This window comes from Glycine soja, chromosome 20 (genome assembly GCF_004193775.1).
Source record: "Glycine soja cultivar W05 chromosome 20, ASM419377v2, whole genome shotgun sequence".
Lineage (NCBI taxonomy): Eukaryota > Viridiplantae > Streptophyta > Magnoliopsida > Fabales > Fabaceae > Glycine > Glycine soja.
This window is the reverse complement of record NC_041021.1, coordinates 41924476-42068654: the sequence shown is the minus strand read 5'-3', so window position 1 is coordinate 42068654 and position 144179 is coordinate 41924476. Positions and strand designations below refer to the sequence as shown.

At 31.5% G+C, this 144179-nt stretch overlaps 13 protein-coding genes across 19 annotated transcripts; 3 read left to right on the top strand and 10 right to left on the bottom strand.

Annotated features, from left to right (window-relative positions):
- Positions 1-11303: 11303 nt before the first annotated feature.
- LOC114402751 (ras guanine nucleotide exchange factor L-like) lies at positions 11304-19299 on the bottom strand. Its single transcript, XM_028365420.1, has 11 exons — positions 18602-19299; positions 18184-18448; positions 17375-17531; positions 16526-17252; positions 15985-16414; positions 15687-15868; positions 14713-14872; positions 14367-14594; positions 13933-14283; positions 12003-12104; positions 11304-11886 (listed from the first exon to the last, which is right to left on the bottom strand). Exons 1-11 carry the CDS (start codon positions 19096-19098, stop codon positions 11656-11658), a joined length of 3330 nt encoding a protein of 1109 aa, XP_028221221.1. The 5' UTR covers positions 19099-19299; the 3' UTR covers positions 11304-11655.
- Positions 19300-24966: 5667 nt separating this feature from the next.
- LOC114403937 (AUGMIN subunit 2-like) lies at positions 24967-29322 on the top strand. Its single transcript, XM_028367179.1, has 7 exons — positions 24967-25387; positions 26103-26234; positions 26498-26623; positions 26779-26883; positions 27130-27198; positions 28113-28226; positions 28865-29322. Exons 2-7 carry the CDS (start codon positions 26112-26114, stop codon positions 29147-29149), a joined length of 822 nt encoding a protein of 273 aa, XP_028222980.1. The 5' UTR covers positions 24967-25387; positions 26103-26111; the 3' UTR covers positions 29150-29322.
- Positions 29323-33196: 3874 nt separating this feature from the next.
- On the bottom strand, positions 33197-41880 carry LOC114403420 (stem-specific protein TSJT1-like). The gene is made up of 4 exons (XM_028366382.1): positions 41616-41880; positions 40292-40532; positions 40076-40196; positions 33197-33710 (listed from the first exon to the last, which is right to left on the bottom strand). Exons 1-4 carry the CDS (start codon positions 41813-41815, stop codon positions 33520-33522), a joined length of 753 nt encoding a protein of 250 aa, XP_028222183.1. The 5' UTR covers positions 41816-41880; the 3' UTR covers positions 33197-33519.
- A 3744-nt stretch (positions 41881-45624) lies between these two features.
- On the bottom strand, positions 45625-55254 carry LOC114402595 (protein GFS12-like). The gene is made up of 16 exons (XM_028365237.1): positions 55034-55254; positions 54854-54945; positions 52515-54626; positions 52072-52399; positions 51740-51955; positions 51548-51620; positions 51251-51456; positions 51093-51155; positions 50414-50622; positions 49031-49142; positions 48375-48893; positions 47423-47733; positions 47082-47325; positions 46932-47005; positions 46256-46394; positions 45625-45798 (listed from the first exon to the last, which is right to left on the bottom strand). Exons 1-16 carry the CDS (start codon positions 55163-55165, stop codon positions 45649-45651), a joined length of 4980 nt encoding a protein of 1659 aa, XP_028221038.1. The 5' UTR covers positions 55166-55254; the 3' UTR covers positions 45625-45648.
- Positions 55255-56733: 1479 nt separating this feature from the next.
- Positions 56734-59723, bottom strand: LOC114403757 (transmembrane emp24 domain-containing protein p24beta3-like). Of its 2 annotated transcripts, XM_028366906.1 has the most exons (5): positions 59238-59723; positions 58141-58327; positions 57890-57997; positions 57105-57284; positions 56734-57020 (listed from the first exon to the last, which is right to left on the bottom strand). In XM_028366906.1, exons 1-4 carry the CDS (start codon positions 59439-59441, stop codon positions 57151-57153), a joined length of 633 nt encoding a protein of 210 aa, XP_028222707.1. In that variant the 5' UTR covers positions 59442-59723; the 3' UTR covers positions 56734-57020; positions 57105-57150. The 2 variants fall into 2 exon arrangements, with proteins under 2 accessions (XP_028222707.1, XP_028222708.1); XM_028366907.1 differs by having other exon boundaries at positions 56817-57284.
- A 3783-nt stretch (positions 59724-63506) lies between these two features.
- LOC114403717 (early light-induced protein, chloroplastic-like) lies at positions 63507-64978 on the top strand. Its single transcript, XM_028366835.1, has 3 exons — positions 63507-63829; positions 63965-64054; positions 64494-64978. The coding sequence occupies exons 1-3, from the start codon at positions 63686-63688 to the stop codon at positions 64836-64838; spliced, it is 579 nt and encodes a 192-aa protein (XP_028222636.1). The 5' UTR covers positions 63507-63685; the 3' UTR covers positions 64839-64978.
- Positions 64979-67164: 2186 nt separating this feature from the next.
- Positions 67165-74228, bottom strand: LOC114403617 (dymeclin-like). Of its 3 annotated transcripts, none has more exons than XM_028366691.1 (18): positions 73820-74228; positions 73197-73433; positions 72775-72838; positions 72548-72677; positions 72312-72456; positions 71889-72128; positions 71725-71809; positions 70949-71051; positions 70591-70716; positions 70394-70507; positions 70123-70241; positions 69924-70011; positions 69743-69850; positions 69531-69620; positions 69231-69350; positions 69035-69126; positions 68683-68740; positions 67165-67612 (listed from the first exon to the last, which is right to left on the bottom strand). In XM_028366691.1, the coding sequence occupies exons 1-18, from the start codon at positions 74007-74009 to the stop codon at positions 67535-67537; spliced, it is 2187 nt and encodes a 728-aa protein (XP_028222492.1). In that variant the 5' UTR covers positions 74010-74228; the 3' UTR covers positions 67165-67534. The 3 variants fall into 3 exon arrangements, with proteins under 3 accessions (XP_028222492.1, XP_028222493.1, XP_028222494.1); XM_028366692.1 differs by having other exon boundaries at positions 69743-69835; positions 73820-74009; XM_028366693.1 differs by lacking the exon at positions 71889-72128.
- A 7016-nt stretch (positions 74229-81244) lies between these two features.
- LOC114402717 (heat stress transcription factor A-6b-like) lies at positions 81245-83814 on the bottom strand. Its single transcript, XM_028365375.1, has 2 exons — positions 82814-83814; positions 81245-82273 (listed from the first exon to the last, which is right to left on the bottom strand). The coding sequence occupies exons 1-2, from the start codon at positions 83120-83122 to the stop codon at positions 81482-81484; spliced, it is 1101 nt and encodes a 366-aa protein (XP_028221176.1). The 5' UTR covers positions 83123-83814; the 3' UTR covers positions 81245-81481.
- A 6242-nt stretch (positions 83815-90056) lies between these two features.
- LOC114403774 (1,2-dihydroxy-3-keto-5-methylthiopentene dioxygenase 2-like) lies at positions 90057-93654 on the bottom strand. The gene is made up of 7 exons (XM_028366930.1): positions 93515-93654; positions 92559-92670; positions 92373-92467; positions 92049-92163; positions 91837-91961; positions 90652-90722; positions 90057-90564 (listed from the first exon to the last, which is right to left on the bottom strand). Exons 1-7 carry the CDS (start codon positions 93530-93532, stop codon positions 90498-90500), a joined length of 603 nt encoding a protein of 200 aa, XP_028222731.1. The 5' UTR covers positions 93533-93654; the 3' UTR covers positions 90057-90497.
- A 2346-nt stretch (positions 93655-96000) lies between these two features.
- LOC114403168 (1,2-dihydroxy-3-keto-5-methylthiopentene dioxygenase 4-like) lies at positions 96001-97643 on the bottom strand. The gene is made up of 4 exons (XM_028365953.1): positions 97535-97643; positions 97278-97460; positions 96527-96766; positions 96001-96358 (listed from the first exon to the last, which is right to left on the bottom strand). The coding sequence occupies exons 1-4, from the start codon at positions 97544-97546 to the stop codon at positions 96230-96232; spliced, it is 564 nt and encodes a 187-aa protein (XP_028221754.1). The 5' UTR covers positions 97547-97643; the 3' UTR covers positions 96001-96229.
- Positions 97644-98140: 497 nt separating this feature from the next.
- Positions 98141-104127, bottom strand: LOC114403167 (protein TIFY 4B-like). 3 transcript variants are annotated; one of them, XM_028365951.1, is made up of 9 exons: positions 103852-104127; positions 103480-103634; positions 103258-103406; positions 101297-101384; positions 101049-101208; positions 100426-100485; positions 99172-99229; positions 98844-99052; positions 98141-98562 (listed from the first exon to the last, which is right to left on the bottom strand). In XM_028365951.1, exons 1-9 carry the CDS (start codon positions 103973-103975, stop codon positions 98519-98521), a joined length of 1047 nt encoding a protein of 348 aa, XP_028221752.1. In that variant the 5' UTR covers positions 103976-104127; the 3' UTR covers positions 98141-98518. The 3 variants fall into 3 exon arrangements, with proteins under 3 accessions (XP_028221752.1, XP_028221751.1, XP_028221753.1); XM_028365950.1 differs by having other exon boundaries at positions 99172-99235; positions 103852-104126; XM_028365952.1 differs by having other exon boundaries at positions 98141-98551; positions 99172-99235; positions 103852-104124.
- A 19926-nt stretch (positions 104128-124053) lies between these two features.
- On the top strand, positions 124054-125236 carry LOC114402657 (EPIDERMAL PATTERNING FACTOR-like protein 5). The gene is made up of 2 exons (XM_028365309.1): positions 124054-124340; positions 124474-125236. Exons 1-2 carry the CDS (start codon positions 124220-124222, stop codon positions 124728-124730), a joined length of 378 nt encoding a protein of 125 aa, XP_028221110.1. The 5' UTR covers positions 124054-124219; the 3' UTR covers positions 124731-125236.
- Positions 125237-139487: 14251 nt separating this feature from the next.
- On the bottom strand, positions 139488-143147 carry LOC114403896 (VAN3-binding protein-like). 2 transcript variants are annotated; one of them, XM_028367121.1, is made up of 7 exons: positions 142745-143147; positions 142342-142464; positions 141271-141703; positions 140891-141127; positions 140681-140730; positions 140364-140421; positions 139488-140182 (listed from the first exon to the last, which is right to left on the bottom strand). In XM_028367121.1, the coding sequence occupies exons 1-7, from the start codon at positions 143054-143056 to the stop codon at positions 139968-139970; spliced, it is 1428 nt and encodes a 475-aa protein (XP_028222922.1). In that variant the 5' UTR covers positions 143057-143147; the 3' UTR covers positions 139488-139967. The 2 variants fall into 2 exon arrangements, with proteins under 2 accessions (XP_028222922.1, XP_028222921.1); XM_028367120.1 differs by having other exon boundaries at positions 142342-142467; positions 142745-143146.
- Between the last annotated feature and the right edge of the window lie 1032 nt (positions 143148-144179).

Genomic DNA, 144179 nt, shown 5'->3' with positions numbered 1-144179 from the left:
TCATTATTTGAGCATTTTTCTCATATATCAGGCAAATATGAATTGGCTTAAGTAGATATATATGACTCAACTGTACTGTGAGCCATGTATTAATTACAAATTTGCAGTACCAACATCAATGTTTATTCAACACTCACACACTATCAAGCAATGAACAAACATAAATAGAGAAAGGTCATGTGTACATGTTAATCCCAAAATGTCATGGCGAAAAATCACTGAAGTTAAAATATTTGACTTTTTTCTCTCTCAATGTCTCTCTAGTTAACTAATTGAACCCTCTTTAAAAAAAAGAAAGAGAAAGCAAAAGAAAAGAAAAATTTAGGTAGTTAAAGAGTTCAGAGTATCTTAAGGAAATCCAGAAAGTACACACAACACAACCCTCATCATGAACCCTAAATACAGAATTTCACTGCCATCATCATCACCAAGGAAAAAAAGAAAGACACTAATGGTAAAGAAGCCCCAACAGATAAATTTAACAACAACAAAAAAAAAGGTATATTACAATTCCGATGTAATGGAGGCTCAGACACCGAAGCACGGATCGGATTTTGAAATCACGAATGCATTGCACCGAGCCACGCAAAACAATTCCTGTCTCTCTAAACCCTAACAATCATACAATTAAGATTTAGCACCTAAAGGTTATTCAATTTCACGCAGTGGCAGAAGGAAAAAAAAATAATTAAAAAATATCTCATATCCAGATACCCTTCTCTTATCCAAGAAAATAAATAAGGGGGAAATAATGAGCTATCAGTTATATATGCCATGCTGACATAGAAGTATGAACCCAGATGAGAGAAAAAGAAGATAAGAATCCATTCCTCACTAGTCACACTTTTGTTCTGTTATATTAATTACAAACAAGAAAATAAAAAATCCTAGAGGGCACACACATAATTAAACACACAATAGAGAGAAAGGTAGCCAAACTAACAAACTAGGGTTCATGCGGCCAGCAACTACTAGGTGAAACTGCCACATGATCTGATCTTTCCACGGCAAGTGAGGGAAGTTAAGATCATGCTGGCAGCTTCAACTGGTAGTGGTGCATGATGGTAGACAGATATTGGGAAGAACAAGAACCAGAACAAGTGTTCTAAAAGGTAATGATATGATGATGATGAGATTGGGAGTTGAAGGGAGGTTTTAACTGCTGCTTTTGCTAGCTAGGGTTTGGATGGAGAAGAGAGTAGGAAGAGCCACTATTATATATAGCAGCGATCAGGGAGAAATTAAGAAAGAAATCTATGCGAAAATTTGAAGGGGTTCTTTTAATTTAATTTTCTTATTTATTTATTAATCCTTTTGCCTCCCCACCCTTTGTTTAAACTTTTAATATTTGTTATCTATAAGTAACGGAATATTAGGGAGGGTGTAAAGCCATTGGAGAAGTTATTAAAATGAAAACAAATTAAAAGAGGTAAAAAGTGGTCCCTAGTGATACAAATTGAATATTGTCACGCCAACACCACCACCATGCAGTTTGCAGACAAGATAGCGAGTGTTTTTCTATATATATTACAAGTGCATTAATAACTTTTGGGCTGCGTACTAAGGAAGTGGGGAACCCTTTCACATTCTCTCTCTTAATGTCACCGATGAGAAGGAAAGCAGTGAACATGAGCCAACGGAATGAGGGGACCATTTGCATGGCTACATAGACATTAATTTGCATTAGTTCACACACATCATGCATATCAAGAAGAAGAAGGAGAAAAAAAAGCATCTTAACCAAACAAAAATAAAGTATCTATTTTTTCTGTTTTGCAAATTTGCCATTTGTCGAATACTTGCTTGTGCTGTATCTGGTAGGTGCCAGCTGCATATATACCACATACTGGAAACGTTTGATACTGGTGATTAGGAAAATGACTCATTAGTTATAAAATTTAATGCTATCTGAAAACCTTTTCCTTCTTATAGATAGAAGTAGTGACATGATAGATCTAAAGTATGTATGTCATTATCTATTTTATAGCTTATGTGTTTTAAATGCACCATTTTTTTTATAGTGGCTGGTAAGATTTGAAAAAGGAAGAGAAGAAGTAACAACAGTCTGTACGTACTAGTCGTTTTCCCTTTGGCATGTGTAGATTAAGAACATCTAAAAGATGACACCATAATATACTCACAAATTAATTGCAAAATAAATAAATAGAATGGGCGCTATTGTTCCATTTATTAAACATCAACCAGATACTTAACATTCGTACCACATTTAATAATTAAACTCAAATACATTAATGCCATTTTTATTTATATAAGCATTGAATTATAATTGTATATTATCTTGATTTTATTTTATGAAATTTTGTAACAATTAAATAATAATAATAATGTATGAATTAAATAGTTCTTATTTTTATATATTCTAAAAATATATATAATGTTAATCTTAAAATCTATTAACGAATAACTAAATTATTTTATATTACTATATAAAATATTTTATAGATATAATTTATATAATATGAACTTCTAATCATATAATTTTAACTTTTATAAAATGATTACCTAATATAAAATTATCGAATGATATAAGAATCATTTTAACTTACATCAATATAAATTATTTCTAACATAAACACCTTAGATATTGTTATAACTAATAGATATGTTTTAGGTGCATATGTAAAACTAGCTTTTTTCACATTTTTTTGGTACAAAAGAAAAAAAAATTATATTGATATTGCACTAAGTTTTTCAACTTTGAATTACTTGAACTTCAAATTTATATAAATTATTTAGTAATTTATTTCTTGATAATTTTTTTTATCACGGATTAATATATATATATATATATATAACGTATATGATTATTTTCCAATATTTGTTTACATTAATTAGACATATATATCAACTAAAACGGTGTCGTGGCAATGATAAGGCCAATTAGATCATTGTCTTAGGCCTCCCACCAAGCTCTTAATTTTATATGTATTTATAAAAAATAATTCAAATTTAAATTATTAAGTAATATATTTTATTATATTATTTATTATTATTTAGTTAGTAAAATTATAAAATTTTTATATATGTATACACATAGATATATTATAAATCATTTGAGAAGTTTATAATTCATTTGAAAATTATAGAAAAATTAGTTTCCATTTACTTTAAATTAAAAAAATCATATTAAAATTAATATAGTGATTAAATTTTATAAAAAGAATATGATGTATATTTTGATGAAAATGAGAGGGGTAAGAATACACATTTTTCTTATTGTAAAATATAAAATTACTTTATACTTTTTATTTGAATCATAATAATTGTGAATTGTAAAAAAAGTGAATTGGAAAAAAATATTTGTCTTAAACTAAATTTAAGTTTTAATGAGATATTATTGGTGTTAACTTTTCTTCCTAAATTTAAGATATTAAAAGAAATACGGATAGAAAATTAATTTCTTATTGAAAATATTAAAATATATTAAAAAAATTAATCCTTTTCATATGCATCTAATGTTTATAAAATATAATTAATAATAATTGTAATTGTTGTTATTGTCAACAAAATATTTAAAATGATTTTTTTCTAGATTTAAGTTGAGATCGTTTATATTGTAAGATATAGTAAAATAAATTTACTATTGAATAAAATGTGACTATATTGCTTGAATATTAAATTTTAATTAAAAAATTTTACAAAAAAAATGGAAAAATAAAATAAAAATAGATAAGATTCACAGTACAAAATTTGCCTAAGGCCAAAAAATATATAGACACAACTTTGAACTAAAAAAAATTAAACTGTATAAATATAAATGTTATATACAAAGAGAGAGATTAATTTTTATATATAATATATACACTTTGAATATAAAGATTCTTCCATTGTCAACTAATTAAAATCATCTTAAATATGATTTTTAAAATAAATATTAAAAAAAATAACAATCTTATCATACATGATAACATATAATTAAATAAAAAAATAAAAAAATTTACAATGTTAATACATTTTATAATTAAATACATATATGTATACATTTGCAAAAATATATATAAATAATTATAGATATTAATGTATATTTTAAAAGAATTATATTACAAATGTCCTATATTATTCTAATCCATATAAATGTATCCTTTAAAAAATGATAATCTGATAAATATATTTTCATTTATATATAATTTAGATAAATACATACTCGTAATAAAAAATATTAATAATTAAAAATATTTAATTTAAAATTTATAGTTATTGATTTTAAAAAAATATTTACATCATAAAAAAAGGGTAATTAACACTATCCAAAATTGGTGTACGTATTTTTTGCTCTAATATTGTAATATTGATATAAGTTTTTAAATGCTTAAAAGGTCAAGATATGAACTTATTACACCCATTTAAAAAGAAAAATGAATTTAATTTTTACGCATTGTTATTAAAAAAATTATATTATTAGTTAACTGAAAATTATAATAAATATAATGTTTAAAATAATCGTTATAACAAGTAACAAATTTTTTATGACAAATTTATCATTGATTAATAAAATAAAAATTCTCTTACACACACATGAACTATTTACTAAAAAATAATATTTATTTAAATCTTTCTAATGGTTTGCTTGATTGATATCGGTGAAGGAAAGGAAAGCACGTGGAACTGTATGTGGCAAGAATATATAACTTCTTAAAAGATTCTTTGATATATACCGAATAAGTATTCTATATTTTATTTGGACTAGGTATTTTATATGGGTACTTTATATGTGGAGGTGGCGGCTATGATTTTTTGTGAAATCAGAATGGTGCAAGGTGGACTAAAGTAAGAAGCCAAAGTGTTAATAAGAGAATATAGGAAAAATAAAAAGAGATAGAATCACATTACACAAGCATGGTTTATTTGATACTTATTACTTTTTGTAAACCTTTAAATGCAATTATACTTTATTCATCATTTTAAAAAATTAAAAAGGAACTAACTTTTTCAAAAAGAAATTCATGTGATTGTTTTATGTATTCAACCTCCATCATTTTCATTTTTTTTATGATTATATCATTTTTTAATAACTACGCAACATAATTGGAAGACTTATTATAAAGATAATTTAAAAATTAAGAGCTCAAAATTGTAAGAAGCTTACAACAAAGAAATAAGGTGTTTTTGTCTAAGTAATAACAACATGGTGAGCTTTCTAAATACTACTATTTTTTTATAAGGTTCTAAACTTTATCAAGGTATAACTCAAGTCAACTAGTTAAACAATGTATATAAATTATTATAAATTAATTGATACATAAGTTTTATTTTATCGATAAAAAAAATAAGTTTCTAAACTCTATACGTACATAAGGCATGAGCGTGGAATGCATCTATGTACAAAAAAGACATAAATCATATGTATAATTCTTTTTTTTTAGGATATGTGTATAAGTCTTTAAATAATTTGAGAAAGGAGCATGAGTTAATCAAAAGTTAGAATTGTGAGAAATATAGAAAGTTTAATAACAATGATTCTATTTGGCTCAAACACAATCGCCTCTAATAAAAAATAATGTAGTCTAAAAAATTCATATATGAACCATCTTAATAATTTTGCATGAAACAATTATAAAAGAGTTCTCCAACTTATTCTGGATAAAATTGGAGTTAAAGAACTCCATCTGAAATTATGAGTACAATTAAGAAAATCGTACCAATTATTTTTAAGTACATACAAAATTGCATCAGTCACCTATTATAAGATTGTTTAGCACATTTTATCTGGGATAAGTTATACACATCTGCATTTTAAAAACATTACTAACTAGCTGGTAGTTTTGTTTTATTATTCTATGCCTATATATAAACATTAATTAGTAGCAATCATATAGTTAATGTGTGATGATGATAGGCTTCTAGACAGGAATTCTCGGGCTATAAAAATGCCTGGATCGATTTTATTCTGATTGTTGTCTTTTCGATGTTCACCATCTATTGGCTGGTCACCAAAGGCAATGTTGGTAACTTGCAAATAAAACATCATCATCCTCTACTTGTCTATGTTTCAATGCACAATTCGTCTCTAACCCAACTTAGGGCAGCATGATGCCGCCTCTGATGAATTTACTAATAAATATTCAGTTCATCCGAACACAATTGGGTTTAAAGTTATTTTTTATAATTTTAAAAACTGCATTCAATTGTTCGGAGAAGGGAATTGTATGCCTTATATGCGCATGACAACAGTAGCATTATATATACTCGAATATATGCAGATAAAGCATTTACTTTAGGAAGAAAAAAATAAGATTTAAAATTGCTTAATTGTTATTAATTTAAATTAGGCATTAGGGTTTTATTATTAGTTTAAATTTTAAACCATGAGTGAAGAGAAAAATATCACACAATTATTATTATTACTACTACAAATAAAGTTGGGATTTTATTCTTTAAAACAAGAGTTGCGTTTCAGGGGAAAAAATGTGAAGAGCTATAATTATTGATTAAAAATTAATAATTCAAAATCATAACAAAGTCTATGCACATTTCTAACAAAATATAAAATTAAAAGTTACTCTTTTATTTATTTATTTTTTATTAACGGTGATAACTCTTTACTTTTTATGTGAAGGACACCCCATTATTAAAATTTAATCTAATAATAAAACAACCATGATATATATATATATATATATATATATATATATATATATATATATATATATATATATATATATATATATATATATATAGAGAGAGAGAGAGAGAGAGAGAGAGAGAGAGAGAGAGAGAGGGTAAAAGGACACCTCTGTCTGTATGCATAATTTTTCAAAAAGTCACTTGTTATTCTATGCTAACAGTAATATAAATGTCTTTGTTTCTGTAATATGTTGTTTAAGGGTTCTATAAATGTAATGGTTTTCATTTTAAATTTCTGTAAAAAAATGTCTTTCTTAATATTTTAATATTATCGTTACCTATTTTGTTTTCTTAGGAGTGATATAATTTACGTTTATTTTATGTCCTTATAAAGTATAGTTTTTTAGTCCTTAATTACAAATTAATATATAATATTTTTTTAATCTCTTCCTTACAAAATACAGTGATTTTTGTTTTTAGACTCTCCTATACTACAACAAAAACAGAAACAAGTGTGGTAACAATATATTATAAGAATAAAAAATTAAAAAAACTAAAGTAAAAAAATAATATATTAAAAAGACATAAAACATACTCTAAAAAAGACATAACATATGTTTAAATCTTGATTTAAATATTTTGTAGTGTCAGATCATTTATAAAAATATTTATTAGTGTCAAATAAAAAATTATATATTACGCAAACATTTTCTGGTCTAGCATTAATAAGTATTTTTATGTTTTTTTTTATCTTCATGAAATCCATTATTAAAGTTTATATTATGCACAAAATAATCATAAAACTTTACTTATTTTGAGACCATTTTGTATATTATTAGAACATCATAAAATTATTGTATTTTTTTACATATATTTTTTTGAGATAATCAAACATTGTCATTATATATCTATCTATTTATATATATCTCTCTCTCTATATATGTATACTTTAGAATAAGATTATAATTTGTCGATTTTATCTCTCTTTTTAATCTGAAAATTATACATGTTTTTATATAAAGATCAGAGGAAGATAATCTTATTTGAACGGATAAAATTATTAAAATTAGTAAACCTTCTGAATGTACCAGTATATTATACATACATATGAAAAAGTAAAATGCTTTATTAATTTGTTTTAAATTAATTCACATATGTTTAAAACTTAATTCCCACATATTATATTTCTTTTCTAAAACGGGAAATATATCTGCAAATGTTTACGTTATGTTTGGTGTCATCTCCCGTCGAGTCGAGGCACTACCATATACATAGGCTAGTACACTAAGTGATGGCCTGCACATATCCCAAGTTAAACTTTATATTATGGCAATGTTTTTTGTTATTTGAAAATATGGAAGATGTCCTATCTATGCTTTTCTAACCATACTTATATGAATTACCCCATAATTATATGAATTAGTTTATTCACTCTGCAATTTGATCATTCTCTATTGTATGTAAGCCACAATCACGGACGGATTCACGTTTATGAGTGTGGCAACTCCTCTCACAAACTTTTTAAATATAATAAAAATTAAAATTTGTTATGCATAATACATAAACTAAAAAATTATTTTATACATATAAATATCTTCCACACAATTAAAAATTTCTTGATCTGTCACTCGGCCACATGACCGACTTGTTATACACAAGTTGAAACGCATAAGAGCAGATAAATCAAAAATTGAATTTTACAAAATGGTAGAATATGATTTAAGGCTACCTAAAACACGATGGATGGGAATGGTAGAGTGGATATTCAAAGTCGTTTTTTTTTTAATAATGTTATTTATATAAAAAGAGAAAAAAAAAAGCATGAGATATGAGAAGGAAAAAAGTATTGTTTATATGAATAACATAATTCTGTTTTTTTTTGGGTTGAGGAACTTGTTATCTAAGTTAATGACGTACTTACGTGTGGACATCGATTGTCACAATTTATAACTTCTGTATTCATATTCCCGTAATTGTTGTTGACTTTGTTATACAATTAAGCACGTAATCTTATATTTTGAAGTGTAAATTGTTTCAATGATATTATTCCTTTCCGTATGAAAGAAACTATAGGACAAGAGACGCTGCTTATTATAAAACAAAAAGCAAGTAAATTAAATATGAGACATACTTCTTGGACAAATATTCTTTTCCTTCCAACAGATAATAGTAAATAATTATAAGAAGATATTCATAATCATGATGCTCGCGATTAGTTGCTTACTGGCTTACTGCCATTGGTCGTCTCCCTAGTCTTACACCAACCATAACCTTAGAGATCATTTTATACGCATTTTTTTACGTGTTGTATGGCAATGAGAAATAAGAGGCTACCATAAAACCTATTATTGATAACTATTACCTGTTGATGATTGCAAAACTATTGTCAAATTAATTTAAAGGGTCAAATATAATTTCTTCTTTCAAGAAAAACAATAGCTGAGTAGATTGCCAGAATGTGAGAAATGTATGCACAATTTAAAATGTTTAGAGGGTGGGGAAAGAAAGTTAAGTAGACTGTCATGTGATTAAAAAAAAAAAAACAAATATAAGATACGGGATGGGAGGGTAATATACAGCTAAGGGGAGGAATATAACGTTGCCATAGATGACAGCATATATTTATTTGTCCCAGTAAAGTATTGTGTTACGAAAGTTAGATTTTTGTGCCAAAATTGTAATTGTTGCCTAGAATGGAAAAATTACTATTAAGTCTCAACATCAGGGTCCACAGTGTAATGGATATATGCCCAAAAGCTTGCAACAAAACAGGCTGGCTCAAACCCAGAGGACAGAGGTGGTCCGCAATTGATTTGAGGAAAGCATGCTCCAATTGGTTTTATTTGGGGGTCTCAATCTCTCAAGTTATACCAATGTGGTAAAAAATGCCAACAAAGTCAGGAAGGTAGAAAAATAGAGACAAGAGAAAGAAAAGGAATAGGCACCAGCACCACTCCCATGTAAAAGCAAGCACCGCAGCATCTAAAGCCAAAAAGATATTTCCATTCTTCGCTGCTTTCATTGAACTTTCTGTCACATGTGCAGTCTATACTACTCAAGACTGGTGTCTAGAAAAATTTGCCATAGGTCATTTTTTCTCTGCACTTGTGACATAAAAAAAAAAAAAACACCAATGCTTGTTGACTGAAGGTCAAAATTAATACTATGTGTAAACTTAAACTAAACTAGTAATCTCACAAGTAAATAAATTTTCAAAATGGGGTTTGGGTGCTCAGAGTTTTTTGCTGAGTGTTGTTTGTTGAGGGCCCTCTTAGAAAAAACTCTTTGGGTTGTGTTGTGTCCACAATCCACTGGCAAAGATGGAGGAGTGTTTTGGGATTGCGTTCCCTAAGAACCCTACATACATATAGGTACATAGTTTTTTTTTCAATGAGTGACTCTGGTCCTTATTAAGGATATGGCAGATATAGGAGAGAGATATAACTATTAAGTACAGTACAAGAATCTTGTGAGTAGAGTGGTCCAAAGTTGCTGCTACTGCTTGCTGCTTGCACTCTTTGTATAAGGATGCAAAGACCACTAAGTTTTTTCCGTTCCAGTCTCAACTTTAGACTTTAGGTGCTCACAGAAAAGGGAACATAAAGAGCAGCTGAGGGATGAAGCATATGCAAGCCCATTAAACAAATTTAACTAATTGGAGTACAAGCTGTTCTGAGGTGGGTGGCAGAATGACACCCCTGCAGATCAGTGTCCAATGCAATGCACCTCTCTAAATAATTGTTATTAGTTAGAGGAAAAGGACGCCGACTTTTTCTTTTTCTTTTGGTAAATAATTTAAGGGTCATTATTATGACACCAAATGCTGCATGTGAAACCAGTTAAAAAAGCAAGATAGGTTGAAAACATGAGCATAGAGAGGTAATAATTATTCATTGTAGTCACCTGCTTACAACCAGTTATACTGTCATGAAAGAATATAGCCCACGTCGTTGCTGATTTACGCTATTCCTGCTTCCGGTTAAGTCTACGGCACCACGGGAACAGTGTAATAGAAAGCCCAATCCAATTCATTTGAAATACTCTCAGCATTTTCAATCAACAAATTGATTTTGCAATACAAATACAGTAACCTTTCTTTCCCTCAAATGCTCCTTTCAAGTTATGAGAGTGTTCTACAACACTTCTATCACACTCTAGTATGTTATAATTCAGTACTCCTTCCGTGTGTGTGTCGCATTTTGAAAAAAAAGAATATCCTGAAATAAGTATTGGATTTGACTTTTCAATAAAACATTAATACTATTATTTTATTTGTTTAATATAATTTTATAAAATTATTATTATCTTTCACTTATTAATTATTTTTATCAGACGATACTTATTTTAAAGTGAAAGAAGTAATAATAGGAAAATAATAATTGAAACTCGTTAAATAAGAAACTAGACCTTCAAAATTTTATGATTAAATTTTAGCATTTCTCATCAAGTTATCCCAGGTAAAATGGTTTGCAAACTTTATTCTCATCCTATTTCCCTGCAATTTTACAACTGTACGGATCTTGATCCAAGGAAAATAGAATTCACAGTTCTTTGATAACAGCCAACATACAAGATAAAGCAATCAAGCTCATGCATCTCGTATTTATCAAAATTATTTTAAGGGGGGGGGGGGGGGAAATCCCCACACCTAGCTTGATAGCACCAAAACTGGGCAAAAATAATACGTTCTAATAAAAACGGGATACAACTCAAAGGCATCAATAAATTAATCAGAGGATTCGATTCAATTCAATGGCATCAATAAATTAATCAGATACACTTGCAGAATGGTTGAACTCATGTTCGTCTCAACGTTTACAATCCGAAAGAGATCTAGCTACACTATAAAGATCTCAATCAGACTTATATTAGAGCCGCATGGATCTAACCCTTTGAAAATAATATACAAACGATACAACTCACTGAAGACTTGGACCTAGTACAAACAATTATTCTTGGATTAGCCCTAACACACATTATGGAGAAAAAAGAATGAATATACTTTCTTATAATGATATATTTCGCTAGGACCGGGCCACTCCAATAACCTAACTAAATCGTCCTAAAATCTTAAACTTGTAAGTGACCTGTGTGTGCAAGCAGCATTTTATGGATTTCTTCAGCTGTAGGACGTTTGCTTGGATTTTCTTCCACGCACTTATAAAACAAATCAACAAGGAATTTCAACATGTCTACCTCAGCATCTGATTTTTCCAGTTCTTCACCAGATGCAATCATGGTGGGTTCATTCATTGAACTCAATACTTTCAGCTCATCAGTTAATTCTGGTCGTTTACCCATCTGTATTGGTCATTGTAATAAAATTAATTAAAATAGGTATGTTAGGGTTGCACATGAACCCAAATACTACAAGCACTGGCGTGGAGTACAAAAAGTGGAACAAAAGATGATCATACCTGCAGACTATCAAGGAAGTGTGAATCTGAAAGTCCAGAATATGGAATTTCCAGAGTCAGCATCTCCAAAAGTAAACATCCAAACGACCAAATGTCAGCTTCCTGTCACAAGATAAAGAGATAAATTACAACCCAAGATACTATTTCTGGTTGCTGAGCAAATTAAATAATTTTCACTATACATCTATTCTTGACTAAAGTCATGAAGCAACATATGCACTTGCACCTCTAACCAAAACAAGAGGGGGGGGGGGGGGGGGGGGGAAATGGAACAACAAATTTGTTCTTGCTACACAGGGATATCATACAATTTTGATAAACTAACTGAATTTTAAGAGGCAGCAGAACAACAAAATTCCTAAAATAATTGTATTATTACTGATGTTTTATTATTTTAGCTAAAGCAATTGTGGTCTCTCCCAAATTATGGATTACATGACATGTCCATGCAAATTAATGACTTAGTGTCCTAAGGAACACATTCTAAATGATGATGCGATTGGAACACTAGATTGGAACACTAGAATAAAAGGGGAGTCCAAAGAAGACATCAGACATAAATTTATCTATAAAGTTCAAATGAGAAGCAAACCTAGCCCCACACAAGATCCTCTGGCAAACACATAAATCATAGTATCATACAATGATAAATCTTATGAACACGATTCTCTTAATCTTTCCCAGTATAATAACCTAAAACACAACTTTTCACATTATGCAAAACTAAATTTTTAGTTTTTTTCTATTTGAAATAGTTTTTATTCAACAATAGAATATAAAAAAACATTTAAATTTCCTAATACTATGTATTCATTTTGTGAATATGATTCAGTTCTAAAATAAATTTTAAAAAAAATGGCCCATGCATTGCACCAGCTTACATAATAGTATAGTAACCTAAAATAAAACAGAAGACAACTTTTCTTATAATATAATATTAACATCAGTTTGTTTTACTGGTTATCCATGTCAAGAATACTGTTAGATATACATGATTTTCTTTTGAGGTATCTTTCAAGGAGATTATTATATATCAACATTATACAGTCAAGAATGTACTAGTGGTAACATCAAAACGAATTATTTGTAAAACTAATGTAGTCTCTGATAACTTCAGCCATGTACTTTACAATGAATTTACCTAAATTACTGTAAAACAATTTTGCAACTAAGGAGGTGTTTGGTAGAGGGATTCTTTTTAAGTTTAGGAGAAATCTTAAGTTGGGAATGTTAATTTCTTTGTTTGGTATGACAATTTTAAAAATCATTCATAAAAATTCAACATTCCCAAGAATAATTTTTTAATTATGTTTTTCACTACAATTTTCCCATGGGAGGGAATAAGAATTCCAGATTACCATGTATGGGGAATTTTTTTTATGATTATGTCTCATTCCAGTGAATATTTAAGACATATCAAACATATTTATGGCATTCCCAAGAAACACGATTCCTGGGAACAAAATGATTTTGTACACTAAATGCCTCCTAAAGGGAATCTAACACTGGGAGGTCTCCAGTTTCATTCCCTCTAGGTTTGCCAAAGTTTATATTCACTCCCCATTAGCATATGTAATATAACTACATAAAATAGGTACACAGCTATGTGCATAAATAGGTGGGAGATAAAAGCAGAAATACAATAATAGGGACAGTGAAAAAGAAAAGTGTTGAAGAAAGCTAGGAAATTGCTGAAAGAAAGGGAGAAGTCATTTTTCCAAAATATATTTGGTTTTATCATAGAGAACTACCTCCCATTATTTTTATTAATAGCGCATTTACATAAACACAATATCCTTTTCCAACATCACAGATAACTTCAAAATAAAAGGACCCGGACCTATAGTTAAACTTTTGAAAATTAAATGTCAGCAACACAATTAGTGATAAACTCAAAATAAATGGCTGATTGGTAGGAGGAGGATCTTACCAATCCATAGGAGTTTTTTTTATACATAGTCCGCATGACCTCTGGAGCCATCCACCGAGGTGTTCCAACACATACACAGGGAGGAGGTGTTCCCGCATGAGCAATACAGCACGCATGTAAAGTTGATCTTAGTGGCACTGCACTATCAAAATCACAGAGCTTCACAGTGGGAGTTCCATCATCTCTCTTCCTATCCAAATCAAACAGTATGTTTTCACTTTTTATGTCACGATGAATTATGTGCCTAGAGTGCAGCTCTGACAATGCACAAGAGACATCTTTGGCAATAAGCAAAGCCAACTCCACAGGAACATGCTTTTCACCAGCTTCTGACAGCTTCTCCAGATAGCTCTGCAAGAAAATTAAGTGTGAACTTTTTAAAAGCAACCAAAAATATGTTAATAATAACAAATAAATGATAGAGAAAATCTTACTTTTAGGGAGCCCCCTTCCACATACTCCATAAAAATTGCAGATCTTAATACACGGTGTTCAGGATTACCATCAGCTGAGACAGACCATTGACATGAAATTTGGTGTCCATACATTTCCACTATGCAGGGGTGTTTTAAAGCACCAAGAATTCTAATTTCTCCCAAACAATTATATTTGAAGTTTTTAATTTTGTCTGCCGAACTCCCCTGCTCTTCCAAAGTACGCACCTACAATACCACACAAAATGTGTATGAAGTGCACCATATTATATCCAAATAATCACAACAACATTTTAAATGACGAGGAAAGTGGAATAAGTCATGGCCATTATGTTTAATTACAAACCTTTGCTGCAGCCTCAACTGATCCGAATTTGCATTTAACTAAACTAGTCGAAGCCTTTGTCTCAAGTTCATCACATGTAGTGAGAGATGGAAAAGAATAATCAGGACCTGGACATCCTATAGTTGATAGAGGAATTGTGGTTCGATTAAGAGGTATGTACCTGGAATCCAAGTCATCGGGCATTCAATAACCCCATATAATTTCACAGAAGTCAAATTTAAATAAAGTTCTAGGATGATGAATAAATCCATATTAAGAAATTTGAATTAACATGAAGAATTCTGCCACTGCCAACCAATTACCAAAGATACACATTTGGGTCCAAATTTTGTTAATCATTGCAAATGTAATGCTGACTAAACACCTTATCCAACAGTACAAAAACTATGATATTCAAAGTCACTAATATTCATTTAGTTTCATACGGGATACGGTTCCATAGAGATATTATAAAAATAATTACACAAAATGTAATGCTAACTTTCAAAAATATGCTTGAAACCCTATTCAAACATGCACCGGATCTAAGACTGGGTTTGGAGAAATCTATGACATTCAGTAATTTATACAAGATTAGGCTCCATGAAGATATTACATAAATATTTGGACTAAAATTGGATCCAGGTTTGCTGGTTTTAGTTTGGTAATTTTAAACCATAAGCAATATTCTTTCCACATTACAATATGATATAAGATTTAATTTCGAAAATCAATTGAAGTTCTAAAATGCCAAATGATTGATGATTATTTAACATATACTAAATTTATAACCGGAATAGAACTAACACCAAAAGTTATCTTTCAACATGAATCAAGAATAACTAAACTTAATTGGCATACAAAACTAATCTTAAATATAGCTAACTCAAGTAAAAGCAATATAAATATGACAATATTATACAATACCAAGCCAAACTGTGTTTTGAAAAAAGAAAAGGAGTTCCACATCCACTTTTGACTCAGGATGTACATACCTGCAAAAATATTCAGGATCTTTCTCTTCTCTTATATCAAGAGGTTGACAAGCATCAATCAACATTCGAACCCATGTAGCACCCCTCTTAATCAGAATGATATTCCAGGCATGTGGTGAAAAATCTAGGTAACCCCTGACAAGCTCACAAGGAACTGGTGGCTCCATGTGATCACATAAATACTGTAAAACAAATCAACTAGCATTAGATCATAAGGCACAAAAACTGAAAAGCTACAGCACAAAACTATAGTATGAACATAGTAACAATAATAAGTCACCAAAAAAACAATGATCACCTTAAAAAGCAGAGCTCTATGTCTACATACACCATACTGCACAGAGCCAATTGGAATTATGATTGAATTTTGCCTTTTTTTCATAGAGTCAAGAGATTTTTCTGACATCTTTGAAAGAGTGATATCTTCTATGGTGTTTGCAACTGGTTCAGTGGGAGAACTTATACTGGTACTGCTTCCAGCTGAGCATGTACAGACAAAAGGCTTATTATAGTTTGAACCAGACACAGATTTCCGTGTCCGTTCTACAATAGCACTTCTATCACTGCCACCAAAATGATCTGATACAAAGAGTGCAAGCAATGATGCCGTCTGCAAGTTATCAACCCCGACCTGGTTTCCATGTCTGTTTAAACCATTTAACTTCTTCAAATTATAAACCAATGCCTGGGCAGCTAGCATAACAGCATCCAACTCTTCATCCCTTTTTCTGAAAGATAACAGACAATCTAAATACATTAGGAAGAAAATTAGTGTATCATATGCAACCATTACTACTAGTTTGCTACTCTACTACTAAGAATAATAATCGTAAAAAAACCTGTCCAAAAGGATGACTTCACGAGAAGCAAGACACTGATTTTGCTCATAACTCTCAAGAGGCATAAACGGCCGATCTCGTCCTGCATCATAAAAGCCATCTGATAAATGGTCTTCAGTGCCACAAAATGAGATCTTGCTGTATTTGCAAGACAATAATGAACTAGAACTAATTGACTTTCTAGACTTGCATGGTTTAGGATTATCAAGATCACGATCTAAATGTCTCTTTGATTTAGAAACACTCTCCAAAAGTTCTAAACAAGATGCTTCTTCCTGTTCACTTTGCCTCTTCTCTAAGGAGCATAAGGATGCATCTTTTTCATCTTTGCTTTCAGTAGTGCAGCAATCTTCTCCAGAAAACTGTTTTTCAGTAATTACTTCATCATTGTTATCATTATCAATTGCATTGTCATTTACTGCTCGTTCAGAGAATATTCTTTTATTATTATCATCCAGGCTCCCATTCTCTGATTCAATTTCTGCACAACTTTCAGAAGCAAGACTATCATGATTTCCTGATTCAGAAATTCTGTGAATCTTCTTGCTCAACAATAGGTCATCATGATCTACAGCTTTCCACTTCCTACTGTTGTTCAAACGTTCTTGACGAGCTTTCTGCTGTAAATAATACCGCCTTTTCCACCGTTTGCCTGACTTCCGGGAAGCAAAACATCTGCTGCTAGATGAGGGGCTTGTTAACATGCTTGATGAGGTATTATGAGGGCCTGCAAAAGAATTCATAGAAGAGTACTAGGATTTAAATACATGAACTCAATCATTCACACTGCAAATGGGAAGAGCAAAGACTAAACGAGGGGTAATATACCAAATGCATTATAAGCCTCACCATCAGAAAGGGTTTCATCATTTTCCTGAAAGTTGCTTTCGTAAAGATCCATTTCAACAGAAGAACTGCAATCATCTTTGTATCTAGCTTCATCATTTCCCTCCATATTACAACACATCCATGAAGGAATTTGGAAAATTCTGAGCAGCTTGTTGTACTTGAACAATAAATATACATACAAATAAGTTAAAAGCTATTTAGGCATATGAAAATCATACGATTTATAAAAAAATCAAAACACTAAATTATATAGCTAGAACCTTAATAACACACAAAAGTAATGTAAAATGTAGATAAATGTGCACTGCCATTTACACCCAGAATCATTATCGTTTTGTTTCATATGCTAGCTACAGCTACAAAATCAATACCTTGGATGCACAGAGGCACCTTCAATGCGGTCCCTCCATGTAAAACACTGTCAGATTCCACCAAATTAAATGCATATTAAACACCAATTCAAGCAAAGGAAACAAGACAAAGATTGCATATCAGACACTAGTACGCACAAACAGCCATAAAAGGAATGCAAACATGCACTTTCGGTAATTTAGTTTAGACCAAAAAGCTGATCTAACAAACCAAAACAAGTTTACACTTACGGACCTTGAGATGTAATTTAAAACAGCTATCATAGACACCCAAAAATTTCATGGCAATGAATCAAATGAATAAGAATATATTTCTCCCATCATATGTGTGTGCGCATTTAAGGTAAACAAAATTAGCTTCAGCATATATTAAAACAACTAGCAAAGTCTGAAACAGCAAAATCCCCAACCGAGAATAACACATATTTAACTAAGTACCTGAAGATTTAACTCTTGAAGTCTATGCATTGAGGCAAGTTCAAGGGACCCTAACGAAGTCAACCTATTATTCGACAGGTCTAAACTCTCCAACCTTGACAGAGAAGACATCGCTGCCGGCAGTTCCACCAACTTATTATTCGCAACCTTCATCGATATCAAGCCTTTCAAATAAGTAATCTCCGCCGGCAAAGTCTTCATTTTATTGAACGAAAGATCAAGATACTCCAGTTTCTTTAAGCATCCAATTTCCGGTGGAAGGTATCTATAGTTTCAAAACACACACACACACGCACATATCTTAATGCTCCACAAATATCACATTTTTTTGTAATCTAGAACCACAATTCAGTGAAAACAAGAATAATTCAGACAAATGAAGTGAAAGTTTAGTAGCAAAAGAGGAACGAACACAAACCGAATAGAGAAATGGCAAATGGAAAGCTTGGTCAAACACTTGAGACCCGAAATCTCGGTCAGAATCGGAAAAGCCGAGGGTCTAGGAGGTCCTTTGGAGAGTTCGAGTTCCTTCAAACCCTTGAGCGTGTGCAACGGCAAGCCTCCAATCCCCGGCGAGGAAATCTTCATCTGCAAGCACTCTAACGTCGTCAAGTTCCCAAATTCCGGCGCAAAAAGGTTAATCTCGTTTCCGAAGAACTTCAGCGTTCGCAACCGGGCGAGCCGCGAAACCGACTTCGGAATCAAGCTGTAAACGTTCTTGTACACGTAAAGGCACTCCGCGGAGTCCTCGGCGTTCTCCGCCGCCGGAAACTCGACGCTTTTTCCGGTGACGTCGAGAGCGGCGCCGTCGTCGGTTCCGGAGTCGAGAGAATCGTTGTCGGCTTTAGGATCTTCGGGTTTCTCCGGCCAGTCGCGGCGCTCTGGCGCGGGTTCGTCGGAGTGAACAAGTTGCATTGGCTCCGATAGGGTTCGCGGATTTGGAAGTGGAGAATGGCAAGGGGGAAAGAGAAACCCTAGAAGGCTAGAATCTAGAGGCAGCGTTTGCAGATTTGAATATTTGGGGGACTAATCGTGAATCGAGACGTTGGTTGCCAAACGTGCGTTAAGGCAGGGTACGATAATAGCCCCCGTTTTCGGCACTAATTACTAGGTTTTCAGGGGTCACGGCCAAAAGAGGCTGCGGGGTTTATCATCATATTTAAGAAAAAAAATTAATTACTCATTTATAATTTATATTTTAATTCTTTTTTAAATCATATAATTTATATTTTATTTTTTTAGTTTTTATAATGTAATTTTTTTATTCTTTATTATTTGTATTTTTTTTTTTTAATTTTATAGTTTAAAAATAATCTTTTTAATCTTTATATTTTATATTTTAATTTTTTTAGTCTTTATCACAAAAAATAATTAATATTATCAATTATAATTAACTATAAAAATATTAATAAATAATTTATAATTAATTTATCACAAGATAATTTATGATAAAAAAATAATTTATAATTTATAATTAATTTGTAACTAATTATTTTTATATATTTTTTTAATAAAGACTAAAAGGTAATTAAAATATAAATTATATAAACTAAAAAAATCACTTTCAAGAGAAAGAATTAAAATAAAAAAATCAGTTTTAAACTAAAAGAGAATTAAATTGTAAATTGGAAACTAAAAAATCATTTTAACTAAAAAATATAAATTATGAAACTATAGATCAATAATTTTTTAAAAAAAAGTAAAAAGTCGATGATCTCATGCTATTTCAATTTTACCCAGATTACAATTCATCGTGTTTATTGGAAAAAAGATTTAAAAAATCAGAGAGAAAGAAATAACTGGTATAAGATTTCAGCCCGGAGATTAAGTATGTGTTTGATTTGTTGGTAGTATAAATTTCCATACCATTGAACATAGAAGTATGTGAGAGTTGAAATCAACCTATGCTTATTAACGTATGTTGGGGTGAGGAAGTAGAGATCGCCAAACACAATATAAACTTTTGTTGTAATTTGTTGATCGAACAGCATGATTGTGTGAAGAGAAAAGAATTTCAATCAAGAATGGTATTTTATCTTTTAATTTTTTTTATAATTAGATATGATAATCAATAATAAGTAAGATAATTATCCACTAAATGGATATGAGCTCAGGCACGAGTACCTTAATATCTAACTCTAGTAATTTTTTTCATGAAAGATGATTATCTCATATCATTAAGAAGAAGAACACAAATACTATTCGAAACATTATGAAACATGTGCGGATTAGCATAGAATCGAGATGCTAGAGCTAACGAATGAGTGACTAGATTGGTTTGTTTGTGAACTAAACTCGTAGAAGAGTTGTGGACTAAGCTCGATTTTTGTTTGCAAATGGCAATAATGGACACCGTCTTTGTAATGGAGCAAGTTGGAGATATCATGGTGTGATACACTTGTTTGCAATCAACTTCAAAAACAACATTTTGCAATTGGCTTCTTGGATTGGTAGAACTCTTGCATAGTGGGATGAGAGAGCAACAACAAAATTACCTTGATCATTGGGGATACAAGCTTTTGCGCCATAGTTGCCATGGTTCGCAAAGATTGTAGCATCAACATTACACTTTCTTAAGCCAGCATTAGCTCTTGTCCATCTCGAGATGATAGTTATATATGAACAGGACCGTGTCTACGCGTTTTTTTAAGGCCTTTGCCGAGTATATTTAAAGACTAATTTAATATAAGTTGTCAAATCTCATTTTATTTTATCGATTACAAAATTGCTCACCGGAGTTATATAATTAAGTATTTCTAAACTCTTACCATCAATAATATATAAAAAAAAACATTCAATTTATCTTTTAACATAGTTTATATAAAAAAAAAATTGAGTAGTTTGAATTTTACAAAATTACTTTCAACAATAATAAAAATTACAAGTATTATCAATAACACTTTGAAATATAATGTATATATTTGAATTTTTAAATAATTAATATTTTTAGTAAAATATGAATTTCTTTTGCCTATACTTCTTGCAATATCTTTATTTTTTTAAAAATATCTAAATTTTCAATAATATTCGGCAGAAGTTGAAATCTTTTCAAGATTAATGTAATATTCTTCTCAATTTATATTCTTTCAGGATTTTCAATTGGCCAATTAACAAAATTTTAAAATTACAGTCTTCATACTAAAATTAATATTATATAATATATTATATAAAAATTCAAAAAAATAATTAATATATTTTTAAAAAGTATAGCATTTGTTATGCCTTAGATAATCTAGGGGCCTAAGGCAACCGCTAAATAACGTTGCAGTTGCCACGATCCTGGTTATGAGTTAGTGGACAGTGTACAGTGTAGGATACAATCTTTATCTAAAAGTTCACAAAGACAAATTATTTGGTTTTTCCAAATCTTCCCAAACCTTTTCGGTTCTTCCGTGCGACAATGCCCAAAAGGTCGAGATGAAAATTATCTACTGACCGGAGTTTAGGTACTTTACTACTGAAAAAATACATTCACGGGTAATTTGGGTTGTAATTTTAATCTTTATTTTAAAAGAATTTTTTTGAAAAAAGAATAATTAAAAAATATTATAAATTATTTATAACTAATATAATTTATTTCAAAACGTTGAAAATTTTATAATTAATTTAATTTGTCTTTGAACATTGGAGATTTTATTAACTAACAAATTTTATTTACCATTTAAACTAATTAATTATAATATCTTTTAACTTGTAATTTATCTTATATTTATTTAACCATAAACCAACCAACGACAACACCTGTGCCGTGTATTCATTCAGTTACTGCACATTGTAAACAAGCAAAAGCAAGTGCATGTGAAAGCTCTAGGGAATTAATTGCCAAAAAGTCAACTACCACATATATACCAACCAACCATATGTAAACCTTTCCTAGGTACACATAATATATTTCTTTGGCATTTTTGTTTCAAACACTAACTTGGTTTTTGATCATATTTTTTTAATGTTATTATTATTATTATTTATTCCTCCTCTTTTTTATTGTTTATCTTTGCGTGTTTATAATTTTAGTTCCATTAAGATGTTTTTGTTGTATCATGAGATATTCGTATGAAATACTACATATAAATCTTTTAGATAATGACTTTTAAGAAGTTTAATCATTTTTATGATTTTCAACTCCAATAGCAACAATTTGTGCATTATGAACAAGAGTCTTAATATGATTCCACACATATTATAATAATATCTAAAAAATAAATCACTATCAGGTTCCTTAACCCATCAAAGCATAATAAGATCATTTCACTATTTGTTAAGATACAGACATGTTCTTTAATTTTAAAAAAATTGATATTACATGTGATGCTAAAATCAACACAAAAATTGTTAAAAGACTAAAATAAAAACGTCCCTTATTTTATAGGGATCAAATGTTTATTTAAGGTGAAAAAACTTGAATATGTTTTGTTTCCTTAAATTTGGGTCATTTTTTATGTTGTAAATTTATTTATTTTTAGTTCTCTAATTTCAAAAGTTTTTCTTTTTAGTTTCTTTCATAAAAAAAAATTACATCTCAATCATCCCAAAAATAATCTTTTTTTTTGTAATATATGATGACCAAAAATAGTATATATTTTTTTAAAAAAAATTGAACTAATAATTTCTTTGTAGTTATAAGAAAAGGAACTGCATAATTATAATAGTATATATTTGAATAATAATTATAATTTTTAAAAACTTATAATTTCTTTGTAGTTATAAGAAAAGTAACTGCATAAAACAATATAATTTAATTAAATTATATTTTTTTTATATTTTCATAATTTGTAAAAAAATTTGAAAGCTATTTTTTAGAAAACTATATGTATGTCTAATAACAAATAATTTTTTTGATGTAATTTATAAAAATAATTAAATTTTTAGTCCCTCAACTTTTTGAATTTTTATTTTTAGTCCTTCAAATTTTGATAACTTTTAGTCTTTTATTAATTTTTGTCAATATTTTTATTTATTTTTAATTTTTTCCCATTTTTAGTTTTCCATTTATTTTTATTATTCAAAATTAGTCTTAAATATAAAATAAACCAGAGACTAAAAATAAGTAAAATAAAAACTAATTTTATACAATAAAATAAATGAGAGACTAAAATGGACAAATTTTTTAGAAGGACCAAAACTACTAACAAAAAATTAATGAATAATTAAAAGTAATTAAAAAAATTTAAGAGGCTAAAACTTAAAATCTAAAAAAGATGAGAGATTAAAAACTTAATTAATCTTAATTTATATCATACCATATTGTTATTTTGTTTGTTATCTAACGTGTAATAAACATTTGATATCTTATCATATTTTTATCATATTCTCCTAACCTGTTATGACTATGAAACGAGTTCTGGAAAAAGTAAAGAGCCCTACCATGTTAATATTAGTAGCTAAAAGGTTCACTTGAAAGGAAGATATTGTTTACAATGAAACATTTTCTCATGTATCACCAAAGGATTCTTTTAGAATTGTAATGATGATTTGGAATTTTATCAAATGAATGTAAAGACACCTTTCTTAACTGATCTATACGACAATATTTATACGCAACAACATGAGGTTTTATAGATGGTAGAAAGGAGCGTTGATGAATTCGTTACTTGACTTCCACAAATTTTAAGGAAAATAAATTGGATCAATATCTCAGGGTTTGTGGGGGTAAACTTATATTTCTCATTCTCTATGTTAACGAAATGATAGACACATATGAAGTATTAGAAAAGAGTGAAGGACCATGTTTTTGGTGAGCTAAAACCACATTCTGTTGGTGTGCTATATGCCATTGCATCATGCCATTATCAAAAGCATTTTAGACTCCGGTGCAATTAATTAAGCAATGTTTCTTCAGTAACAGCAAGTTCAAAATTTCACTTTTTAGGTGGGAAAATATTTGAGATGTACAAACGATTAAAAGTCATGTTTTACACATTCAAGTTTTTGCAATGGAGTTTAAAACAATAAAATTACACTGAGAAGAACTATTAAACTGCACATTAAACATCACAATACAACATGTACATGTACCAAAAAATAATAATAATACAATGATAAATAATATATGGTAAGTGCTTTAAAGCAAGAATACAAATTATCATAAATCTCATAATCTTAAATGCTCTAAAGCAATAATACAATTATTTTATGCTATTGTCTTAAAATTTAAATAGAATCTTATTTTATTTTAAATTATAACAAATCTTATTATAATTATATTATTATCTTAAAAATTAAATTAAATGTCATTTTTATAATAATTTATTTCATTAAAAATATAATCAAATGGTTTTTTATTTTATTTTAACAATATTCGGTGAATTGGATCCCAAAAATATAGTAAGACCTCAAACTCAAAAAATATTTTGGTTCATCCTTAGATGATAAAAATACTGACCAACATGTCCTCACATTGACAACCAGAATAATACACACCTGTTTATAAGATATGATAATAATTAGTTTATAAAAGAAAATTTCAATTTAGTTAAAATAAAATACAATAATTATTATGTTCTGTATACAAATTAACGACAAATAATTTGTCATCAATTTATACATTCTAAGCATAAAAAAATCATTTACCTATATAAAAAAGTTTCCCATAGGTTCACTGTTTTTCCTGTAAGGAAGGTTCTCTGGAATTAACATGGTAGTTTTACTATTAATTCTGATTTAACAGTGCATATAGTCGTATACGACAGTGTAATAGTACGCATAGCATGTGACTGTGAAGATAGTGGAATTGAATGTAATTTAAATATTTAATTAATTATTATTTTTCTAATTTTTTAGAAAACCTTATTCAAACGTCTTCTTCGTGTTGCCGTTGAAGCGAGGAAAATAGGTGAAGGCCTGAAGGGTGAATCACTTCTCATCTGTTCTCCATTGGAAGCCTTCGTCCATTCTGAGTCAGATCGAAAGCTCACAAGCATTACGAGTTGAAATCGTTGGAACCTCGTCGAACAACCGTTCAAATCGTCAAAGACAAACGAGCTCTGACTCGCCGGAATCTCACCGGAAAACAAGTCTTTCTGAACCTTTCGTGCTCGGAACTCAGTTGGCGAACTTGAAATTGACGCTTAGGGCAACTCCAACGAAAAATTCCGTCTAAAACGAGGAAATTCTAAAATTCCCGTTCGCTCTTGCAGATTCACGCTCGTTCTCTTTTTCGCTCTCGCTGATCGTGGCTCGTTTTCCCTCTCGAGCTTTCTCTCTGGTTCGTCTCTCTTACTCGAACTCTCTTTCTTTCTAGTTTGAATCTCTCACTCGGACTCTCTTTTTCTCTGGTTCGTCTCTCTTTGCTAGTGTTTGATTAGGGTTTCATCCTAGGGTTTGATTTGGGGTTTAATTCACGATGTCCCTCTTGTTATAGAAAATCAAAGCGATTGAATTTTTGAATTTGTTGGTTCATGTGCAGGACCAGCCTTGAACACCTCTGTGTGTTAGACTTTTGTTGTGTGTTGTGGTTGTGGTTCTGTGTTAGACTTCACCCCTCTGCGTGTTGAGTTAATTTAGGGATTTGTATAGATTTCTGCAGCAATGGTTATTCATGCTCATTATGATCTAAAATAATTTTCGCTTGAATGGAATTGTAAACAATATATAGTTTACTAATTTACTCTATGTAGATTGCATTTTTAAGTTTTAAGTCTGTTTGAACATGAGAATATAGTTCAATACATCAGCACTGGAACATTACTTTTCTTGACATCTCCTAGGTTCCTTAAAGAGCTATTAAAAAAGTGATTATTTTCCCACCATGCCTATAGACTCTATACCCACCATGTAATATATTGTTTTTTATTTTTGAAAAACCATTGTTAGTGGCTTATATAATTGCTCATAAGATAATTTTCAATGCCCGTTTAGTTTTACTTTATTTTTAAATTCAGGTGGAATATTAATTAAAAAACTGCCGCTGTTTGTGTTAGAATTTGAAAATGTCAATGGCAAGCGAATCTAGCTGGGTTGGGAGGAAGCCTGTGAAACGCATTGGGGGAATGTCCGATGCTCTATCAATTGCAGCCGATCTTGGTTTCTCCTTGTCCCCTCCCCCATCCCAGGTACCATACTTTTATTTGAAAAACACACACTCTAACATACTCTTATAAACACTTTCTTTATTGTTAGCTGAAATTTATTAGAAATCACAAAATTCTATGGGTCCCACTACTTATCTGATGAACCCATTGATGATTTTGTAGTTTTCCAATAAATTTTAACCAATAGAAGAGAGTGCCCTGCTGGCACTCCTCTTCTCTATTTTATCCTCCAATTCACACTATTTGTTTGGCAAATTGTGGCATGTTATTGTCTCTCTTTCTAGGAAGGACTTCAGAATTCATCCCCCACAACTGGGGAAAAGGGTGAGGACTTGATCAGGGTTTTGAGAGAACTGACTACTGTCCAAAGAAAAATTGCAGATTTGCAAGTTGAACTTCAAGGTCGAAAGGTTAGCCTTTTAGCCATTCCAGTTGTATCTGGACCATCTGACGTTTACTAGTTGGCTAAGAATTAATTTTCTGACATAAGTAAAACCAATGCCTTCTTTTGATGTTATTTTAACTTATATCTGTCTACTCATCTAGAGATTTGTAAAATTTTTAGGATGACAAAAATGTTGCACATTTGACTCATGTGAGTGAAATGGAAAAGAAGATTGAGACATTGGCAAGGATTACTACTATACTCAAAGATGTTATTCAGAACAAGGTAATGCAATCTGTCCACTTTAGCTACCACTGCTTTAGTGCACCACAATCAGATTTTCCAGGTTTATTTTATTATTCTTCACATTTATATAATATAAAAGAATTTCTTAACAATTATCATTTTATGCTTCCATATCCTCGTGTTCACTTTTCCTGCTTAACAGTAGTTGGGGCTCATGTGATCCAGATATAACTGGACAACTTATTATGTTCTTTCTGACATTATTTCGTTGCCAAAATTTGGCAGGATCGCATTATAGCTCGCCTACAGCAGCCGTATTCCCTTGATTGCATTCCTGTTGAAGCAGAATATCAGGTTGGCTTAATTTATTTTTCCCCCCTATTGTGTTAGTGGCATTTGTCATTGGTATACATTTTCTTATTTTATGTTTAATTCCTGTGTTTGCCAGATGAAGTCTATAATGTGATATTCCATTACTTTGCTTGAATAAAGCATGTTAACTATAAAATGCAGCATTGCAGGAAATACTTGATACAATAACTTCAATTGAAGCTTTTGGACATAAGATAAAAGATTCTGGTATCCATTATAAATTACACATTGAGGGTCTTATTTGCTTCACCATCCATCCATCGCATATTTGAAATTTGGAATATAGTTCACCTCTTTCTAGGTCAATCAAGCACTGCTGTAATATTATACTACCTATGTAGTATGTGACTATGTGCACAGACTTAAATGTTTTATGCACTGTGCTTTATCAGCTACTGAGCTACACGAGTTTGTTCAATTATTCTCAATGTTTACTCTGCTGAAGTGAAGTTTTTTAATTTTTAATTTTTTTTTGTGCAAAATGTTTTGTAAAATTAAAACTAAAGTTAAGGATTATACTTAACTTTATATCTGAGCTATGATAATTTGGAACCATTACGGACTTACGGTCCAATGGTACTACAAAGGAATGATTTTTAAAAATGATCTTTATCATTATTTAACGACAACATGACATGCATTTAGACTTGCCACATTTGAGATTACATGTGACGTGACATGTCTAAATTCATGCCACATTATCAATAAATGATAGGGACCATTTTCAAACCTTTAAATTCATGCCACATCATCAATAAATTCTAATATCACCATATATCCTCACTACCAACTTTAGTTGAAAATTGATGTAAACGTTGAACTATTATTGAGTGTAATTTTAATCAATGCAAGACATGCATTGTAATGCTCGTGTCATATTTCTCTAATTTGTGCAGAAACAATTCTCTGAACTACTGATGAAGGCAGCTAGTGATTATGGTGCTTTGACAGCATCAGTGGCAGATTTTCAGTGGAGTCAGAATTTCAAGGAACCTCCTTCAGTTTGGGGGGTATGCTTCTACATTCTTTTTATTGTTTTAAGCTAGTCTTGATTAGATATTAGTTCATTCTGTTTCCATTAATTATGTCTCAACTTGTGAACCAATTTGCACCAATAGACCCTAGTTTTAACCTTCTCTCTTGCGTTGAATACCTTCAATATTATAAATGTTATTTGAAAGCATGAAGAATATGATTCAGTGAGTAATTTCAAGTCTATTTAAGTCCACTTTGACACTAAAAAATGTCTTCAAGTCCTAATATCTGATCAACTAACATGCAAAACTATAAATGGAGTTTTAAAATAGTTTAATGAAATCACTGACATGTAAAAATAAACTTGTAAACTATAGGGACTAAAAGAGAATTAAAATATAAACTATAGGGACTAAAAAAATCACTTTCAAACCATAGAGACTAAAAGGTACGAATCGTGAAACTATAGGAACCAAATGAGTAATTTAGCCTTTTTATTTTGTGCATAAGAAACTAATTTTAATGTCTGTTACATTTTCTGAATGTTATGCATTTGATCACATTTCATCAAGTGTTTCCAATGCAAACAAAGTGGAGAGGCATCTGTATGACCATCCCTTTTTGTGTGTTTGCTACTTTCATTTTAAATGATTATTTTTTATTTTTTCTTCAGGAAATGCTTCGGCCCATTCCTGTAGCTTTGGCATCTTGCACTCGGTTCTTTGAAGCCATGTCTGCCACAAGAGAGTCATTTGCATCACTTCAAAAACTGAGAGTTGGCCATTTTGATTCCCCTCTACCTAGAACACCAGCCGGAGATCCTTCCCAAAGAGTACCAGGAGTTTCTGATTGTCTAACACCACCTCCATGGAAAACTGAAACAAACTTTGATGACTTAGGCATCAGAAACCAAAGAAGGCAACATCTAGATCAGCAGGTGGAGGATGTAAACAGCTAGGTAAATGAGATCCATCAGAATATCTGTACAAGCCTAAGGATCTTGTCTTGCCTTCCCTCATTTAAAGAAGATTGTTACATAGATATCTAACATACTCTTTGTATCATTTGTGAGATATATCATATACATCAATTATTTTTGCAAATCAATTATTTGTCATTGTTGTTGCGGAATTATGTATTTTTGAGTCACTAGAACTTGCGTCACAACTGATGTGTTAGATTGTCTGATAGTTTTGCCAATGCTGCAAGGCTAAAAATCCGGGTTGAATAGTTTAAGGTAACTTATGCGACCACCACTTTAGATATATAATAAAATAAAATTACCTAACTTGTTTTTAAAAATAATAAAATTAATGATAAAAAATTAATTTGTATGTCATGTTTGATATTCATGATTTAACTCAGAATTTTGTAAAATCTAATATGAAATTATGAGATGAGACTCGGAATCTTCTATAATTTATGACATCTTACAAAACTAGGATAAAAGCAAACTAAAACTGATAAAAAAATACATTTACAATGGATAGCTAAAATAGAATTGAAACAATAAATATGTTTGTTGGGCTGTCTGCACGCAAAAGCCAATTCCTGCCTGAAATCTCTATAGTGATGCATTCTCTTGAAGAGTGTTATGCTGGTTGGAGCTGCAATTTTCGATTTCCTCTACTTTAAAAGCATTGCCACATCCATGCACGTTCATGTCAAGGTCAAAGAGTAAATTGGTTCCAATTGAAGAATATCTTAGTGTCTAGCAATGTGCAATGAGATTGAAGAAAAATAATGCCAACTCTGTTGCATTCATACAGAAGTCCAGCTCTGTGCCTCTCTGTCGATACAGCAAAATGAATTTCCTCTATCTTCCGTGAGTAAACAAGTTCAATAGCTATATATTCGTGCTTAAGTTTGTTTTTATGAAGAATGCAGCTTAAAGCACTGAAAACAATGGAAAACATCTTGAAATCATATCCTATGTTAGATTTAGACCTCCATCGCCTTAAAAAGAGCGTTGTACATTATTTTGGGAGATGGATTCACCAACTTTGAAGAGGGAAATTTACCGTGACTTTTCCTTATTCTCGTATAAGTAGACTACAACTTAAATAATAATTTATGTAAGTGAATATCAACTTAAATTAAGTTTCTAACAACTGACTTTCCTTCCTCAAAGTCACTGAATCCTTGTCCATTATTTTGTGAGTATTTGTAAATTTAACTTTGAATTATTTTTTATCTTATAAAATTAATTTCAGTAAAAAGCCAGTAGAAATTGAAATCATTTTTTTCTCTCAAAATTTTGTATTGAAGTTTAAGATAAAACTTTTAACAGTGTAATAGTCATATATATATATATTTCATTTCTTTATTGAAATATGTTTTTAGGAGTATTTTTAATTTTGGTAAAAAGTAGATAAACTATTGTTATTATTTTGCAAAATCTCATTAGACACGTTGGGGGTGTCCTAGAACCAAACATAGCATTACTAATATGGATATTAGTCATGATTTTACAATTATACTTGATAATTAATTGTTTAATTATAAGTTCACTCTCATTTATATTTTTTCACTTTTCTTTTTATATTGCCCTCTTCATTCAGATTAAACTATATATAACAACCTTTCAAATTGAAACAGTACAAATCACTGTGGATTTTCACGTGACAAATAACATTATAACTTCGATAAAATTATAATTTAGTCATTTAAATTTTATTTTTGTTTTGTTTTGACTTGGTCTTCTGTTTTTATTTTTTTGTTTTGATAATGTATTTCTTATTTTTGGTTCTATTTGATCTTAATTATCACAAATTTACTTATAAAAAAATACACGAACAAATAAAGCAAATGAAAATGCAAAAAAAGAAAATAGCGGGATCACTAACCGTTTGCTTTACGAGCATCCTATTCTCGTTTCCCGCGCTATATATATATTGATTCCCTCACTTCTTCAGACCTCATTCATAGTTCAAAATTTCTCTCCAGAGTCACGATGCTTGCGACGCTCAAGTAAGTCACAAACAAAATCCATTACAATTTCAGCTCCTTTTCAGAATTTCAATTCTACCTCTTCGAAGCCATCCACTAACGTATGTTCATTCTCTCAACTCTATTTTCTCGTTCGTTTTCGTCGTTCTTCTATTTTCTAGATCAACGCACTAAAAACCGATCTTTGTATTTAGCATCTCTCCGCTCTTCGTTCTGAGCGTTTATTTTGTTCTCCATTTTTTCTACTCCTAGCTGAGAGTTTTTGTTAGATTCACATTTTCACTGAACAAATCGCTACGATTGTAAAACCTTCATCCGCAGCGGTCTTTATTTTCCTTCTCTCTGATTCTTGTGAAATTTTTGGCTAAGTACACTGTTTCACCGAACAACGATCTAGTTTGAAATGCACAACACCGTGCTCGTTTGGATATTAGAAAACACGTTTTGTCTTCGACTCAACCATATGCATCTACGCAGTTATTGCTCAAGGCATCAATGCCGGAGATGTGATGAAGCTTCAGGACGCAGGGATATATACTTGCAATGGCTTGATGATGCACACGAAGAAGGTTTAACTTAAAACACACCACTGATTTAAACATGTAGTAACGTGGAGTTACTGTGCACTTCAATTGCTAACATAGTTTTGTTATATTTTTGTAGAATTTGACTGGAATCAAAGGTCTATCTGAGGTTAAGGTCGATAAGATCTGCGAGGCTGCAGAGAAGATTGTGGTAAATTATCGAAATATATGAAATCTAAGTTAGTTCATAAATATAATTTCAACTCTTCATAATTTGACCTTCCTGCGATGCAGAATTTCGGTTATATTACCGGAAGTGACGCACTGCTCAAAGTACGTTGTTTATTGTGTTTCGGAATTTTTTTTGAATTACGGATTCGATTTAGATCTGCATGTCTTTAACGTTTTAGAAATTTCGGTGGCTTTCGTTAAGGTTAACTCCGTTTGTCATTCACATGCACTAAAAATAATAGTCCCTCCTCCCTATGTGATCTTCTACTGACTTGAACAACTATTCGCAGCAAAGATTGGCACAGATGCTTTCTCGATTAATAAAGATAGCAGAGGAATTCAATTCCAATTGATTGTTTTGAAGCTGTTGTTTATAACAAGCAGCAACATTATCATTCGATCATTAGTTGTGGCTTTTATGAGAAGACCAGAGGCGTAATGTTTAATCTACGCTACATTGTGAGTTTTGGTTGCAGTCATATCTGATCCAGGAGGTGGCGTGTTTGTAACTGATCCAAAGAAACCAGCAGGAGGGCATGTGCTAGTCCATGCAGCCACGGTAAGGTTGATGTTCAGGAAAGGGAAAGGGGAACAGCGCATTTGCATAATGTTTGACGTCCCCAACCTGCCAGAGGCTGAAGCAACATCCTTTTACTTGAGTTTTTGCACCTTCAAAATAATCTATTCGTGGAACAAAATATGCCTGTAGTTAACTCAAAGTTAGTGGTTTGAAATCCGCCCCAAATCAGTAGTTACGAAATTATGGTTGTTAAAACAACATGAAATTAGCTTACACATACTTTTAAATAACCAGCCACACTAGTTAACTTTTATAAGATGGGGCGAAAACATCATACTTATAAATAACGAGACACATTAGCAAGTTACCTCTACTATCCGCGTGTTTTTTCTTGACAGAGTTACGTGTTCCAGATAACAGCAGGGGGGATTGCAGACGCTAAGGACTAAAAACTCGCTTCTGACTTCTAATCTGGGCCGAATCCACAAAAGAAACAGGAGTCGCTGAATATTTCTAGTAACCTTGATCCTCCAGATATTTGTGTGAAAAGTGCTGTTCCTTGAACACTGTCAGTATTTTACAGTGATACGATAATGGTTCCCCTTAGTTATACTTATGCACGTTTCCTTTATTATTGTAAGTTGCGAGATATTTTGCAATTTGAACGTTACACAAACATTGAAAATGTTGCTGCAAGTGACTTTCTAGAGAGAGCCTACTTTTGACACCATATCCATCACGTTGATAGTTTAAGTAGGGCACAGATAAGGCTAAATAAAACGAGATGAAACAAAGGCAGTAAATAATCATTTGGAAGAACCTGTCCGCAAGTTTACATTATTACATGATGAGTGCGAAGAGAGTATGAGCTTAATATTTGCTTCAAAGCAACTTCGTATAGCTTCATGAAATCATATCTCAGATTCAGTAAATAAATTAATATGATAAGCTAAGCCTCGCCAGTAAATAAATTAATATGATAAGCTAAGCCTCGCTAGAGCCTCAAAGTTATCATATTATGGGAACAGGTACAGAACTTCAAAATTCGGCCGAGTGCAGCTATGATAAAATAAAAGTCTTAATTCAAACAGAATAGAGTCGCAATCAGATATTATTCGACCAGTTAGCAGCACTCCCAACCCTTGGCATGCCAGTTGCTTCCTTCTTAGCCTCAGCATCCACCTTGAAAGTTGCACCACACACCTGTCCAGAACTGTCAACCCTTGGTACAGGCTTCACCTCATTAAGTGGATGCTCAAAACTGCTCAAACCTCCGGATGTTGAAAAGAAAAATCCTGAACATAGGATAATTTATGTTATTTCTTGCATAGACCATTGAATATCCAAATGTCCGACATGGAATAAACATAGACAGTGAACAGTCAAATACATAACATAAGAACCTTGAAATGGAAGGGTAATTGCAAAGTAATATAAAGGTAGTTGGGAAACCAAAGAAAATATCAATTGTAAAATGATAGAACTGGACCAGAAACAGAGAAAGAGAATGTGCATTATTATTATTATTATCATGCTTCCAACACCTAAGACAGAAAACAAATGAGTTTTGAGGTCTCACCACCCTCCACTTCCTAATTCTCCTCATTCTAGCTTCCCTCTACTTGACTATTTATAATTTCTTAACTAATTGATAGTTAGTTATAACTAACTAACTCCTAACTATCCTAATTAACTATTGGATAATTAACGCTCCACAAACACAATTATCCACAACCACAAAAGATTATGAGAATACAACAAAGATTACACCATAGGAAAAATAATAATAAACACAAGAATTTAACATGATTCGATACCTCTTGCTTAAGTCCACATAACCGTCTCAAAAGTATTTTACTATCACAAAAATGATTATAAGATTGTAACTTACCCTAAATAGTGTATCACTCTAAAACTTGAGTACGCCACTTAATAGTTACAAGAAATGATAACACTTTCACATGAAAACACTTTTCTCTCCACAAAGTGACTTTGTTTCAGAATCTCTCTTCTCACACACTCTCTTCATGTGTATCTTCTCCACTAATTCACTTCTCTATTTATAGTAAAGATTGTCATTAACTAAATAAATAAGTTTTCTTGGAAGTTGAAACAAAACAACTTTCAATGTTCAAATAGACTTCATATAGTAAAATGTAATTTTTCACTTTGCATTTAATTTTCACTATGCATTAAATGCACCTTATCTTTTGGCTTGGAACTCTACACTAATTAACAACTAACATACACCATTCCCCATCTATCAATACCCCTCTCTCTTCAAGAGGGACAAGGTCAAGTTGAGGAAAACAACCTGCATTTCATAAGCAAGGGTCTCTGTTGTGCCAAGATCAGATTTTAATTCACAAAGAATGAGTTTCTTGTATGAACAAGAATGAGCAAAATGCAGAAAAGAAAAACAAAATGAACCAAAAAACTGCACTGTGCTCACAGCAGCCACTTTATTCAATCTCTGCAGAATTTTCTAAGTACAGAACTCTCTACAAAATTAGGCTATATAAGAAGAAGAAATAGAAGCACTATTTCAAGCCTAACTAACCCAATCAACTTAAAACTAATTAACTGTTACATGCTATAACAGAAAACAGAAAAATACAAGTTGGTAAAGAGCAAGAGAACTAACTAATGGTTATTAATGAACCAACATACAACAATTCTCCACCTTGGTTCAATAACAAAACATTATCAAAACCAGTGGCTGCTGCAGAAACAGGATTTAATCATCCTTCAGCTGAATTAAGTTCAAACAATGGAAAAACTTGCTACTTGGAAGAGCCTTTGTGATCATATCAGAAGGATTGTGATCAGTTGAAATCTTCTTGACTATAACTGATCTTTGACCAATAACTTCTCTGACAAAATGCAGCTTAATATCAATGTGCTTTGTCCTCTCATGATGCATAGAATTTTTGGATAAATCAATGGCACTTTGGCTGTCACAGTATACTGTGATCACTTCATTTTGTATCTTTAGCTCCTTAGCAATGCCTTCAAGCCACAGAGATTCTTTCACAACTTTTGTAAGAGCAATATACTCAGCTTCAATGGTTGATAAAGCCACTACCTTTTGAAGGCTAACTTTCCAACTAATTGCAGTGCCAAAAGCAGTGAACACAAATCCTGTGAGAGATTTCCTTGAATCTAAACAGCCAGCATAATCAGAATCTACAAAACCTTCAATAGCAACTGTTCTTCTGCTATTCCTAGCTCCACCATAAACCAGAACTCTTCCAAGTGATCCTCTGATATATCTGAGTATCCATTTCAGGGCTTGCCAATGTGCTTTACCTGGATTTACCATGAACCTACTCACTAAGCTCACTGCATGAGCTATGTCTGGGCGAGTACATACCATAGCATACATCAGTGACCCTACAACATTAGCATATGGAATACCTTCCATGTAAATTATATCATCATGTGTCTTAGGTGCTTGACTTGTACTGAGCTTAAACTGTTGTGACATAGGAGTAGTTACAGGTTTGAAATTTGACATTCCAAACCTTTCAAGAACTTTTCTGAGATATAACTCCTGGGACAAATACAACAATTTCCTTTTTCTGTCCCGTTTGATTTCTATTCCCAATATTCTCTTGGCTGCTCCCAAATCCTTCATTTCAAATTCCCTGCTCAACTCAGATTTCAATTTTTCAACCTCACTCTTGCTGTTACTTGCTATCAAAATATCATCAACATATAATAGCAATATCACAAACTCAGCTTTAGAAGGAAATTTGAAGTAAACACAGTTATCATAGTGACTTCTATGAAATTGTATGTGAGCCATAAATTCATCAAATCTCCTATTCCATTGCTTGGGAGACTGTTTTAGATCATACAGGGATTTGTTTAATTTGCAAACATAATCCTCTTTACCTTTGACTTCAAACCCCTCGGGTTGCTTCATCAATATCACCTCATCAAGCTTCCCATACAAAAATGCTGTCTTCACATCCATTTGTTCTAACACAAGATCAAATTCTGCCACCATAGCCATAAGAATTCTGATTGACCTGTGTTTCACTACAGGAGAGAAAACTTCATTGAAATCAATTCCCTCCTTTTGAGTGAATCCTCGAGCAACAAGTCTAGCTTTAAATCTGTCTGGTTCAACTCCTTGGATGCCTTCTTTCATCTTGAAGATCCATTTGCAGCTGACCACTCTAGAACCAGGTAGTTTTTTAATCAATTCCCATGTATGGTTGTCATGGAGAGACTTAATCTCTTCATTCATGGCACTTAGTCATTTTTCTTTCTCCTTACTAGCTAAGACAGCTTTAACATTTTTTGGATTTCCTCCAAAACTTCACTAGCAGCTACTAGAGCAAATTCTATTAGATCAACATATCCATACCTCTTAGGTTGTTTGATTTCCCTTCTGATTTTATCTCGAGCCAGCACATAGTCAGCTTCTTCTTGTTCCTCTTCTTCAGATTTTTCTTCATCAAGAGGCCAATTAACAGCTTGTTTATCTTTAGTCTCCACCTCAAAATTTATTTTTTCAGAATCAATTTCCTTACTCTGATCAGTGCTGGACTGAACCATGCTAGGCTTAGTCTTGTAGGCCATCTCAGCTTCATTGAAGACAACATCACGACTCACCAAACACCTCTTAAAACCAGCCTCCAAACACCACAGCTTATACCCTTTCACTCCTTCAGGATATCCTAAAAAAATGCACTTGACAACTCTAAGTTCCAATTTGCCTTGCTTGATGTGAGCATAGGCAACACAACCAAATACCTTTAGCTGTTTTAGACTCGGTGGATGGCCAGACCAAATCTCCTCAGGGGTTTTAAAATTCAGAGCTGTTGAAAGACACTTGTTTATGAGATATACAACAGTCATTACTGCTTCAGCCCAAAAAATCATGGATAATCCTACACTCAACAACATACATCTCACTCTCTCCAAAATGGTCTTGTTGAATCTTTCAGCTAAACCATTTTGTTGAGGGGTGCCCGCAACTGTCTTGTGCCTTGCAATGTCATTCTCTCTTTACAAAAATCATTGAAAGGTTCAGAACAAAACTCAAGACCATTATCAGTACGAAGCCTCTTGATCTTTCTGCCTGTTTAGTTTTCCACAAGTGTTTTCCAGCTTTTGAAGTTATCAAAAGCCTCATCTTTTGTTTTCTAAATGTAGATCCACAACTTCCTTGAGTAGTCATCCACAATGCTCAAGAAATACCTTGCTCTAGAATGAGAGGAAGTCTTGGTTGGACTCCAAAGATCAGTATGAACATAATCAAGGGTACCTTTTGTTCTCTGCTGTCCAGCATTGAATTTGGCTCTGCAGGCTTTGCCATAGACACAATGTGCACAGAACTTTAATCTTTCCATTCTGTCCCCACATAACAACTCCTGTTTTACCAATTCAATCAACCCCTTCTCACTTACATGGCCCAACCTCATGTGCCATAACTCAGTTTTTGATAAAACTCTTCCAGTTGCAGTGGCTGCAGAGCTAATTACAACTTCACCATCTACAGAATAGAGGCCATTCTCCATAATTCCCCTCATGACAACCATGGAGTCTTTAACTACATTCAGTATTCCTTTTTCACCCTTGAACACATACCCTCTTTTATCAAATTCACCAAGAGAGGTTAAATTTCTCTTCAACTCAGGTACATATCTGACCTCTGAGAATTCTTTCAGCCCCATCATGAAACTTGAACCTTATAGACCCAATTCCTTCAATTTTGCAAGGCTTGTTATCTCCAAGGAGTACTAACCCATCTGCTTGATCAGAAAATTGTTCAAACCATGATTTGTTTGGTGTCATATGCCATGAACACCCTGAATCCATTATCCATTTAGTTTCTGGATTCTTTTCAGACACCATCAATGTCTCTGCAGATTCATAACCATCATCTTGAACAATTGCAGCATTTCCTGAGTCCTTCTTCCTATTGTTACTGCCACCATTTTTCTTCCTTTTAGGACAAACTTTTCTTGTAGGACCCTCTTTTTTACAGTGATAACATCTGATTTTGAAGATGTTTCCTTCACCATTCTTCTGATTTTCTGGCTTTTGCTTCTTCTTATCAAATTTACTATCTTTCTTGAAGGTCTTGCCTCTTGCTGTCAGCCCTTCACCACTTGTAGAGGACTTCTTTTCCTTTCTTTCATTCAATTCTTTTGAATTCAGAGCATCCTGCACTTCATCAAGAGAAACAAAATCTCTTTCAAACAATAAAGTCTCTTTGAAATAAGAGTAACTCTTAGGCAAAGAGCACAGTAATAACAAAGCTTGATCTTCATCATCAATAGTGATATCAATATTTTCAAGATCTAGAATCAGTTTATTAAACAAATCCAATTGTTCTCCTACTGATCTATCTTCATGCATTTTAAACGAATGCAATGACTGCTTTAGGTAAAGACGATTAACTAAAGATTTGGTCATGTACAAACCTTCAAGCTTTGACCAAACCCCAGCAACAGTTGTTTCCTTAAAGACTTGCCTCAGCACCTTGTCTCCGAGACTGAGGATAATTGCACTGTGTGCCTTTTGCAGTAGTGCTTTCTTATCCCCATCAGCCATCATCTTTTCAAGTTTGGCTTCTCCATCAAGTGCTTCCACCAGGCCCTTGATCTCTTCTTTCAGCCCCTTGAGAAACATCTCCACCAGAAACGGTTCCTCCAACCCCTTCACCATTCCGACATGCTTCTCGAATTGGCCTATGAATTATTGCACTGTTTCTTCATGTTCCAACGCTAGCAACGCCTGAAAAGGATTCCCCAAGTTAGATGCTTGAAACCTTTGGGAGATTGTGATCTTGAACCCTTCCCAAGAATGGTTTGGGTTCCAGGATTCCCACCATTGGAACCACCCTAGAGCTTCTCCATCCATGGCAACCATCACTACTTCAAGCTTATCCTCTTCTCTTACAGCTTGCAACCGGAAATACCTTTCTGTCTTTGTTAACCGGCCCATTGGATCTTCTCCCTCGAATATTGGCATTTCAAGAGTTCTTCACCAATTGCTGCCCTGCACAACGTTCCCCTTATTCCTTCCTATCGAATTGTTTGCGTGAACATTCGATTCAGGAGGTTTTTTCTCCCATGATGCTGCTAATCGTTGTATCATCCCTTCTATCGAACTCAGTCTCGCCTCAACCGCTTCACGATTCTCCTCTATAGCCTTCTCCATGGCTTCCATGCGTGTCTCCATTCTCGTGTTTGCCTTCGTCACCATTAACTATTCCCACGCTCCTAGATCGGAGCTTTGATACCAGTTGATAGAATTGGACCAGAAACGGAGGAAGAAAATGTGTATTATTATTATTATGGTGCTTCCAATATCCAAGACAGAAAACAGATGAGTTTCGAGGTCTCACCACCCTCCACTTCCTAATTCTCCCCATTCTAACTTCGGACTATTTATAGTTTCTTAACTAACTGACAGTTAGTTATCCTAGCTATCCTAACTAAGTGGCAGCTAACATACACCTTTCCCCATCTATCATAAAACAACTTAAATAATGTCGGAGCACTTGCATTTCCCATTTTCAAGTCATTGAACTAGTCATTCTTTTCTTCATCTTAACTCACTTTTAAATTTTAATATACTTGGATGATTTTTAAAGGAGTGATCTCACAAGAAATGTTCAACAAAGGGGTCATATTATTACCTTTGGGGAATGGTGCAGAAGATTTCCCACAGCTCTTAGTTACGATCTCTGTCTCATCTGAAAAAATGAGATTTCCATCAGCATCAGTTCCCCAGACAAAGGGAACACTCCCATCAGCATCCTGTAAAAGACCAGGAGATATATGCCACGTTAGAGAAGAGAACCATTAGCAAATATGACATGAAAATGAAAAGAGATTAATAGAGGATAACTCACCGCAGCAACAAATGCGGTCTTAGAACCACTGTCATACAGAATAAATGCAAATTTGCCTTGGAAATCTCTCACAACCTGAGCAGCAGGATAGGGACCACGATCTCTTAGAGTCCTGTATGCCTCTATGATAATGATCACCTCAGTTGCTGTTTTGTTCAATCCATATTGTTGCTTAAGGTTGGCAACATTCTCAAGGTGACCTTGAAACAAACAGAAAATGTCGTCCACAACTGCAAACAGCCTGACAACATAACAAAACAAACATATTAGTTGATTTTCAAGAAAAGTACTATCTTTACCAACTTTATAGTATCTAATTTCTTTCATAACATCAGATTATAAGAAATCAGGATTTCCAGATAAGATGATTCTACTTATCAAAGCGAAAGAAGAGCAGAATTTCAGCTTAACATTGGAGAGGAACGATTAGGTATGTATAGCTCTAAGGCCTAAGCAGAACAGTAACCTGGTGATGTATGAACTTAAATTTTATCTCATTAGAATTACTAAATAACACTAACAAGAAGCAACAGAAAATGGTTAAGACCAAGGTAGAAAGATTATAAATGGCCATCAAAACTATCTTAGAGTGCCTTCTACTGGTGGGAAGGGAGAGCAAAAGGAAGGGTGAGAATCCACAGTTAATATACTAACAAAATATATCTTAAGATCTGTGAAAGAATAAAAGAAAAAAAAAAGTTTTATATCATACCCAAATAACCATCAAGAAGAATCTTTATATATGGAATAGCATGAGTTTCTACTTTTTTTCTTTTGTCTTGTGTTAAGATTTAAAGCCATCAATAGAAACAAGATAGATAATGCCAGAACCGAAAGAAAAAGAAAATCATACACGGAATCACGTGCGTGCTAATAAAATAAGGAGATCAAATCCACGTTTATAAAAAAACTGGGCAAAGCTGATGTTTGGTCAAATTAACGTCTAGTAACATTAAGGCCAGGAAAACAAACAAGAACAACTTAAAAAAACCATAAATAGCCACAAGAATCCAACATTTTCCATCAACCAATAGTCGAACGCTACAATAAGATGCCAACCAACACAAAAGATCCAACAACACACCCTTATCCTAACAAGTGTGGGGTTTAAACTTACAAACACAAACGAATATACAGATTAAATTTACCAAGACAGCAAGGAAATCATCTAGGTTTATAAAAAAGATTTCAACATTAATCTCCGTTCAACTCAAAAGATCACCCCAAAAGAACCCAAATAAAGGAAAGACATGAAACAAGGGAATTTATATTTTTCGACCCAAAAATCATGAGAAAATAAGATACTGAAGAAAAAAGGATGGACCTTGGGAGAAGGGGGTTCTGTCTGTGAAGGGAATAGGCCAAGAGACCGGAAGAGCCAAGGTTGACGGTGACGGAACCAGGGTGAACGGAAGAGAAGTGTTCTGCGATAAAACCGTCTTTTAGGGCTGAGACGGAATCTGAGTGAGGGCTCTGCAGACCCTCTGGGCTTTTTGCCACCGATTTGTCGAAAACAGCCAACATCTTTCGTGGATCGTTCGTTGGATGGGATGTGAAAGAAAGCAAAGAACGTAATGTTGAAAGTTGTGCTATGCAATGTGCTTAATAGAACATCTCTTCTCTTGTTACCCATTTTGCCCCTTCATTTTAATATGCTGTTAGTATAAATTTGAGTTTAATAGATATGCATCATGATTATAAACGTTTTTATACGGTTAATCAATCAAATCTTATTTTTTATATGATTTTTATACTGTTTTTTTTTAAATTATATAAGCAAAATTATCTCTTTAAACTATTAGTATATGTATATTTATTTATAAAAGACTATGATTTTTTATATAATATCACTGTTGTAAAAAAATATTATATTATTCTTTTAAATTATTTAATGTGATAAATAATTAAAGAGTATAATAAAAAAGTTATAATACTCTTTTATTCTGATGAGAAATGATAATTTCTGGACATGAAAAATATTTTTTATATAAAAAATAAATAAAAGGAATGACAGTTTATATATAAAAAGATTCTAACTTTACCCAGTTTAGGACGTTTATTAATGTGTATTTATTAGAGAGAAAAGCAGATGACATCTTATTGTTGAATTGTTTTTCTCACCAATATTTTCAACTTACTAAATTTCAAATTTCAAATTCAATGATTTAATTTTATTAACTATTACAAGGTGTATCTACATTTGAAGTACTCACGGATTACAAATCGTTCGATCTAAGTTAAAGTTTGACCGTGCGGTATTTTTAGTAGTTCTAAATTCTTACATTTCAAAGTACTCACGGATAATTTGTTAATATGCGATCAAATTTATTACATTTTGATTTTGTGTCTTATTTATACTTTCAACTTTGTAACTTGTAAGTTAGTAGATTTGGATAAAGAGTGTGCTAAAAAAGAATTGGATAAATAGTGAAAGATTAGGCAGACAGATTATATATACAAATTTTATTACCACAATTATAACAAAAAGAAAATTGAACTCTAATGTGACATTTTCTGTGTGTTAATGGTACCATTCTTTATATTTTTTTAAAAATAAAATGTTCTCATATTTTTTAATATGTGGGATTAAATTTTACTCGGGTAAATATATGACCCAAAGAACATCTCCGATGATAATTTCTTGGAGAGTTTTTTAAGTGAAAAAATTATTTCTTTTAATTTATTTTTCACTTAAGTAAATCTATGTGATAGAAAACAAATTTAAAACTAAAATTTGTATTTTTTACAAGAAAATATTTCTTATTAATAAAAAAATAATATTTATCTAATTGCTTTTTCTTTAATGTCATTATGTTCAATTATTTAATAATTAAAAAATATAAAAATGAGTTTCTTAAAATTTTTTATAATTTCTTATCATTTACCATTGAAGTAAAATTGTATATAGATTTTTTATAAATGATGTTACATGCTAGGAATTATAAAAAATATTCTAGAAAATAATAAAAAATAACTTAAAAAATTCTCATTTGAGATTTTTTTAAACTTTCATAATTATTTTCAACATGTTGTAATATTAAAAAAATTAATAATAATTTTAGTTTTTTAAGTTCAGTAGTAAAAACAGGCAAAAAAAATTATGTAAGAAGATGAATTTTTTATTTAATTAGAATATATTAACAATTAAATTTTTTATATTTTTAATCACAAATAATTATATATGATAATTTATTATGACTACTTTAAAAATAATACTTAAAATAAATAATTATTAACGTAATAATAGAGGAAACTTATATTATTGATTTTTTATATGGATTCAAATAAAAAAATAAAATCTTTCTGTATTAAAAAAGACTACAGAACAGAGACACAGTAAACTGTAAACCGACATTTCCGCAAAACTAAGATGGGATTCCGCTTTACTGAATTGAATGCAAATGCATCAAAATCGAAGTCATTGTCCAAATGCAACTCATCTTTGAGACTTTGACTAAATTAATCGATTACTAATTTCTATTATTATTGGTCAAAGAAATAATATTATAATAATAAAATCTTTTTATTCAAAATCATGTCAAAAGTATACTCCAGTATTAAATATTATGATTATATGTATTAAATAGTATTTTAATAAAATCTTTTCATTTGATAAAAAATAAAATAAAAGCTTTTCATTTATTATTCTTAATTGATGTGTTTAAAATATTATTAACATTTGCACACGAAGGATACTTGTTAAGTTTACGATTTATTGTCCTACATGCTAAAATACTACTTACTCATTTTAGTCGTTTAAGATTGTTAGGTAAAAGTTAAGAAAAATAATATATATTTTTATTTTAATAAAATAGTATTGAGATTTTCTTTTTTATTTCTTTTCACTCCACAGTAAATTCATGTGTAATATAGACAAATGTTAATTAATGTCTTTAGTATTCTAGTTAAGAAAGCTAAAGTACAAATATTTTTATTGGAAAACAAAAAAGACAAAAAATTGCATGGATCTTAATTTTTTTTGTGTTATTTTATAATTTTCACACTAAATGTTTTCCTCATTTAGTTTCTTATTTAACACACTGGTTAGTAAGACCTATAATTAATATTAGAATAATTAATATCATCTTGAAATTTACAAATAACAAATAAATAATTAAAAAAAAAAAAAAATCTTGACACTTAGACAGAAACAGAGGGAGTACTTGTTAAGTAATTTCTATGCAAGAGACGGTTGCCGCTTCCCTAAATAAGGTTTGAATTATCAAACAATCAATGTACCAAAAGTATAAAAGGGCCAGAATTAGGACTAGGAAACCAGCAACCGATTTTTTACTTAAAAGTTCAGACATCATGAAATAATAAAAAGGATAGAGTATACTTTATTTAGCTGTAATTTCCCTTCTATAACTTTTTTTATTAATATTTTGTTATTATTAATCTTTTCCTAAAATTTATATTAAAGTAAAAAAAAATCATAGTTGCAATTCAATTTATGATTGATAAAACTAGAATTGTAATTAAATCAAACAAAATAAGAGACAAAGAAGGGTTTATTAATGTTAAAAAAATCGAGGGTAAGTTAAAATGTGATTATAAAGAAATAACGTTTAATTTATGATTTATCCTAATAAATAATAGAAGTAATATTTTTCCAAAATAAAAAGGACTCGTAAATGAAGTTAATTATCCTCTAGAACCGTATATAACTAAACTGGATTAGTTCCAAATGACTCTATTTACATTGATCATTTTTTTCAATTATCATGCAATTTTGGAATACTGCCCACTTATTTACAATTAGTAATACGTGATTTAAGGCCCGTAATTCTATAGGCTTTTAAAACAAAGTGATCACGATTAAAATAATAAAAAATATGAATTTTTTATATTCCCATTTTTTTTTCAAAAGCTTAAATAAACAGACTACAAAAATTGATTTTTTTTTAAAATAAAATTATTTTTTCTTTAAAGAAAAAACTGGAACAAGCATTCTCCGAAACGAATCACTTCCGAATTTTTAGATACTTTGACAATGCTATTTTCTTTAAATCTAACTATTTAACTGTTTCCAGAAAATGCTATATAAAAAAAAGAAATTGGGGGTATACTTGGCAAAAAAAGATTGAATAGTTGATCGATTTAAAAGGCCATATTGGCTCAAACAAATAATTATGTAACTAATGATGCATTAAATTATCAACTATGTCGTTGGTTCCTATAACATGTGACCCAGGCGCCATGGATGATTCATAATTTATCATGATGTACAACTAAATTCCTCAGCCATTCACAAAAAAAAAAAAAAAAATATATATATATATATATATATATATATATATATATATATATATAAATCTCACAGCCGATGCATAGATAAGGAAAACAATGAAGCATATTTAACAACAGATTCTCAGATAACCATCTTCGGTTCCAATGAGAAACAATCGAGAGAATGGAAGTATACTAATACTTGATAACGCTGACAAGCTTCTCTGACCATTATCAGAAATATATAGTTTCTGGGGGCTAATGTGATGCTGCCCATCCTGTGTCATTGAATCACATAATCAGGATTACAACTTAAAAATTTGAGCACAAATCTATATCTATATTATCCCCCCCCCCAAAGAAATTAACATCTAGCTAGGGGAGAAATCTCAGGAAGAAAAAAAAATTCAGGCCTATAAGGCTGAAAACCATCTAAAAGGCGTCAGGGCACATGTCAAGCATATGCATTGCACTCTTTAAATCTGTGAAGAGATGATTGACTGGAAGGTTGGGTTTTAAATAAATGTTTTCAGCACACATTCATATATTGTTGAGGAGCAGAATCTATGAACAAGCAAGGGGGATCGCATCAAGCAACAAGATGTAATTAAAGCAAGAATGAACATTGTTTTGACATCTAAGTTGGGTGTTAGACAAGCAAAATTAACTAAACTGATCTTTCCTAATCCCTATCCTCGTCATGCAAGTTGTGAGCCCCAAAAAAGAGAATCTTACTGTTTCATTGGCAGATTTAGACAAGGAGAGAAGCCCGATTCTATTCCGGGAAATTGAAATAACATCTTGGCCCCAAACGGAGAAACTGGATATGCCATCTGAATGACCTCTGAAAATAATGGGCTGCAATGGCAGATTCCTGCAAGGATAACAGAGATGGGCTTCAGGATATATCCTTACGGAAATGAGAAAGAAAGCTTATCACCTTCATTTAGGTTCTTTTAGGAATATATCTTCAATTAAACACATGCAATATATCAACCACAGACTCAAATGCATGAACAGTGAAACAACAGAAACATGGATCACAAGGAAAGTCCAATACTGAGATGACAACAAAGAAAGAAACATAAAAGAGTGGAGGTCATAGAGGTTTTATTGCTCATCTTGATTGCTGATAAATTCTTTAATTTCCTAAGTGAAATTATATGCACCTAGTCACCTACATCTTATAAAAACATCTCACCATGTAGTTTATAAACTACCAGCAGCTGTATATGCAATAAGGGTGATCATTCTTCAAACCTCAATAACTATTTGCTTTACCTTCTAACAACTTTCATGTGTCAAAAGGCACAAAACTTTGACCTCTTATTAAAAGAAAGCTTAAGATAGACAGTTCTAAATGGTCCAAAACTCCTAATGAATCAACATTCATGAGGGTGATAGCTCTTACATTCTTAAGTCCCAGACTCGTAAAGTTCTGTCCAGAGAGCTGGAAACAAGTAGATGTTCCTCAGGTGCTGCCAACTGTAAACAAAGACATTGATGAACCTGTGTAAAATCAAATTGGGCAGCACTAATATTTTGAAAATAACCCACATACCTTTGTCACATATCCATCATGAGCTCGCCAAGAGGAAATTACATTTCCACTCTTTGCATCAAATAATTTACAGTGACCAGAACTTAGTCCAGCTGCAATAAAAGATGGCAAAGTGGAAATTCCACCTGCTTGCATCTTGTCAGAGCCAGTGGAACAAATGGCAGAAATAAGTGAAGGAAAACTAGATACAGTAGATTCGCCTCTCCAGATATGAAGCTTTTGACCTCGAGCAACATCAATGAACCTGTACAGTACAGCAAAGATTCAAAAGTTGGCAGGCATTGACATATTTTTTAATTATCTGATTGAAATGGCATTCAAAAACAAAGAATTAATTTCACCTCAGAGAACCATTTCCAGTTCCAACTACAAGAGTTTCAGTGGAGTTTAATAGATGCATACAAGTATAAAGGCTTGAGTCAAAAGCACTAGACAATATTCCATTGGATAGTGTATTCATATTAAGCACATTTGCCTGGTCACTGTTAATTTTTGATGCAGAGGATGGATGGCTTGTAGGATGGCCAGATTCTGTTTGGGACTCAGCAAATACTAATATCTGCTTCCCTGTTTGACTATTCCAAATGTGAATTGTTCCATCACAAGAAGCCACTCTTCCACTAGATGATAAGATGTAAATATCATTCACAACCTGAAATTGGAGATAAGTAATGACTGGTGTATTCACAGAAGTTGTTACCATAGAGAAATACATATCTAAAGGCCATTCACAAGTAGTTGTTAAGATCGGCTAAAGTGCCAAACTAATTAACTGTATTTTCTTGCACTATGATAGGTCTGTTAGGTTAGGGTCAGTTAGTGCGTTAATGAGTCAAGTGGCTGATGATGTATATAAATAGGAAGAGGAGGGGTAGAGAGGGGATTCATTCTGTGGGAAATTAATGGGAAGGTGGAGAGGTGCTGAGGTACTCTTGAATTAACCACAGGAAGTGTATTCAATTGTTTAGAAACAATAACTGGGCAGGGACAATAGAAGTTCTTCAGTTTCTTGAGCGTTCTTGGCTTTTCTCTCTCTTTTACCAGTTGGTTCTATCACACTAGTTACTAATACATTCAATCACACGATAGCCCATTTTGTTTTAAATCGTCATCCATCATGCTTCACTTTGTACTTTGTACTTTACAATTTGCACATTGATACCATAGTTGACACGTGATAGTGCTGAATAGTTCTCTGCTATGGAAATATATAAATACTATATGGATCCATATCAAGCAGTAGTTGTCCAAGGTTGAAGAATGTAATTTTCAGCAAAGAATGAATAAACAAACCTCCTCATGGCCATGGTAGCCAGACAGACAGTTAGTTCGGCTCAATTCCCATTTCTGAACAGTTCCTTTATATCCTTGGCCAATTCCTGCAGTAAAAACAGTACATTCATCTTGGTTAACAGCCAGAGACCTCACTGCTCCATGATGTGCACGTATAGAGTATATAACAGATGCTCTTATCTTCCATGGAAGTTCGTCTTTCTGAACCCCCACCCTCCCAAGAAATTCAGGCCCATCCCAGATGGTGGCTGGACTAGGGAACCAAAACCAGGGTTCATGGTTCATTTGGTATGACATTCCTTCATGCACTGCTACTGGACTTTGATGAACTTTAAATGGTCGTCTTTGAGGGATCAAATTTTTGGCACTTCTTCCTTGGGATTGTGGAATTGACCATCCAACCCCATTAAGCAACAGCTTTGCAGGATTGTATTCAGATGTAAATCCCTGGGCTATTACAGGTCTTCTAGCAAGAAAATTTTCTGAGCTGTTTTTTGATGATTCTCCAGCATATTCCCACTGAAGCACAGGAGGTTTAGAAATAAGCATACAAGAAAGATGTACATGAGACTAAGGGACACACATTATCACACCAACAAAACCATGTAACTTTTCCATTCATATGGGGGAAAAGAAGAAAAGAAAATGTAGCATACCTTCCAATTATGATGGCGTAGAAGATGTTGTTCAAGAATCAACCATGTAGCACAACATTGACGAAGTTTCTCTATCCCAAGAAGAGATGCAAAGGAAGGATAGAGAACCAACCTACATATGTCCCAGAAGATTATATACATACTAAATAAGGCCAATAGAACAGACATATTATAAAATAAAACAAACTTTAAAGTGAGTCTAGGAGGACAGGGCACAGCCTATTTACAGTAGGGAATCAATATTCAATACACTTTGATGACAACTTGATTTATTGATCCAATTGCACTTTCCCATGATTTTACAAAAGCACATTTAAACCTGATTCAGTGACTGTTTGATATGCCCGATCTCATGTCCAAGTTAACACTCTTGGTTTCAGTAGAATGTGCAGAATGCAGAGTATGTGACACTTTAGATTGAAAGAAGATCTGACTATAAGCTTATTTCTCCTAGAAATGATAGTTTAAGGGAATTAATTGATCTTTCAAGTCATTTTGCCATCAATAAGTCAAGTGCTTTGCACATGGGTCCCAAATTATGATAATTAACCCTGTATTCTGATGATAGGTGGAACACTACAAAATGTAATATTATATAGGGAAATGTGCATGACTTTTGCAAATCAGGCAGGACACTGCAATCAGGTTGTAAAAGCAGGTTAGCAAAGTTAAACTGAAACTCAGTGGGTGTACATATACACACAAGGACATTTAGGAATACACTCAAAGGAATTTATTATTATTTATTTGGTTTAGTTTAGCATATTAAAAGATGCATTTTATTTTTATTTGGTGTTAGAAGTATGGATTTGTCTTATCATTAGAATTGGAAGAAAGATATGAAGCCAGAGGTGAAGCATGGAGTTCATGTCTTCAGACACTATGCTCTGAATTTTATCAAAGTAATAGAGCTTGTTTTACAAGCATTTACAGCTGTTCAAAATAATATAAATTAATCAGTGAAGCTGAAGATACAGAACTAAAAGTTTAAAGCAATAATAGTAACAAAAACATCCCTATACATATTTAACAATTAGGATTGACTAACCAAAGATAGTCTCTGTCTATGTGATCCAACATTAAGGCGAGCTAGGGGTGAACACAATTAAGGTGGCTTTCCAACATATGGGATTATATCGCTTAACATTATAAAGAAGATTTAGTACAGTGTATTTTTAAATTTGACATAAACCACTAATGTGACTCAAAAAAAATTCATTATGTTTAGTCTTGCATGATTCCTTCTCCATCACTTTCCTTATCTACCTTATCTACCACTCCCTCTTCTCCTCTACCTAGAGTTCTTCTAGTTTTGCACTAAACAGCAGCAGAGTAATTTGTCCCAGCATAAAACCTACTCTAGAAAGCAGAATTGACACTCACACTAGATCCATACGACTTTCAATATGCAAGTCTCCTCCAATTTTTATTTTGCCAACCTTCAAGTTTCTGCCAACAGTAGTTGAACCTTTAGAAATTTCCTGGGAGAAAGCAAGCTCATCAAATAGTTCTTTCAGTTTTGGAAGAATATGCAATGCTGTCAAATCTGCTCCAATCCGCTGACAAATTCCAAAAAGAGTAGAAGCAGCCACCTGAAAAAGAGAGAGCAACTAGGATTATTTAACAATTTAAGTGATTAGGTAAAGAATGAGATGCATTATGGTAATGAAATGGAGCAGACATCACCACACTATCAGGATACAAGCCAAATAAAAGGCAGGAGAAATCTATCTAAGTTTGAAATATAACTTGGGGGAATTGCGCAAAAACAGTTTGGAAGGAGTATCAAATTTTGTTTTATGAGCAATGATCAGTTGCTTTATGGCAATGAGCCAATGCACAAAATCATTGACCTTGTAACTCTTCATTTTTGCCATTCCAATTAAAACAAGTCATAAAAAAAATCCTGATGTTTTCACATAAAACTGTATAATTACTTGGTGACTTATGACAGAAAAGTTAAAAGTCCCTGGTAAGGGTTAAACTAAGATTCCAATTAGACCCAACAGAACCAAGGAATGAGTGATGGATCCAAAACAAACCAATGGATAATTTGAAGAACCTGAAGCACTGCAATTTCCATATGTTTCTGCATAAGAACTCCAATGTGTATGCAACATAGGTCCTGTGTATTTTTCCAACAAATTCAACAATTAACTGTTACACAATATTTATTGGCAATTAAAGCATTTTGAAGCCAAAAGAGAATAAGAACCTTACTTCAAGCAGCTCCTTTACAATGACCTCTTCTGTCAAGAAATATACAAGGCCATCTAAAGTCATCATGCAATCAATAAGTGCTAAAGCACTCCAACTCTGGACAGGATCTGCCTTATTCATGCATGACACATCAATGAAGGAACGGACAACATTTTTCAGTAAAGGTACCATCTGTTTAATGATAAACAATTCCCCAAAAATGCCACCTGAAAAGTCAAAAAACGGAAGGGCATTACAAATTACAGGTCTCAGGGGTGGAAAGAGGGAAAAATATGAAAGTCAATATACTAAGAATACCAATTCTGACCAGCACATCAATGCCATCCGCACATAGTCCCTTCCCAAAGCAGTGAACAAGAGGCAAGATAGTCTGATTCAAGAACATAAGGAAAGTAAAAAATAATGATTACACATAAGTAGGAGTTGGGGCATGTGGATAAAGGAAAACATAGTAAGGTAGCCAGGAAGGTTATTGCAAAACCAAAAAACCTGATGGATGGTAATAGGTACACCAAGTTCTTCACTAGAACTGATTAGAAGAACTGAAGCAGAGGCAGCTGAACTTTTATCTGGAGAATTGTACAAGTTTGACAAGACCAATGGATGAATAGTTTCCAGGTATGCTTGTTTACCAACTCGATTCCATATTTCCCGCACAAATGAATCTTGCAGAAGGGAAACCTTTAAACGTAAATAACCTGTGGTCTGTAAAAAGATGTTTAAATATGAAGTCAATTTGTTGTTAAAAAAAAGGAAAGAAAAGAAAATTTTCTAAATTATACAGACTAAACAAAATTCACAAAATCAAGTTTGCAACTAGCCTGTAAAATTTTCTGTATGGTAGGCAAGATTAATGTTTTCATTGCTTGAACTGTTAGGCATTTCATAAATTCCTTCAGTAGCATATATGCCCATTCAGCTTCAGTATCACTCACAGCATTCACTATAAGTGGTAAGCAATAAGTAGTGCACATTTCAGTCGCAAATGCACCCATTTCCCTCAGAGCTCCATGCTTTGCAAGATTTGCAGCATAATGAAGACGAGTTTCATCTTTAGCTACAAGCTGAAGTGGAGCAAGAAACAAGTAGGAGGACTTGACAGTCTTTGGAAAATAAGGAGATTCCAGAAGAATTTTGGCAGATGGCCTCCTACATATAAAAAATAAATACTTAAATAATGTGATAGAAAAACAATCACAAAAGTCAGACCTAATTAGGCCAAACACATGCATTCAGTTGTATGTGTGTGCATACACACTGATACCTTGTCCAATCCTTTTGGATGCATGCTTCAACTAGTAATCTAATATCAGGAGGTAGATCCTGCAGAAATCCTGGTAAGGTTCCTTCTTCCAAGTATATTGCCAATGAGATTGGATCAAAGAGCGGCCTGCAAAGATGAAGTTCAGCCAAGAGACAACCAATAGAAAATATGTCCCTAGCAACTTCTTCAGAGCAAAGTCTTGAAGAAGATAATTTCTGCTTCCAAAGTAGCAAGTCTGGATATCCTAAGGAGCTTTCATCTTCCTCTTTCATATGTTGAAGAAAAGATATTAGGTTCATTCTATACGGCACCTGGTAATTTCTGTCAATCAAAGATAGTTTGCTTATACTTTCACTAAATGTCTCTGTTGTTGGATCTCCCGAAGATGAGATGTTCTTCCCTGTTGTTTGATTTAAGGGATAATGGTAATAGGCATTCAAATGCCTAGCCTGTTCAGAAAATGTAGATGCTTGCTCTAGTTCTTGTAGATAAGCAGTTTCAGATAGAAGAGATGTCTCTTGGTGCATTTCATTTGCTTGAATCCAAACTTTGGCATATTTATTGGAACCATGACGTTTTGTTCTGGTAGTGGCATGACGGATGGGGTGTGGTTGTGTAAAGAGCTGACGACGTCCTGTTGATCTTGGCATCATGGGTTCTGATATAGGAAGCATAACATTCTTAGCAGCAATAGCTGCCTGGCCAGACATTTTGTAACCAAAGGTTATATCTATCCAATGATGGAGTTGAAATGACACCCTATTACTTTCTAATGCATCACGATGTAATTTAATGAAATCCTCAGGACTCTCTGCCCAAGAGGGTACAGCCAAATCAGCCATTCCATCATGTATTGACTTAAAAATTTGGGCATGACAGTAGAACTCTGGAATGCACTCATCAGGGGTCCATTGATAGAGCCTCTGCATTGTGGAAGGATATTCATTAGGCTCATACACTGAACGAACAGCCATTCGGAGAACACTCAAAGGGAGTCTTCTTGCTTTATAACTACAGACAGCCAATTCAGACAAACATTCATCTGAAACATGATGAGGGATTTCAGACGTTGAATAGGTGAAATCCAATTGTTCATCACCTTTTGCCAAGCGCCATTTGCTCTTGCTCAAGTCTCGCCACCCTGCGTCACAACTGTCATCAGGTTTTGAGCTAAAATCAATTACCCAAGGCATTACTGGATGAAATGTATGGTCCCCCCACCTTCTTCCTGCTAATCTGTTTAAGATGAGTAAATATTCAAAATTACTTAATTCTCCTCTCCACCATTTATGAAAACAAGATTGCCAATCTATTGTTGGAGAAAGCTTTAGATCAGCATAAAGGTCATAAGAACGACAAGCCACATTACAACAACCAATTCTTGCAGGTTTGGAGTTATCTCTTTCACTCTCTTGCAAAGTTAAATTAGATTCCAATACGGGTTCATTCCATAATCTCAGCCAAGACCATAATGAGTCAGTCAACATGATATTGGACGGGCATATATTACCATGAGAAAGCCCTAAACCATGTATGTACGATAAGGCTGAGAGTAGCTGATACATAAGAAATATTATATTCCAATTAGACTTTAATGCGTTGGGGTTAAAATGAAGAATACTTTCCAAGTTGTATGGAGTCTTTGGAAGCACAACATTAACGTGATCGGATGTTTTAAAAATTGCAAGGACAGGAGCTATGTTTGGATGCCTCAAAGAGCCTGGAAAAGGATCCTCTTCAAATGATGGCAACCCAATTAAACTAAGGAAATTTACACTGTCCCGTCCAGACGCTTTCCCTTCAATGAAGAGATCAAGTGACTCTAACACGTGATCTTCGATTAACTCAGACAAGAAATCAGTGGAGACCTCTTGAAATGTGGAATAGGAAGACATTCCCACACGAGCAATTGGCGCAAGTGAAGTGATTGTCCTCAAGCAAGAAAATCTTCCAGAATGACTACAACTCGTGCTTCCAGAAAAAGCTTTTCCACTCTCAGAATCATCTGATGAAGTAATTCTAACATTAACAGCATTATTATCTTCACTGCTTCCAATACCAGGATCACTACTCCTAGTAGTGATTTCACCACTATCCAAAATATATTCATTTCTGCAAACAAAACAAGTGCTTATTACTTCCAATTTCCAAATCAGCCAACAACAAACCCAACCAAGAACTAAAACATCAATACTTTTGTTTACCCTTCTATTTTTTAAAAAAAAAATTAAAAGAATGCACCAAAGCACAAACAGACCACATAAAAAAATCATTAAAATTGAAGAAGAAAGTAATTTGCAAAAAATGAAAAAGAAAAAAATGCAGAACATGAATCTTACACATAATTGATAAAACAATTCTTATCACGAGTCGGCATGTACTGCAATATAAATTGAGCACCCGAAGTTTCGCCATCAGCTGTACCAGAAATCTATTTTTCAAAAAACAAAAAAAAATTAAAATAAATAGATTAAGTAAAAAAAAAAGAATTTCATCCGAAAATTCAAAGAGAGAGAGACATTAACGATAGCTGAGGATCCGAAAGGAAAAGCAGAAGTGGAAATGGCATAATTGAAAAACACTTGCTCCGAGAAATCGGACTTTATTCGAAGTTGGAGGCACTCGAAGCACTGACTCTCTTCTTCCTCCATCGATTCGCTCTACTGAGTCAACTCACCGATTTCTCATGCTCGCTCTGGAGTCTGATTCTTCTCCGACCAGCAAGCAACACTCTCTTTTCCAGCTTTAAATATGAAGGCTAATTCTGTCATTTCATACCACATCAGTAAGTTTAACGCACCGTTCCAAATTTGTCCTTCAAAAAATCTTGAGAGCGAATATATTTAGTTTTCTTAATTTGCCAGCCATATACAAATCATTTTACTTTAAGAATAAAAATCCTTAACACGGGACATTTCTGTAAAAAAAAAAAAAAATCACAAAATTAAGTTTTTGAGAAAGACTAGTGTGATTAACGTATGCCCTTGTAGCATATATGGTGGATTAAAACAAATGATGGAAAAAATTTGTCTAGCAATGTTGTATTTGTTGATTGAGATGATAAAGTTAAAATTTTGAATCTTTGATCATATGTGTTGCCTCTACACCACCTACCATTGTACCGAGAAATGATGAATCAACCAATCAAACCATTGCTAGTTTTCATCAATGAGGATTCCACACTTTATTTCTTTGAAGTTCACGGCCATTGGAAATTAAATCAATATCAAAATAACATTTGGAATAAATAGAATAAAATATAAAAAATTAAAATAGAAAGTTTTCTAAAAAAAAAGTCCTTTAATAAAACTAAATTATATCTTATTTTCAAGATATATATACCAAACGTGTTTTATGAAAAGAGTTTAATGGTTGTGTCTAATAAAATAGTTTTATATTGTTAATCAGTTACAAAATCATCATTTTAAAGTAATCATCATTAAAATATTTAATTTGTAATTGATAATATAAAATAATTTTACATTTTAAAAAATATTCTGTGCATTGACCCTCAACAGTGAGAAATATGTGCATGTTTGAATTAAGTTTGAAACACAGATCGACATTCTCTCTGCATGGAAAGACAAAAAAACATAAGTGAAAATTACTTCACAAGTTGTTTCAAGTAAACGTAGTTTTTCATGTTTATAATGAATTTCCAAACCCACTGTATATCGTTGCCATCAAACAAGGAATGTAGCCTTCCATATATACGCCACCCTTATATTTCAAGTAACAGACAAAAAGTTCTCAATTGCATACTTATATTATTTCAACTTAAGATCCATTCTTTAAACTACATACATATTTATATTAACAAAAACTATATAAATTTTTTTTTTCTACAAATCAAAATCCATATTTTGAAAATTAAACAAATTTAACCTCTTCAATTTTTTTTTACTTAAAACCTTACAAAGCTGTTTGCTATTTGAATTCCCAATGAAATAAAAACATAAAACATTTTCTTTAAATTAGTGAAAAAGTAATTGAAATTTAATATTGTAGTTGATAAAATTTGAACAAAAAGTGTTTAAAATAATTTAATCATTTCAATTTATAAAGTTTTAAATAAAAAAAATAAAAGTTTATGTTGAAAAAAAAGAAATGGAAGAACTGAAATGGAAAGATTGAATTTGCTTAATAAATTATTCAAAGACCAAGATCACACTTTCATTGTAATAGAAGGACTAAAAGCATATTACAAATTACAATCATATATAACATCAAATTTTTAATTTGTGGAGATGTTTCACCTTTTGCCAGTAGAAGTGAACAACATAAAGAGCCAAGTCCTAAAAGAACAGGTAAAAAATAAGCAGTATGGGCTTAGAGTTACCAAAAAAGTCTAATTTTACTTTCAGTTTTTCAACCATTTTAGGAACTCAGACTACCATTTTACAAACTTGGTATTGATTCCCACACGGTTTGATTTCTGTGAATCCATTGAAATTCAAGCTAAGGAATTTAAATATCTTGTTGGGTATCAACATACAAGTGGAGTCTCTGTTGAAAAGAAAAAAAAAAGTGTTCACCAAGGGATCGTAATCGTACTGTTGAATGAATAGAGAACGCATATGTAAACCTAACCCTGTTGCTAATGAAGGAAGCCATTAACGTTAATCATGAAGGCGACTCAAACACGATTGTAGGCCACTGACTTGCTGAAAAGGCGCCTAATGTATATGACTTGCAGTGCACTAACAGCAGCCAAGAGAAGGTACTCTCCCACAGTGTAGAATACAACACGCTTCCGTGTGCTCTCATTAGCTACAAACAGAGTTGAGCGTTGAATGAGTATTGTATTATAAGAACACAGACGAGGATAACATATGTTCCCAAGTACCTATTTACTCATGTAAACAGTACAAGTGGCAAGATGTAGGATATATAAGCATCAGATATAAAATGATGTGTATAATCAACAGATATCATGTCACTGAACAGTTTATCGACGCTAAAATTAGAGCATTCTAAGCCAACAATACAGTGTACAAACAAACTGTTTATTGTATCACAAATGTTTAAACTGTTAAACTGTTATTACCTCACAGAAAATGTTCAAATTTTTACTTAATATGAAACTAAATACTAAATAAAATCTCAAGCACTTCACGATTAAAATGACTAAATGAATGATTGAGTGCCTGGATAACTTAAACAGAAATTTTCTTTTTGTGCTACATTTGCCACTAATCTTCAAAATAGATAAACAGTAAAGATACTTATGACTGAGAATAATCCCTATTATGAAGAGGAGGGGGGGAGGGGGGGTCTCCATATAAATTCTACAAATGCAGATATAATATCATGACTACTAGATAAAGTTTTCCTAACTGAAACAGAGCCAGCTAATAAAAAAGAAAACCACTTACTATGACGATGCCTTGCATCACGGGCTTTCAAGTACTTCTGTTCAGCTGTAACAGATTCTAGTGCCTCTCTGAGCTCAGCGATCTTAACATTAATTGGGTCCAAATGCTCTGCAAACCATAAAAGTTAAAGGGGAGCCTTGAAATCCAAAAAATAGAATGAAAAAGGAACACAACACTTGGACCATTCTTCATAAATGTCATGCACTAGGATAGTAGAATCTAGTAAGAAAAGCAGCTTACACAGAACTTACCATCTTTGGCAAGATCATGCTCAGAGGGGATGTGACCAACATGAATGTAGAAAGAAACAGTCTCAGGTGTTGAGTAAGGGTTATGAAAACAAAATTTATACATTCCATGTGATGGGGCTTTAAAACTGAACTTGTCACCAGAGGTTCCCTTGATACTGTGGACAGTATTCCCTGCAGCAGTTGTCACCTGCAGATAACTGAAAAATTAGAATATCTGGAAGGCTAAAGTTACAAACTACTTACAAATTTGGGCAGGTCATCTGACAAATTACTGTTAAGCCACAATTAAATCATACAATCAGCAACCAAAGATGGCCAATGTGCTTCCCACAATAGTAGTTAGCATAAGATTTTACACAAAATGGCCCTTCATGCAGAGGTTACCAACCAACAAGAGTCTTCAACAACTTAATGTTCAATAATTGAACGTTATCTAATTATGCGCAGAAACTAAAGGCCACCCACTTGTAAAATGTGCATTATATCCTTTAAGTCCCCTATTTCACCACTATCTGCCATTCAATTTGCAACCCGACTTCACCGCAAATACTTCAAAAAGGGAATGGAGAATGTTTTCCGGGTTCCAAGTTATTGATGGTGTCTCAGTCATAAATTTATATTGAAATGTGTGATTTTTATTGAAAAATGAGAAATTTGATTTTTCTAAAGCTAAAACAAGTGTTTTTGGTGCTGTGCTGCTCTTCTCCGGTTAGAATTGCTACACCAAGGTAGCCAATGTTGATCTTTAATGCAAAGTGCAAACCTTTATAACGCGGATTACCAAAATAAAACTCCAATTCTTATCGGAGAATAAGACCAAAAGCACCTGTTAAACTGCATCTAAGTTTTGTCCATATCTCCAGCAAGCATGCTTATCAAACTAGGATTCGTAATTATGTACAATACATGGATCATCATAATTGATCTTCGTAATAAATATGTAAAAAAAAAAAAAAAAAACCCTCTAGAAAATGAAAATGCCAACTATTACCAACACCTAAAAAAATAAACCCTCACCAGTAAATTGATAATTGAGTCAATTAGCAAGTGATTAGGGCAAATGATTAGATGAGAAAAGTGATAGAGATTGCACTGACCGTGAAATCAATGCCGGGGTGATCAGAGCTCCAGAAAATGTCATGGTCGACGACAACAAAGTTCCCCGAAACGGTGTCGCCCTCGTAAAGTACGTACTCGTAGACGCACTCGACGTCGTTCACCGTCACGGATAGCGATTCAATGCGAGCGAAGAAGCTCACCGTCAGACACATGAAAACCATCCACATCTTCGAGCTTCTCATTTTGCTTGCAACCCCTCTTTTAGGGTTTTATTATTTTCAAATGAAAAATTGAAATTTGAGAGGAATTCTTATTGTGGGCAAGTGAGAAGCGCTTCCAGATCTTAAAACTGTGTGTGACAGACACTTTGACGAAGCTTGATTCTTTGGTTTTCTCCGCTTCCGCGAGTGCAACGCAACAAAACGGCACCCTTTGGGGCTGCAGAGATCTGATGGAGGCGTCGTTTTGAAGAGCTGACGTGTAAAACGTACAAAGAGCCTACAACGTGCAACCGCCCAATCAGAGAACGGGGACGTTCAAACTCAAACACAAAAATGCTTGTATTAAATAGTTTATATATATATATATATATATATATATATATATATATATATATATATATATATATAAATAGTTTAATATTTTTAAATTATTCAAATTTACATAAACAATTAGTATTTAATTTCAATAAAAACTTTAAATGTATTAAATAAAAAAAAATATTTTAAAAAATAATTTAGTTAAAATTTTAAAACTTAGAATAAGGAAAGTTAATCATGATATATTTAATTTTAGGAAAAAAATCCGAATCAATCACTACTTTTAATTTAATTTAGTACATCAGAATAAATTTTTTACTAATCAATGTAAAAATAATATCAAATTCATTTAAAAATAACACTTTAACTCATTCAAATATACGGAATAAATATTTTTGAGTATATAATTATTTTATTATTAAAATAAATAAATTTATTTTATGAATTAAATTGATATAAAAATATTTAATCTGATTTAAATTTAGAGATAATGGTATAATTATCACAATTATTTTTGTATTATAAATTATAATACGTAATTTGAAAAGTGATATTCCCACTTTCTCATAGTCCCTCTGTTCTGTCTTTTAGAAGTTCATTTTACATAGGATTGATAACTAAACATGCCAAAATTGTTATTATGTTAGGATGGAAAATATTAATAAAATGATGATAATAATTAAATAATTTATAAAAATGTTAAAAAACACAAAATTTTATCTTTACAATGCTAAAAATTAAAATTAATTTTATAGATTATTAACATTTAAAGTACAAATCAAATAAAATATATCAACAACACATATTAATATTTATTAATAATTACTTATAGAATAAAAAATTGACAAACATTTTAGGTTGTTTTTTATTTTTTAACATAAAACTCAAATGATGTTGTATTAAACAATTTTTACTGATCCGCTGTGAACCTTTCTTTGATGGTTTTTGACCAATTTTTTAATCTTTTAGCCGATTTTTCTTTAGACTAATTATGTGGTTTATTCGAACTAATCACTTCACCAATTCACCAATTTTCAAGTCCGGGCAATCGCTTCGCTTTGATTTTCAAAACACGGTTATGCACCACCCTCACAACTAGTAATTTTTTTTTCTTTTTTCTTTTTGAGTACAATGGTGACAATTAGTTACAGTGGAGCGAAGAAAATGGGAAAAAGTTTGAATTTGAGTTGAAGAGAAAATAAAAAATCTTTGAATTTTTATTTTGGCTTAAATTTAAAATTTAAAATTTTAGTACTCGTATCTTAAAATAAAAATATTTCATCTCTTATTTTAAAAAACTTATAATTTTGATTTAATATTTAATTTTATCTATATTTGTTTCTTTTTTTATATTTTAACAAATTAAATAAATTTTTCTTAATGATATCATTGTAAGTTTAGGATCCAATTTTTTTTTATAAAAGTTAAAATTTCTCCCTCTTTGATTTTCATTCTTTATTAACTAATTAAAAAATATATCATTTTTTATTTTTTCTAAGCTCTTTTCTTTCCTCTTCTTACCATGTGCATTTCTATTGCTCTTATGTTACGGAGTACGTACGGAAAAAAGTTTAAATTACATCTTTTTCTTTCTTATATTTATTTTAAATAGGCTAAAATATTAATTTGTTTCTTTTATTAATTCAATTAGTTCAATTTAGTTTTTTATTATTAATTTTTTTAATTCAATGCTTTTATAATTTTTTATATGTTATATATTTTTTTAATATTTTCTATACTTTTATTTCCGTATGCAATGTTCTTATGGCACAGATTAGTAATTTACATTTGGCTAATTTTAATTAACCAAATAATTAAGAAAATAAAATTATTTATTAAAAACATTTTATTATTCAAAAATAAGATAATGTAAAAATATTTTTGAAGTAAATGTATTTAATAAGTTTTTTGGTAAATAGTATGGTTTTAAGAGACTTATTAACTTATGTAAACAAAAAGAGAGACTTATTAACAAAACTATTTTAAATATTATTTTTAATTAGTATTAAAAAAAGGATCTATTTTTACACTATTATCGTCCCTATTCTCTGTTTTTTTCTTTTGAAACTAGAAAGTTAATATAAAGAGAAAAGGTCTAATTACAGATTAATAATTATGTATCAGAAATTTTTTTAAAACATCCTTTCTTTTAATAAGCTATTTCTAAATTAATATTTATTTACTTATTTTGCAACTTTATTTTTGCTATTTTGGGATTAATTTGCAACCCTTACGTCTTGATAAAAAAAACTATTTCTATTCTTATAAATTTCACTTTTTTAAGACTAAATCATTCATCAAATGTGATTGAAGAGGTCGATTACCATGTTCATTTTTTTAAAAATGAACCATGATCATTATTTATGAAGCCGGATTCTTTTAATGTATAATCTATGTAAATTGATAAGGTAGATATCTTCCTTTGTTTATATATTTTCTTAGACATCTTTATCCCTTATTTTGATTTTTTTTTACTTATTTATCCTTTAATTGTGTAACTTCTGCCAACCATTATAAATTTGAAGTTTACTTTTCCAGAGTAACAGTTGTTTTCCTTAGTTTATTGTTTCAAAATTTTAATTATTTAACTAATTTTTAATATGTTTTTTTTTATTTTATAGTCAAAGTTATATTTAATATTTTAATAAATAACAATATTTACCCTCAGTTTAATTTTTCTGACAATATGACACATCTCCACTATTTTACTTTTTAAAAAATGTTTTTAAGTATTTTTACGGAATAATTTTTAAACAAAGGAACGCGTTCCTATTTTTTACAAAATATTTTTTTATCTTAAACTTCTAATTTGCATGGGCACCCAATTAATCTCCAGTCAACTCATTCATTCTAACATAAAGCAATATCTCAAATTGCGATTTCATTTTCAAATTAAGATAAACTGATATTTTGATTAAAAAACCTACATGTCGAACCACTTATCTACAAACAATTCTTGGTGCACCTCAAATTTTCAAACCCCATTTTTTTTTATGGGAATTTTCAAACACCTAATCAACACTTCTTCATTTCTTTCTATTAGGACACAATTCATGTCTAAAAATCATTTTCCGAGTTAGTTTGTTTAAATTTATTTGTTGAAAAAATAGTTATAATAATAAAATAAACATCTTTCTCATTTTTCAGTGCTTGTTTAAATTATTTTTGTTTTAAAAAATAATTTTCTATTTTTTTTAAGAAATAAATCTTACCTACTTTTATTAAATAAAGACTTTTCTAAAATGTATTTATTTTAAGTTGAAAGAAACTGACCTAATCTTATACTTCATCCTCAATTCTAGGTTGAATCAAATTCTTAGAAGGCATGTCATCTTAACTGCATGAAGCGTTCAATGAATTACGCTTATCTTCCAGGCTAAACACGGTCTGCATAGAATAGAAAACATTTTGGTTAGAGCAACATTAATAACATTGTTTTAAAGGCAGTTTTAGCATCTTGGTTAATTATCAATCAATGAGGATGACGCAGAGCCACCAATAAATTATCTAGTAGATGTCTATAGAATGTTCTAGTCCTTACCAACCTAAGAAGCAGTAACAAAAATTAAAGTCTTCAACCATTTTAAAACCTCAAATTCACCGAAGGGTTCCTTGGCCCTCATGGAAGCCACGTCTCCTACTTTTACCATGTGTGGACAAGTGAACCCACGTGAACCAATGACCTTTAGGACCTATATACGCACGACGTGGAACCAAAATATCCACTACAATGCTTGCCCTCTAATTCTATATAAGCAACCTTCTCCAGCAATTCATCTACCACATCAACTCATCAAGGGTTGTGAAAGCAGAGAAGTGAGATACACTAAGTTATCCTCATAAATACACTCTAATTAGGTGGCAAGATAAGTGTCTAACCTTAGTAACATTGCCACATATTGTGTTCATTTTGGAATTGTGCCACTAAAATTCTATTCAATTCATCTATGGCTGCCTCTTCTTATGCTATGCAATCAATCCTGGCAAACCCTATGATCCGCATTTCCAGCGGGTCTAGGGTGAACCAATTTGGCGTTCCTGCTTTGCACATGAGAAGGAATGTTGGCCTGAGAGTTAGGTCCATGGCTGAGGTAGTGGATCACAACACAAATTTCAGTTCTCATAGAATACATGCCTAGTGTTTTTGTTATTATTTGGTATGTTTCCTCAAACATTTAGGAACAATCATAGGTAACCATTGTTCTTGTTTTTTTATTTCTTTGCAGGAAGAACAACCAAGTGAGCCTGCAACCCCAGTTACACCGCCACCATCAGTAGAACCCAAGCCACAGCCAGTCTCTGCTCCTTCACCAAAGGTAAGCCTTGTGTTAAACTTAAATGTAAATCAAAATATATAACCTTTGTTCTTCCTGATTTGAGTTTTTAGCATATACTCTATTTGATTTTTGTGCCAATTATTGTGGAAATCGAATTTCACATTCTTCATGTGGGTCATTAATTAATTTAAGTTGGCAATTAACTAACCTTGAAGGAATAATCACTTATATCAGATGAGAAATTATTACATGGTCTTAAGACTACTAAAGCTTAATCAATTTTCACATGGCACCAAGTTCAGTTCTATTAGTTTTTCCATATTAAATTAGTAAATTTAAATGCATGCTACATAGAGAACAATTGAAACCTGGGACACATGATGACGATCCGAGACTACTAATAATTTCTTAGTTATGCAAATGTGAATTTTGATAAGCAATATGTCCCTCTCTCTATTGATATCATGGTTAATGGCAGGTGAGCACTAAGTTTTCTGATGTGTTGGCATTCAGTGGGCCAGCACCTGAGAGGATCAATGGAAGGTTGGCCATGATTGGGTTTGTGGCTGCAATGGCAGTGGAAGTAGCCAAAGGGCAAGGTGTGTTAGAACAAATATCCAATGGTGGCATCCCATGGTTCTTGGGGACAAGTGTGGTCCTTACCCTTGCTTCCTTGATTCCACTCTTCCAAGGTGTCAGCGTGGAGTCTAAGTCCAAAGGGTTCATGTCCTCAGATGCAGAACTGTGGAATGGGAGATTTGCTATGTTGGGTTTGATTGCTCTGGCTTTTACTGAGTATGTTAAGGGTAGTACTTTGGTATAATTCAGTCATGAAGACACACCACAATGGACTTAATCTCCTTTGTGATTAGAGAGACCAATGTTTATTTGTACTTCGTGTGTTTATTTAATCTACATATCAAAATTATTTCGTTAATCATAACCAAACTTCTTCACATTGAATTGCTGTTTGCCTCGTGTAATTACCACGATAACTAAAGCTTTTTATTAAGTTAACTACTACAAATCAAACAACGCTTCTTTACAAAGCAAGGTTAACTACATAGACGCGGCTTTCTTAATTCGTCTAAAATCAAAAGGAAAATTATTTGTGTACGTCCTCGTACCTTGAGAGAAATAGGCATTGAAAAGAGATAAATAATTGACTTGATTGATAATAAAATAGTGTAGTTTGATAGAAAGAAACTTAACATGAGTTTGATTGTGTAGAAGAAAATGGAAGTGAAGAGAAAAGATGAAAAATATTTGAATTAAAATAGAAAGATAGAAGTATGAATCCATGTTAGTTTTTGAAAATTTCTCTTCATTTTATCTTTTTTCTTCTCTAATCAAACAAAGAATTAGATAGAGATAGAAAAAAAAATATTAATGAAATATTTAAAATTTATGAGTGTTCAAATATAATCAACCAAACTAAAATAAAAATATACTTAGAAAAAGACTTAGACTTGTAAAATACCTCTTTCAGTCTCTCTTTCTTGATGTGATGTAGATATGAAGATTCTTGTTTTTGTTTTATTATTTTTTTGTTTATTTCATTTGCAGAAATAGAAAGGTAGCTGATGAAATTAAAGTAAAAATAAAGTAAAGAAATTATATTTATACAACTTTTTACGTAAATGAAAAATTAAGAAGAGGAAAGTACTTGACAAGATGATTTATATGTGATAGAAAACAAAAAGAGTAATGTATAAAATGTTGTACAAGAAAGTATGAATAATATAATTCAAAAAAGTGAACTTTCCGTAACATGAGACGGTATTTGTTATATTACTTTTTTAAAAGTTTTTTTATACATTTTTGACGTATTTTTTATAAATAAGAGAGATGAGGAAAGAAGTAACAAAAATATAAAATAAAATGAGTGGTATAATGAATAGAGATTTAAGAAAAAAAAACTATACAAGTTGTATAATTTTATTATACAAAACGCAATCTCTATAAATCATAAAAATAGTGTCATTCTTGTCATGTTAACAAATATACCCTTTTTTAATACTAAATTAGGACATTTTAAGACACCTGCTCCAAACCTGTAAGCATTTCAATTTGTATAATTAAAAAATAATAATTTTGGTTTCTCTTTAATTTTAAGAAATATTTTTGGGATAGTATATATAGTAAAAAAAATAAAAAAAATAATATACCATGTCAGATACAATATAAATTATTTTTTGTTTAAATAATAACATTATTTCGATTATACTTAATAAATTATTAGTTTAAGAGGATAGGGATTCAAATTAATGCGTTCTAGTAGATAATTATGAAGGTAATGCTTATCACAATTATAACTAAAAAAATTAGGGAAACTGAAGGAATTTCCAGTTCAAAAAATATAGTGGTAGTTCACAAAATTAGCAAACATCCGTCAATGATAAAAAAAAACTAACATCCGTATGTTTAAAGAAATACATTTAAATTAAAAATATGATAATAACTATAAATTTAGTTAAAAAAATTATTAAGATAAAATATATTTTTGGTCGTTTATTTTTTTTTTACTAAAATTATTTTTATTTTTTTACTTCACAATTTAATTGATATTAAATTTTAGTTTTCAATTTCTCACGGAACTCATTTTAAATTTTTATCTTTTTTTTTAATAACAATCAAAAAGAGGACTAAAAACCTCTAGGGATAGAAACATGAGCTATATCAGCTCTAAGCATTGACAATACAATTAGGAACAACATTATACTCTTAAAGGTATCTTTCGGCAAATAAATTGGCCAAAATGTGAGCCACTTAGTTAGCTTCCCGGATAATATGACACCCTTTAATGGAAACTCCATCATTATAGACATTATGAATCTCACGAACAAGGGTATAGCAGTGATTCGTGTTGCTGCAAGATTGCAGGAGCTTGATCGCATTAAGGGAATCCGATTGAACAGTGATCTTTTTTTTGGAACCTTCATCTTTTGTTTGATCATTAATTTTCATACTTTTCATGAAAAGAATGATCACTTTTTTAAGAGAACAACAAAAAACTCAAATTTTAAGTTAGGGTATCAAATTGAATCTTTTTAAAAAATAAAAGATCCAAACAGATTATAATAAAAAGATGAAGGATAAAAATATATTTTAGCCAAAAAAACATAATAAAATCGCATTAGCAAAGCATAATTGATAAACGAATCGCATCATAATTTCTATGTCAATATTCCCTTATTGTTCAATTATAACAATCGTAAATAGACATGCAATACAAAGCGAGAGAATTCCCAGGTGAAAAGCAGTTACCGAACCACAAGCAACTGAGCACAGCTCCAAAAACTTATGATATGACATGGATATCTAGTGTCACCCCTTATTGATTACACTGATATCTGATTTTCATCTACGGGAATGAACCTCTACACTCAAATTTATGAACAGAAAAGAATGAGAACAATACACATCTTAGCAGTTTCCTTCTTTTTTTTTTTTTCCAGAAATCGTACGTATTGCATATGTACAAATATTCACCAATAGAACGATATTGTCTTCCCCCTGTTATGGATCAAGCTGATACTCAGACTTGTCAAAATCACCATTTTGGAGTGTGCTTCCCACCACCCCATTTTCAAGTCTCTGCAAACCATTACAAGTCAATGACCAGAACAGAAGAAATCATTGTCTCATATCCAATACGAATACATTGATGTTTGACCTAACACTACACAGGAGAGCGCTACACATTGGAAAGAGGGAACCAAATCTTCCCCTTTAATTACTTGTTTTATACATCAAATACAATGGGATGCTTCGATCAAGTGGAAAAGACTTTGGTTTCTTAGAAAATAAATAAATGTGTCTTCAATTGCGCATTAAATAAATAAGATATGAGAACTATGAAACACAGACACCGGACACGGATATATATATAAACATTTTCCTATTATATATATATATATATATATATATATATATATATATAATAGGAAAATGTTTATATATATAAACATTTTCCTATTATAATGAGTAAAAAAATATACTTGGAGAGACATACAATATTCTACAACTATCTTGACACAGTATGGCACACATATAACAAATATCAAATAGAGATACTGTTGTCTCATTATAATATGACACACACGCACATAACAAGAAGTAAATTAATATCATACAATGTTAGTTTCCATATGTGAAATAAAAACAGAGTTGCCACTTCTTTTGAAAGCAAAGGAAGTATGCAAGTCGAGAATGAGAAATGTAGAAGAGGGTGGGAAGTATGGAAGTCATTAAAAATAAGAGTTGGGAGAAGTCAGTGAAACAGTGGGCAGCAGAAAATCAAAAGGTCTCGCACCAGCAAAGAATAGGAAATTAGGAGAAGTAGAGATGCATATGCGATAAGTTTCTGTCTTTCTAGTTTCTAAATTTGAAATTTGTCTTTTGAAATTTTTAAAATAAAAGTTATACACTGAAGCTGTGTCCTTTGTGGCTGAAGCCATGTCTTTAAGTGTCAGGGCAACAAAAAAACTAATATTTTAATCTGACACCAGAGCAGAGTGCTGGAGACATGTCGTACATGATAAACACAAGGTAGAAAGGTTATCACCAACAAATAAAAAAAAGTTGTACTCGTTTACTGTTTGATTAGTCCTATGTACAAAGAATCATTAACAAAAACAGAAACAGAGAGAGGTTCAGATACATACTTCTGTTTGTAGATCAACTGGAAACAAATTTATGGCTCCTGTGTTGAATGAGAATCCACTGAAGATGACACAATTTTTGCATTAGAGACATGCACAATGGAAAATAAATGGGTAGAAAACAATTAACAAAGTTAAAATAAAAAATAAGATAGATACTACAATGAATTCCTTGAGCTAGCGTTTCTCAAGTCTCAATACATAATGATTATCAAGGTGGGTACTTAATGAGCAAGCACATGCAATTTACAAGCAGAATGAAATAAAACAAGACCAACACAACTCAAAATGTAAGAGTAAAATAATTATATGTAGCCGTGAGACAATGTGAATAGAAAAGCTCCAGGAATCATACCAATGGGATAGAACTAGCTGCCAGACATATGGGATAAAAAACTCCTCTGGATGACTCTCTTGTTCATATGTGAAGCGCAGTTGAGTAAACATCTGACAAACAAGATACAGCCTCATAGAAATAAGACAAATAATCCACCTAATGGTATTCCACATTGGAAGCAAACCACAAATCAAAAAATATATTTCCATCTTACCTTCATTCCATCACCCCTCCAAGAACGACAATTTACAATTATGACTTGGAGCACTTCATGGACTGACCAGTCACCATCCTCTCTTTGAGCATCCATTCGACTATTGAAAAAATCTAATACCTGTAAATATTTAATAGATACATTTTGCACACACTTGAGAAACATGATTTATTATACAAAGACAAGCTTCATTAATGTGACTAAAGATAGCACAAAACTTGCTCCTTTAAAAGTTACAAGATTGCAAAGGGTCAGCATATTTTGGTACTTTCATTTAAATAAAACATATATGACACATACAGTATAAATGTTATCAATCAGTTCATTGAAACGTGGATGATTCTTGAATGGCTGAAAGACTTCCTGCCTGTGCATTATTGCATACACTACCTGCCCCAGTCACACAAGAAATCAGTAAGATAGATGCAAAAGGTTATAATGTAAATTTCTATTACTGCAAACTAGATAAAAATAGACATGATAAATCTTCTCAATCAATCAAAATCGTTTACCTCAGGATTCCGAGGTAGTGCATAAGTCAGGATTGCATTTATTATTTCTAGTACAAGCCTCAAGAAGTCAGTATAAATGTGCAATTCAGTTGACTGCACCAAAAGAATCTATAATTCAGAAAAAAGGAATAGTTTAAGTTTGTAATCAATAAAACCACAAAAGCACCACGACAGTATATACCATATCTTCTACAAGGTTGTTTCCTTCAACTGAGTTTCCTTTTGCAATATGGAGCTTATTATCTCTGCGTTCAGCTAATTTGTTATACCTAATAAGAAGCAAATATATGGTGGCCAGATTTTTAACCAGTGATTACAATGTTCTAAGACATAAAGAAATGGAATAGAACATTATGAAGGCAAACAAAAGAGTGACATACTTGCGTGAAAGCATATCAAAAAGGCTGACTAATCTCTGAGATGCATATGCACTCAAACGATGAACATGAGGTGCCATGTTTGCCAAGGTTGCCAGGCATGTTGTTTGGAGATAGACATCCTATCATAATTCAATACATAACAGAAATATATATTACGTATTTTTTCCATACAATATATGCAATGTCTGAATTAAATAATCAGTCAGCAGAAAAGCTAATTTTTAGATAAATGAGATTAAATTAATAGTCCATCTAAGTTTAAGATTTATACCCGTAGTTTTGACAAATTATACTGTACAGTTCTGATAAGAATTATGACCATGAGCGAACCAAGAGAAGTCTGATGGAACAGGCGTTCTTTGTACCAAGGAACACCAGTTAATATCTGTCGATTCGCATACCAAATTAGCATTAAGTGCAATCCTTGTAATTTTACGGCAAAACATATTGCCAAAAGACAACTCTTACCAGCTTATGAATGCTTGCATTAAAAGAAGAATCTTGACTGAGTATGAGAAGTATAATTAGCAACATGTAAATTTGATTAGCAGTCCTACTTGGAGCATTGTATAGAGCTTCCAGAATTGGCATTAACTGTTAATTTCATAAGATGTCCAGGTATCAGAATAAGGCTTAATTATTAGTCATTCTACATGTATCAGCAGGTAGTTACATATATCACATGACAATCAAGTAAATACAAGTTTTACAAAGTAATAATCCTCAACATAACTTCATCCGAAATTCTACTTGACTTTTACATATAAAAATAATTAATTCATTCCCACTTTTTTAATAGGAGAAACTTAAGTTTGCTGCCTCATACCAATGCATCCAGATCTGTCCGCACTAATACATACTCCAGAAAGGCAGAATTCCCTTGCAACAATGAGTAAAGCAATAGAACAGCTGCCTCATCAGCTAAGCATCTGCAGAGGAATAAATGTTGCAAATTTTTTTAAAAAAACTAAAAAATGTGCAAAATCCAAAATAATGAATTGCAACTACTATGAGTGTATGACACTATACACACACTGTGCATTAATTAAATGTCCAAAGTGACAAGAAGTCTGACAAATCTTGCTATATCTAGAAGCAAGGAGAGTGAAGGACACTACTTATTAGAAAACTGAAAGTCATGGACCACAACATACTAGAGCCTCAAACAATGACATTGAGGTAATAGGGACACAAAGTTGCAAAATAACAATTATATGCCTGAACCATAAAAGACAATGAAATCAGGAACTAACTAACTGAAGACCAAAGATGAAAAAGGCGGGGCAGGGCATAGGGAGAAAATTTGTATTTCTTCTTTTACTTTTTCCCTCCCTTGCTTTGATGTAAGAATCAATTGGTTAACAGAGTGTAAGAAACAAGTTTTCTAAATGTCATAAAAAGATTGATTGACAACTAGGTATGCAATCTGATCATGTGACATAGAAACAGGAGCTTTCGACTTGTCATCATGATAACAAACAATTACAAACATGCAGATTGTATTATCATATTTTGCAGAGATGGACTCAATTAAAACCATAGGTAAGCATGAGAAGGATGTAGTATGTTAATTGTCAAAAACCACAGGAGCAAGAAACTCACATGCCAAGTGTATCAAACAATGAAGCAAAGGGAAGCTTTATGTGTCGAGCACTATGTGCATTGCCCTCAATATCTACACGATCCACTGCATTTAAAGGTCGGATAAAAAAATCTGCTAGCCTTCTCAATCAAAAAAACATGCATAGGTACAAAAAAAATATTACATTCACAATCAATTGCATGTTCTAAGGCCTTGCAGTAAGGATTGTCAGAAAAGTGAGGATTTTCTTTGAGTAAAGAATCTGATGTGGAAGATTTGTGATTCGCGTAATCCTCGCTCACAAGACATTTATGATAATGAACGAGAACAAGAAGCACATGAATACTGATATCTGCAATAGGACTTTTTGATTCTTCACCACTCGAACTGACCAGATAACTAAATGGAAATAAAACAATATTTGCTGCAAGGCAAAATTAAAAAAAAGCCAAAAAAAAAAGCACATATGAGTAAGTTTCCGCTTTCAAACCTGTACATGAGAATCTTTGAGCAATAAGACAATTATGATAATATTATCCAAAATGGATATTTGACTTCATAGAATCCATAAATATTACAAAAAAAAAAGTATCTACAGTAATCATACCAGCTGCAGAACCAACTCTCTGTAGCACACTACTCTGATTTCCATCATACAAGATGGAATAAGTTGCCCTATTAGATGGAACATTAGAACGGGCCATGAAATTTAGAAGCAATCTGCAAACAACTGCACCAACCAGAGAGCTGTCCTGCAAAAATAACAATACACATTTGTTTACTATCTGCTAATACACAATAACTAAATAACCAAGGTTTGATGTTAAAATTTCAAGTTCTAACCTGAGCCATTGCTGCATCAAGAAAGGGGTTCACATCATTTGGTCCAGGAGATGGCCCACAGAGAAGTTGAGTTGACATTCCAATAATCATGAAATTAAGCAGCTCTAGATGTAGGAGAAATGTGTCGGGACTACAATAATAATAAATTTCACTTGTCAGGAAAAAATAGTTTGCTCAATAACTCACCAAGAATTAGCAGGTCAAATTACTCATGAGTCATGATATACCTCACTTCTACTGATGCTATAAAGCTCAGCACATTACGCATAACAAGATTTTTGATGGTTTGGTCTGTATAAAAATTTAAAAACAATTAAGAGATTTGAATAATACTGGAAATACATGTATAAAAACCAAAAAAGACTTGAAAGGGGAAAATGACATAATTCATGTGAAACCCAAGAAAAGTAAGGAAGTTCTAATTCAAACAAATGACAAAAACCATTTTTATGTCACATCAAACATAATAAGATGACATCGAAACCAACATTTCTCACTCAGTAGGAATCAAAATTGAGTTACATCCTTCACATGAATCTTATGCTAAAACCCACCCAAAATCAAACATGCAACAAAGTTCAATAAAATCTAGACATTTTACATTTGAAGATTTTAATTCTAAATCTGAAACAATGAGAGTCATACATACCTCTCAAAACATCCTTCTGTACATCCTCATTATCTTCAAGAGACAGGTATAACTGGATATTCTCACCATGGACGCTCTCAATCAAGTGCTTTAAAAATATCGAACTGATGTACACTGCATTAAAAGCCTTTTCATAGACCAAGGGCAACGCACCAGAAGAAGACATGTACTCTTGCAAGCAGCACGCTAGATGGAACAAAATCTTCGCAAGATGCCTGGTGTGACAATTGTTTTTGGCTGCAAAACAATTATGGAAAAAAAACAAAAACAAAGAAAAAATTTCAAATAACATCTTGCCACGAGAAACAAATTTACTCTTCTTAACAGTCAATACATCAATTAATACATAATAACATAACCAATAAATTCAAAGAGAGTTAAACTATAAATCATTCAGAATTACTTCAATTAGAAACCCAAATCTTATAGAATACATAATCACCATTCTGAAGTCCTTGGCATTATCATAATTTCGAGATAAGAAAATCACACTCCAACATGCTAAGCTATTAACCAATACTATATGCCACGAATCAAAGAATTGAAGCCTCTAGTTCAAACCATTATTATCATACTAAGCCTAACAAACGGTGATCAAAGGAACTAGTTAGAATATGACTAACCTAATAGCTCGCAAGCTTGTTGAACACGCTGAGTGGACCATTGAACATTGAGAGGAAGCTCCAGCAATTTCTGCCAGAACTCCGATGAGAGGGGGAAGGGCGTGTCGCCGACGAAAGTTCCGATCAGATACTCCGCCGTCTCCGGAGAGTATGCGCCACCCCTGCGCGGCGTTGACGGCACCGACCCCATTCGAAGAAGTAAGGGTTTTTTTCTCTCGCGATGTGGTCGTAGATAGTGTATCAAATCTAATTCGGTGCTAGATTCAGGGTAACGGCATTGCGCAAAAACTCACGGTGAGATCAAAAGGGAATGGGTTTTTAAAATCTCGCGAGCTCGTGAAGAGAACAGAGAGTGTAGAGGGAGAAGAACCGCAACAACAACAACAACAACAACAACGAGAAAGAGCTTCGAAACGAAGGTTTTGTAGAGAAGTAAAGGACTTGTTTGGAAGTTACGCGTTTTGCCTTTTCTTATTTGGAGAAATCGCACTTGTAAATTGTGGGAACCCAAACAGAACACATTTCAATTTCGTCAAATAAAAATTATTTTTCTTTTTAATTTTATTAATATAGTCGATAGAAAAGCTAAAAAATTCACATAATATTTTTATTAAATTATTTAATATGGTAAATAATTAAAAAAATAGAAATGATAAAATTCCAAAAATATTACATAAATATTTTTAAAAATATTTATAAACAACAGCACAGGTACAATTATCTAAACCACGCAGTAGATCAAATAATAAAACTTATAAATAATGGAAAATAAAACATTATGTGGATGGTTTTCATGATGCAATGAGCATTCTACCTAATTAATGCTTGACTATAATCCTACGCGGCTCTGCCTAATTTGTTTTATTGTAGTAAAAATATCATACACTTGTTAAATTATTTAATGCGATAAATAATTGAAATTATTGATAAAAATATCACTACCTCTTTGATTTATCTCCTAGATGAATAATACTAGCACACTGTTCTCACACTCTCCCTCACTTACTCTCTTTTTGGGTCCTCCAATACTCTCTTTATGATGAGTTAAAATTTATTAAAGATCATTAATTTTAATAATTTTTACATCTCATCTCATATAAATCAGAATATAGGTGTATTGAATTATGCTTAATTTTAAGAAATATACATAATATTTAAAAAATTTATTTACAACGAATTTTTTATAATAAATTATAATCTGATAACAATTTTATTTTTATATTATTTTATAACACACGAGTTTAATAATCTTTTAAAATAATACTAAATAAAAACAATAATAACTACAAATTTAAAATTTTATAATTTAATCCACTACATGCATATAATCTGGTTAATGAGAATATAATTGATGGCTATAAACCTATATCAACTTTTACGGACATGAAAGAATTTCTTTTTTTTTTTAAAGATGGGATGGATGAAAAGTTTTACCTGTTATTAATTTTTAAGATACCTCGTCTTTTATATATATATATATATATATATATATATATATAATTAAATTTTTAATCTTTTTTATAAAATGAGACATATGTTGTTTTATAAATTAGATTTTAAATTCTAAAGGAGAGTTAAATTTATTCATAAGGATAAAAAATAAAAATTAGCAGCATGTTTTCTTTACTAAAGCATTTCAGTTTTTATTGTCATCTTTATTGTTGGATTCTACTTAACTCATTCTTCAAATATATCCATTGATTATATATATATATATATATATATATATTTGCAATTCAGCACTCAGCAGTGTTCAAAATTACTGAATTATCTTTTTTTCATAAACCCCTGCATCGCATGTCTTACTTTTATTAGCCAGATCTTCTTCAGTATAAGACTATTGTGGCCAAGTAAATATTTTCTGCCATATATAAAGCCAACTAATCATTATATTGTCTTCAGTAAAAATATGATTGAGCTTACAAATAGGTAACCACAAATTGTAGCTATTTTCACTTGGCTAACTTGGAAATTTGTTTATTTAGATACTATTTTTGCAGCTTTGTGATACGTATATATTATATAAAATTTTATAATAAAATGATTATATATAATTTTTTTATCATGTATATACATCTGTGTGTGCAGCGAATAGTTCACGATAAAGGATTTCTTTGAATAATTGGCAAAAAGAAAGTTTTTAAGAAAATAGAGCAAAACTATCTGCGGATTAAAGTTTCGTGTTAAATTCTGGAAAACCCAAGCTCACCTGAATTATAACTGTGAAAATGTAAATGTGTTTACTCCAGAGACAGATATCACTTAACTATCTGGTAGATTACTAATATCATTTGTTATTATTTTGGAAAACTAAGTAAGGGGGTTCAAATAAATATTTTTTCTCTGCACATTTTTACATTATATTTATGTGCACAATTGGTGTCAGATTGGTAGAACAAACTCAAGAAATTGATTCGATGAGTGCCAGCATATAGATGGTGATGCTGTTGTCCGCCACTATGAAAAAGTTAAGAAAATCCGTGTAATAAACAGGTAGATATTATTTTTCCTCTTAACTAAAAGTTAAGTATATTTTTTCAAAATGTAGGATTAATGTTGATGACAGTGGTGGCCTGAGTAGTAGCTGATGAGGTCAAAGTGATAAATGTAGGTAAGAATATTAGTAATTTGGAAAATGTGTAATGTGATTTTCCCTAACTATTTATGAAATTAATTCCAAAGACTTGGGACATTAATTGGTGACTTATCCAGTTTGGGAATGCAAATTCTGGAACACTCAGGTAAGGGCTGAAATTTCATGATCCACTTTGGTAATCTGTCACTCTCATTGACTAATTAAAGAGGTAAGTCTATTGTTCTTCTTATATGTGCTGATATGTGATTCAACCTCTGTTGATAAGTCTATTTTTTCTAATCTTATTCGAACAGAATGTTGGGATGTATCATCAACTGTTTGAAGGTTCTAAGATATTATTATTGCTAGGACTAAATAGAGAAGAGAAAGAATTCATTAATGTCTTTTTTCTTTGGTGAAGATCAAATAACAATGATGAGATACCAAATGTTTTTCGTCTGTTTCAAACAGTATTACATCAATTGTTGCTAAAGACCTTGCTTTATCACTCCCAAACGTGGTTTTTTCTTGTATCAGACCAAAATTATGGAAAACAATGAAATCAAGTTCTTTGTATTTTTTTTAGCTTTATGGTCTTCTTCATGTTCAGATTATTTCAAATATATAGACACATAACAAAATAGCTTATCTCAGTCATTTGATTAATCAAATAATAACAAGTACTATCATGCTTTTGTTTGTTTCAACAAATCAGAATGCTTAAGCATGTTGGGGAAACAAAATTCAACTTTTGGTGAGTGGAAAAGTTTTAAATTTTGACCCTTTAAGAACAACTTAGTTTCCTCACCACATATTCATGCTTATAGACGACCAATCTTAAATCAAATGCTCTATAAACACCTATTACTGCTACATTTTATTGCCAAGTTTTTCTCCAGAATTATTCAAAAATCCCCACACTACATTGCCCATTAATCACACCCCATAATAGTGAAACACTATATATGATATTAGTTGTACCAATTAGTGTTGGGAAAAGCCTATATTCACAATCTGTCTACCAATACCAGTGTGTCGCACGGGTTTAATTCTAATATATATAAAAAAAGTTTTATTTTATATGATGATATCACGTCACATCTTCCTATTTATTCACTCAAAATAATTTAATTAATATAGATATTATATTTATTTTATTTTCAATACAATCTTATAAATCAATTATAAAATCATAAATTAATTAAATACATAAGAACCCTATAAATTCGAATATTCAGATTTTATAGTTATTCTATTTTTTCAAATTTTATATAGTAGATAAAGTGATGTTCTTATTCTATGTTATTGATGAAATTTAGGACATACTTTGATGACACTAAGAAAGACAAGCAATGAGTTATGATTCTCAATTATTATTATTCTCAAATTCTTGTATTATGTAGTTTTGTTTACATATTATATTTACTTTTGTACCTATTATATATTGAGTTTTATTTACACATGTTTGTCTTATAGATGAAAAAAAAAATACTTGTTCAACTTCGTGTTTTAAATAACAATTTGAACAAGAATTAAAATAATATTTATTGACATATTTACTCACGTGTATTTATTAAAATTTAAATTAAATAAAATATATTAAAATTCAAATAATATAAAAAAAATTTACTCTTATATTATATAAAATGTAAATTTAATAATCATACAAGACTCAAGAAACTGATCTGGTAATAAATAAAAATAAACAAGAAAATTTCACGCATATTAAACAATAAATTCTGGTGAAAATATCATTTTTCCACTCCTTCCTCGGGAGAAAGAAATGTTAAAAAACATGATAAAAAGTAAACTTACTGGAATGTTTTTTTCAACAACAAAAAAACTTGTACCAAACACGTGAATGTTTATATTCCACGTTTTTTAAAGAAGACATATAATCTAATCTAATTAAAAGATTAAAAAAAATTGCAATTAAAAATATCTTGTACCATCTTCTATAAATATAATAGTTCAGGGAAGGGGGCTTCCATTCATCGTCTTCCTCTCACCTGACTACAACACCGTCGATTATGATGTTTAGTATGCCAAACCAGGTACATTTTGTCTTAACTCCAAATTGCCCAATTTTATGTTTGCTTACGTGTATGTTTTATTTAAGCATTGCATGATATGTGGGTGTTAGGTTTAATTTCATTGTGTGGTTTCAATCAGGAGAAATTAGTGTTGGATTTTGATTTGAATTCCTCGATGGAGTGCATGCAACAAAGACAAGGCTGTAAGCGCTAGGCAAGAGTTGAATTTGTGGAGGCACTCAAGTTTGCTACCAAGGCCAAAAAATTGTATGCTGATGTTGAAAACATCACACTCAGATTCTTACAATTTGTGAGGTTCACAATGCTGCGCAGAAAAAACTCTCTAATGAAAGAGACTGGTATGCAATTCTTCAGATTGAAAGGTTGGCTGATGAAGCAGCCATAATTAAACCGAAGACATTCTGGACATGCATGTTGAATTGCCAACATTGTAAAACTAAGTACGGATACGGCGTGCTTCTTGCAAATAGAACCATATATGCAGTCAACACTGTAGGAAGCCATGTAAAGCTTGCGTTTTTGAGGTTGTCTCACCATCACTGTTTACTTCGGTAAATACCCAGTCTCCAATGCATGGTCCCTCAGAAAGTGAAGTACTGGTGGAAAATCATATCCCATGGTGATATGAAAAGATGTGCTGCTGGAGTTGGTGCTTGTTGTGAAGGTGAAGAGAGTAAAGATGGCTATGTTCCTGCATCCAGAGACGACATCGAGTCACAAAGCTCTACGAATGTTGCAAGTAAAAGAGTAAGGCAATCAACACCAGATTCAGGAGAAATTCTCAAAGCTAGAAACGGTGAAGAGATGAATGATGCTAATGTTTGACAAAATCATCATGTTGATCCTTCATGGGTTAATGCAAGGAAATCTTTATATGTGTGGATAGTTCTCGATCTTCTACACTTTCAATAATATTGCACGGTCTATTAATTGATAATTGCTCTACGTTTAATATCACAAAAAAGTTGTCTTGAATTATTTTTTTTTTCTTTTGCCTCTTAATTTAATGTCATGTGACATTTGCAATAAGAGTATTTCTTTTTCCTTTGTTTCTTGAATTACTGTATGACATTTTGATCTTGGAATTTTTGGACTTTTGGGGGACAATATTATTTGTGTTGTTTTCTATTACATTCTGATTTGATGTTATTGCACTTGTTCTGTGTGGTTATGGCTTCTCCTTTATAGTGCAACCCTTTAAAACGTACTGCCTGTGAAAACCCGTAGGCTTTGTCATTTATGTATCAAAAAAGTATTAATTGATAAATAAAATCATTAGTGTAAATGAAAGGCTTTGCTTTGAAGGGAATAAAAACAAAAAGAGACCTTCCGAGAAAAGCTACCATGGATAAATAAATAGATTTATGGAAATCTCAAGGGCGGATCAATCAATATGACATAATTAAATAAAAACAGATTTGTTAAAGAAAAATATGTATTTCATTTCCGTTTACAGCATTTCAGCGAAAGTTTTTCATTTGTGAGTGATCTCTAATTTAATTAAGTTCAGTTGTTATTTTTTTTTATCAGGAAAAATCAAATACAAGTAACATAAAATTTATAAAAGTCACATACTTTATTAAACCAATTCAACTATTCCTCATAAAAAAAAAAACAATTGATCTATAGTTTAGTTCTTATTCTGATTATTAGGCCAAAACCCCTTAATTAATTAAAACATAAAAAAAATTGCCTTCAAAAGACTGGGCCATAAGAAAAGGTAGGAATATAAAAAAATTAATTAAATGCTAAACAGTAGAAAACGAAATTCGTAAGAGAACCGGATTGGTGTTTGATTTTCTCTCTCCTGCTAATTAAGTCTAATCCTTACCTTGATTGATCAATGTTATCTTTTGATTGGTTGAAGGGTTTTTTCGTGCAGATTTGTACTCAGTTTTTTCATAACAAATGACACTATAATGATTTAAAAAATGCTAAATAATAGTAATAGACTAACTTTTCGCAAAAACAAATTAAGACAAAAGGAAAGACCGAAATGAGAAGAAAATATTATTTTTTTATATTTAGTGAAAAGCTTTTGGATTGATTTTCAGCACACATATTTAGTAGTAGGAATTTCCAGGCTAAAAAAATATTACAAATGCCCTGCCAGCTACACTGCTCTTGCATGTCATGTGCACCTTATCACTTAGGCAGACAATTGATGAAGCAACCTATGATCCAACTCATTTTAACATCATCATCAAATTTTCTGCAACTCAAGGGAGCTACTATTATTTTAGCCTTTTCTTTGTCTTTTCCATTAAAGGAAATAAAGCATTGCAAAATCTTTCTTCAAAGAAAATTTCACCAGCATGTATTGTTACATATGCTCCCTGTTGGTATATGACTGACACATGACAATCATCACTGCCAGACCAACCACTTCTTACTTAAGCCACAATATTTATTTTTTGTAACTAACTTTTTCAGCACCTACTTTCAGCTGAGTTTTGACTGATGATTAACTTCAATGACAACATAAATAAATAGACACAAAAATCGATAATTATACTCAATCTATAGTTGATGTTTCGAGAAACGCTATCACTAACAAATACACTAGTGCATCAGAATCTGTGTGTTGAAAAATGGTTAAAAAGCCAATTCCTTAATTATGAAGAATACAAAATGAAAAACCCCCAAAAAGTTGCAGGTATATGTACGTTATTACTAAGCTAGTTACCATAATCCCAGATGGGCCCCTCTCCAGTGTACTGCATGGTACCAGAAACCCTTCTAAAAGATGGCGTGGCATCTTGAAGTTGAAATCACAAAATTAATGGCATGCAAAAATTCGGATATAAAGTTCACTTTTGAAATAGACTTATTGAGAGACCACGAGAACAACCATTCCATTAATTTCTTGATAACCACGTGCTTTAAATTTGGGCCAAGAAATTAAGTCTAGCTAGTATATCTTGAGTATCAACACAAAAACTGGTCAGAAAGTATATATCTAAGGAATTATAAGGAGATACTGTCACCCAGCTAGTTCAAATGAATAATAGAAAATACAGCCTTGACAATCTCCTATTTAGGACTAGAGGCCAAATAACCAAGTTGATTGGCCAATACATCTACATCTTCAACACCTAGTACACCATGATCTTCAATACCCTCATTAAGCAAATCTTGCCAAAACACTTCATCAATATCTTTATCTCTACTTTCTAGTCGAATATTATCTTCCTCCAATATTCTCTTTTGGCTTTCAATATTCTCCTCATCAAGATTCAAAACAAGGGGTAGATCAGGTACCTCAAACTCTAATACCTTGGCAGTGTATTCCTGCGGTTCAAGTTTAACGAAATTTGAACACTCTTCAGCACAACCTAATAACTCATCATCACCACCTACTTCAACAACATTACTAGGCCCTTGATCAATAGGCCTCCTCCTCTTCTTGGAAAAAGCTTCCTCAAGCTCCTTTCTCCAGTACTCCTTTTGCTGAGCTAATTGTTGGACGAAGTTTGGATTCTGCATTGCCCTGGCCAAAAAATTCATCATTTGTTGCTGTTTCTGTTCAGTCTTTTTAAGCCTTCCTTCCATTTCTTGAAGGTGAGATTTGGTACTTTGCTGCTGTTGTCTGAGCTTCACCAACTCCACCATAAGAACTTGCCTGTCTCGCCTCAACCGATCAACTTCTCCATCTAATCCAAACGGCCCCACCTCAACACAAGGCTCTACTACACCTTGCTGCTGCATTGCGTGAGATTGATGATTTGCTTTCCTCCTTCTAATGTTCTTCAGAAGAATCTTTTGCCCTCTAAGAAACAACTCATTAGCAAACTCCCACTTATCTGGATCAACCTTTCTAAACCCCTACAGATCATGTCATCAAATTCCTTCTTCATTTTCAAATCTATATATCAAATATCGCTGTAATAATGGTTTGACAAATGCATGTGATAAAACTCTTATATACCTAAAGCACCTAGCTAGATAAAAGTGGTAAATTTATTAAGCCTTAAATATATAAAAATATAACAACATCACTGCAGATTAAAGGTGCAAATTAATCGATACTGTCTCGTGTCATTTTATCTTGTAACTTTTCTGCTAGCTTTTTCCTCTTCAAGAATCAAAATAGGGGAAGTGCAGAACCTAATAAACGAAAGAAACCGGGGCCAATCAAACCTACCAATACCAAATATGACAATTGAAGATAGAAGAATTAATACAAACACATTAATTCATGAACTTCAAATTAAGAAGATAATTAAGGTTATATATCATTGAATCTAAATATACAATTTATAATGAAAACAACATTTCATTTCATCACACTAAGAAAAACTAGGAGAAGAATAAAATAAACATCATGTTATATATGATTGGGGAGTAGAAAGAGAAATAACTGACATAGGTGTTGAGTTGCCTGACAAAACTGGAGAAATTGTTGTGCTTGAAGAATTTGGGGAGAAGGGTTATGGAAAAGGCCTGTGGATCCCACACAACGAAGCTGTTGTTCCCCGTGCTCCAGGAAACTATATGGTTTGTGGAAGGGTCATCAACGATGTCGTATGTTTTTGTGAGGAATGGTGGAGGGCCAGTTTCATGAAGCCCCTCAATTGGTTGAGGAACAACCAGTATTGGCTGCGGATCATAGCCACCACAAAAGGAAGAACTTTCTCCAAGAAACTCTTCCTTCACTTGACCATGAGGATCCATATTTGAATGTATATATATGGAGCTAGCTCTAGCTTAATTTGATCTAGGTACCCTTCTTAATTCTTCCTGTGAAACAAGATGGGCTTGCCTTTGACTTTGACCTTGTGATGAGGCTCTCTCAGCAGTTAGCTATATGGAAGTAGCAATCAACAAGTTTAAGTCTAACAGAAGACATTAATTTCTCGTAACATAGTGAATCAAGATTCAACAAGTTTGAGTCTAACAGGAGAGATGTTTGCATTTAGTGTTTAACCATATCTCAAACAAGATTGGCTCCATGGGAGAATAGGTGTTTGAGAAAAAGAAAAAAGAAAAAAAAGCTATGGAAGTAGCCAATGCAGTGAAGTTAAACTATTCACAAAGGAATTTGGCAGTTTTGAATAATGACATAATGAAAAGGAAGATCAGATTGTTTCTCTATAGAATTGGCTATAGCTCATAGCACAAGAAAACTTAGAAGGGAGAGAGAAGAGGGTGGAGCAGTAAATGTAGACTGGTTGTATAATGTCATGGTATGATGATGGGGAAGGAAACTTTTGGAGTAGAGCGACGTGGAGGAACCAGAAGCATTTGCAGCATGAGAGTATAAATGGCTGTTGTTGATGCCTTTGCTCTTTTCTCTTTTTGCTTTTTCTTTTTGGGCTGATATTATTATAATTTGTGAGTCATGTGTGTTTTTTCTCCTTTGGGAAAGCCGTTGTGCGTTGCAATTAATTTTGCCCGCAGTTACCGAAACATATAAAATTAAGAAGGATAAGATATTAGTATATTAAAATAATTCCTTTTGGTTTGCTTTGGTTTTTTGTCAACGGCTAGGGTAACCAAGAAGTTACTAGAGAAATTTAGTTTAGTTTATACAAGTAATTTGTTTTGTTTTATTATGTCCTTTTTGGTCATCTTCCATCTGATTAATTATGTTTATCCCTTTCCTTTAATTTCCTCTCTGTATGGTTTGTCAGATGTAGCTCTCCTAGTGGAGGAATTGCCATGGCTGAATGAATAAACTTCCAATTCCAGTTTGCTGTGCCAATGTAGCACATATACAAGAGTAATGAATTTCCTAATCTCCTAATTAAAACAGTATAACACACTAACACGTGTTAGTTGTTACACATCACATTAATTATATAATCACTTTGGATCTGGTTGGAGGTGAGGAATTGGGATGCCATAGTTGGAATGTCGTTGAAATATCAATCTCTCTTTCTCCTAGATTCAACTGCCTTTTGTTAAAAAATATATATATAATTACTTTAGTTTTTTATCTTGTATGTGTGAAGATATATGGACGAAAACTCATTTATTAAAAAATGCTTAATTATATGTAGTCTTTCTTTAATCTCCAAAGTTACAATTGTACTAATTAGATCTTTTAAGTATAAAAAAATATGTCTCAAATGCAAATTCTAATTTACAACAACAGTTAATGAAAGGGATCCGATCTAATTGTTTATCTTTTTACTTGTTTTCAGCATAAAAATGATAAGAGAAGGACACAAATAGGTGGGTATTGTTTCACCTTTTTTAGCTCTGAAAATGGAAAAATAAGAAACATTTTTTTATAAAATTTGTTAATAAAACAATTTTGTAATTTTAGAAAACGGATAACTATTTTAAGGAGTAGTAAACAAGCACATTTTTGTTATAAGACATTAAATTTTTTCCTTTACCAATATTTCTTCTGCTCTTGTCCATGATTGCCAATGAAACTGACGCCAAACACGTGTCACTTGATCATTGATAGAGACATAGGGTGCCATATTTTTTGTAGAGCCCAAAATTCACTCCGCAGAAGAAAGCAACCAATGAACGTTTCAGAACAGGCACTATGCATGTGTACTGTGTACATAATTTCCTCTGGCACCCAATGAACGTTCCAGAAGGACTTTTGAAATGTTCTCAATATACTCAGCTAAGAAGTGATGTTAATACTAAAAGGATGTAAAAAAATTGTTAGAAAATAATTAATAAGGTTTATGCTATTTATTGAGGAAAAAAATTGTTCATTTGTCACATAAGAATATTCTCGTATACTTTTATGAAAAAGAAATAATGACAATTTATTTTTATAAAACTTGGTACAAGTATACGGTATACCAAAACCTAAGGCCTCTAAGTCAAAAATAAGCTTTGAAAAATGCAATGAAATCTTTTATAGATAAAAAAATGCATAAAATATTCCTTTTACTAAAAAAAAAAGAGTGAAAAATGACCTAGCACGAACTAGCATAGAGACAGAGTCACGGAGATTCGGTCCGTTTGGAGACGTGTAGAATCGGCGAACTAAATATGATGGACTAGGTGGATATCAGCGACTCAAGCTTGTCAAAATTAATATCTGATTCTAGACAATATTATTTTATTCCATAAATTCATTAAAAAAGTTTTACATCTATTATTATATTATACGATAAATACTCATATTCATAGCCAAAGATTAGCTAAAAAATTCACTCCTCAAAAAAAGAGAAAATAAATTTAATTCTTAAATATATAAAAAATAAGATAAATTAATTCTAGTGTTAAATTTGTGAGATATTTTGTTATCAAATTATAATAATAATATTTAATGATTAATTTAATAATAAATTATATTTTTAAAATATTAATTTAACATTAAGTCATAAAATTTAAAAATCAATTTATCACTAAATTTTAATTTTAATTTTAATTTTTTTAATGACCAATTTATTAGTTTTCATACTTTAAAAACAAAATTATGTATTTACTCAATATTATATTAATATTATTTATTCAAGCATCCTGCCACACCCACAGTCACCGGGTTACTCCTCCCCTACAATACCTTTTGAATTAATTTCAATTTTTTATTAAAATTTATTTTAAGGATTTTTAAAAAAAATAATCGCCATTAAATTGCACTTATTCTGAAGAAAGAAATCTTTTATTGTTGACTTAAAAAAAATTCTTCAAAAATATTTAATAATTTATCCTCTTGTCAAACAATAACTGTCCCTTTCTCACACTAATATTACACACAAAATTATGTGAAGCCTTCTATATCTACTGTTGGCCAAAAGGAATCCATTATGATCAAAATTGGATAAGTGGCTTTTTTTTTCCCTATATTGTATGTTTCCTTGGGTAAGTTGCATACAGAATAAGCGGTGAAACTTCTAGCTAGCAGGATTTAAATGAAATTAACGATCTTAGACTTTCATGAGGTGTATATTGAGATTGCTATCCCTTTTAAACAATACTAATAACTAGTAATATATAGGCATGACAATTTCTCTCGCAAGTGGAGAATTCCCGTGAGGACTGCCTCATTCAGAGCATGTGTTCATGGAAAAATTTCCCACAGGGACGGGAATGGGATGAAAAATCTCTCACAGCTAATTCAGGGACAGGGACTATGTTTTCCGTCCCGTAGGTCCCCGTATTCCTGTACCCAAACCCTAAAACGCCGCATCAAACATTCAAACTTCATTTCTTGACTTCCTTCTTCACCTTTGTTCCTTTTTCACTGTTTCACCTTCGTTCCTTCTTCACTTCTTCACCGTTCGTTTCACCGTTTCACCGTTTCACACTGTTTTCACCCTTTTCACTTCTTCACTGTTCCTTCTTCACTGTTCGTGTTCCTTTCAGCCGTGAACTCGTGGAAGCCTTCGTTGCACCTTTTTCTTCTTCAAGTCGCACCGTGCATTTCTAGGTTTCGCAACTTCGAATGGTTCTTCCTCTGTTTTATTTATTTATTTCTATTGTATTTTCAATTCTTTGTTCTTCTACTAGCTTATTGTGATGTTTTGGCTTGACTGATCCATTGAGTTTAAAATTTGTAATCTAGCAATAAGAGTTAGATTTGTGCATTTATAATTTTACATGACTCATATTTATAAATTTTGTTACTTGTTTGTTGTACAGAAAATGGGTACATCTATTGATCCATCCGTTAATAATATTGCTCCATTAGAAACACAACAAGTTGCTAATGACGCACAAAGCAATCCGGTGGAAGAAGCAGAAAATTCTCCAAATATAGAAGAAGTTGAAGATGTTGAAAGAAGTCCAAATAAAAGAGGATTAACTTCCACTGCTTGGACACATTTCAAAAGAAAGAAAATAGAGGGAAGATGGAAAGCTATATGTAAATACTGTGAAAAGAAACTCAGTAGATTCCATTAAAACAAAAATGTTCAATTATAATCTCTGAAAAGGCTATATGACTATTACAATCCAAGTTCTATGATACAAAGGTATCTACAATATTATCAATTATATAAAAATAACTGTTAAGAAGGTATATACAATATTACCAATTATATAAATAAATAAAACAGAGGAAGAACAATTCGAAGTTGTGAAACCCAGAAATGCACAGTGCGACTCGAAGAAGAAAAAGGTGCAACAAAGGCTTTCACGAGTTTACGGCTGAAACGAACAATGAAGAAGGAACGGTAAAACGAATGGTGGAGAAGTGAAGAAGTGAAGAGGGTGAAGACAGTATGAAACGGTAAAACGACCGATAAAGAAGGAACGAATGTGAAGCAGTGAAGAATGAACAAAGGTGAAGAAGGAAGTTAAGGAACGAAGTCTGAATGTTTGATGTGGCGTTTTAGGGTTTGGGTAATGTTTTATGTTTTTGTGACCTGTGAGATTTACTTATATATAAATATATATATATATATATATATGATAATTTTATTTTGTAGTTTTTTACTAGTAAAATACTATATTAACCCTTATATTTATGTTATACATATTATAAGTTATAAGGATATATAAGTAAAATTATATATACGCGGGGATACGGAGACCCTGCGGGATGGGGAGCATAGTTTCCATCCCCGTCTCCAAATTAGCTACGGGGGACTTTTTATTTTCATCCCTGTCTCCGCGAAGAATTTTTTCCCGATCGCACGATCCCGATTGGGGCAGTCTCCATTGGGGTCCCCGAGTTGCGGAGAGAATTATCATACCTAGGCTTTTTAGTGATAAATGAGAATTGCCATGCCTAGTAGCCATGTAGCCACGAGACACTTGGCCAAACTTTATTGCATCACAAATAGACAGACACGTGTAAGCACTTGGCTAATATTTTAGTGTTATAATAATAATTTTTTTAGGAAATTATTATAATAATATTAGAGATTAGAATTAAAGATTAGAGATGAGTGTAGAACTAGAACGGCATCGAATATACCCGACACCCCAAATTTCAAAAGGCAGGCACGACAAAGAAAATGAAAGCTTAGTGACAAGGGTCCCATATCTTGCTTTTTGTTTTTGTTTTTCTTTGAAGCACTTAATATTTTCTTTGTCTAATTTAAACTTTAGAATCAAATTATTGCGCCTAATATTTGGCAAAACTTGATTAGGGGTAGTTTTTTTGTCATGCAACTAAGACCACTGATCTCACTCACAGAACCAAGAGTTTTCTAAGAACTGGCGTAAAACAGAGAATAGAAAATTCATCATTTCATTGTACACGTCCTATGCCTTGGACTAGCTATGCATGACTTAGCTAAAACACCAAGTTTGAAGATGAAGATGAAGAAAATAAGATAAATTACTTTATTTTGCTTTAATTTACATAGTGGATTAATATAATAAACTTAACCTATTAACTTATTATATCTTTTACTTTTAAGAACCAGTTTGAATGGTTATTTATTTTCCCACTTTATTTCTTATTAGCTTATTCAAAAGTCATTTTTAGAAGAAATATTTATCTTCTTATCCCAAATTTTGCAAATCTATTGAAGATATTTTTTCTATTTTCTTCTATATTAATTCAAAATTAAATAATTGAAATAACAAAGTTTTTATTCTTTGCTTTTGTGTCGGTAAATAAGAAAAACAATAATCAATTTGAAATTTGGGTAAAAAGGATATGAGTTGAGAGTTTAAGAGGGAGTCTTATTCTACTCTAGGCTCACTCCACCCCCTGTCTTGTCTTATTTCAGTAAGTTTTATATCACGTGAAACACTTAGGTTAGGAAGATGTTATTATAGATATTTTTTCCCTCCTTTTATCTTTACTATCGTGTTACACACATAACGTGAATTAGCAAGGGAACATTTTTTTTTCCGCTAATAATGTCTTGTTAATTAGCAAGGAAATAGCGACTAATTTGCGTTCCCTAACAAAACTGGTAAATTGTTTAGTGAGGGAGTTATTCCTTTACAAATCCCTCGTAAATCTCTTGCAAAACCTTTGCGAGGTTTAGAAAAATGAAATTTGAATTTAGCAAGATAATTATTTTCGCATAAATTCATCACAATTCAGCGAGGGGATAAATCCCTCACAAATAATTCCTCCAATTTTCTTAAGAGCATAAACAAATTTCAATGAAAAATACAAATGAAGTGTCAATTAATGCACAAGAAATAGTAAACTATACTTAGAGCTGAAGACATACTACACGTTCCTCTTTAGTTATGTTAACTAATTTACAAAAATTGGATTACACTATTTTAAAGTGAAAATAATCTTAATGTTGTTATAAAGTGAAAAACAATTTTATGACCAGTTCTAATCAACTATTAATGTTAACCAAGACTAACCATGCTATGAAGCACCATACCCAGACTTAAAAACGCCAAACACCAATGCCATATGATCGATTGCTACATGACCACTAATTCCTTTGCCTTACCACACCTCACCTATTTTGCACTACCACTTCCCTTAGACGAGCAGCTCCATATGCAATGAGCTATATAGACCCAAGCCAACAACACTACTAAGTTGCAAATAGTCATTCAACTTGAAGGCAGTGTATTTTGAACAGAAATCGAAGAGGGATATAAGTCAGTGTGTTACCAAAATAAACAAACACCTAGAAGCTCGTCTGATCAGCTTCTTTTTCTCTGTTCTTTCTTCCTTAAAACAAATTTTTTTATAGAATTTTTAAATTGTATGTAGCTCAACTTTTAAACAAAAAGAGAAGCCAAAAGAAAAACCATAATCAACACTTAAGTGCAATCTGTTTCTTTTCCACAGATGGAAAAACTAATACTTGATGGACAACTTTAAAGCGCATGAGATATTCATCATGAAAAATATTAGCATCACACTAAACCACATCTATCTATGACGTCACCTATATTTTAGGCTAGGTTCTCCCGCTTCAATTTTATCTCGTAAAATTTAAATACAGCCCAAGCATACATAAATATACATCAGCATACTAACATATGCTTATGTTTATTCTGTACCCAATTCTAATAATAATACAATGCAATCTTTATACAGGGACAGGCAACAAAAACACTGGCGAGGGTACATCAAGGCATAACAAGCCAGGACCCTTTATTTAAAGACACCATTATTTTCTTTTTTTCAAACCTTACTTTAGCAACAAAGTCTTGGTCCTTTTCATGTGGTACTATGATTAGGCAGAACCAGATCTTACGCGGCGGCATCAACAGCATGGTTGCTAACATCCTTTTCCACAAAATCCTTGACATATTGTTGTCTGCGCATTGAAATCATTTTATGAGGATTGAAAGAAAAGCCTCTGATTGAGTGACTGTTTAAGACAATAGAATTTATTAATTCATACCTTGCAGGGAGATGGTCATTTGGACGATTGTATGGAGTCCAAACTGGCTCACCAACAAAAAAACGCAAAGCCTGCACATCATAATTGTGTAAGCATTTATAATGTAGAGTAAATTAATCAAAAAATAATATAAAAAGAAAGGTTGAAAATGCATCAATAAAATAAGATTGCATGATGTCATATCTCAAGTTTACTATATTCATCAATCCTAGATAGCAACACAGAGCGACCCACTCCAAAACCGCTATAGCCAGTATAGCGAAAATTATAAATACAAAATAAAAATTTATATTTATATTTTATACTATACAGAGCCGAATGCTTCAAAAAAAATATCCGAAAAGGTATATGCGTAATTAAAAATAAAATAAAATAAGTCATAGTCTAACACATTCACCATTAAATTAAGCTATAATTAAACAATAAGAGAAGTGAGAGCATAAAAATGAAGGCTAGGAGATAAATAATAAGATGGAATTTATAGTGAGTTGCAAGTTGAAAGTAAGGGTGCCAGAGGCAGAAATATTAGTTGATGTAAGGGTGCAATTGCAACAATAAGATTGCTACCTTGTGAACCAGAGGGCATGGATTCAACCTCTCCACTTCCCTGGGGTAAAGGCATGTACATATTCGCTCTCCAAACCCTACTAGATTGGAACCTTTTGCTCTACATCACACTAATGAACTATGAAGTGTCATAGTAAAACAAGGCCCTGTTATCTCTACTTTTTTAAACTACAACAGAGGTTGGAGGTGAGTTTGGCTGGAATATGTGTTGGCTAATATCAAGGTTTGGCCACAAAATGGATGGTTGAGCGTGAATGGCATTTTGGCTATCCGCCACTAATTGGATGCTGTTCAGCTGCAATTTTGGCTGCTATCACTCAATGCAAAAACTCTACGCTATAATTTTATGGTAGCAGCCAGCAGCTGTGACTTTCCACTACTGTGCAAATTGATAACTATGCAAGTTCCACCTTCATTTATGAGAACACAACTAAACAAATTTTTGCAATCATGTGCTTTTCTTTAAAAAAAATACAAAAAACAGATTCACAAAAAGCGTTGAAAAAACAAAAAAGGCACGGGGCAAAGTCAATGATAAAGTATTCGGAGAACTGACTTCAAAACATCAAGTTCCCAAAAAATGGGACAGAGGAATACTTGTAAATATGCAATCAATACCTTAATGTAGTTGCTCTCATCTAGCGTAAAGCGATGATAAATTCCGGCAGGTAAGATGATCATTCCTCCTTTCTTGACCCACACACGAATCCAAGCTTCATTGCGATCCCTAACATCAAAATAGCCTAAAGACAAACATGATATATTTAGCAACTTAAAATGGTAGGCAAGGTAGCAAGAAAATCAAAGTAAAGCAGAAAATTAGTTCATACCACTTCCAGCAGCACAAAAGCGGATCTCCTCATCAGTGTGAAGATGCTCTTCGAAGAAGCTTTTGATTTTCTGTTCATAATTTGGCAACTTTTCTGGGCAGACCTCACAAACATCCTGCAGAAAAGGTGACTCGGGTTGAATTATTAAAAATATAAGCATAGCCAGAATGTCAAAGATGCATAAGTAGTGCACAATGTTAGACATAATTAAAATTATAGTGACTCTTTTGCATATTGTTGATATTTCTCAACATATATTCATTTATATTGAGTAGAAGGAAAGTTAATTCAAAGCCATTATGATGAGACATTAGTATAACAAACCATGTAGGTGTAACCACGCTCTTCACGAATCTTCTTCAGCTCTGGATCATTTTCATGGTTATCAGCATCTAGTTTCCAGCTAAGGACTCCAAGTTCTACAATTTAACACGTGTCAAAGATCATATGTTAGCGTAAAACCCTTAATCTGCACATAAATATAACCGATAAATGCAACAAGAAGCTTACCAGCAAGTTGGTCCAACGAGACAAACTCCTTGGGTTCTTTGTGGTGGGGGAGTCTTTGATCTTCATCACTATCATCCATGTACCAGGCTTGAAGGACATCCTCTCGTGGATCCTATGAAAAAATGAAAAATAATAAGATCCTCTTATTTATCGGGAGTTCTTAATGAAGAATTCATATAACCTCTCAACAACTGAAAAAGTAGCAGCAGCAGAAGTACACGTCTAACTGATTTGATATAGTTTGAGCACATGATCAATATATACAAGATTAAGAATATGCTAGTAATTGGAAAGCAAATAATATGTTTCAAATAGATAGCTGGCTTTAGAAATATCACCACACGAATGCCATAATACCGTATAAGACATTGAGACAAAAAGTAAGTTCTCCAGGAGTAGGAACAATGATAATCAGCATTACTTAAGAATAAACTACTTTGACACCACCTGAGATTTCTCAAGATTGTACACAACTCCCAGCTTTTTTTTTTTTTTTTTTTAACATTTACAGCATCCTTTCCTTATAGAGATACACTCACGGTGTAATCTTTTTCAAACAATTAAGCAGAGTTAGCATAGTTGTGGTGTCCGAGAGAAATTTGACGTGTCAGCATAATTTACTCGTTACTTAAAGGTTTCCATTTCAAAACTCCAAGGAATTTTTTGGGTAACATGGCGCCTGTTCTTTCCACAAATTTCTTCGCAACAAATCACGAAAATATCAATAATTCCTCATAAAAACTTAAAAATATTCCACAAACACAAACAAATAGCCAAGTTGAATTCAAATAAAATTAACATAATTATTCATGATGAAATCTGCGCTAAATTGTCGAAGCAGAGCTAAGCGAAGAAGTATTTTCTTAAAGGCAAAAGGTACAATTTGCTGATTAACAAAGGAAAAAGAGAAAAAAGATTATCACAGGAAACAAACAAGAGAGTTGGATTAATAATACCTTGTCGGAAGAAACCATGGTGACAAGTTTTTCTGCTACGACGGGTTCGATGCTGTTTTCTGATCGGATTTTTGCAATCCTGTGCTTAATGCCTACGCGATTTATAAACCCCTCAATTGCACATCCGATTTTACCAAAATAGCCTTTTTCGCCGATGGACAATTTTGCTTTTGTTTCTTACTTAAGAATATCCTTGTGACGATAATATTTTGTTATTTTGGCTATAATATATTTTTATTTTATTATAAAAAATCATTTTAATCCTTTATTTTTTTAAAAAAAATATTTTTTTCTTTTATTTTTTGCAAATTGGAGTCAATATTATCCTTCTTTCAGTTTACAATTTATTTCATTAAATGTAAAATACTATAAATTCCCAAAATCATCTTCATCAACAGATCTCCTTCCTTACAATCTTCAAACTCCAAAATCAATCCCTCTTTTTTTAACGATGAGAAAAAAAAAATTTATATATCAACAATGTAATTTTTACACAAAGGTTCAATTATAATTATTATATATGGCAAGTTTATTAATTTTTATAATAATTATCTTAAAAAACATATAAATGATAATTTATAATTGAATGATAATATAAAATCATTTTATATTATTAATGCATAGAACTCTATAATTATTTTGTTAACTTATAAAATAATGCAAAAATAAGTTTTATGCATAATGTGGTAAAATATTGTTTTTAAGAGTAATAAGAAATTTAAAGGAATTTTTTTATGTAAAATAGTCTTCTGAAAATAAAAGGATAAGTAATTTGTATGATATAACCGTTTCTGGCAACATTTTTATTTTTTATAATTTTTCGTATATTATTACAATTTTTATTTAAAAGCAATAAACTAAAGCATTAAATTATTTGTGATATTTAACGCATATTTATGAATCACTTTTTTTAAAAAAATAACTAGTTTTATTAAAAGCCTTCTAAAAAAATAATTATTTTTAAAAATTTAAACTAAATATACATTTGTACTGTCAATTAATGATCCTTAAAAGAAATTAGTGAAAATCTATTTTCTAAAACATTTTTTTTTCAAAAGTTTAATGGAAAAATATTTATAAAATAAAAGCAATCCAAGCATGTAAATAATAATTTGGTTTTTTTTGGGAAAAAAAATTGTATACAATTCAAACAGGAGGTATAGAATGGTAGGAGTTGTGGAAAATGCACGAAATTATATATAAAAAAAAAGTCAAACTTTAGGTAGTATTTACTTTAATTACATTTTGAATACATTTGAGATGAAAATTTTAAAAGTCTCATATTTCTAACTCTATTTTAATTCAAATATTTTATTTTTTTCATTCTTTTAAACCAATCGAACCCATAACATCCATATGTGTTTTTGGGCGTGTGAAGCAAAAATCCATAGTAAAATGAATTTCTGAGGCTGAAAGCCTGAAATCACCATGGAAAATTGGAGTTGGATTCCTGCATACATGCAGTTTATGTTGACTTATCATGATTTATCTATTTACTATTTTTTAAGAGAAATCATCATATCAGTATCATTTTGGTTAAACAAATAATATTTTTTTTATCATTCTGAAACGTTTATATACACATTTATATATTTATAAAATTTAATTAACAATAAATCACTATATTTACTAACCATTTTTTACCTGCCAATCGACACTTCAAACGCTAAGGTCAACAACTCAACATACTAATTTTAATTTTAATATTTAAACAAAATGTTTTGCAAGACTAAGATTTCTACGGTTAAAATTGTAAATGAGGGTTCTCGAGATTCCAGATCCAAATTGAAAGGTCAACTAAATAAATAAAAAAAGCCATCAAAAATTCCTTTCACACCACGCATGTTGCATGCGTTATGGTTGCGTGTAAGAATTTAATTTGATAGTACTTTATTTCAAAGTTAGCATTAATATGTTATCGTAGATTCAAATTTAGTCGAACAAGTTATCGTAGATTCAAATTTAATTGCGATTATCAAAAGTTAAAACCTTAAACAACGTTCGGCGAACTAATAAGGATTCTTCATTTAAAAAATGAGACTTCGAGAACGTTCGGCGAACAAAGACATTAGAATGTGTAGTTTTAATTTGTTCCTTTTAGTTACACATTTTTTAGTAAAACGAAAACATGCTACTTTTTAATTTCATACTTAGTTCCATTGTATGTTTGAAACACACCAAATACAAAATTGAACTCATATTCCATTCCATCTCACACATTCATCAATATTACCTTAGAAACCCGTGGACATTGAAGCAAGCATGGAACACAACACGAATGCAATGACAGCACGATTCACGAAACATGTTTCCACGCATATTTCATCATTGGGAAACCAAATCAAATGCTATAAACACGATTCACTAATTATTTATAATTCCTAACATTAATGTGTTATGAATCGCACACTTTCTCAAAGCCTACATCCCGTGAATATATGCCAGTATCACTAATCTCCTCAAAGGAAAAACATGATCTAAATAACTGAACACGGGCAAACAGAACATAATAGCAGCTTCACAGAGACAAGAACTAGTAGTATATAAACATATATCATAAGCTCTTAGGTCTGTTTCATCTCATGCTTGGTATGTTTCAGGTTCATAGACAAGTCTTCTCTTATGATAAAACTACGCAAATAATATACTAACAATTACATCACAAACCTTAAGCTGTAATATCTGAAACAAGATTTACTAGTGTATTTCAGGGCCCTAATGAGTTGCAAGTGGCACTCCAAATTTCTCAGTCAGGCCCTTAATGTATTCCTTTCTAGCAGGATTGTCTTCCTGTGGTCGATTATATGCTGTCCACACTGGCTCGCCCTTAAACAACCTCATTAACTGCACACAAGCACATATTTCCACAACAAAACAATGATTAATCAACCTAGAAAAGCATCTTGATAAATTTAAACAACCTTGAACCAGCATCATTTTCTTCCTTTCACATCCCAAAATGAAGCCCTAACAAGAGAATATATGGCTGTGGTTAGCACAGGACTTTCATACCTTCACATAGTTACTTGGGTCTAGGGTGAAGCGATGATAGATTCCAGCGGGTAAAATGATAAGATCACCGGCCTTGATCAAAATGCGAATCCAGCGATCATCCTTGTCTCGCACATCAAAGTAGCCACTTCCTTCTAAACAATAACGAATCTCTTCATCCTGATGAATGTGCTCAGTGTAGAAGTTCTTCAACTTCTGTTCGTAATTTTCCACCTTTTCTGGGCATAAATCAAGCAGGTCCTACAGCATAAGATGCAAACAAATGTTTATACCACCTAGAATATTCGTAACAATGATTAGCAAACAACAGCAAACTTGAAAGGACTCATAAACAGGCAAGAACATGTTTAGTCTTAGGCTCTTAGCAAATATACTACTAAGTACTAAGAGATGGACTCAGTCTCAGAGCAATATAGTGTAGCTACTAAGTTCTGCGTGTCCTATCCCAGGAGTCACACTCTTCTCCAAAAAGTAAAAAGATATTTTGGAAATTCTTTTTAGTAAAAATTTTGCAGGATTTATTATATTTTTAGTCCTTAAATTTTTAATATTTCTGTTTTTATTTCCTGAACTTCACTGATTACTGTAGCAACAGTCATATATGTATGTTCAAATTCAAATTATCCTGGGAATTCTAAATACTATTCATATCATGTGTTAATCAATGAAGAGGTAACAATTCAAGCACCATCTAATTACAGAAAACAAAATAAAATGAATTGAAATTAAGAAGAAAAAAATAGAATATTACCATGTAGTTGTATCCCCTATCTTCTCTAATCTTGGCCAACTCTTCATCGTTCTCATAGATAGTTGGATTCAGCTTCCAGTATAACACCCCAAATTCTGCTAATTGGTCCAATGAAACTGACTTGTTGGGATTGCGGCGGTGAGGGAGTCTTGGATCTTCATTGCTTTCGTCCATCAACCATGCCTGTAATGTCCCAACTTTTTATTAATAACAAAAACTCCTAGAACTAGATTCAGATTAGTTCATGGAGAAAACACCTCAATCGCCATGAATGAATGACAAGTTTCAAGTTCCAATTACTCTGATTTGTTCTCTCTATCTAAATTGCAACTGACCAGAGTGACATTATTTTATATATCTGTTATCCCAAGACATTAAAAAATAATAAATTAAAAACCACATGACATTATTGTGGCGCATATATTTCCTCTTTTTTTTTTTACCATCTCTTCGTCTTCCGTCGCGTGACGTGTGGCGGGTGTTTCCACCTGGAAAAAAAATATCGTTATCGTCGTTTTGTTTGAGTGCTTGCACTCTCTTGTTAACTGTCTAATTTTGTGGCAGATAAATGTGTAAAATTTCAGAATATCACTTTTTACATCACATGACAATAAATTTAGACATTTATATAATTAATCATATTTTTCCGGTCACAACATATAATATTTTAAATGAAGATATAAATTAAACCAGAATGTTCTAGTCAATTCAAAGGTTGTTTGCGGCCAAAATAAGGTTGGCATTATTGATTATGGCGTAACACATTTATCCTACAAAATATCAGCATTCAATGAAATTACTCAAGTCATTCGTATGCTGAAAGAAAATCAAAACCAGCAACAAGAGAGTAAGCAAACGTAAGAGAAGAGTAAGAGAGTGGTTTGGCTTTGCACAAAAGCTATTAACATTTAACAAGAGGCAGCGCCATGAATTTACATATCATATATTCCTCGGAAAATGGCTGCTCCTGGCTCTACATTTCAACTCATAAAATCTTAAAACTTCAGTAACAGGAAATTCCCGAAGGATGAAATTAGATTACAAAATTGATCAGGTAAGCAGGACACTCCACTATCCTAAACAAAAGAAATTTGCCCAAACAGTTAAAAGATACTAAAATCGACCAGTCTAAGAGCAGTCCAATTCTTGCAGTAGGCTGCTAGACGCTATGGTCTCTTCAGTTATAATACTTTCATCATCTCTCTTCAATCATTCATATACGAGTCCCAACTCTGCATAATCTATCTAGTTAGAGTTTTAGCATTCTTGAACATCTGCAAAGACACTGAGACAACATAAATTTATGACAAAATATTGAAAAATACTTTAGTTACCTAGCATTCAGATTGACCGTTCATCATATTCATTTTAATCACCACCACAAATATTATATGTAAACTAGTCATAAAAGGTAACATCAGTTTACAAGGTTCTCTTAGAAGCAGTTTACAAGGTAACATCAATTATTAATATAATTTTAAAATCTTGTTGAAGGCTAATTATCACATTCTTGTAAGAAAAAATGTGTTTTGTTACTTAGCAGTTGATGAGAAGATTGCAACCAACCTTTGTCATTGAGATCAATGGGAAGGGCAACCTTTAGCTGGTTGTCAGCTGAACCACTAGATACTAGAGGCAGTCTAGGCTGTGGTGGAGAGCTAGTACTGCTACGGCTTGAATTCCCATTTGAGGCATGGACCTTCACTGGAAGGTTCAAATACATCTCGAAGTTAGATGAAGTTATCCCAGTCAATTTCTTGCCTTTCAATCTCCCCCTAACATAGAAGGCAGATTAAGAGAATAATTCAGCGGGCTATCACTAAAAGTATATACACTTGTAACACAATGGCTGGAATACATGTCTATAAAAATGGCAGTTCAGTACTGCAAATACCTGTCCTTACGCTTTTCAAGATATCGCTGCAATGACACTTTTCTGCTTGCCTGACCCTCTACATCTTATGAAAGCGATATATATATATTATGAATACTTAAGTTGTAACAATTTGATGTATGGAAACTTATTACAATGCTTTAAAAGTTTAAACAACAATTCTCTGTACCTCTTAAAGATAGTTGCAATCTAAGATGAATATTATGCTACCATGTGGGTGCATAAATATATGTCATTAAAGTTGTATATCACTTATTTGATATTTTAACAATTTATTACAACAAAAATCATCCTCTTATACCCGTAATGATAAAGTACAGCCAACCTACAAGATTTTATCATATTCCATTGCATTTAGATTCGCGAAGAACAACAAGTTCTGTTCACCAGATATTTAAGTGGAGCAGGTGCACATTACCTAGATACTAAAATGGCTGGCAATTATGAGCACCAGTAGAGGGGACATAATTGATGAATGATATCAGCACCACTACCCATACATATATGATCAATTTAGAAGTGCACACAACACAGCTGAATCTAGAAATACACTGCAATTCTAATACAACAACAACAACAACAACAACAACGCCTTATCCCACTAGGTGGGGTCGGCTACATGGATCAACTTCCGCCATAATGTTCTATCAAGTACCATACTTCTATCCAAATCATTAAGTTCGAGATCCTTCTTGATAACCTCTCTAATGGTAGCTTTTTTTTTTTGTTTGTGTGCATGCCGGAGGGAGGGGATTTACAGCTAATAGTAGCAATTTTACTAGCAGACATGATGGTAAAGTATACAAGAAGCTCTTGCACTCAAAAGTGGAGCTTACATTCAAAACAAAGGTAGAAAAATTGTGGCATAACATCATAACTCTAGGACAATGGTAGCAATAACAACAAAAGCCTTTTCCCATGGGCTAAATAGATCAAAGAAAGCCATTGTGGTTTATCCAAGAAAGAACCTTAAATCAAGTAGGTGAATTTTGTTTTTCTTAATTCATAAAGACCATGACCTAGTATGCCTAGGAAAAAAACAAAAAAGGACCTCCAAAGACTAACCAAATCAAATGAAAAGAAATGGGGAGGACATATTAAAAGAAATTCAATAAAGGAAGTAGCAAGGGTCCAAATTCAGGCCATTAGTTTATCAGAAATTTCAATTTTCTACTTCAAAATTTTCTGCAAGTTTGCCGTAAAACAGAACAAGTTCTAGCAGACTGAAAATTCCAAATAGTTAATTATACTTACCAGCATCACGAGCTATGCTACCTTTCTCTCTATATTGCAGAGGATATTCCATCATCTTATCTGTAAAATACAATTCAGAACACCAATTATGAAGTTATAAATACCGCAAAAGGTGTACATATGTGGATCTTAACATTAGTTCAAAATTATGCAGGTTATCATGATTTTATCAGGTCAGAGATGTTGTGCCTGTCCATCTTCAAGACACAGACTCAAAAGCTATAATTCTAATATTAGGCATTCAGAGTGAATTTGGTCATAATAATGACTGGACATCCAATTATTTTTCAACTTGCACAGCAACGGAACAACCAGTAGCATGAAAAACTCAACGAACATGACACATGAAATAGTTCAACAAAAAGCAACTATTAGCTTGAACCCTATTTCATGATTTCAAAGCAAGGCAACTTGGCATTGTATCCTCCTTTAAGAAATATATTGAATCAGGATAGTTAAACTAATAAAAAGACTACAATATTTTTCTTCATCTGTTCATCAGATGAAATCATTCCTTGAATTCCAATTTTTTATGCAATGGGCACTGAAGAAGACTCATTCCGTTGCACATCAAAGTACCAATACTTCAGAAAAATTAAGCAATCTTTCAACCCACTTGCTACCTGATTGAGCAACCTGAAGGATTGTTGTATCTACAGGAATGAGGACATCCTTATCCATTGGTAAGTGGCAAGGAGAAGGCCAAACAGCTGCATTTCCATTTGAAGGATCATCTTGAGTAAACTGGACAGGACTCACCGCAAGCTGCATGATTGCTCGTGCCTGCAAATCCAAATACATTGCATTGAAAGGTGAAATCTTATTGGATTTATGGCCAACTATTTATGCAAGAGGATGGATCATTACCAACCTTATCAGGCGAGACTCCATCATAGACATTCACCTTACCACAATAGAAAATTGTCATTTGCCCAAATGATCCACTAGTTGCACACCCTCTGTGATCACATTTGTAAGTAATGTTAAGAGTACAAATGGACAATACATAAAAGAAACACTGGCCAGCAACTAGTCACGTATTTTTAATGCAAAATGTATTGAATCTAAGCTAATTGACATTTTAGGTTACCAGATCGCTCTATTCATAGGGAAAGTAACTATGTAAAGAATGTTTTGAACAGTTAATCACTATCCTAGACTCCTATTTTTGTAAAGAACGGCACAAGGGCAGTTTTTAATTTAAACATGAATATTAGTTAGTTAGACGAGGTTAGTAAGGTAAATAAATAGAAGGATGCAAGGGAAGTGGCTTCATTCTGTTTTGTTATCATCTGGAAAACTGAACATTAGCTCTATTGGAAATGGAAACCCTTCGTCAAGGGGAAACCCTTGGTGGAGATTTAGCTTTCCTTTGCCTTGTTCATTTTTAATCAAGAAATACAATCTTTCTCTTCTTTTCTCTATTTTCTCATCCAGGTTCCTAACACCTAATTATAATACTCATGTCAGCTTTCTTTTCAGCTAGGTATGATTACCACTTGCTGCAACTGAAAGCAAAATTTCCAAGAGATTCCATATCCACATAACATACAATTTCCTACCATATCCATGGCTGAAATCAAGGGTTGTTGGTTATCCACAAATAAACAGGTTCATTTGTTTAGATGCTAGAAATAACAAAACAAGCCTTGACAGAGACCAACACAAATTTATGGATGGAAACTTCACTCTTATTTGTTTGTACTCCTTGAATCTTGAGACTCATGATATTAAACCTAAAATAATCACTTTTACACCTAAGGAACTTCCCTCCTTCCTTTTGATATTTGCCACATATTTAACCTGCATGAACCTTGTCTCCACCTCAATCATGATATCTAAATAGAAAATTTTAAATTAAAGCATGACACAATCGTATAAGGTTGGGCATGAATGGAAAACAAAAACCAACAATTAAATATTAATTAGTCAACAAAAGTGCAAACACAATGCAACAAATATAGAATAACAACAATATTAAAGTTACAGGGATATCTAGATTTGGAAACAGCAGATATTTGCTTCCCATGCGCCAACTGGTTGTTTGGAATTGATAGAAATCCATAGTGCTTCTGGAGGTAGCACTTTCCAATCATCCCCCCCCCCCCCCCCAATGACCATAAACCTTTTTCTAACCTCACTTTAAGCACCAACCCATGATCCCACGACAAACTTCTGTATAGGAAAAAATAAGAATATAAAACGAATTGAGTTTCTCCCATAAGCTAAAAACAACTTATACACTTCAGTTTTTGGAGAAGTTAAATTGTTAAAAGAAAAAGCTTCTATAAAATTTAACATTAGCTTATAGGAGAAGTCCAATTCTTTTTTTTTTCTCCTGAAGAGTTTATGGAAAAATTTATCCAAACAGACCCTTAAGACTAGTTCACCAACAGCTTTTCCTCCACTTAGCCCACCCACATACAATTAATGGATACCAAAAACCCACCGTCCGTATCATCTCCCACCTCACAAAAAATTTTAAGAAACAAAACAATGAGCCAATTTTCCAAGCTAACACCAAAAGCAAACCGTAACGTTTAAAGTTTTAACCACCCAAATCCTCCTATCTAGTCCCTCTAGTCCACAACCTTCACTCTTCACTGAACTCCAAAACACACCTTACCAACCACATTATTTTCTTCCCACAAAGTTTCGAAAGCAACATCAAAGATCCAACTAGCTTGGACGAGATTCCACACCCCAAAACCTTAAAAAAAAATTATTAAAAAAAGAACTATGACGGTCACACAAAAAAAGGCATTAAAAATCATGAAGAGAGAGAGAGAGAGAGAGAGAGAGAGAGAGAGAGAGAGAGAGAAAGAAACAAACTTGGGGCTAGCAACGTTGGTGTTGGTGTCATTAGTTTCCGAAGGTTTTTCCCCAGACGACGCAGGTTTCTGAATGTCTTCAGCAGCATGAAAAGAGGATTCTTCAGGTGGCGGAGCCTTGGGCGGAGGAGGAGGTTCAGTCAAATTCACCTACAACCACGATTCATGAGATAATATTAGAGGCTCCAGAAGCAAAGGTGAAAGGAAGAAGAAAGTAACTCACTTGAGATTGAGGTTGAGGTGGAGGGGGAGGAGCATGACTACGGTGGTGCATGGCGGTAGGAGGAGGAGTATCATCGTCGGAAGGTTCCAGCAGCGCTTTCAGGGAAATGACCTGTTGGATCGCCTGCGATTTGTTCCAGGAAGGCCTGCGCATCCCTGTACGAACACGTGTCTTGGACATTTTAATTACTAATTATTAATTCATTAATATCGTTCTCGTTAAATTTAATTTATAATTAAAAAAACCCGCATCCCGAGCGAGCAAGGGATTAATGTTTTAATTATAATATAATAATGTATCTAGGGGAATGGAGGTTTATCAGGTGCCGGAAATCATGGAGGAGAGAAGAGAGAGAAAGAGAGAGAGAGAGACCTTTTTCTTTGAGGAATCTGCGACAGTCTTCGCGAGTGAGCTGAGAAATGTCATCCTCGGTGAGCTGGTTGAGGGGCTTGTCGAGGATGGATCGGAAGGTGGCGGTGGTGGCACCGCCGTTCATGGCCTCCGATTCCGGCACCCGCTCGTCGGTGGGACCATCAATTTTGTAGAGAGTGTGGTTGTTGTTCAGCGTTTGGGTTGGGGGGAAATGGGGGAAGGCTGGGAGGGCTTTTTTAGGACTTGGGGTGAACCCTAAGCTGCCACGTATGTTTCTGTCTTAATTATTCACAACTAATCTTCCTTCTCTTATCATTATAACTATACGTTTTTATTTTTTTTTATATTTGAGATTTCAGATATCTTAATCTATTTCATCGTAGATTAATGCTATCCAAATGAATTTTACGTAAAAAAAAAAATATATATATATATATAAATTTTTTCATCAAATAAATTATTCCCATAAATATAAATACCTCGAATTGGGTCAACATCATTGCTTAAGCTTTACTTACTGTTTATTTATTTACTTTTATTTCTGCGTGGAAGTTGGCGTCTCTTTGTAATTATTTGTGTGTTGTTGGGGTTGGGGGTTTCTTGGGTGAATAAATTGCCTTTGTCCACTTGCGTTGCTACTTTTCTTCCCTTCACCATTGCACTTTGCAACGGTATGGGCTTCCACTCCCCACACGCATGGCCCTCACAAGGTCTCTCCCCGCATTGACTCCCATCATCTCAATTACTATTACCTTTCTTAAGGTTAAAAAGACTACTTTCTAAGAAATGACGTCTTCATAAAATACATAGTTTTCCTATATTTAATAATTTAATTAATATTCATTTGATCAAAATTAATTTTGTTTTGCCTCCAAATAATCGAATTCATTCTGGATAGATCAATCTAGTTCGACCTAACTACAATGTCAACCTAAAGACTCATGAGAAGTTGAAATCCACAATATATAACCCAATTGCAAGGTAGATTAAATATGTTTACAATAAGAAATTATACCCCAATCAAGAGTAACAACATAACAGGTAAATATTTTCAAATTAGGAGTCTTTAGTCCTATGTACAATTAGGTCATTGCAAGTAATGATAAAAGAGTAATTACTCGCTTTAATTCTTGAATCTGTTATTCGTTGTAACGTTACTTTTTGGATTGAAAGAAATTCATAAAATAGTCTCTGAAACTATATTTTGTTTATCATGTGAGTTCAACCATTAGTTCTCTTTCGTTGAAGTTAGCATTTCGTCGATGTGGTGCATTATATGTGTATGTGACACTTTTTTTTTTTTGATGTAGTACGTGACACTTGTTAGGTACACATGAAAGGAAAAAAAAAAAAAAACTTTTTACTATGCTTACTTCCCAAGGATTACTTTTTTTTTTCATTTTATAGGCATTCTTTGCGTGGTGGAAGATGATTGGTGGATTGCGCATTTGCACGGAGAAAATCAAAGGAAAAAGAAAGCAGAAGACATAATCGCTCCTTCCCAAAAAAAAAAAAGGTAGAAAGAATCCTTAATCCTCTTTCACTAATTCTTATTTTATGTAGGCTATTTGTATTTTGGTTTTTTCTTTTGTGTTTTCATTTATTCACTATAGTTTTAATTTCCCTTCTTCATTATCTAAAGTTAAAATATAAAAAATAAAGTGAGATAAATTCCCACTAAAATTATAATAATTTTTCTTTATAAAATTATTTAATGAAAGAATTCAAAGGTGTTGAGTTTAAGGTAATTAACCTTTGATTTTAATAATAACAATGTATAAAAAATAGTATATTGTTAGGAAAAAAAATTGTAACAAAGAGTGTCATTATCATTACCAATATTCTCGGAACTGGACCGATCATCAAACCAATGAAAATATTAGTTTAAGGATCAATGGTTCAATCGCATCAAAATAATATCAAATCGATTTTAATAAATTTAAATATTTTAATATAATATCCTAATAATATTGAAAAAAAAATAACATAATGTATATAAAATGATGATAATAATAAGTAAATTTCACTTAAAAGTTTCATAAATCATAATATTTATTTAAGAAGAAACATCGTTGTCTTGAAAGCTAAAGAAATAGTTTTAAGCAAAATTGGTTAATTCACCAAATTTTATCGAATTTTCGAATAGTTTAATGAGCTTGAACCGATTTAAGGATATACCAATTTTTTGGAAGCGTTGGATCGAACACGGGATTAGTTTCCAATCCAACCGACTAATCCGATGTGGGTCTCAGCATTACTCTAATTGTAAAAGGTAAAAAAAAAGTTTTTATTTCCACTTATTCATAAAATAACATACTTAAGAGTCATTTATGCTCAAGCATTTTATTATTAAACACAATAAACTTTTCTTTCATTCATTTTCATAAAAAATGTTAAAACATTTCTTATATCAAATGCCAATTTATATTACTCAAGTATTTTTTAATTTATGTAAATAAAACTAAAAATATAACCATGATTAGATAATGAAAAAAAAATCATGTATCTTAGGAAAAAAGAAAAACGTAATAAAATATCTTTATTGTAAATAACAGGAGATCCATTTTACTGGATAAGAATAAACAAAATAAATATTTTTTCAATTTAATAATAAATTATTAAAATAAAATATTGAAATCAAAATATGTGCTCTATATACTTATCAATTTAATATAATGCATGGAAATTTTAAATTTAAATTACAATTTACTAAATTTAAGTAATACTAATTTGGTAAAAAAAATAAGTAACACTAACTAAAATAATTCGAAAATATAAAGAAAATATGGATAGAATACATAATAAATGCATCGACAGTCTAAAAATTTAGTCATGTAACGTGAGTTATAATTCAAAAAAGTTCAGATGTTTATTATGTATTCTTAAGATATTTTTAAGTAAATTAGGGAATTTTTCTTATATCTAGTATTCATATGAGTTTAATAGGAATGTAACTTGAGAGTAAAATTTTACCTTATTGGATAACTTAAAATATGAATAGAATGCATAATAAATAACTAAATTTTATAAAACTATATGATCATATATCTTTATAATAATTGTCTTAAAATTATACCAAAAATAAACTTTAGTTATCCAATAATGTAAAAATTTTACACTCACGATTACATGCATATTAAACTCATATGAACACTGATGTAAGAAAAATTTCCCAATTTACTTAAAATATCTTAAGAAAAAATTAACATTTAAGTGCTAAAATAACACATGCAAGGTCCATCTATTTTTTCTTCCTCTGTACTTCATTGCCATTTGATGCGTGATGAATTCATTAAAGTATTTGGTTACTTTTATATCGGATGCATTTGAGATGAAAAAAAAATTAAAAAATTAATATGAATCTCATGCCTGTATTTTAATTGAAATCGTTTGTTTTATTTTGTCTCTTTTCACTTTCACACTCATTTTATTCTTTTAAATCAAAAATATCCTAAGCATTGGATCTCCTCGGGGCGAGGGAAGGTTTTCAGGTGTACTACTGGTTTCACTGTGTTGTGTTCAATCTTTAATGTCACGTCGTAATCTTCCTTCCTGAGCCTTATGAAGTTTTATGACTTCGTTTTCGTTATCATACTTTTATTTTTTGGCAAACATATTCTTGCAGATTTTTGGTGTAAGATTCGTGTTTGGTTTACTTTATTCAAAAAATCTTTTATTTCTATTAAATTTTTCATAAAATTAAAAAAAAAAAAAAACTATATTTCTCCTCCTTCAAAAAGAATGTATTTCCACATTTCCGTCAATTGGATTGAATTGTAGGATGTTTTACTTTAGTGTCATATTGATCTTGATCCATGCCCTTTACAAGCATTCTATTATAGCTTTGTGTTGATTGAGTTGTTTGACTTCACTTTAGTGCCGCCTGTGGTCTAGATATGTCGTTTTATTTATGCTATTGGTTTTGAGAGAAAATTATATAATCCAATTATTTAGGTTTAGATCAAATTGATTTTTATTTTTTATAAAAAAAAAGTCTACTCGTATTAAAATATGTTGGGAAAGACCAACATTATTTTCTTTTCTATGGACTCCAAATAAGCATTTAGTATAAACAAAAAATAAACAAAAATAAAGAATAAAAGAATAATATTAAGAATTTTTAACATAAAAAATTCTTTCAATGTGAATGGAAAAAATCTCGAGACTAAACCACTAAATATCTTTACTATTAAAAGTAAAATTATAATGACTCTTTCAATATAAGATAATATCTCTCAACCTCACTCAATAAAGATGGTTTACAATTTATTTCAATTCTCACCAAGTATGGTGGAAACTATAACTCTCTTTCTTGCTATTAGTCTTGCTTTGCTTCTCTTCGGATAAGATGATATGGAATGTTCCAACTCTTCACAAGTCCCCCTAGCTATTTATAGGAGGGGGGGTGTGTTAACATAATGAATTGGTAAAATGAGTTCCTAAATTGTATTCATCAATAGGATAAGAATATATACAAGTCATGTGACAGCTATGTTAACAACTATATTAGAAACTAAGAGTTGTACCAAACATATTAACAACAAATTATAGTGAATGAAATATATTAATAGTCCCCCCTCAAGCTGGATCATGAATATCAGTCATGTTTAGCTTGTACAGCAAGGAAAAAAAACAAAAAAAAAAGTGTTTTACTATGTAAATCAGCCAGCTGATCCTTGGATGCAATGGGCATGAGATGAATGGTTTCATTATGTACTTTGTCGCGAATGAGATAAAAGTCTATTTCTATATGCTTAGTGCGCTCATGAAACGTTGGATTTTGAGCTATTTTGATGATTGATTGGTTGTCATAGTATAGAGTAACTGGCAAAGAAGTTTCTTGATGCATATCAGTGAGCAAATAGCTCAACCATTAGAGTTCATAGGCACTGATTGCCAAGACACGATACTTCGCCTCTAATGATGATCTAGAAACGGTAGGTTGCTTCTTTGATTTCCAAGACACAAGAGAGGAATCAAAGAAAATGGAAAAACTAGTGATAGATTTTCTTATTACTGGGCAAGCTGCCCAATCTGGTTCACTAAAACCTCGAAGCTTGAAGTGACTAGCTGAAGAGAGAAAAAGAATTATGTTAATAAGGTGTGACTTCCTTCAAGAGTGAGTAGTGTAGATATCAATAAATGAATTACATTTACAAAACTTTTTATAACTCCAATCTTTACTATCTTAAATGGAGTGTGTAAGTCTCAGGGTTAAAGAAATAAATTCCAAGTCCTAGACTTCTTATACATGTCTTGAAATGTGCTCCTCAATTTCCTATATATTTAAATTTACATATTTACTTGAATGTAAACCAACCTTAGTTATGAAAGAATATATATATATATATAATTATTCCATATCAAAAAACATATTTCATATCTAACTCATAACATATATAGTTTAAAGTATGCACTTAAATTATAAATTAAAGATAATTTTATAATATTTTAAATTAAATTCATCATTTTGACTCACTTTACAAAAATAAATAATTAAATTAATTTTTAAATATAAAAGATTAAATTAAATATAATAAAAAATATATAAAAGATTAAAAGTGTATTTTAACTTAATGTAATACCTGCCTGTAACATTAAAGAGTATGTACTAAAATGCGTGAATTGTTATAATATTTGATACGTGCGTGTTCTTTATTCTTACAACTAAAAAATAACTATATGTATCTAGATGAAGCCTAGCAAGAGATGAAGCATGTAAACGAATAGGAAATGGCGTGTGAATATCAGCTGGCAAAACAGCTCAGCTGCATGCCTTCTGGTTTGGGTACAAAGCTTGAAAGCTTCGTCCATGCAATGACTCCATGTCTCACTGCACAGTGTTGTACTGTTAACAGTTAATATTATTTTATCAGGTGGCTGGTGATGCTGTAATATTTCACAATTAATAATATTGATTATTATTACAGAAGTTAATACTATTTTATCAGGTGGCTGGTGGTTATAGTAGGACAATTATTATTATCATCATCGTGTTCTTAATGTAGGGCAAAAACCTACAACAAACTCGTCTTGTTATTTCTACTTCATGTTAACTCCTTAATTGTTTTAAAAGTATACATTAACACTCTCTTGTATATTACATTAACATTTTTTAATTATTTGAAAAATATTATATTATTATAAGAAATATCATTATAAATATTAAAAAATAAGAAAAACGTGTGTAAACTTTTAGGTGATTAGTGTAATTTATTATAATAAAAAAATAGAAAATAAATTAAAATAAACTTTTTTATAGATGAAAATGAACATATTTTATTTAAATTTTTAAAAACTAAAGCGTATAAATTGATTTTAACTTAGAAAAACTCAATCTATTTTACATTTTCAATTTTTAATAATAGTATAGTTACTAGTTAACTCGTCGGCCAGGTATCACCATGAACTGAAGTATGAACTCCAATGGTCATAAGAAGTAATTATATGATTTACTTTCTTGAAAGGTGTACTTCACCGAGTCTAAAATCAGAAACCCAATGGGCCCATTAGGACCATCACACAGGGCCCGAGTCTACGGACCTTACCCTGTTAACAGAGAACCGAACCCAATGATTTTTCTTTTCAGTTTCATTAAAACAAAAATGAGAACAACAGAGCATTCATTGCATTGCATTGGGTTTTTCGACAAAGCAATCTCAACACCATGGTCCATGCTTAGTGTAACAGTGTCACAATATTTCAACTACTAAATCCAGTTTATTAAATTCGACAGAAACAATACGGTGACAAACTTTAATACCGTGATAAAATAAAATAAAAAGCCGAAAACTCTCACCATGCACGAATTTCATTTCAACGTAATTAGTTACTTAAAAGCAACTTGAATTGTTTCAGTATCCTCAGATTGCCAGCATCACACTAGATTAGTTTTTCTTACACTTTATCAGTGCTGAGTTCGAAATGTCACAGTCTAATCTACTATTTGTGTTCACAGATCTTGCGAAGTGCATAGTAGGATCAGAGGTGTGGAGATCTCACAAGTCGCAACCTACTACAGCAGGTTGCAAGACACTACTACTTCATTGTAGATCACCTAAGTCATTTCTCCACCCTATAAATCGTCTTATTAATAATTATTTTAGTTATTAAATTTATAAATTAGTATCAATCAATTCTAAAAGAAGAAAATATTTTATTTAATTTTTAAACGCGTAAGAAGTATCACAATTATTTCTAGCTGTTAAGTTTTATAAAATAACTTTTGTTATTAAATTGTGATGCTTAAGGATTAATTTATTATTAAGTGTCATACTTTTTATACATGCTAATAGAAAATTACATTTTTTTAATACAAATTTATACATTTAGGAAGCAAAATTTTCATTTACCTTTTTATAAATTTTTTTTTATTGAGAGCAATAATAAATGTTGTTATAAATGACTGGGGTGTTTATTCTCTGTGGTGTGGGTACCCAGTCCAAAATGAATTTATATTCACCCACGTTAGGTTGTATATTGAGATAGAGATAGAGTGAATGGAGAAAAGGGCAGCAATAAAAAATGGCAATAATGATGGGTTAGGGTTAGGGTTAGGGTTAGGGTTCAGGGGCGGTCAGCGAAAAGGTCGAGATGTTGGGCCCGTACGAGACATAACCCCGTCTATACTCCCATACGTACACATTCACACGGGTGCTGTTGCCATCGACCTGCACTCTGCCTCCCTTGTTAACCTTTTCATTTTGGACCTTTCTGCTCTACTTAACATTCATCAATCACTTATCATACCACCATTCATCACTTACAATTTGGATAGCTTCAGATTTTAATTAGATTTTAGATACTTTCCGAGGCGGAGAATGATTGACACGAAATTAATTTTGAGTTTGAGATTTAAATGCCTAATTATATTAGATATTTTAATGAATTTTTACTATCATAATATACGGATTTAATTGATATGACATTCATCGCTAATTTAAATCTTAAATATCCAATTATATTAAATACTTTAAAAGAATTACTGGTTTACAATAATTCTACCTTATTCAAACAATAATTATTTAAGATGTTCTAAGATAGTAAAACATTTTCTTATTAAGTAATTTCTCTGTTTTTCTTCTTCTATGTAATTTAGGATTATAATACATATCAAAAGAAGTACAAAATAATTCATTTTAATTACAATTAATTGTAATTGTTTAATAAATTATTAATCTTCCCTGTTTAATACTATAGCATTTCTTAAATATTATTATCTCTCTCTTTTATAAAAGTATAATTGGAAAAAAATAACAAATAATATCGTGTTGAAGTTTTAAAATGTTACATAATTTGACACCAAAATTTGTTTCAAATTGACGGACAGAAGGATACCAAATTAAAACTACTTTTTTAATTTTATTTTATAGTGTCTGCAACTGCAAACTAGCACATCATTTGGTTGGTTTCCCATGTGCTCAAGCTGCCAAACAATAATTGTTGCATGGTGTAACTATAACTCAGAAATTATTAAACTAGTTTGTATTTTTTTTCCTCCAGAAATATGCACCAATGACATCTCTTATGGGGTTGGTTCAAGAAAGGAAGAAAAAAAAAGAAGCAGAATAATTTTTAGGTTGTTTAATAAAAAAAATGAAGGATGCTTTTTTTTCCTCTTGGTTCGTTTTGTATAAAATAAGAAGAAAATAACATAAATATTTATAATAAAAAAATAAATATGTAAAGAGAAAGATAAATTAGTATTTTCAGTATACAAAATGATCTTTCCAATTCCTTTCCCTCTCAATTGGGAAGGGTGAAAAAAGAGTTGGTCATGCTTAACTTTTATGTTTCCTTTCTTTCTAAAATTCATCAAAGGGAGCAAATCACACTTTCTCATCTAATCATTACTGTTAATATTGTTTTAATATTTTGTACAGTCACTTTTCATTATTTTTACGAGATACATTATCTCAACCTCATAAGTATCATGTAAAATTTTTATTCAAGAGATCTCAATGTCCACAAATTCATTATCGTTATCTTATTTGTCTAAATCAGTCATCATATCAAACTACTCTAGTATCAATTGTTGTGTAATTGAGGAGGTTAAACACTAATAAGATTTACATGGATTAGCCTCAAGTACATCGCATAAGTAAATCTGACATTATACTTCAACTCAAATTTCTAAGACTTAGGTGTATGAGTCTTTACCACACTTATATGATGTTTATCTTTCTCATTTTTATCCAATATAAAACTTCACTTTAAACTCAGATTTATGGGTCTTTACACTCATACTCCAACATTTTACAATTTAAAATCAAACAAAGGAATGATTACATTTTGTGTTTTTGTTTATTATCCCTCTACTACCATTTTATGGATTCAAACACATTGCAAATTAAAGCTGAAAGACTAGTTTTTTTTTTAAAGGTAAAATTACTAAATAGAGTTTTACCTCACATAACAAAATATTTTCTATATCATGGTAAAAATCAAATTCTTATCAAGGTATCCAACTTTTTAAAATTGTGTTAGTATTCATCGGGAGTGTGTATTTCTTTTAAAGTTTAATATAAGTAATTTTGATTTTAAATTGTTGAATGTTCATGACATGACATATATATCTAAATTAATCCCAATCACATATAACTCATTGAAATATGTGTTACACTATATAAAAACTCCTAGTCAAGTTTAAAATAGGACCCTGTTTATACAAGAGAATAAAAACTCCTTTTTTTTAAGATAATTATTATTTTATTTGTATTATATAAAAAGAATTTAATTAGAATATAATAATAATGTACAATTTTATTACAATGATTTAAAAAGTTATATCTTAAGTGATTTGTAATTGTTTTGCATTATAAAAGTTTTCATTGTATTTAATTTTCCTTAAGTAAGGTATTCAAAACTAGTTTCACTGTCTTATAAATATTCTCAACTAAAACAAGATTGCTTTCTATTAAAAATACCAGTGATTTAGATAAAATTGTATATAATGGGAATCAAGCATATGACAAGATGTTATTAATAAGACGCTTATTAACCGAGGTTGTTAAGATATTGGTTAAAAAATTAAAAAAAGAAAGTATTTATTATATAAATTATAGAGAAACGTAAAATTTTTTATGTATAATGTAATTTTTTTACACATACCAATAAAAAATATTTTTAATTTATTAATTAATGTCTCAAGGGCACCAGTTAGCACTGACTATTAATAAAAGCACATAAATTAAGAGCATTTAGTACATTTAATTAAGAGTTTAAGGTGATACACTAACATATATTGTAAAACAATTTTATAATGTCATTTAATTGCATATTATCATTGATATAAATTTTTAAATAATTATTATAAAAGTTAACAATCTTATCATATATGATAGTTTATAGTTGGATGAAAGTAAAAAATTATTTAACACTATCAATGTATATGTATATCATCTTTTCTATGTAATTAAATGCCTTGAATTATATAAAAAAATAAGTATTGAATAATTATATATATATTTTTAAAATATAGCTTTTAATAAATATTTCTAATTTTTATTTCTTTAACTAATGTCCCAAAAAGTGTACTAGGTAATTATATTAGGATTCGTCTAGTGATTAGAGAAATTATGTACTATATATGAGGTATTACCATATTAGATTGGAGGACAGATAAAATTCACTTTAATAATCTTTACATTCAAAAAGATTCATTTTTTTTATTGATATAGATATTTTTGGTGAAAAAAAAAATACACGGTCCAAGATGAAATCTTATTGTCGTTATTGTATAATAATTTTTTTTTACAATAAAACATAGCTGTTATTATTATTATTATGAAGCCAATCATAGCTATTATTAAAAATGCGAGTTTAGCTATAAATTTATAAGCTTGTCAAAATTGCGAACAAGTGACCAACAGCAATCCTGGTCAAATAAATTGGGCTAGTTGGATTATACTTTTGGTCCAAGTCCAACCCGGCAAAAAAAAATATCTTATAAAGTCATGGCTCTGTTAATGCATCTTTGCCTTGTGAACTGGAGACAGCGTCGTCCCATCAACAAAAATGTTTTAATATTTAAATTCAAATTCAAAAATTTAATTTCTGAGTAAATAATGTATACTATATGCATTGAGAGTGTAAAGGTTTTTATACTAAATCGTTATATATAAAAGTTTTGATATTCTTTATAATAATTTTCTTATAATTTATATCAACAATAATTTTTATTTATTGCAGTTAATAAAGCTTACATTGACAATACATATAAATTTAAATTAATTTATAAAATGAGTTTTCTCAAGTCTATCTCATTGTAATATAGATTATGTTTGATAAAATTAGCTCAAAAGTTAATTAGTAGTTAAAAGCTAAAAAATTATTTCATTAAATTATAAGTGTTTAGTAAAATTAGTTGTTGAATTATTTGAAAAGTGTAAAATGATAAAAAAAAACTAATAAAATTATAATTTATTTAAAAATGAAAGAAAATATAAAAAGTTATAAATTAGTGTTTTAAAAAATGTCACTTTAAATAACATTTCAAAAAACACTAGAAATTACTAAAATAACTTATTTACCAAGTAATCAAATAAGTTTTATAGCTAATAAAATAGAACTACTATATCTGATAAGTTTTTCTTTCTAGATTTTAACTCAAATAGAAAGTTTTTGGCAACTCAAATTCTAAGTTAAATTAGGGATATCTTGGTACAAATCAAACAGAAAATAAAAATATTCTATCAGTTAATTTATGTATTTCAATCAAAACGTCCTAAGTTTTGTAATAAGTTGATGCTCGGAATGGTGATCAGAAAATTTATGCTTAGAGGGAAAACCACGCAACCATAAACTGTTTCATTGTTTGGTTTGAATGAGAGAAAAAATAATGAATAAAGAAAATTGTGAGTCTCATTGTGTCAATGTTATGCTCAAAAAGGGAGAGAAAGGTAAGTTGTAGGGAAAAGACCAAATAACTATTATTTTGGACACTTGTTTTTTATTAGGAGTATTATTTTTTATTTACATTTTTTTTTGTTTTTTTACCAACCAAACAAGAAAAAAAAAACTTTATTTCTTATCAAATAATTTACAAAATTATTTTATTTTCCACTCATTGTCTTTTCTTTTCTTTCTTAAACCAATCCTATAATTATAAAAGAATTAAATAAGAAATAAAAATTGAATAAGATTTTCCCATAAGCTAAAAGTAACTTATGGATAAGTAAAAATATTTTTTTTGAGTAGCTAAATGATTTTACCTTATCCATAAAATTCATTTTGAGTTATAGAAAAGGTTTGTTTTATTTTTTCTTCTTATTTAATTCTTTATAATTTCTTATAGAAAAACTTATTCAAACATAGGCTAAATGTGATTAGATAATTCTTATAAGATGTGTTTTAAACTTGTCAAAATAAGGGTTGAGACTTGAGACTACTTAAAGAGACATCAATCATGTCTACGTTGCTTTAAACCATTTGACGTGTTCTTGTATCTGAATTGCGACTATGGTACCTATCTCTAACCTGCAGTGAAACATACATATATTCTATGATAGATAAAATAGGGAGTACAACAATGGACCATTCCAAGTTGGGAGTTTTGATACATGAACCTATGAATTTGTCATCCCATAATCCATGTTAGGATGACTTTATGTTTGCCTAATCTTTATTCTTCTAATTATGTTCTTCCTTGTATTGAGCAATTAGTTAGGAATGAAAATGACATAAGTAAATTTTAGTAAAAAAAGATAATAATTCTCAGGGGTTATACTTTCCATGTTGAGTCTTTTTTAAAAGACTTAAGTGTCAAACGAACATGCATTAACATAAAGTGAATTTTCATTGATTTTGAAATGAGGTAAGTTTATTTACTTCAAAGATTAATCACCAAACACGTAATTAACTGATGAAAAAATGTTTTAGAACAATTAGGAGTCCTAAGCTTTTCCTAGAATTATAAATCTAGAAGAAAAACTTTTTCACCTATAAAATTGGTTAATTCGATGCTTAATGGAAGGGTTTCAATATTAGTATTTGTAGAGAAAAATGTTTCAACAATTATTTTACACTATTTAACTATATACCTATAAAAATTTATTCAAACTTTGTTACCTATATAATTTTTTTTTTTAACTGCAGACACCTGCACCCTTCTTCCCTCACTATTTTATTTATTTCTTATTTTTTTATCATTAAAACTATTTTTAAAGCTTTTTGTACTTTTACTCCTTTCTAGGGGTCAGTGGAACCCACTCTAAAAAAAATGTTCAGACAGTCACAACATTGAAAGAAGAAATATTTAATTTAAAATATTAATAAAGCCTCTATTTGAAACGTGATTTCATTACTATTAAAAAGGAAAAAAAAATATTTTTATTCATATTTCGATAACTTTTTTACCCCTAGCATAGATGTAAAAAAAAAAATCACAGGTAAACTGAATTTTATCTTCATCTTGAATTTGAGCCTTGTAAAAAAAAATAATTAAAGTAAAAAATTTCATTAAAATAATTAATTTAATTTTTTAATAAAATTGCTCATCAATCAAATGATTAACCACCATATAAATAACACAATTTTTTTTACAACATATCAATAAAAACAACATGATTAAAAAAGATGTGAGAGAAAAAATATAAGAAACAGTAGGCTGTTGATTGTTGACATTCATTGTATAAGATAATTTGGCTACTAATCTATCCGTTGATTTTGTTTTGAAAATCGTGTCCCACACATCTAAGATCTAACGCAGAAACAAACAAATCTAAAAGGTGGTTGTGCAATCGACAATGCAGCGTCATTTGTTTCCTCTTTCTTAATCAAGCGTACTTCTGTTTTAGAACAAGGAATCTTTGTTCCTCCCGCCCTAAACTTTATCTTATTTTATTCAGATATCTCAAACTTGAGTTATGTCTCAATTAATCGTTAACTTCTATTTTATTCTCATATCTTAAACTTTAATTTTATCACAACTGATTTTTAAATTTTATTTTTTCAAACGTAACCATCATAATTTCAACTTCATCTCAATTAATCTTTAAAATTTATTTATTTTTAAATAGTCTCTTATATTAAATTCAGATTAAACTACTAACATAAAAAATCTTAATAATTTATTAGTTATATTTTTGAATTATTTTTCAAACAGTAACCATAATAAAAATTATAATTAAAAATGAAATAAAGACTTTTTTTATTGTTTCTTATTATTTTCTTTTTCCTACTTTTTTATTATATTTTAATAACAAGAAAATGATTTACAACAAACGAATAAGAAAAATATTAATGAATGATTGACGTTTAACATAAATAATATAACTCGAATTTGATATAAAGAAATATGTTTAAAAACTATAAATTTTAAGATTGAAATAAAAGTTTAAGGTGCCTATTTAAAAAGAAAATGATAAAGTTTAAAAATTAATTTGAATGGAATTAAAGTTTACGTTTTTGTGAATTAAATAAAATTTATGAATAATTAAGATTAAATTAAAATTTGAGGTGTCTATTTGTAAAAAGAATTTAAGTTTAGGAGAGTCAAGTGTTTTTTTTCTCCTTTTTAATAGAAATTAAATAACAAATGTTAAGTAACCTATTTGGTTGTTTATTTTACTTTTTTTAATTTGATATTTTATATTTTTAAAATTTCACTTTAATTTTTTTTATTTTAATTAAAAAGTTCAAAATAATCCTTCAATCATTACCATCCATTCTCTTTTTGGTTCTATCCATATTGCACCTTCCATCATTTTTTTTTCTCGAATCAAACATTCGAAGTCTTCTTCCCCAAATCCTAGTACAAGCCCCAAACCCATGGAAAAAAACGAGTTTCCCTACATTCGAAATGGTTTAGTTTGCTAGTCTCCTTGTAATTTGAGATGAGATTCTCCATTACCTTAACGTGAACCTGGAACGATGAAGTCACCCTTGTGAAACAATGTTAGACACCTGTTATAGTGAACGAATGCAATGCAACTTCTATCTTAGGCCCGAGCCGACAACATGGGATTAAACCTGAAGATGTTTGCGATCTGGGTTTCTCCATTGACAAAGATCAAATCTTGAGGTTAAGATCTCCTTATAAGATTTTTTTATTGAAGATATTTAACAAAGCTAAAATTCTCATTAGGGGATTAAACCGGAAGCCTAAAATAAGAAACCAGTTTTACTAATAAAGAAATACAAAAATATAAATAAATTAGAAAATATGTTTTATTCGAAAGAATAAAACAAAGAAAAAATGTATAATTTTTCCTCTCCATGTTTAGATAAGTGAAAAGAAATAAATAACATAAAAATAATTTTTTTTTGACGTAACATAAAAATATTTTTATACTATTTTTTTTTTAATTTTAACTCTACTATTTTTCTTAATATAAAGTTACTTATTGTTTTTAAAACTGTTATAAAAATTTATCCAATTTTTAAGAAATTAAAAAATGTGATAATTTTCTCATATTTCATTCCTATTTAGGGAGGAAAAAAAACTTCAATAAGTCCTACAAATACAACTCTCATCTTTCATATTTATCCTTTTAAAATAATAATGAAAAATTGATATATTTTCCACTCTACTTTAACGCGTAATGAAAGGTTTAATAATTTTCTTTTTCTTGATAATTAGTGAAACCTTACTTTTAATGTAAGTGTTGGGGATTTTAGTTTATAATTTTATAAAACTTCCGGTCAATTTTTTTTATAAAACTTTAATTTTCAATTCTATAAAAAGTTATTCAATATAGTCATTTTTAATTTGTTTTTTCCGAGTCATTATATAATAAAAAACTAAAGCGAATAATATTTTGTAAGAACATATATTAAAGTAAAGATTTTATGAAATTCATTCCTGTTTGGAACTATCGAGGATTCAAGGGTTTAGTTTAATTGTTTGAGTAAAATGTATGAGTATTTTAAACTGCTTAGTACTTATCTTATAAAAACTCTTGTTTGGATTTGCTTTCTAAAATCAGGTAATTTTTTCATTGTGTATAACTTTCTTTTTAATTTGTGTCGTGAGATTTTCACACTGAATAGGGTTCGTTTTGGGTAGATGCAAGTTTTGTATTTTTAAGTTCAATTTTTAAATTAAAACGTGTTTGGGTAAAATAAAGTTGAAATGATTTTTAGCTAATTTTTTAAATAAAAAATTGTAAATTTGATTTTTAATTTAAAAAATATTTTTCTTACATTTGATAATCTCATCATCATTGTTGTGATTAACACTCTACTAACAATCACCCTAAATAGGGTATAATGTTATTACTTAAATAATTTTTAGTTACACATTTTCTGTTAAAATATAATTTCTTCAAATGTCACACTGATTATAAAATTAGCCTGCCACTGAAACGAGTTCAAGAATCTTTTTCCACATCTTGAGAATTCAGCCAATTTCTATACTATTGTCTTAAATGCATGGTAGCCTCCTTTTTTTCCGCTTTCTTGTTTTTGGAGACATTTTGACCTTAATGCTTTGTTTGCTTTAGCTAAAAAGGAAAGAACGATTCTTTAATGGATAAAAAAAAATGATATTTTGAAATCTTTTACCGTTTCAAAGTACTTACATATAAAGTTTTACAGAGAATAAATGGATGAAAATGTTAATAGATATAAAAGATAAACTAGCAAAGATTCGTGTATTTGCATGAGTTATTTCCGTTTTGACGCATGTGTGATATATATGTATTTATAAAACTAAATATTTTTATTGAGATAAATATAATCAACTAATTAAGCTCTTCAAAATCGCAAAAAGAATGAGAGAAAATTCAAATAGAGATAATATATTTAATTATATATATATATATATATATATATATATAATTATATTTGTCTATGAAGGAAATCTATCTCAATTAATTGAATTAATTAAATATAATATTTGAATTATTATAAATCTTTAACAATTTTCAATTCCTATGAAAAGAAAGTATTTCCTTCGTTCCGTGAGAAAACATTGTACTAAGTTACTAACTATTAAGTTCTCTAACATGAGTATTTTTTCTCCTTAATTAACATAATCATGCAATACCAACAAATTATAAGAAAAATAGTTGTAACAAATACTCAAGAGATTAACATTTTTTTCCAAGTATTTTGAAAAAAAGTTTCGTTTAATATTTTTGTCCAAATATTTTGAAAAAAAAAGTTTCATTTAATAATTATAATGATATTATATGTCACGAGTATAAGAAAAATATTTTAAAATAAAGTTAATTTCAAAATTAAAGTTCCCGTATGTGAAGTTATTAAGCTTAGAATCAAAATATTATTTTGTAATAACTATATTAACTAATCATGTTTAAAATATTATTTAGTATAAAAAATTTAACCTTACAAAATTAATGTTATTCAACAAACACAAAAATTTATGAAAATTTATAAAATTATTTTATACGATTTATAAGTAAAAAATATTTTATAAAATTTAAAACTAAAAATAGAAAAATTAAATTGTTGAGTCTTAGGTGTCAAGTTGTCATGAATACTTTGAAAAAAATTATTATCCATAATAATTTTACTTGATTAAAGTAGGATTATTTTCCGTGAATTAAACTTGTGGTCGCTATCATAAAATAATATATTTATTTATGATATTATTGAATTTAAAACTTAAAACAATTTTGTTAATAAAGATATATTTTACTAAACAGTAAGTATATATATATATATATATATATATATATATATATATATATATATATATATATATATATATATATATATATATATATATATATATATATATAAGTGTAAAATATGATTTTGGTGTTGTATTTTGTATCAAACTTGAATTTAGTCGTAGAATTTCAAATTGATAAATTCGGTCATATACTTTAAAAATTGGGTAAATTTAATCTTTGTTAAATCGTTTGCCTTTCACTTGTTAGTGCGTATGGACTAAATATATTTATTTTTTAAAGTATAAGAATCAAATTTATCAATTTAAAACTATCACTGGAATCAAGTTTGATTAAAAGTTCAAACACAAAAAATATTTTTTAAAAATGATTTGTCGTTTATAATGGACCTACCTAACACAAGTAGAATTGTATCCAGTAAATAATATTTGTGGTCTTTTACATTAAAGAATTAAAATCAATTTAATGTATAATACTACATTTATTTTATAAAATATAAGACTAAACTGATTTGTTTAAAATTACAGAGATTTAAAAGATAAATGTATCATCAATATAAAAAAGGATAAAATTTATTTTTTTATTTAAAATATTTATGTAATTTTATACACATTTTTTAAACTTTTTACACTCTTAAATAAGAAAAAATAAAAATTTCTCTCTTTTTTCTTTTTATTTTCATCGTCTATCAAATAAATTAAAAACTCAACTTATTTTATATTACTTTTCATTAGAGAAAAAAAAATTGTGACATAAGTTGTGGCTTCTATATAATTAATGATGCATAAATAAACTAATGTCATATCTTGTGATTTTGAATGTTCGATTGAGTTTAAAAATGAATTAAACAAAAATAAATCCTTCAATTTGAAGAGATGCGATGAATTAAGTATCTGATTGTTCTAAATTTGAACAAAACCAATTGAAAATTAAAAAATATAATTCAAATTTTATTTAAATTAATTTTGAAAAAAAATTACATTAAAAAACATATTTTCATGCGAGAAATTACTTATATTTATAAACCAAATGGAGGATAGGTCCGACTCGAAATAGCTCATTTAAAACGAGTGGGGCGATAGCATTGGATCCAAATTATTTTCCAATATTCATTTCGTTTTATTTTATTGTTAGCTGCCCCTCTCAGAAAATGAAAACACGTTTACTTATACGTCTTACATGTCTATATCAGCAACACATATAATGTAATGAATTTTTTTTTAGAAGATAAATAACAATCATACTACACTTTATTTCTGGTACAAGAGATGAGCAAAAGAGAATAAAAAAATTAAATAAATGATGCGACATAATATATAGATTTAACTGTAATTTTGATTAGTTTCTTTTCTTTCATATATACTATTTTAATTATATAATTTTGGTTTAACTGTTAACTTAAGGTTTATCATTTATCAGATGCCGACATATATAGTAACGGGGACTAACAATTTTTTTTGGTGAAATATAGTGTATAACAAATGAATCAAAGTTATAAAGCTAAAATAATGAAAATTAAATTGGGAATTGAATTTAAAAATTAATGATAGTAGAATAACCAATATTACAATGAAGATGAAATGAAAGAAAAATGAAAATATGACTATTTTCTTAGTTTTCAAAGTATAAAGAAAAATATTAAGGGAGTTTTATTTCCTTATTTAGTTGAATGTGAATTATTATAAAATTTCTAATGTTTATTTTTAATTTTTATGAATAAAGAAAAATAAATAAATTACGAGAAACAATTAGCACAAAGTTGTTGTTTTTAATCTAATGATTACTGATATCGACTAAGGAAAAATTCTTCCTTTAAATATCTAAAACTTAGATTTAAGACACCAGCTTAAATAATTTCATACTAATTAATTCATTTGATTGATAAGATAATTTGATTGGAATGATTTTATCAACATGATTATCTCATAAGAATATTTTGAATGGAAGTGTTTACATAAATTGTTTAATTATTTCAATCATTTTTTTTTCACATTGAAGCATATGACATAACTATACTCATAAAAAACAAATATTGTTTAACAGAATTATATCATAAGTAAAATATTTGACAAATATTGTAAGACATGTAAAATTAAGTTTTTAGCATTAATGTGAATTTTCATTCAGAATGTTTAAATCCATGTGATATCGTAAGACGAACAAAAATATGATAAGTAATTCATTTTAATAATTATATATTATAAATACTCTAAGAGATATACGTATAATTTATTTAAGAGAAAATATGTTAGTAAAATAATTTAAATATTCATCCAATCAAAATTTATTATTTATATTAAATTTATAAATTTTTATGATAATTATTTTAAAGTTTATTGATTATTTTACACTATAAAATATATAGTGATTAAATTCTTTATTTATTTATTTATAAAAAGAGGGGGGCATGTAGGTGATAAACTGTACCATATTATAGGGATGAAATTAACACAAACATTTGACAAATGAGAGGGTTGTTTGAAGGCACTCCATAGAATTCACCAAGTTGGAACCCACCCTATCGCAATCATTCTGGACTCTGGTAGGGCCCATGCCCCCTACCCCTTTGGGCCTTTTTCCCTAATATCAAACACAAACAACTTCTCTTCTCTTTTGACTTGGACTTTCTCTCCCACACCACACCCACTCTCTCACGCAACACAACAATCTCCCTCTCTTCTGCAACAAAACAATAATAATACCACACACTCACATACATACACAACTTCCCTTCAACACCATCCTAGCTACTTTCTCACTCTTCAACACTCATGGGCGTAACGCGCCGCCGCAGACATCACCATCACTTCCATTGGTTGCAAATCTTCACCACCTTCACTTTTCTCTTCTTCTCTTCCACTTCAGCCATTACCACTCTCACCCCACATCCCAGTAAGTACACACTTCCACACAACACACGGAATTTTTTATTTTTTTTTAAATAAAAACCACCCCACTTCTTTTATCAACAACACACGCACGCTATAATCCTAACTTTCCAAAGAACTTACTATTTTTTTTTCAGGTGGTGGGGCAGTGAAGCAGCTTAACCGGGAAGAGAAACAAAATGGGTCAACGGTGGTGCCGGTGAACAGAGTGGTGGTGGAGGAGAAGAGGTTCGGCGGGCCGGGGTCGTCGCCGCCGTCGTGCAGATCCAAGTGCGGCTGGTGCAGTCCTTGTTTTCCGGTTCACGTTCCGGTCCAACCGGGTTTGATTATTCGCCTCGAGTACTACCCAGAAGCGTGGCGTTGCAAGTGCGGGAACAAGCTTTTTATGCCATGACGTTAATTAATTAATAGTATATATAAAAATCCTAGTACAAAAAAAAGAACACAAACGTTGTTAGTTGCCAGAACCGAACAGGAGAACATTGCAGGCACTACCAGCAGCCATCTTAAATTTTCCCCTTTTGGGTTTTTTCTTCTTTTTTTTTTGTTTTTTTTTATCTCAGTGTTGGGATGTTTATGAGTACTATGTTTATAGTATTATTAATGTTTATAGTTATTGATTTTTGGGTTAACCTTTCGAGGGAGGGTCAGACAGGAAGGGAGTGTTGGGAATGTAAGATATATGTTCAGGTGTGATTACCGAGAGGAATATCTTAAACCTTTCTCTGCTTTAACACACACTACACTACTACTTTTCTCTATATTTGTATATGATTTCATTTCATTCCCTTTTTGGTTTATGTTAATTTGTGGCACCTTGCATTACCCTACCACCCTCTATTATTACAAGGTTGTAAATTATAATTATGAGTAGCTAGTTTCTCTTCAGATTTGCGTTAATTCCATCTTTTTATTTTCTGTGCTTCCATCATGTGTAAGGTGGAATAGAGGTAGGGAAGGAAGGAGCATAATCTTTGAATGGGGCTGGGCTGGGTTAACTTGTTGAACTGTTCTTGTTTGTACTTGTAGTGGTTGAAGTTTATGGTACCTCACTGTTTCAAGGCACTTGCTAGTAGGTATCTGAGGTAGTATTCTTAATTTTTCTTTGTTTGGTTTTTAAACTGTTGGGGATTTATTATTACGTAATCTGATCTGTCTCATCGCTCTCAGTGGTTCTTCCTTAATTCATTGGATATTGATATTTAGTATTTACATGTTTTCTGCTCAAGTGTGTGAGTGTTGTTTTATTACGAGCACGCGCTGGTTCCCCCTTCTTCCCCCTTTCATTTTCCATTAAATGTGCACATGCCAACAAGTGGTGTTTTCATCTCTGCAGAAAGCAACGTTTGACACAGCAAGTTCAGTAATTGGTGAGAATGAATGAAGTAACAAATGGAACACAGTTTCTATATATGGGGCGTCTGTTTGTTTGTTTGTTTCATTAGTGTCAATGTGATAAAGGATGATACTTATTGTTTTTGCCCCGTACAGGTTGCTACTTATGATATCCTTGTTCAAATTCCACTCATTTTCTTTCTTATATAACTGATCAGGTGACTTAATATTTAACCTAATTAAGGGAATTCCTCGTTTTCACTTTCTGTTTTCAAACGTTAGTTCAAGTTTCCAACCGGCTAGAATGACCATTTAAACCCGAACCCTATTAATTCTTCCATGAGCCTCAAGTGCGAGTTGTTGTTGTACTCTGGAGTTAATGAATCAATTTATACAAGATTATTTTAATTTGATTAGTAACTTTTTGTTTGTATTTAAGATATCTAACTGTATTAAATGTTAAAAAAGAGAGCTTTACCTTTTACAATGCTTGTACTCATTTTAACCAGGATTTCTCAAAAAATATTGGTGTTATTGTACTTTGAAAAGTGTCAGTTAGTTCTTTTTTTAACTTTATTTACACAATTTTTTTTGAAAACTTACATTTCTTATTATATTATAAACAAATGCTAACAAGTGACTTATGGACACTAATTAAAAAACTAAGAAGTATAATTTTTTTTTTGCAAGAAAACCGAGAATTATGTTTCTCACGATTTTTGTTTGTTCTCTTATAATCTATACATATTCTTTTAATTCATTAATCAATATTTTTAAAATATTGGTTAACAAAATTCAATATTTTATAGTTAATCGGTCTGGCATTAATCTTCTTGCAATCACTCATTCGTTTCCTAAATCTCAGTGTTATGATTAGCAAAAAGATTTCATTTCAAAATTTCCAACTACTCCAATGGTACATGATATTTTAATTTTAATTATCAATGGAACCAATTATTTCTTTTTTAGTTTGCTTACATGACCTCATAATATTAGAAAGTAGAAAAAACCAAAAAATTGAACCTAAGCCTCATAATTCAAAATTGCGTATTGATGAAAACGCCATGCACATCTTCCTCCACCATATATACCATATGAATTATGAGACAAAACTTTGCATAAACAGGTTGACGAATGGACTAATGACGCACATCGAACGTGGGGGAGACAAATTATCCCTCTCTCACCTCTTTTCTTTTCAGAGCAAAATTAAAGTTTGATGTCTCTTTTTAATGAACCTAAACTAATAAATCCAAGATTAAGATGTGTGTGGTGTGGCTTTCATTTTTTCCCTAAAGTAAAGAAGAAGAAGAAGAAGATAATGGGCCAACAATTATGGATATATAATAGTGGATGACAAGTGAGTGACGACTCTTGCAACTAGTGGATGTTCTCCAATTCCAAAGCCAAAAAATAAAAATAAAAATGCAGTACACACACGAGGGGGTGAAAGCTCCTTTCTCTGCAATTGGTTTGAACAGAGATAACACAGTTGCTTTGGCTAGCTACCCCTGCTGTCAGTGTTGCTTGTATCAATTGAGGTAAAAGTAAAAACTGGCAAAATGAAAGCCCCCATTCACAAAATAACGCAACAAGTCACCCTAACAGGTCCCCCTATACCTATACCCATATACTTTGAAAACCCCCTTTCACTACTTACCACTCCCAAAACAGCAATGTAATGTGTTATTCCGATAATTATTACTTCCTTTTTTAAAAAAATTAAATTAAATGATGTTTTTACTTTTTGATGAAATACTGAAATATTTATTTTAATTTTATTCTGTAATAAATAATTTTATCTTGAAATATTTAATAATATATTCATTAAAAATAAATAAATAAATATATTTTGATAAAATTATTGATATTAATTTTCTTAAAATATTTATTTTCTTAATCTGTGTAAAAAAATCTTAAATATCAATTATCACGGGACCAAATAAGTCCTACTATACAAGTAAAGTACACAGATTTATTAAAAAATTCTTTACATGTAACATTTTATTAACATATTATTATATGTAACATTTTCCTTATAAAAAAAATAGGTGGCACAGATACACACACAACACAAATGTGCAGCCCAAGTAGTCTGCTTTTTCACGAGGCGTGGCAGTGTTGTTGTTTTTTTCTTCTCTTGCACTTATAATAATATGTCACAGTCCCACAGAAAAACATGTATTTAGTAGTTTTATCTTGGGGAGGGGGGGCTTTGACAAGACAGATTGACAATGATGTGGGGTGAAGGGATTTCTCCAAATCCAAAGGCCTAGTCAGGAATGCCCACTACACCACACATGACAGCACCCCCACCTTCAACAAAGTTTGGTTAGGTTTCTGAAAGAGAGAGAGAGAGAGAGGTAACTTAAGAAGTGATGTCTGATTTGACAGTGTTGTTGGGATTGCCGGTTAATTGGGATAGTATCAAAGTAATAAGAGCCTTCAACACTTTGGCTCATTAGACTCACATCTTTATTCCCATCTATCAAAAACCTTTCACTCAAACCTCTCTTCTCGTTCCATCATCATCATTCACTCACACCAGCTTCTGAGTTCTGTGATGAGATTGAGCATACATACATGCTTTGACATTTCATCTGCTATTGTTATTTCTAGGAAATTTCAATGTCAATGCAGTGGATTGCTTGTGCCTTTCTTTTTTTAATTTAAATTTGCTTTTTTTCTTTGCTTTAATTGAGGCTGTGCTAGTCAATGCAGAGGTTACAGCCTTACAGGACATAGTATTTAGAGAACGATTGCCTTCCGACCCACAAAAGAATAATCAGACAACATGTGAAGTGATTCGGATCCGTAAATTTGTTAGATACCAATGGCAGAAATATATATATCGATTGTCTTAATATTATGAAGTATTAATTGGACACCAAAAAGATAAAGTTGGTAAAGATCAATGTCTGGAAACATATATAACATTGAAAACGAAGTAGTATATTATTGTACTTCCACATATATAACGACTATTATTTAGCTCTCAAGTCTAAATTATTGAATGGAAAATAGAAGTATACTTGCCCCTAAAATGATGGTTTAGCAGCACCTGGACCCATACATGAGATGGGAGGCTTCTAGATTTAACTCAACTCCCACGAAAGTGTAATGAATGTCTCTTTCCATGTATAATATGGACCCACATTGTTGTAAATTAAAACAATTCCGATTTTCTTATACTCTCATTTTTGCAGTATTTCTTTCGTTATACCTTACTTTTATCTATCTTCTAACTTCTGATTTAATTTCCTTTTCCACGCTGGGTGTACTACTCCTTTGAGATGGAAGAAGATGTATGTGTTTTTAAATTTGGATCGATGGTTAAAATGATAAAAGACGCTAAATATTTACAGTTTGATGATAATAAAACATTGTATATGTATATTTGAAATATACAACTAAGAGAAATAGAGAAAAAAGAAAGATAAATTTTAATTTAAAATGCAATAAATGATAGGATGAAAGAGAGATAAACATAATGTTGTATAAATCATTGGACATGTATCACTTATCATTAATTAATCTCTATTGGTTACTGATAGTTTTTTAGGAGGGTTACTGATACGTTGTTAACTTGAAATAAAGAAGTTTATTCGAAATCACATAAACACTGGTAGTGAAATTAAGTAAATAGAAAAAGAATCACATTTGTCTTTTTCTTTTCTGTTATCTCTCTTAGAGATGCAATTAAAAGAAAACTATTTCTAATTTTTAAAACGATAATGCACAATTTTAGTTGATACTTCATTACGATTGTTAGTTCAATGTGCAAGAAACATGTGAAAGAAAACTTCTGAAGAATAGTATTTTTTTTAATACCAAAAAGTAATTAATTATTTCTGGGGTCCCCAGAACGTATACTCTTTTTTGTTTTTGAAAGACAATGAAAAATATATATTAATAACACTGATCAGTTTTTGCACCCCAGAACGTATACTCTTTAGTTGAGGTATCTTCATTTCCCTTTTCAACCTGCATTGCTGTGCAAAATCTGAAATATTTTGTTTAATCTGCAGTTGTTAATGGAAATCTTAAGATGTCTTCTCTCCACATATAATTTTTTTTCAAATTTTCAAAATATGCTGTGTTAATTGTCTCCGTGTCTAAAGAATTTTATGGCCAAGATATTTCTCAAAAAGAACATTAAAATCTTACTCATCATTGGGTAAACCATAATTCCTTCTTATTACAGTTATATAAAGGGATGAAAGTTAGTTAGAATAATTGGCATGGAAAGTTAGTTATTACAATTGTGTAAAGGGATGGAAGTTAGTTAGAATAGCTTGCATAGGAAGTTAGTTATTGTTATTAGTTAAGCTGGTTAAAACACCTTGTATATCCTCATTACCCATTAATAAGAATTTGAGAATTCACCTATTACTCATATCTCTTTGTTAATATGGTATCAGCATATATAAACCCTTTCCGCTTTCTTTGATCCTTTTCTAGCTCTTCTTCTCCTATTCTTTGGTTCTTCGAAGTTCTCTCATGGGTGCCATGGATGATTCCAATCTTTTTCTCATACAACCAGTGATAATCCCGGATTGAGTCTTGTGACTTATCCTCTATCTGGAGAGAATCATAATTCTTGGAAGAAAGCCATCAAGATGGCACTTCTTGGCAAAAATAAGTTTGGTTTTATGGACGGTTCCATTCTTGAACCTCCATTGGAGCACTCCAGTCATGCTTTATGGCAGCGAAATGATAGCATCGTTGCATCTTGGTTTCTCAATTATCTTACAAAAGAGATACATATAAGCATTCTCCACTGTTCCACTGCTTAAGCCATTTGGAATGATCTTAAAGAAAGATTTGAACAGAGAAATGGTCTCTTGATTTTCCAGTTGAAACATGAACTAGCAACCTTGCAACAAGGTTCTATGTCCGTCTCATCCTATTATTCCAAGCTGCGATAAATTTGGCAATCAATTTCTGAATTAAAGCCTGCACTTTCATATACCTACAACGGCATCCGTCCTTGGCACGACTATGCGCAGATGGAGTATGCCATGCATTTCTTGATGGGCCTCAATGAATCTTATGGTTCAATTCGAGGTCAGATTCTTTCTATGGATCCTTTCCCCTCTATTAATCGCATTTTTTCTCTAGTGGTTCAAGAAGAAAAACAAAGAGAAATTGGTGCTTCTGTTTCTGCTTTCAACTCCACAAATGATACTTCACAATCTCATGCCTTTGCTGTCAAGGACTCCAAATATCAGTTTGATCACAAGTTTAATGCTAATTCCAAGAATAGAATCGACCCCTTTGTGCACATTGTGGTCTACTTGGCCATACTCAAGATAAGTGCTTCAAGTTACATGGTTTTTCCCCAAATTACAAGAAGAGTAAGCCTTCTTCTTCTAATACTGAAAGCAAAACAGTGAATCAAGTCTCAACACCCAATTTTGTTCCTGATTTTCATCTCACTGCCCAATAATATGGCTAACTCATGAGTTTTCTTCAAGCACAAACTTCAAATGTTGTTATTCCCAATATTGAGTCTTCTAACACTGGTATGGTCTTGTTTGCTTCTTTAACTAAGTTTCCTCAAAATTGTTGGATTGTTGATTCGGGTGCAACCACTTACATTGTTTGTTCCATTGATCTCTTTGATTCCTATCAGTATGTGCCAAATCGTATAGTTAAATTGCCTAATTATGCAATAGTTTCAGTCATTGTAGTTGGTATTGTGCATTTATCTCCTTCTTTAACTCTGCATAATGTGTGTTTTATTCCCAATTTTGCCTTTCAGTTAGTGCACTCCTTACCAATTCAACTTACTCTATTTGTTTCTCTTCAAATCAATTTGCCATATAAGAAATGCCTCATTGCAAGAAGATTGGTAGAGGGGATCTCCTTCAAGGACTTTATGTCTTGAACCTCAAGGATACTCATTCCACTTACAATGTTTCTGTTTCTAATTCTTGTATAAATGTTGTTTCCAATACTTGTACTCAGACAGTGTTTTGAAAGTTCTGAGTAATAAAATTCTTTTTTCCATCCTTAATGAGTTTTCCACAAAAAGTTGTTATGTGTGTCATATTGCTAAGTTTCGTAGATTATCTTTTCCTTTTGTTAATAATGTTTCTGATAAGCCCTTTGATTTGATTCATTGTGATATTTTGGGACCTTATAAGCATTCAACTTATGCTAATAATCGTTACTTCCTAACAATTGTGGATGATTGTTCACGATTTACATGAATTTTTTTGCTCAAAAATAAATCTAAAGCACCAACTATGATAATGCAATTTTTTGCAATGGTAAAGACTTAATTTGCAGCTTCAATCAAATGTCTAAGATCAGATAATGCTAAGGAGTTAGCTTTTACAGACTTCCTAGCATCTCAAGGGACCTTACATCAGTTCTCTCAACAAAATTATGTTGTTGAGAGGAAACATCAACATTTACTTCATGTTGCTAAAGCACCAGTCCAAGGTGCCTATTACTTTTTGGGGAGAGTGTGTTATTACCTGTTACTTTCCTTATCAACAGATTTCCTTCACCATTGCTGAAACAAAATACTCCATATCAAGTTCTTCATGGTTCTGCACTTGATTATTCCATTTTGAGATCTTTTGGTTGCCTTGCCTTTGGAGCTAGTTTAGCTTCTGAGAGGAACAAATTTTCTCCAAGAGCAGTTCCCTCTGTGTTTCTTGGTTATCCACAAGGATTCAAGGGGTATAGGTTGTATAACTTGCAAACTAGGAGGTTTTATGTTTCAAAGGATTTAGTCTTTCATGAGAGCATTTTCCCTTTTCAAACTTTACCCAACTCATCTCAAGAACCTGATTTCCTTAGTGAATTAGCTATTTCCTTACCCATTCCTGAACCTATAACCTCAAACATTCAACCTAGAGCCATTGAATCCAATACTTCTGAACCTGATCACCCTATTCCCCATGACACAAGTGATCTGCCTATTCAGTTATCTGATTCTACAATTGATACTACCATTGGTGCATCATCTACATTGTCTTCTCCTCCCTTAAGAAGATCAATTAGAACATCAAACCCTCCATCTTATCTTTCTGACTATATTAGACTGCAACCTAGACAAAGATCTCATCCTATCCAGGACCATTGCTCTCTAGTCCATCTCAACCCTATTTATAAGGACTTCATTGCTCAAGTTTCCACTACTTATGAGCCACAATTTTATCATCAAGATGTCCTTTTTCTAGAATGGCGCCAAGCCATGACAACTGAGATCAAAGCTTTAGAATCTAATAACACATAGACCTTAGTTCCCCTTCTAGCAGGAAAACAATGCATTGGCTGCAGATGGGTGTATAAGGTGAAATTCAAACCTGATGGCACTGTGGATCGCCACAAAGCCAGATTGGTAGCTAAGGGCTACACACAGCAGGCTGGCATTGAGTTTTCTGATACTTTCTCCCCAGTTGCTAAACTTACATCAGTTAGAGTTCTTTTGGCTGTTGCAGCTGCTAAAAATTGGTCCATCTTACAACTTGATATGGATAATGCTTTCCTTAATGGCAATCTATTTTAGGAAGTATATATGGAACTTCCAATAGGGTAGAATTCAGTTGATAAAACTCTTGTTTGCAGACTCAACAAATCCCTTTATGGCCTTAGACAAGCTTCTAGACAATGGTTTTGTAAATTTTCAACAACATTAATTGCTAATGGTTTGTCTCAGTCAAAGAATGACTATTATCTCTTTACCATTGGCAAAGGTGCTTCCTTGGTTATCTTGTTAGTATATGTAGACAATATTCTACTTGCTGGCCTAAGTGTTGCATGTGTTCATTCTATTCAGGCCAAACTTCAAGCTCTATTCAAACTAAAGATCCTTGGTCCCTTAAAGTACTTTCTGGGACTAGAAATTGCAAAAGTCCAACAAGGGCATTGTACTGACTCAGCGTAAATATGCTTTTTCCATGTTAGAAGATATTGGCTTCCTTGGGTGCAAACCATTTTTTCTTCCAATGGATCCAAATTTAAAGCTCAACATGCTTAATGGTGAGTTATTGATTGATCCCTATTTGTACAAGCGCTTACTTGGTCGCCTAATGTATCTAACTATTTCAAGGCCAGATATTACATTTGTTGTTAACATATTGAGTCACTACATGCAGAATCTAAGGACACCTCATCTAGATGTTGTGCATTATCTCCTCCAATACATCAAAGGTACTCCAGGGTCTTCATTTTCCAACAAGCAATTCCTTCAATTTGTCTGCCTATGCAGATGCTGATTGGGGAGGATGCTTGGACACACGCAGATCAACATGGTTCCAGTGTGTTTCTAGGAGATACTCTAATATCATGGGAAAAAAAAAATAACCCACCATGTCTAAGTTTTCTGGTGAGGTAGAGTATCGGACATTCTCCTTAATATCCAGTGAAGTGATTTGGCTAAAAAGACTTTTACTGCACTTTGAGTTTACTATTCCTTCTATCATGCTTTTCTGTGATAGCAAATCTGCCATAGATCTAACATCCAATCCAGCTCACCATGAACGATCGAAACACATTGATATTGATTATCATTTCATTCGTGAGTTAGTGCAGTCCAACATCCTCAAGCTTGTTCATGTGAAATCTCAGCACCAAGTTGCAGATGTCTTCACAAAGCCTTTACTACTTCTAGCTTGCTCTTCCTTTATCCGCAAGTTGGGACTCATTAACATTTACTTTCCAACTTGAGGGGGTATTACAGTTGTATAAAGGGATGAAAGTTAGTTAGAAGAACTAGCATGGGAAGTTAGTTATTACAGTTGTATAAAAAGATGAAAGTTAGTGAGAATAGCTGACATAGGAAGTTAATTACTGTTATCAGTTAAATTGGTTAAAACACTTTGTATATAATCTTATATCTCTTCATTACCCATTAATAAGAATTTGAAAATTCACCTATTACTCATATTTCTTAATTAATACTTCTCTCAACAAGTGACTTTCAAATTAAAACTAATATTACAAACTTGAACTTTTATTAGTAATAATTACAATTGCAATTTGTGAAAATAAAATTAGACCAAAGTAAATGTTAGGTGACCTTGAACTCTCAAGGGTATGTTGCCTGGCTTCTTTTATGTTCCTATGCTAAGGTGTAAGGGGAAAGAAAAACTAAGTTGATTTTTTCGGACTTTAATTAATTACTAACTGTTTACATAGGATACGAGCTAAGAACATGTAACTCCGATTTCTGCATGCATAGGGCATCTCTGACACAGTGAAACATCACATTGCACCCACTCCTCTTGTTTCTTGGAACACTTGTCGCTTGTCATCAATCCACGAAGAGTTGATAACCATAGGAAAATTCAGATTCTTTATGGACTGTATGCCAAAACCCCACTTAATTAATTCACCTTCTAAATTTTGTCTTCATGAAGCTATCCGAATCTTCCCCGCATGCAAGGCAATTACTAACATTGCCCGCAAGGAGGGTTCCATACCCATATTCCAATGCATTATCAATAGATACTTTTATATGCGGGTGCTGCGACTCATCATAAGGTGTAATGAGGAAATTTGATTTCTTAAACGAGTCACGAAACACATTATACAATTAAAAGAGAAAAAGCATAAAAAAATCGAGATGTAAAGAGGGGGTTTGGGATCCCACGTGAACTAAAAATAAAATAAAATTATATAAACGAGAAACAACTTATATTTTATAAGTTAGATTTATACGGTTAAATTAGACTAAAAATTAAAATTTTAAAACAATATCAATTAATGTTAGTTTTTTGTTGGGTCAGAGGGGTCATAGCTTCCAACCCAATGGATCAGGTATATATGAAAGAAGGATATTCATTATTATTATCATGCTAAAAAAAAGGATAACTGTTATTATTTCCTTTAATTTTAAAAAATTGTTTTTGAAAGGTGTATGTATGAAAAATAAGAAATAAAAATAATTATATAATATTAAATATGGTGTAAATTATTTAACGTTTAAACAAAAAGTTACTATATCAATAACACATCAATTATTGCTGTTCTGACTAGTTTGCTCTGAAAAGATGTACAAAACACTAGCGATATTAGCTAAGTGAAAATATTATATAGAAAAATATTGATAAAATAATGAAGACTATTAAATAATTTAATAATCTAATAATAATTTGGTCAATTGTAATTGTCAAATGTTTAAGTGATTATGATCTTCAGGAGTTTATGCAGGATACTTTTGTCAGAAATGTTAAGTAGAATTTTGATTTTTAAAGAACTAATGTTAAAAAAAAAATTATATTTAAGAATTATAATCAAAGTTGATTATAAAAATTATTTCAAAATAAATTTTGTAACTACAACACGTGTTCTAAAATTCATGTTAGAAAGTTTGGGTATGGAATAAAAAAAATTATTTTATTTTTGACCCTTTGTTATAGTTTTTTTAAAAATATATATATTAGCTATTTTAAAAAAAAAATAAAACTTTTGTTTAAAATTCATTCTTTTTTATTTTTAAAAATAAATATACATTAAAAAGAATTTAAAAATTGATTACAATTATGTTATTTTGACAATTTTCTCATAAAATCAATCGTTTCTTTTATTAAAAAAAAATATTTCTATGATGTTAAACAAACATAAATTAGCTAGGGTGTTTTGGAAATAAAAAAAAAGATATGGGATGGGAATAGCAAAAATGGTTACAACTCTATCAGGCTAGCCCAATTTTCTAAACGATTTAGTGATTTCATGCCCAAGCCAATTGTTTTGGTGGCTTCGTTAAAAACTTTAGCATCTACGGAAATAACAAGGGCTCTAAAAGTGATGTTAGTGGGCTTCTGCTCAAGATACAACATATTAGGTACTTATTATATCCACTCTCCTTTTCTAAGTAAATAAGGGAGTGTATTTTTTGGAAAAAAATTAAAAAGGAGAGTGGATAAGCAAAGAAGGGCAGTGGATATAGTAACTGCCCAATTTTATCACAATCGTGCAACCAACCATAAGGTATTGTTTGGGTGAAAATGTATTCACTCTTGCCTCTTGTACACTTTGATGTTGTATTTCAACTACAATTGTTTTTGGCAAGGCACAAAAAACCGAGAACCAATTAACAAGAAATTTAATGAATGTCCTACAATTTATGCAAATAATTTTCGTAGTTTTTTTTTTCCCTTTAAAGAAAGCCCGAAGACCAAAGACAAACTACACTACCATGCTTTCAGACTTCAGAGGTTATAAACCAGAGAAAATAGAAGAACAAAAGAAAAACATTTTGTGGTATCCGGCATTGAATGAAATAACAAATAAAGGAGAAAATATAGTAAGAAAGTGGTTAATTTGAGAACAGGAATTATATAAAACATTTCTTTTATTAAATACAAGATATGCCTTAAATAAATACTAAGAGATGGATTTTGTTTTATCTATAGGAATAAGAAAACAAGTATCAAAGGTTGATTTATAACAACTCATATACTATATTCAGTTAACTGAGTTAGACTTCCCATGATACGCAAAAGAGATAGATTTGTAACAGACCTAATGAAAGTGTTTATGAATGTAATACAATAAGATAAAGGTTATTTATACAACAAATGTAAATCAAAGAGAGAGAAAAAAAAATGAGAGAGAAAAGGATGAGATGTACTCAATGATGTGAATCATGTGATAGAAAAAGATTTTTCTTTTATATAAATTATTATATGAGTTGTAATGCAAATAATAGAATTCATATAATAAACCACTCAATGTATTATTGTGAATATATATTTTTTTATTTGTGAGAATTTAAGATTATGTCTGGGAATTTATAATAACTCAATACATATTTTATTTAACTGATTGAGATAGACCTTCTTAACAAATTATTATCGTGAATATGAAATCACATTAAGATAGCAATATTCAAGTTATATACAAAAAAATGACTGAAGAGCTACAAACTCATGCAATTTTTTATAAGAAACACGGGTTCACGACTCAAACGTTAAAATGAAATAAAAAAAAAGAATATTTGTTTAGTATATATTCTAAATAAATAAAAAATAGACGTACACGAATTCTCTTAATAAAAACCATCAAATTGTTAAAAGAAAAATAACAATCGCTACAAAAAAAATATTAATCTAAAGTACTAACACTCATAGGTATTAGAGACTTATTTTCAAAAATATTTTCAAAGAAAATATTTTTAAAAGTTCAAGGCAGGGCCGGCCCAGGGCCCATGACAATTTGCGAAGAAAACATAATCTGATAAACAATATCCTCTTTTTTATTATGCCATACGAATTTAAAAGTCATTTGGTAAATTAAACTTTTTCCCCTTCATCATCAACTAAACAAGTAAAAAGGAAGTTTTATTTTTCTTATTTTAAATAATTGAAAAATATGTATTTTTTTTTTTACTTCATTCCTCTTTATTTTTTCTCACGATGAAACAAAGTGTAGGTACATAATTGATAAAATATGAATATTAGAATAAAATGCATCCGAATCTCGTCCTAGTTTCAAAATTAATATATTCTGGTATATTAACATATTTGTTGGGAAATCTATTCGAATCCCAATTAAAATTAAAAGTATATATAAATCATACAAAACGACTACCATATCTATTTTGTTGTACAAAAAAGAGGGACAGATAATCATGCAATGTGGATATTAAGTTCATATATACTTATATGATTTTAAATATGTAAACTTTGTCACTTGTTTTAAAATATGATTAAAAAATGGCATAATTTTCAGAAAGGTAACGTTGTCAAACCCACAAATACTTTCTTTTCATAATCGTATGTATCTTTCAGAAACCCACAAATACTTTCTTTTCATAATCGTATGTATCTTTCAGAAACCCACAAATACTTTCGATCAGTATGTTGTCAAGCCCATAAAAATTCAACCCTTAGCTCAGGTGGGATGTAAAAGACATCAGATATTAAAGTTGGGCTTTTAATTGATGAGTTTGGGCTTGACTCTTCTGTGTCACCCACGTCAAGTTTGAAAAATAGCCCTTCAGCAGAAGCAATGGCATTTTTGTTACAAAAAGCGGAATAAGAATGGTAGGGGACTGTAGTAGTTTTTTTCTTTTTTATTCATGAGAATTAACCAAAGTGTTAAGGATTTATAATAATTCACATGTCCTGACCTAGATCCACTTAACGTAAGAGTAGGGATTCAAATGAGTCTTAGTCAAATCGGTCACCAGAAAATTTAGTTTTCAAATATGAACTTTATTAAAATAAATATGTTGGGCATTTTGTTAGTCATGTGTGGTTGAAAGTGACCAAAGTCAATAAGTCATAAGAAAGTGACATACCAAATTTCATATCAATTACATTAGAATCGTACAAAACAGTTGCTGTTTTAAACTGTAAAAGCATGTGAATATTATGGATATAAACTACACTAAATAGCTTATGAAGGAATTGTTCTATTATTTTGAATCAGATTCTAAAAAATAGCTTATATAGGGCAATGAAATACATCCAGTTAATTAAATTCTAAAAAATATGTTAATTTAATAATTTAAATAAAAATAAATTAACAAAAATAAAAAAGCAAACACTACTATCTTCTAATTAAAATTAAAACACACCAGCTAATCAATTCATTTGACGCTGTTAATAATAACTTTATTTAATTGTCTTATCATCCTATCTTGCATCAATACTCTCGTTGCTCTTTTCAATTTATATTTAACGAGAATAAACTTATTCACTAGTCATATTCATTACACGTAAGTCTCAATTTTTCTTACTGCTCTTTTACAATTTTCATATTCTGTGATGCACTTGAAAAATAAAATAAACAAAAGTGGGAGTCCACGACAATGATGGCTCTCGTTGTGCAAGAATATAGTTGGAAAGAATTTCCATAGATCCAATCCAAGAGACTACGCCCAGAAATTTTTTATTGTAAATAATAATCACATGAAAATCTAGACTTTTGACCACTTTTTTTTAAAGTCCAAACCCAAATGTACAAACAAGGGTATACTTGTCCTTAAACATTATACTTCCCCTCCAATATGATGATTCTTTCCTCTTCTTTTTGACTAACCCTCCCCCCAAGTCCAAGATACCCCCATACCCATTTTCTTTCCAGAACAATGGAGGAACAAAAAGCCAATTGCTTCACATTGGGCTCACTTCAGTTCAAATATTTAGCTTTCCTATTAAAAAAAAAATCATCCAGATCCCCAAGAGTAAAGTGTGATGACCCCATTTGGCATTAACTTTGCCTTTAGTTTTTTAACCTTTTTACAATGTACAAAACATCAAGTATAATGCTTTACTAATACCACATTGATTGATCCTCCTACTCCCCCCTTGCCAAAATTTCCTCTCCCTCAAATTCTGTTTTTGTTGTTCTTTTCTGTTGCAATGGAGAGAAGCCTTGAAACACCTTGAGTCCACACATTATATTCTCTTTGATTTCTGCATTCAAATTCCACAACACCACGCATCACTGTTTTCAACCCAAAGTAGCGGCGATCCTCACCACCTTCAAGCAAGTGGCGACCAGGCCATGCGGGTACATCTTTGATCACTTCAAGCACCACATCTGTTGAATGAAATTCAAAAGATGGATACATATATTAAAATTAAAGAAGAACCAACCCTTTTGATCTTTCACAACTTTAGCTATGACTTTCACAAATCCCCAAAACGGAACAAGACCCACCTCCAAATCTGTTGTCAAATAATTAAGAGTTTGCAGCAAGACAAAAGTAATGAAAACTCACTCTTTTTCTTTTTTGTGATGGTCCCAGCAACGTGCCTGCTCTTCATTTTCAATACAACCTTCACAAAAAAGAAAAGAAAAGAACCTCCAAAGAGTTAAAGGTTGCAGTTTGCTAAGGAACCATAGTAAGCTAGATCCCCTCACTTCATCATACAAAAGGCCCCCGCCTCTTAACTTTTCCACAATCATGTTTAAAACATATCATTAACAGTTTTAATACCAACTGATGCCCAAATAATTACGTGGTTATTAGTTATCCTATGAAATAAAAAGTACATCATTCTGGAACACGGGTAAAAAACAAAATTATACACTCACCTGATTCATCCTGTTTATATACACAGAAACAACCTTCCAATGAAGATCACCTGCACACAATTCTCTCATCAAATCAAATCCCTTTCCAATGACCAACTATAACCTTAAAAAATGTCATAAGCCAAACCAAAAATGAAAATGGAATCTCTGTTTTTCTCAAAGACAAAGATGTAACATAGGAAGGTAAATTTGATGAAATATATTCTATACCTTTGCGTGTGCGTTTGAGGAGTTCACAACCTCTGGCTAATAATTCTCTACTGCATATACCCAAGAAATTTTCTTCTGGGACAAGTTCACCACTGAAGCTACTATTAGAATTTCCATTACTTGCATTATTGTTATTAACTCCACCAGCTGCCAAATTTTTCTCCACAGGAATCACTGCTGCAATATTCCACACTTCCTTCAGGGCCCTCGCTTTCAATGTGGCAGCCCCACGCAAAGCTGCAATTCAATTCCACACCACAAAAACACACGCGCCAAAATATCAACACACAGATTTTCCATCAAAATTCACACAAATTTCGCAGAACACAATGTTCCTTCTATGTGTCATTCACACTTCATTATCATAACTTAACCCGTACCTGTCGCAGCCGCGGCAGTTAGAGTCATGATATCACCGGCGGATCTCACATTCACGGCGGAGCTAACCACCGACGCAAGGTGCTCACGCTCCGCCCCCATAGCCTCCGCCGCCTCCACGCACTGCGCCGCCACCAGCGTCGCTGCCGACGCCACCGCCATATCGGTCTTCGCCATCTCCTCATCTTTACCAGTCCCGGACGTGGCAGCGGTCGCGGCGGCAATTGCAGCTACTGCCGCAGCAACTCCGGCCACCGACACCGCCGCGTGGAGCTGAGCATTGTGCGCCCTGGTCTCCTCTTTCTTCTTCTCCTTCCTGTCCTTGAGCCACCTCCCCACCGTCTTCCCGCCTCCGGCGCCGCCAGGTGCGGCGCCGGGCGCGGTGGTTCTGAAATTAAGACTTAAAGTGCTGGCAATATTGTTGGTGCGGGTGTACTGCAGAGAAGATTTCGTAGAAGGCATTGGCACAAAACGGAATAGGAAAAAAAAAATACAATAAAAGACATTAACGTATTAATCTTAAAATATTCGCTTGGTGTTGTGTCTTCCACCAAGACAAAGGTTGTAACTAACTATTCGCACAACGTGAATGTCATTGCCACGCCTGGGTTAAAGTTAAACTCACCACCACCGGCGTATGTAACGTTAATGCGGCAAGGTAAGAGGGACGAAGTTCGACGCTGTGCGTTGCTAAATTTGGATATTCAAGGACATTCATAGGTGCTACTCGACGTGGCTGTTCTAAGCAATTCTAGTAACCAATTAGAACAAAGCCTAAAAATAGATGATCCAATCAATTCATCCTTCACACGCTTTCTGTTAAATTTAATCATCCCTAAATAGATTGTTACCATGTTAAACTAGTAGTATTATTTAATTTAATAATCACTATTATGCTTGTTTAGTATAATAAGATTGGAGGGAAAATGATTAAATTAAAGGGGGGTTGGGGTTGCTTTGGTTAAAGAGAAAGTTGAGAGACATGGTTGGTTATAACCGAGTGGTGATGTTTTTTTGTTTTATGGTTTAGGTAAAAAGTTAAAGATGGTGTATGTAGTAATGTAGATATGTACCTTGATATCGTCGATTTCAGAAGGAGAAACAGGAGGGCTATCGGTTAAGGAACCACAACTTTGGGTTCCGTTAAGAGGGCCACTGCTATGAGAGAGTCTCCCTGAGGTTCGTGGAGATACCTCCTGCTGAGAATAGAGAAATCACACCACAATAAATGCTTTTAGATTGCTGCACACCAAAACAGAGTGAACTAAACAAACAAAAACACGTGAAGACAAAAGAAAGCTAAAAACCAAATAGCTTGCTTTGTGCCACTGACAAAAACAACACTTCTGCAGTCCATTCTTTCAGGTGTTTTTTTTTCTTTTTTGCAGGGCACTGGGATACGATTCAAGTATTCAACCCTGACATGGAAAAATAAAAAATTAATACTACTATGCTGTGTTTGGATGGAAGGCTTACGGATTGTGACATGATTCGTTCCATGACCATTTGGGAGGTTTCTGAGGAGGCGAAGGAAAAGGGGTTCCCGGAGACGGTGGCGGAGGCTTCCTCGGCCTCGCCGGCGATGTCTTCCGGTATGGCGATGACGGCGGCGCCATTGGAGAGGGTGACCTTAGAGAGCGCCGGAGAGAGAGCCTTGGAGACTTCGAGGGCGGAAACGCTCCAGGAGCGGGAGAGGAACTCCATGGGCTCCCGCGGCGTCTCCGGCGGCCGGAACATGCCGGAGTGAAGCGGGTCGGGTCGCCAGGGCTCGGTTTGGGCTTTGTCCATTCTGAGAGAGAAAGAGAAAGGAAACTGAAATGATAGTGTGGGAGTTGAAAGGGAGAGAGAGAGAAACGAAGTGTGGTGAAAGTTAGGGGTGCGGTGTTTATAAAGAGAGAGGGGCAGTGAGTGGAAAAAAGAAAAAAGGTTTATACAAGAGAGACAAAGCAGCCGATTGTATTCTATTCTATTCTATGTCAGTCAGTCTTCCTCAGTCCTCATAAAAAAGGTCAAAATTTTGCATCAAAAAAGAAACCAACAAAATGTATTAAAGCACAAAAAGGATCAGGATTAGATGACATGATTATAGAAATGACAATCAACTTGAATTAGATATTTGTCTAATACTACTAAAGCCATCTTATTATTCCTTCATAGTAATATTCTTTTTCTCATTTTTTCATTATGTGCTCTTCTCTTTCTTGTCTTCTAATCTCTTTATTTATTTGTATAAGCTATACTGATTATTCTTTGATGCTCGATTATGTTTATTTTTCTTTTAAGGGTCACGTGTTGTTATAATTGTAAGCTTGGTTACTTTAGTGGCAGTAAGGTTGTTATTTCGTGATTGGATCATCCGGAACATTAATAATAAATTAAAACGGTTTCACTAGTTAAAAATAAGATCAAACAATGATTTCATTAACTTTTTTTTTGTTACAATTTAAAATGATTAGTTTTCTTAAAGTGTTAATTGTCCGTGTAAGCCTGCAAGGAGTGTGCTGGATGTCAGTTATGCAAAAATGTATTGTATATTTGCATCTTCGCCTGAAACTTTTAAAAGAATGTGTATTGTGTACTAGTTTGTATTTGATAAAATTAGTCTGAATTTTGTTTTCTTGAATTTTAATACAATTTGTAATTGAAACTGTTATAATGCACGTTTCAGTGTAATTTAACAAATAAAAAACATAATAAAAATAAAAGTAAAAATGTTGATTCTTTTAAAAAATACTTTTGTTTTAAACATATTTTTCACCAGAATTCTTAAACATTCACTTAATTATAATGAAAATCCAAACCCACTCTAACTCTAAAATACATTTATTTTACACATTTTACTATAGACAAACATATTTATCTTGTTATTTTGCAATTAGTGACAGAAAAAAACATGTAGAATGGGGATAGA

What these genes read in the sequence shown, in the direction of transcription:
- LOC114402751 (XM_028365420.1), bottom strand. Translation starts at nt 19,098, where the DNA reads ATGCAACTTGTTCACTCCGACGAACCCGCGCCAGAGCGCCGCGACTGG. An exon ending in TGGAAGGGGGCTCCCTAAAA is followed by an intron (nt 14,284 to 14,366) that starts GTAAGATTTTCT and finishes ATTTTCTTGCAG; the next exon opens with AGCTATCTGGAGAAGCTGTC. An exon ending in ACTTCCTTGATAGTCTGCAG is followed by an intron (nt 11,887 to 12,002) that starts GTATGATCATCT and finishes TGACCAATACAG; the next exon opens with ATGGGTAAACGACCAGAATT.
- LOC114403937 (XM_028367179.1), top strand. Translation starts at nt 26,112, where the DNA reads ATGTCAATGGCAAGCGAATCTAGCTGGGTTGGGAGGAAGCCTGTGAAA. An exon ending in AAGATGTTATTCAGAACAAG is followed by an intron (nt 26,884 to 27,129) that starts GTAATGCAATCT and finishes AAAATTTGGCAG; the next exon opens with GATCGCATTATAGCTCGCCT. An exon ending in CTGTTGAAGCAGAATATCAG is followed by an intron (nt 27,199 to 28,112) that starts GTTGGCTTAATT and finishes TAATTTGTGCAG; the next exon opens with AAACAATTCTCTGAACTACT.
- LOC114403420 (XM_028366382.1), bottom strand. Translation starts at nt 41,815, where the DNA reads ATGTTGGCTGTTTTCGACAAATCGGTGGCAAAAAGCCCAGAGGGTCTG. An exon ending in CAGAACCCCCTTCTCCCAAG is followed by an intron (nt 40,533 to 41,615) that starts GTCCATCCTTTT and finishes TTATGTTGTCAG; the next exon opens with GCTGTTTGCAGTTGTGGACG. An exon ending in TTCTGCACCATTCCCCAAAG is followed by an intron (nt 33,711 to 40,075) that starts GTAATAATATGA and finishes TCCTATGTTCAG; the next exon opens with GATTTTTCTTTTCAACATCC.
- LOC114402595 (XM_028365237.1), bottom strand. Translation starts at nt 55,165, where the DNA reads ATGGAGGAAGAAGAGAGTCAGTGCTTCGAGTGCCTCCAACTTCGAATA. An exon ending in GCTACCATGGCCATGAGGAG is followed by an intron (nt 47,734 to 48,374) that starts GTTTGTTTATTC and finishes CTCCAATTTCAG; the next exon opens with GTTGTGAATGATATTTACAT. An exon ending in CGAGTCTGGGACTTAAGAAT is followed by an intron (nt 46,395 to 46,931) that starts GTAAGAGCTATC and finishes TTATCCTTGCAG; the next exon opens with GAATCTGCCATTGCAGCCCA.
- LOC114403757 (XM_028366906.1), bottom strand. Translation starts at nt 59,441, where the DNA reads ATGAGAAGCTCGAAGATGTGGATGGTTTTCATGTGTCTGACGGTGAGC. An exon ending in GCATGATCTTGCCAAAGATG is followed by an intron (nt 57,998 to 58,140) that starts GTAAGTTCTGTG and finishes TATGGTTTGCAG; the next exon opens with AGCATTTGGACCCAATTAAT. An exon ending in TGATGCAAGGCATCGTCATA is followed by an intron (nt 57,285 to 57,889) that starts GTAAGTGGTTTT and finishes CTCTGTTTGTAG; the next exon opens with CTAATGAGAGCACACGGAAG.
- LOC114403717 (XM_028366835.1), top strand. Translation starts at nt 63,686, where the DNA reads ATGGCTGCCTCTTCTTATGCTATGCAATCAATCCTGGCAAACCCTATG. An exon ending in GAGTTAGGTCCATGGCTGAG is followed by an intron (nt 63,830 to 63,964) that starts GTAGTGGATCAC and finishes ATTTCTTTGCAG; the next exon opens with GAAGAACAACCAAGTGAGCC. An exon ending in TCTCTGCTCCTTCACCAAAG is followed by an intron (nt 64,055 to 64,493) that starts GTAAGCCTTGTG and finishes GGTTAATGGCAG; the next exon opens with GTGAGCACTAAGTTTTCTGA.
- LOC114403617 (XM_028366691.1), bottom strand. Translation starts at nt 74,009, where the DNA reads ATGGGGTCGGTGCCGTCAACGCCGCGCAGGGGTGGCGCATACTCTCCG. An exon ending in GGAGGGGTGATGGAATGAAG is followed by an intron (nt 69,127 to 69,230) that starts GTAAGATGGAAA and finishes CTTGTTTGTCAG; the next exon opens with ATGTTTACTCAACTGCGCTT. An exon ending in CAGCTAGTTCTATCCCATTG is followed by an intron (nt 68,741 to 69,034) that starts GTATGATTCCTG and finishes TGTCATCTTCAG; the next exon opens with TGGATTCTCATTCAACACAG.
- LOC114402717 (XM_028365375.1), bottom strand. Translation starts at nt 83,122, where the DNA reads ATGGATCCTCATGGTCAAGTGAAGGAAGAGTTTCTTGGAGAAAGTTCT. An exon ending in TCAGGCAACTCAACACCTAT is followed by an intron (nt 82,274 to 82,813) that starts GTCAGTTATTTC and finishes CATGATCTGTAG; the next exon opens with GGGTTTAGAAAGGTTGATCC.
- LOC114403774 (XM_028366930.1), bottom strand. An exon ending in ATGAGAGCAACTACATTAAG is followed by an intron (nt 90,723 to 91,836) that starts GTATTGATTGCA and finishes TATGATGTGCAG; the next exon opens with GCTTTGCGTTTTTTTGTTGG. An exon ending in AATGACCATCTCCCTGCAAG is followed by an intron (nt 90,565 to 90,651) that starts GTATGAATTAAT and finishes TTCAATGCGCAG; the next exon opens with ACAACAATATGTCAAGGATT.
- LOC114403168 (XM_028365953.1), bottom strand. An exon ending in ATAGGGGATACAACTACATG is followed by an intron (nt 96,767 to 97,277) that starts GTAATATTCTAT and finishes CTTATGCTGTAG; the next exon opens with GACCTGCTTGATTTATGCCC. An exon ending in ACCCAAGTAACTATGTGAAG is followed by an intron (nt 96,359 to 96,526) that starts GTATGAAAGTCC and finishes GCTTGTGTGCAG; the next exon opens with TTAATGAGGTTGTTTAAGGG.
- LOC114403167 (XM_028365950.1), bottom strand. Translation starts at nt 103,975, where the DNA reads ATGAACGGCGGTGCCACCACCGCCACCTTCCGATCCATCCTCGACAAG. An exon ending in CACCTCAACCTCAATCTCAA is followed by an intron (nt 103,407 to 103,479) that starts GTGAGTTACTTT and finishes TCGTGGTTGTAG; the next exon opens with GTGAATTTGACTGAACCTCC. An exon ending in TAGCATAGCTCGTGATGCTG is followed by an intron (nt 99,236 to 100,425) that starts GTAAGTATAATT and finishes CGCTTTCATAAG; the next exon opens with ATGTAGAGGGTCAGGCAAGC.
- LOC114402657 (XM_028365309.1), top strand. Translation starts at nt 124,220, where the DNA reads ATGGGCGTAACGCGCCGCCGCAGACATCACCATCACTTCCATTGGTTG. An exon ending in CACTCTCACCCCACATCCCA is followed by an intron (nt 124,341 to 124,473) that starts GTAAGTACACAC and finishes TTTTTTTTTCAG; the next exon opens with GTGGTGGGGCAGTGAAGCAG.
- LOC114403896 (XM_028367120.1), bottom strand. Translation starts at nt 143,056, where the DNA reads ATGGACAAAGCCCAAACCGAGCCCTGGCGACCCGACCCGCTTCACTCC. An exon ending in AACTGCCGCGGCTGCGACAG is followed by an intron (nt 141,128 to 141,270) that starts GTACGGGTTAAG and finishes ATTGAATTGCAG; the next exon opens with CTTTGCGTGGGGCTGCCACA. An exon ending in ATATAAACAGGATGAATCAG is followed by an intron (nt 140,422 to 140,680) that starts GTGAGTGTATAA and finishes TTTTTTGTGAAG; the next exon opens with GTTGTATTGAAAATGAAGAG.